Raw genomic sequence first — 127,311 nt, 5'->3', positions numbered from 1 at the left:
TATTATATACAGTAAAGTCAGAAAGAGAAAAACAGATATTGTATATTAATGCATATTTATGGGCTCTAGAAAGATGGTACTGATGAACCTATCACAGCTTCTGTATCCATTCATCTGTCAAACTGAATTTTTCTTGTTTATCACTTGTTCACCAGCACCTAGCACAGTACTTGCATTCTGAAAGCAATCAGTAAATATTTGTTGAATGAAAGGAAGGAAGGATCATACAAAATCTTTCCTGGCCACGCAAACTCACATTGATCCTTCCTTTGGTTCTTGACTTCGTGGAGTAGGTGAGATAGAATAAATAAGTACCATAAAGGACACAAGTAGGATGTTGTACTACAAAATGATGGTGTGTGTGTGTTGGGGATGGGGGAGTGCTATTTTGTTGGGGTAATCAGAAAAGGCCTTTCTGAGGAGATGAGACCTTGAGGATGTGAAGGAGTCAGCCACTGGGAAAGGGGAAGGCCAGAGTCAAGAGCATGCCAGTACAGAAAACCAGTGTGTATAATTGCAAGTCCTGAGGCAGGAGGAGTGTGGCACATCAGAGGTACTGGCATTAGATTGGTTTGACTGGAGCATGGTGAGTGTGAAGAGAAGGGCATGAGGTGAAACTGGAGAATGCCTGGGGCCTGGAAGGCATTGTTAAAGATCTTAGATTTTATATGAATTATATTGGAAAGCCATTGGAGGGTTTTAAGGAAGGAACTGATGTCTATGATTTAGACACTTTTTAGGATGACTCAGGCTACTCTGTGGAGAACAGATTGAAGGAGAGCAAGAGTGGAAGTAGCAGTTAAGAACTGAATGTAATGGACCATGTGAAAGATGGTGACTTCATCTGGAAGGATGGAGAGAAGTAGATAGTTTTAAGGTATTTCTTGGCAATAGACATAAAAGTATTTGCTTATGGTTTTACTGAGGAGTAAAGGATGAAAGATGACTCCTATGTGACTGACATGATAACTGGATGGATGGTTATATATCATTTACTGTGGTGGGGAAATAGGGTATGGAGATTAGATTTGGGGGAAATGCAAAAGTTTAGGACTTAAGTTTGAGGTGCCAGCAAGACACAAGGCAGTGTTGAAAATGCCAGTTGACTGTGTCTAGAACTCCTATGGATAGGCTGAGAGGGAGATAGAAATTCTAGACTTACAATTATACAGATGGTATTTAGTGACTTGTGATTGGATGGATTAGAAAAGTAAGCAGAAGGCCCAGAGCCGAGCCCAGGGCATGTTTGTATACTGATGGGAATAATCTAAAGGAAGGGGAGAGGTTAATAATGCAGGAAGGGGGTCAGAGGCATGATCATGAGACCAATAACTACATTCTATATGGCCCTTGTTTTGTTGTTTAGGGGCTTCCCTGGTGGCTCCAGTCTGTCTTTATTAGCTAACTTAGTAATTATTTCAATATGGACTATGAACATGAAATATGGTGATGCTGAGAATAGAATGTGGTCCTATTTTCCCATTATTGCTAGTGTATGTCTCTTCAGTTAGCTGTATGTTCCTTGTAGGCGGCTGTTATACTTTCCTTTTACTCCAATGTGCCCAGCACAATGCAGGATAGAAGATAAATGCTCAGTGCTTCTTGTAAGGCCCTTGCTGAAACCACGGATCCTGGTACATAATGCTAAAGACTGTTTCTTTCCTGGGCCAAGCGATGCCTGCTTCATACTTCGTATGGCTGTGATTCCTGTTTTTCCTTATTGTTATTATTACATTTAAATCCTAATGGTTATATTTTAAAACTCTTGCAGACACTAAGCATAAGAGAAATAAAGAGATCCCAGGGATTGTGTAGCTTCCTTGACAAGGGAAAAACCAACTCATCTTTTACAACAGTGTACTGACATTTCAAAACTGGCATTTAATTATTTACATATCTAGTATATTAAAAGTATGTATACATTTGTATAAGTAAATCTGTGTGTGTCTGTATAAAAATTTTTAATAGCTCAACTACTGACAGCTAGAATAGAGAACTTCACCAAAGCTTGGGAGACCTCCTTTTGTTTGGAAAACAAAATAAATCACAGTAATCCATGATTCCCTGTAACCAAATACATTTTGAGTGAACGCACTGGTGATGACTCAGTGTCTAGCAAGGTGCTGGGCCTGGCCAGACTGTGTTTGGTGCTGGGAACTGGGCAGCCAGAGGCCAGCGGCCCAGAGCTCATAAAGCACATCCAAACAGCACATGCTTAGATCAGGCTGACTCAAGGGGGTGGGTGGGAGCTCCAGGGGAAGAAATGCATGTCGAGCTGTGGGGTTTCTATGTGGGGAATGGGGAAGATGAAAGCTCCTGAAAGACTGGCAAAGAGGAGAAATAGGCTCCCAAGAGTCTTCAACAGAACTTAAGCTGTGGAAAAAAAAATAATCTTGAAAAGTTAAATCCACCCTGGACAGTAATTTTGTTTGTTTGTTTAGTTGCTAAATTGGGTCCAATTTTTTGCAACCCCATAGACTGTAGCCCGTCAGGCTCCTCTGTTCATGGGATTTTCCGAGCAAGAATACTGGAGTGGGTTGCCATTTCCTCCTCCAGGGAATCTTTCCTACCCAGGGATCGAACTGGGATCGAACCCGCATCTTCTGCATTTGCAGAACCTGCTGAGCCACCAGGGAAGCCCCAACACTAATTAATGGGACACTAAATACCATTAAGATTTCTAAGTCCCTTTCAGTTTTGACCCTAGCTCCAGCCACAGGACGAAGGAAGAGGGAGGCTAGCACAGAGCTGTGGGCAGGCTGTGCAGTATGAAGATCCAGACTTCCCAGAATCACGCATCATATCCTGTCCTGTCCTCCCTCTGCCACAGGGCAGACCTGAACTTGCTTAGGGCTGGATTGTGCTTTGGAACTCCAGGGTCCCTCATAATTGCTTCAGGCTCTGAGGTGGGGCTTTGCAAAGGAAACCTGAGTTCTTGTATGTTTGATGAAATAACTGGATTTTTTTCATGCTTTAAATATGTGTGAGGCACTCATTTCTGAACCTTCTCTTTATCTTCTTTCTGTGATCATCTACTTACCCTCTTCCCCAGGCAGTGTTGGTTGCCAAGCACAACTAAACACTGGGCCAGAAAGTTAACAGTTGAAGTGTGGTTACCTACAGGCAGAAAACAGATCCCGTCTATTACAGTAACCCAGATAAGGAGCCATGTCAGAGGCTTTGTTATTTATCCAACCCTTAGAGTGTATCTTCTTTTTAACTTAGTTTATTATTTAACTCCTTCCAATATAAAATATTGGGCCACAAACTGGTTTCTGTGCTCTATAAACTGTTTGCTTTAAATGTGTCATTAAAATTTTACCACCAAATTAAGCTCCCTTGACTTTTCTTAAATATGTGTTTGTGACTTTGGAAAATATGAGTGGTCTGGGTTAGAGAAAAGAAAGTGGCAGTAGGCTCAAGTTATTAAGCAGCAGAGGAAATATGATCCAATTTGATGTTTTTTAAAGCAAGAGAGATGAGTCTGTGAGTTTAAAGATTTTGTAGAATAAACAAGTTTTTGCAAAATCTTCCTACGGTTCTCTTACGCCATCCCCACCCTGTCCTCCACACCCAGCACAGTAATCTTTCCGCAGAACCTATCTGATCACCAGATTCCCTTGCTTAAAGCTGTGAAGTTCAAACTCCCTGGGCCACCCTGGGTTCTCCCATGACCTGCTCTCTCTGAGCTCATTTCTTCTCTCCACCTCCCTCCCTTAAAGAGCACCCCCATTGCAACAAGTAAGCCTTTGCTGCTCCCCTGTTTAAAAGCCCACCAGCACCCTCCACTGGGAAGTGCTTCCTCCTTCAAGAGTTAAGTTCAAAACCACCTTTCATGGTGGTTTCCCTGGGCCTTCCTCTCTGGTCAGTGGCACTCAGCTGGCACTTTCCCTGTGGTAGCGATCAGAGTATGGAATGTCGATTTACAACATGCGTTTCCTGGCCCCTGTCTTAGCGCAGTTCTTGACACACAATGGACACTGTCTAAATGGTTGCTAATAAATGAATCCTTGGGTTAAATACAGCTTTCCTCTCCCCTGAGCACTTTGAAGGTACTCAGAAAAGGAAAAGGAAGTGACTAAAGGGTAGACGGTTTAAATGGAACACAGCACCCACCCTGTCTGGGGTCACCCCTGGCCGCTGGGATGGAGAAAGGACGAAGAGAGACTCGGATCCCAGCACTGCTCTGGAGCTGCGGAGAATTCTCTTATTGCTCACAGGGCCAGCTGCTGCATTTGTGGGGCCCAGTATAAAAATGGAAATATGGGGCCCCTGCTCAAAGATTATTAAGAAAGTCAACACGGGACAGCAGAGCATTAAACCACTCTGGGGCCTGTGCAGCTGCCCCAGTGACGGAAGTCGTGTCATGATCACAGCATCTAGAAGTACAGGAGAGTAGGGAGGATAGGAGAAATTTTGGATCAATTTTTTAAAGAATAGCTTTAAAATATATAAAATTGTTTTAAAAACATTTTTCTTGCCCCTTCATAAGGCGTCTCCAGTTTTGTTTGCTTGTTTTCATTTACAAGTGCAGATTCTTTTAAAAAGTAAATCACTTTGTTTCACATTATTTTAAGGAAAATACCCCATATGCTTCATTAGTTCCTACGAAATGCTATGATCCACAACCTTCCCACTTAGCCTGGAATGAAGCAACACATTATTGCACTTCCTTCATTTAATCCCAAAATTTCAGGAGGGGCAGGGGGTGGGAGAGGCTGGCTTGGCTTTCATGGGATTATGTTAACACAAAATATTTTTATCACCATTTTGTGGATTTTTTGAAAAAACCTTGCATCATTTATTCTTCATGCAAAAGCATCCAATCTGCCAAACGTGACTTTATTTCATAGCAAGATTAGCAAATTGGAAATTGTGACATTTAAACCCTAAATGAAGTTTATCATATCAGATGGATCATGATGAAATGTATATGGCTAATGTAAATGAATGAAGATTTATGGTCTTTTCAAAACCCAACTACTTTGAAATGGTTAAGTTGATTTGCACTGCTGCACGTCCTCCAGGAGGGGACGACATGCAGAGTGCCACATATCCAGCCTCTCCCGGTGGGGGTCCACAAAGCTCCTTCCTGCCTTTATCTCCCTCCTTGGGACAGAAGCAAAGGGACCACACAGCTTCAGTGACCACAGCACTATGAGATGCAACAGAGAGTGGGACTGCCCATGAAGCCAGACCAGCGGACCAACACCAGGTCCAGCCTTCCTTTCAGAGCTCTCATCTCGCGTGCCCCACCCTTAGCTGTTTCCCTGTTCTTTTTTTACTAGTTCAAAGCCTAGAGGACCTAGGGATAGGGCTTAATCCCTGAAACAAAATCCTTGTACTCTAATTTCTCCACAACATAAAATTTTCACTGCTTAGGTTCATCTGTAAAAATCCGATTGTGTCAGAATTCTTAAATCAATGAGCTCAGTATTCTCGTCTCCAGATGAGATGATTTACTACCTGCTTCCTATGGCCCTTCAAAAGTTCGCAAGAGAACACATGTAGGGTGGAGGTGACTGGTAGAGGAGGTGCTCAAATCAAATCTCACTCTTGTGGTCTGGGGTTCTTGTGTTACTGAGAAGACAGGATTGCTGAGGGTAGAAGAGAAAGTGACTCTCAAAAACATTTCACGGGAGAGAAATGTTCATAGGTCAAACTCAGACTGTGGGTCTCAGAGCCCAATCTGTACAAGTCTGTCTGCAGACGACTGCACCTGCTGCTCCTCACTTACATTCCCTCACCTGAGAAGAAACACGCACACAGACGCCCACTTGCTCAGCTGAAGATGCCTGTAACTCAGAAGAAATACATACACCAGAAGAAACCTAACTGCGCAGAAAACACAAACGGCCGGTCCCTTAGACGCTCACCTTGCAGGACTCACGCTGATGCGCTGAAGGTGTGCGCGTCGAAGTGAGCTGTGTAGCCTGAGCAGGGCTGGCAGAAGGGGACTATGGATAGGCAGGGAAGGGGGGAGGCAGAACGGACCACAGAAACCACATTTGCACACACAGTAATAATACGTTACTTTAACAACCTCCACGGGCATTTCGTAGCTTTACAAATGACTATAACTTTGGCCTTCTTAAATATTTCACACCATTACACTGGCCCTCACAAAAATTCCTAGTAAAGGCCATGAGCTGCCTCCAGAGATGAGGCCATGGGGACCAGGGCTGTTCTTCTGCCTACACCTAAGATTTCATGCCTGAGACAGGAACAGCACTGGATCAATCTACAAGAGTAGTTACTCCTCAACAGCAAGCAGTACGCTTCATCTGCAAAAGCACTTTTCTATACTTTCCCTAACTTTCACCCTGTCGATCAAGTCTGATACAGTGGTGCTACGTTTCTGGGTCACATGGCAACCACTATGCCTAATACTCAGCAAACAGGAATCCAAATGGACAAAAAAAAAGGCAATCCAATTTTGTAAGAAACAATATATTTTATTTTTCTGACACCACAGCTCTGGTGAGTGGTTTTGTACCAAATTTAATGGAGGTTACACAGAACGTTTTACGCATGGGAGGGGGAGGAAAGGGAAGGACCCACAAAATTAAAAACAGAAAAACAAAATCCTGGATAGCTTTTAGCATCTGTTCCACTCCCACATTAATAAAATTCACTTGGGAATTCCTAATAAAAGGAGAACAGAAAACAAGGTGGGCAGGGAAGGGGTAGGATGGGGAAGAAAAGACGAAGGGCAAAGAAGACCGTCGAGCATCCCAAAGACAGACCCTTCCCTCCTGGAGCCGGGACAATGCTCGGCATGGAAGGTGAGGCTTGCTTAGATTTATTTCCCCAAAGAATCACCGTGTATTGCAGCTGCCAAAGGGAAAGAGAGGAGGGAAGCAGGGGGTCACCAGTGAAGGACACAACAGGGGGAAACTCACTCAACCAAGAGATGGGGAAGGAGAGGGGAGGGAAAACGAGAGAAAAATGTGCAGGTGGGTCTGTAGGCTGGGAGAGGCAGACAGTGCTGAAGAGCACTTAAACTGAAAAACAAATGTCCTAAGCGTCATTATTTTTAAAAAGAAAAATCTCCCCCTCCCCCCACCCCTCGCTGAACTTAGTTCCTTTTTTTGTGCTTTTCATTAATACTCTGCTCTGAGGTTGTAGTTTGGTTTTTCTATACACTGGAGTTGAAAGAAAATAGTCCAAAGGTCTGAAGATGGATTCTCCACCTAAAGTAAACAGCCCAGCATTCCTGTTCTCCTCTTGTCCCAAAGACTAAAGTCTCTGCTAAAATCCCTTTTACAATATAGTACAGTACACAAAAAAAATAAAGCCCCAAGCAAAAACAAAACCAGAAAAGAATCCTGGGAGAAGCCAAGTCCAAAGGACGTAAACATACAGAGAACGGTGCAACACGTGACCCATGGCGATTCTCAAAGCACGGCTACAGATTCCCAAAAGGAGGTGCCATCACGGGATACCCAAGTCCACAAAAATAATTTTTAAAAAATAAATCTTAAAAAAAACACACCTGTTGATTAAATGAATAATTTGTTTTCAGATAAATCCATACATTCTCGAGTTCCCCCCGCCCCCAAAGCAGCCCTTGGGTCTCTGTTCTCCTATTGCATGACCGACAGTGCTCCTGGAACGCCCTCATAGCAGCTCTCAGGACCTGGAATCTCATCTCAACAAGGATGGGCACATCCAGTCTTAGCAGCTTAAAACATCATGTTTCCTGGGTTGCCAGGTCCTTGGCTGAATCCACCCATGCCCACGTCAGCGGCCATGCCCCGGGGCCTCATCTGTGGGGGGATCATGATGTTCTGTTGGGGTCCCATCATGCCCTGCATGGACATCATCATGCCTGGAGAGCCCACAGGCCCAGGGTGAGTGTAGAGCCCGGCAGGCCCCCGATCCTTGCCAGGAATCATGCCCACGGCAGCAGCGGGATTGCTCATCAGGGTGGGCTGGCCGGGCATTGTAGATTGTGCTGGTGACATCATCCGATGGTGAGGTCCCATCATGCCTTGCTGGAGAAAGGCTGGTGGTCTCATAGGGTTGTGGCCTGGCATGGACGGAGCTGTCCCAAGAGGGATGTCTGGAGTTCCCACGGGCCCCGGACCTCCCATGCCAGGTAATGCTAGTCCCATTCTGGGGGCTTGTTCTCCCATCATCCCCTGCATGTGCGAAAACCCAGGTCCAGGACCCTGGGGCTGTTTACGGCCTGGGACTTCCCCTCGAGGGAAATATTGCAGTGTCTGGCTAGGCTTCTCAGATGGGATAATGCGAGACAGGTCAAACTCAGGTATTCCGGTGGCTCCAGGTCGGATGACCTCCTGTAGATCTGGGTCTGTAAACACTGAAGGCATGCTGTTTCCCAGGACAGCGAAGGAGTCAGGACCTCCCGGGCCTCCAGGCTTGCAAAGTGCTGCATCTGCTGAACTTTGGGGCAGGTTGCTGGGGCGGCCAAGAGGCCCTTCTCCTGGGAAGCCCATCCCTCCTGGGAAGTTGCCCTGCCCCCCACTGGGGCCATTGTGAGGAAACGGAACCTGCTGTGGAGGAGACTGAACTGGAGGGAAACCCTGGGGAAAACCCATGCGTCCTTGAGGTACCATTGGAGGCTCCTGGGACCCATGCCCCATGATAGGATTGTGTGACATCAAACCAGGCCCCATTGGGACTCCATGAGGAGGTATGTTGGGTCCCATGGCGTTCGGAGAGGGCATCTGATTGGAGTGAGAAAGTGGCTGGGTCATTCCCATTGGGCTGAGGGTTGGCATTGGAACCACGGGGTTTGGACCTGAAATTCGAGGATTCTGTGTATTAATGCCCATTCCTAGAAAAATAAAGATATCAAATGAATCAATTTCACCAAAATAACTCAGAAAAACTATCATAAATCAAATTAACAAAAAAAGTGACTATGCATCAAATGTGCATGGGACTCGGCTGAGAAAATACACAATGCACAATCTACCCTCAGGAAGGTTATAACACATTTTGGGGCACACAAACCAACAACTCCACAAGACAATGTATTACTGAACTTTAAACTGTACGACATATACGTATATAGAAGACAGCTAGAAAGTCTCCTGAGTGAAAAGTTACAAGTTAATACACAAATGAGTATAGACTTCTTCATTGGAGGTATTTAATTCAGAAGAAAACAATTTGTCTACATGACCTGTAGTACAATCCTTTTTGGAGAAAGAGGATTCATCAGTCCTACAAGTCCAAGAATCAGAAGTAATAGCAATGAGGAAACCAAATAGGCCTTTTTGAACTGATATGTATGTGGCATCACTATTTTATACTGCCTTACAGGGAGAGCATTTCAAACTCTAGATTATATAAAATGGTGAAGAAAAGCATTTCAAACTCTAGATTATATAAAATGGTGAAGAAAAGCTAACTTTTAATGGAAAAGAAAAACACAGAGGTTCTACCATGGCCTCTAGGACATTTAAATATTTGGTCTTTCCATGAAGATAACCACCAAGTATGGTAAGAATGATGGTTGTCCAATCCATGGAGCATGCCCTAACCTGATTGATGATAAAAAGCATTCTTAACAAATCAGAATGGAACTGGAACCAGAAACCCATGGCTGAAGTTATGGTCTCTTTGTTGACCACCTTTGCCCTCCCACATCATTTCCTGTTAGTGAGATTTGGGGAGATGGGAGGTGTAGGAGTGAAGGAGAACAAAATGAGGAGGGAAGGGAGGAATTTTATTTTCTCTCTAGGCCTAAAGAAAGTGCTTCTCTAGGAAGCAGGGGTTTTCCATTGTCAGAAATTCTGTGGCTGCTTGCCCTTTCAGGAAAATAGTTGAGGACTCAAGACATTCCTAGCTGAGCTGAAGTTGCTCAGTCGTGTCTGACTCTTTGTGACCCCATGGACTGTAGCCCCCCCAGGCTCCTCAGTCCATGGGATTTTCCGGGCATGAATACTGGAGTGGGTTGCCATTTCCTTCTCTAGGGGATCTTCCCGACCCAGGGATCGAACCCAGGTCTCCCTCATTGTAGGCAGATGCTTTACTGTCTGAGCTACCAGGGAAGCCCTAAGACATTCCTATTAGCATATTAAAAAAATACTGCTTTCAGTTTCGCTCCAGGAGGAGCCACCACCTAAAAATAAGTGCATTGAGGTACACAGAAGCATCAGAACTTCTGTAAGAAAATGACAAGAACTCTAAAAAAACTTGCTTTCTTATCCACAAACACAGAACGAAATAAGCTAATCCAAAAAAGTGTTATTCTCTTCCTCTAGACAAGACATTTTAGTTTTACTGAAACTAACTCAGGTGGTATACTTTTTCAACCTGCTGAACGTCAAGCTTATTGAGGTCTACAGATATCAAGAAAATACCTCAAGACGTTTTTCTTTTGTCAACAGCAATAGGGCCATATCCTATCTTCCTGATTTCTTACCTGGCATATTATTCATTGATGGCAAGTTGGGAGAACGAGCTGGAGGGGAGTCATCATCTGAGCTGGCCACAGTCTTGATGGCGTCGTGGTATAACGGGGTAGAACTGGGCATTGCAAACTTGGACATTCGAGACATCATAATAGACAGTGGGTTCTGGGAAAGGGTCGGCTCTGGAGGCATGGTGTAAGGTGTACTAGAGGGAAGACTTCCCGGGATACTCACAGAGGCAGACTGGCTGGCTGTAGGAGGTGGGGGGCCACCTAGGAGAAGAAAGCAAAATAAAACAGGGCAGGGAATTAGATTCTCCTGAAGGTTCTTGGGCCTGTGATTATGAACTAGCAGGGCCAGGAATGAGACAGATGAATGGGACAGTGTTATTAGACCCAGGACATGAATCATCAGTCATCTAGTCAAGCTCTGTATGTGTGCAGAGGGAGGTGGCAGCGTGCAATGGAGGTGACAGCTCAGCAGATGGGAGGACAACGCACCAAGGATGCGTGAGGAATATTAGCTAAACTTGGGAAAACCACGTCTCACAAACAACTCCTTCACTGAAAACAATGGGAAATAAGTGGATCTCTTACCCTTGCCAACCACAATTCAGAATTCGCCTCTGGTGTTAGTGTGCTTGGAAGCCAGACGAGCCATCCCACCCCAGGTACTGACCAAAGCACCCGACACATGCTCCTGACTGATTTCCGCCACCAAGATGTCTGCACTCAAAAGGTCCGAGGGGGCCGCTCCACTGGACTGCTTTATAGAGAACAGCTACCCAACGGAGAGACACACTTTAACCTGGTAGGACAAATCTCCTATCTCATTCTGATTCTAGTCTTTCTCAAGTGGAGACAGCACAGACCTAGTATTTACACTAGGTGCTCATCTACTGACTGCCTCTGGTCCTATTCACAAAACCACCATCATCAGTGAGAACTTCCCCCAGGAAGAAAATACTAATAAATTGCAGCAGATCTGTGAGAACAGCAGTCTACCAAGGAGAAGGTTTTGGAAACTGTTTCGATGGTCGACACATATTTACGAGAACCACTCAAGTCTCTCAGCAGTCTCCCCTCTTTGCTTGGGATGACACTCACACTCTCTTAACATGAAGGCAGACCTCTAAAGTGAGTGGGGCTGGTGTTTAAAGGAAACACATTTATCCACTGTTAAGACATTTTATTCCACCAATGTGAGTTCCCTGTGCAAATGTAAATCGTTCAGTGAAATGATATGCATTTCTCATTCTCCTCCCAGTCCTATTTCATAAACATATTTTGCACTAAAGCCCATGAATCTTCACCAGGATTAGACACTTGAGCATAACCCCATGGGAGTACCAACTCTGCACCTTGCCACAAATATATCCATCTTGGCAAAAGCCCCCTTCTCTGGCTGCATAATCAGGACACCAGTTTTCTTAAAGTACGTAAACCAGGCTTTCACAATCTCTGGCTACAGGTGCAACTGTGAAGGTGAGAATATACTGACCTGACTCTACACTTGCCAGCATGGCAGGGGAGGCCATGGTGAGGGGTGCTTTGTGGTTTGGAGGGATCCCAGGACTCTGAAGGGGAGGTTTTGGAGACGAGGTCCATCCAGGTGATGGGGCGGGAAGTGATGGAGACTTGAGGTGAACAGGCGAAGCAGCAGCAGACCCCAAGACGGGCGGGGACTTAATGGAAGCAGCGGCAGCTGGGCCCGCCAGCATGCCTGCCAGCTGCGATGGAGTCTGGGGGGACTTGAGGTTCCCCGAGGGTGAGCCCAGCATTGGTGACTGGACTTGGCGCATCGTGGGGGATTTCAGAGGGTTGATGCCTGGGGAATGCACCTGGCTGCCTGCCACAGATATCTCCACGGGCTTCCGCCCCAGGCCGCGCTGAACGGGAGGAGCTGTGTTGAGGCTAGTGGGGTTATTGGAAGGGTTGAGAGGTAGTGGTGGCATATGACTGAGCCGGCTGTTAGTCCTTTGGTCGGGCCCCATGGGTTCTCTGAGATTCCGCAAGCCACTGTTGCTGCCTGGACCCTGAGACATGGGGAGGAACGGCCTGGGGCCCATGCCATACTCTTGCTGCGGGTGCTCGCCGAACGGCAGGGGCACCATCTTCTGCTGAGCAGGCAGCATGTCTGCGCCAGCCGCACGGAGCTTCAGCATTTCCTCGGGCCCCGCCCCAGCCTCTCTCATCTTCTGAGGTATCATCTGAGAGTTGGATCCCATGCTGACATTTAGACTGACATCTCCCTTCATCCCACTGGGAACCATCCCAAACTCAAGTTCCCGGCCTGGGCCCAGCTGCGGGGGCATTCCTTTCGGAAAGTCACCCCTGGAAGGGCTCAGTGGGCCCTCCACTGGTATTCGCGGGAAGATGGGGTTATTCCCTGGCTCCACGTGGCGCTGGGAGCCTGGGATCATCCTGTTCATCTCCATTCCGGGCCTGATGCCTTCCACGCTCATCCCCGGGGGCAGTCCCAGCTGCTTCTCTGCCAGCTGTTGTTGAAACATCTCTTCAGACAATCCTTGGGGGTTTGGGAAGCGCTCCCCTCGGCCAGGACCACTGAAGACGCCCTGGCCAGGCGGGAAGTTTCGACCGTCTGGGATTTTTGGCACATCGTCTGGCCAGCTGACTGCAGAAAGGCCTGGTCGCGATGCCGGGTTGGGGACATTGGGCCCCTCCATCTCAGAATTCATCATTCCCGCAAATCCAGGGAGGCGCATTTGGCTCCCTGGCATGTTGGGGTGGGGAGCCATGGCTCTCGGGGGCAGAGAATGCGGCATGTTGATCCCGTCGGCAAAGGGCTCTGCGCCCCCAGGCCCCCAGGCCTCGCCAGGGGTCATCTGGTATGGAGGGGGCGGCCCGCGGACCACCGCCCGCGGCCCGTGCTGATGGACCATCATGTCCTGGAGGGAGCACTGCTGCACAGCCACCTGCTCCTGCTTCCTCCTCTTCTCTTCGTAGAACTCCTGCTGCAGTTTCAGCCATGCTATCTGCTCAGGGGTCATGTGATCCAGGTGGTCGGGTCCAATGGGCCCAGACTGGGAGTTCATGGAGGGTGGAACCATTTCATCTGGAGAAAAGGGCACATCTCTGTGTCCTTGAGGGCCAAACGGAGCCCCCACGTCTGTCCGGGGCCCAGGTCCCTTACCTAGGCTTTGGGATTGAACCATCATGGCCTGTATAGGCCCTTCTGGTTTTTTCTGAGGTCCATCTAATACCCCAGTGTTCTGCTGGGGTCCCCCACTCTGTCCTCCTGGGAATTCCTTCTCATCGGGGAAAAGCATTCGCTGGATATCTCTGAGCGTTTGTAAGGAGCGCTCCCGGTGCTCCAGCTGCTCCTGAGAGAGTCCATCAGGGTTCTCCCCCAGTGTGGGGGGCTCGCCACTGGACACTGGTGGAGGCGGGGGGGCTTTGGGATCTGCTGAAGAGCTATTGCTCCCCTGGGAGACAGGGGTCACGGCTCGATTGTTGGGCGTTGAGTTTGGCCCGGTACTGTCTGGGGGCAGTGGAGTGGAGCCGGCAGGGCTGCCGACAGAAGGGATCAGTTTGTTTTCTACCCCAGGACTGTCTCGGTCCAGGGGACGTGGGGGGGCGGCAGGCTTGGGTGCTGGTGCCGGAATGGGGGGAGTTGGCTGCAGCCTGGTGTTCTGGGAAGAATTCTGGTCCTGGTTGGCTGGAGCTGGGGGCTGTTGTGGGAGAGGTTTCGGATCATTTCGAAGGGCAGATATCTGTGTGTTCTGAAGATAAACGAGATTTTAAAAATCATTGGTAAATTGAACAGAAGGGCAATGAAAAGAGCATGATATGTTATAAAGGACTGGTCCCAGCCACATAAATCTACACTGACCCTTGCCGTAGAAACTGCTCATGTACAAACCCCATGGACGTGTTGGTGGTATAGTGGTGAGCATAGCTGCCTTCCAAACCCCATGGACATGAAGATATTTTGATTTTTTTCCTCACACTTTACTGTCAAATGGTATCCTCTTCCCCAAGCTGAAGATTAGGTTTCAATAACTTTATGAGCATGCCAAGGGAAAGCCACTCTGCTAGAGTGAATACATCTGAGTATCTATTTCGAGGAACAGGTTTGATATCACATGTCTACTACGTGTTTCTGATTCAGGGAGAGATTAGTTTCTCGGTATGTGGGAGGCTGTACCTAACACCTTTTTCTTTCCCTGAAAGTATAAATGGGTATGCAGACTTCTCACTGTCAATCAAAGAGTCTGATGTTTTAAACTGAAAAAGAAAGTCCTTGTCACTTCCAGCTCAGTGCTCTACCAGCCACAGGCGGCAGGTGAGGCTGCTCCACTTCACTGTCTCCCCGGGCACGGTGACTAGTGAAGCACTCCTCTCCTTTAGTTTCCAGGGGGCCTGACAGCTCTGATTTCTGTTTTCAGTCTGTGATCACTGATTCCATATTTGATAAGAACTTGCACATTAACTGCATAAGATAATCTGTAGGCAAGAAACATCTGTGGAGAAATCTGAGGCTAGCTCGTGGTGTCTCTTGATCTGTTCTTTCCAATAGAAAGCACATGGCCCTTTCTACAGGCTGAATGAGTGTCTTCTTATTATTTATTAAGTACCAATGCCACATTTAAGTCCTGGGTAAAGGCAGGCTCACCTGTAAGAGGTGACATGGATGTTGTCAGTGTTTGGAAGAGGGATATAAAATGTTCTGCATCTATGCCTTGGCCCTGCTGGAAGTTAAGGGTACTAGAGAAGGGCGGTACTGCAGAATAGAAGGGCCCAGCCTGCCAATCCTCAACAGATCTCAAGAGCTGCAGGATCCCTTTTTGATGTTCACTTCCTTCTACATGTTCACTTAATCCAGTCTGTACTTCCAAACCCCTAAGGCTCTCACTTACATCCCCACCTACTCTCTGGAATGTTTCTCAAGGTACAAATTTATACAGAAATCACTACATGTATCCCTGAACACGAACAGCTCACATTCTGTGGACATGTACCTAAATGCTCCATGTGCTGGTATTCTCCATGCATCTCTGCTGCAGACCCAGACTGAGGTGGGCAGACTGGCTGAACCTAGATGACTCTGGACGTCAGCGTCCTCGGTGTCTCTGACTACATAACTGGAGTCTGGAGGTCACCTTAATTTTCTCTCCAGAGCCAGTTTACGTTTGGTTTTGTTGGCCAGGCTGTGTTTGTGTTAAAGGTGGATACTCATTTCCTATAAGGGTGACTGTGACAGAAGAAATGGTTTAGTACCACTCTTTTTTATTTTAGATTTGGAGCAATGGTGATGGGACTATTCCCAATACCCTCGTTAACTCCTCTTCTGATTTCATTTTAGTACTAGAGGAGGTGGAGGTAAAAACTGTATGAAGATCTGTCATTAAGTCAATAAAACGCCAGTTTGAGCTGCAAAGTGCCCTATATATTCCAGAACAATATAAAACATAAATACTTTTAAATTAAAAATAGTATACATTTATATATAATTATATATAATATATATAATTATAATTATACATTTAAAAATATTATATATGTACTTCTTCTACCCTTGATTAGTGGAGATACAGGGAGACAGGAAATACCTTTGCTTGGTCTAGGAAAGCTCAAGCCCTGCTATGTGACGGGGAAGTATCCTAAGTTCTCATACAACATGGGCAAAACGTTATCTATTCTATACTCAACTATCACTTCAGTCATTTAACTTTTCCCAGGTTTAAGACTCATCCCAGTTTTATAGTTTATGCTTCCTGAAATCAGAGACTGTGTCTTGAACATCTAGTGTCCCCACAGCACTGGGTGCAATGCCTTGACAATCTGAGACACAAGAAATACCTTTTGGTTCAATCTGAGACACTACATATATTGAAACAACCACTGCATGAGTGTTCTAATGTAGTTTACAGCAGGTGCTTAAGTTCCAAAGAGGAAACAAACTAACATTAACTATAATTTTGAAAATATCAAACAATTAAAAACATTCAATGGTTCTCTCACTCTGAAATAAATAAGAATCATTCTGAAAGTCACTGAGACTCTAATTATGGAACTATCAGCATGTACTCCAATACTGTAGGGTGGCAGTAAACCGTTTCTTCTGTCACAGTCTATAGGAAACCAGTGTCCACCCTTAACTGTCGTTTTTTCTCTGTTCTTTAAGTAACTCAAGAGTATGTATTATTTTTTTTTTAATGCAGGGTCTGAATTCAGAATTTCCCAGAGATGGCCACATTAAGGAAATCCTAAAATATCCATATGTCTCCTTTTTTTACTTTGCACCTCTTCTCTTCTAGTAACTCATCAATATATCAGCATGCTAGCAGAAAAGGCCAGTGTGATGTGCCTATAACTACACAACTAGGTTAAAGGCTCAAAATGTAGCTGATACCAAGATTATCTCCCTACTGAACCCTCGTGGATTGTTGGTGGGAATGTATACTGGCGTAGGCACTATGAAAAACAGTGGGAGATTCCACAAAGAATTACAAATACAACTAACATATAATCCCGCAATTTCACTCCTGGCTATTTATCTGAAGAAAACAAAAACACCAATTAGAAAAGGTATCTGTACCCTTATGTTGTTCACTGAAGCATTATTTACAATAGCCAAGATATGGAAGCAACCTAAGTGCCTATTAATAGATGAATAAAGACTATATGGTGTACACACACACACACAAACACACAATGGAGTATTACTTAGCCATTAAGAAAGAATGAAACCTTGCCATTTTCAAAAACATGGATGGACCTAGAGGGTATTGTGCTAAGTGAAATAAGTCAGAGAAAGACAAACATGTGGAATCTAAAAAAACAAAGCAAATGAATAAACATAACTAAACAGGAACAGAGTCACAGATATAGAGAACAAACAGGTAGTTTAAAGAGGAGGGGGGCCATGGGAGGAGGACATAAACAGGTGATCAAAATTGAGAGTACAATCTTTCAGTTACAAAATAAATGAGTAACAGGTGTGAAATGTACAGTCTGGGGGATATAGTCAATAACTATGTGATATCTTTGTACAGTGATACATGGTGACTAGACTTATGATGATCACTTTGAAATGTATAGAAATATCATTTCACTATGTTGTATACCACAAACTAACACAGTATAGGTCAGTTAAACTTCACAAACAAGCTCACAGAAAAACAGATTAGATTTGTGATTACCAGAAGTGGGGGGACTGGGAGAGAGGGAATTAGAGGAGGGCAGCAAAAAGGTATAAACTTCTAGTTATAGGATAAGTAAGTACTAGGAATGTAACATATAACATGATAAATATAATCAATGCTGCTGCATGTTCTACGTAAAACTTAAGAAAGTACACCTAAGAGTTCTCATCACAAGGCAAAAAGAAAGTTTTGTCTCAAATTTTGTATGTATATGAGATGATAATCATTTTGTAATGTATGTGAATTAAAGTATACAGTACAGTTGGCTGTACACTTTAACTTATACAGTGCTGTCCATCAACTACATCTCAATAAAACTGGAAGAAGGAAAAAAGACTGTCAGTGAATTCACCATCTCCCATCTTTAGAGTCACCTTATAACCTTTAAACCATTATTCCACTTCTAAGATGACATACCAGAGGGGCTGTGCTTCTCTCTGTCTTGCTGTTAGAGATGTTCTGGATGTGGAAAGAGACGATAGTTTCAACCTGGCCCTTTAACACAGCTTCTGCAGCCCTGCAGAGAGAGAAGAGATGCACACACTAGGACTTGTTTCTATTTCACTGACTGAAATTCTAAAGCATTTTAACCCCAGACGGAACTGGTGTGAGACAGGAAGAAGTATAAAGAACCACCAGCAAAGTCCAGTGAGAAGAAATCAAGATAAAAACGCTTTCATTACTTGTCTGTCATTTACTGTAACTCTTCTGAAATTTAAAGACAGCCATTAGCAAATCTCAAAAGAGGCATTAAAACCCCCCAGGGATTTTTTCCTTTAAACCCATCCACTCTAGTAGGTGTTTTATAGAGAATCCTAGTTCAAAATCCCAACCCAAGAAGAGTAAAATGAATTCTCACACCTTATCGTAATTTAAGGTTGCCAAGATTCACTCTATATCTTAATTTTAAAAATGTCAGATGAAAAGTCAGAAAACTATGTAGTGTATATTCACATTTTAAATAAACAAATATCCAATGATGCATCTGTCTACTAGAAACATGTACCAAAACATTCATAATAGTTATCTCTATAAATTCTTGAGACTTTTTATTTACAGTCTCTAATTATTCTAAATGGACATGTATTACTTATGTATGCCATTTTAAAAGAATACTGAGCTGCAGAAAAGTGTGTACTGGCCATTGATCCTTTTCCTGTTTAAAAAAGTATATATACATGTATATGTACAAGCATGAAAAGTTTCTCTGGAAGGAAAGCCAAGGAACTACCACCAACGGTTGCCTCTGGGAGTAGGGGCGTGGGGGTTTTATATTTTATTTTACCACTTTCTGTAGTGTTAACCTTAAGTAATAATACAAGTGGGCAAAAAAAGGTCAATCTTCAAAGGGAATAAAAATTCAGATGCCCCAACACGCAAGCCACACCAGCTGTCCATCAACTACATCTCAATAAAACTGGGAGAAGGAAAAAAGACTATCAGTGAATTCACAGCCATTAACTTACTTATTAGCCATCTCAGTAGAAAACACATACACCACTTTGGCAGGAGTCTTCTGAGCAGGTGTGGGCTCTGGGGCAGTAGTCTGGCCATGGGAGGGGGTGGAAGACCTGGGGACTGTAGCATTTGATGGGGTCATTGAGTGTGGTGTGTGTTGGGAATCCTGGGACTTTATGTGGTCGGCAGAATTACATTCTAAAAAAATAAAAAGAAGATTCATGTTATAGAAAGTATAAAGCTTTCTTTTTATCTGCCAGCATTTATAGCATCATAATGCAAACACCTTGAAAATTTCAAGGAGGAAGTACCTTGCTAAGAGGAAATTCTTCTATTCGTAAAAATACAAGTACACTTCTCCCATTTAAATGACTAAGTACAAAGCGCTCTTCCCCACCTCCTTACTGCTCTACTACACATTCTTTGAAAAGTGTGAAAGTGTTAGTTGCTCAGTCGCATCCAACTCTTTGTGACCCTGTGGACTGTAGCCTGCCAGGCTCCTCTGTCCCTGGAATTCTCCAGGCAAGAATACTGGAGTGGGTAGTCATTCTCTTCTCCAGGGGATATTCCCGACCCAGGGATTGAACCCAGGTCTCCTGCACTGCAGGCAGATTCTTTACCGTCTGAGCCACCAGGGTTTAGATATTAGCATAAATGTCCCTCCTTCCTGGAAACCCTTTTGGAACCTCCTGGGCTGGATGTCCCTGCTAGTTAGACCCATAGCCCCCTAACTTCCCTTACTTCAACATTTATCAAATTTTATTGTAATTTTTTAAATGATCTGTTATCTAGGTGCATTTAAACCCTTGAGGATAGCAACTGTTTCAGTTTTGCTGATCATGGCACCGCCAGCACCCAGCATAGTGCTGGTGCTCAAAACAGGCCCCCCACAAACAACCTGAAGAAGACAGGAAAGACAGGGGAACCATTACCCAGGTACTCATTTCCAATTTGGGTTGGGGAGTCACCGTTCCGCTCCGTGAATATTAGTTTCACATTCCGGCCTACACAGTTACGACGTTCATTTTACACTAAGTGAGGGAAAACCTAAGGGCACGGCCACGGTCCCGTCCCCTTCCTGGCTCTCTCCACTGTGGTGCCTACAGGATCTCTACCACATGGAGCCCCTCGTTCCTGCCACGGTGAAACTGGCTGGGACGATCTAGACTTGTGCCAGGGTGGCCTCTTGTACCTACAACTGGCAAAATGGCAGCCAGAGTGCATGCAACTCAAGTCTTGAAGGACTAATTTCATGGAGAAGAGGAGTTGTCAGAAAAATTGCTCCAGTGTGGGCTCTGGCATAGACAAACTGGAGTTATTGGCTGACACTCAAGTACACAAAAGCACAGAGAGCAGGAACATCCCTAAGTCCATGGTTAGGGTTGTGCAGCATCCTCAAACACTTGCATCCTCAAGGGCAAGAACTTAACAAGGTCGTTCCAACCTATTCTTCAGTTCATAGGAAAATGACCAGAAAGAGTTCCATCTGAAACTCCGAGAATGCCTGGATCCGATTCCTACTCTCCCCATTTGGCTACTATTAGGCTCTCCGGCATCCGTCCATGTCAGAGGCCCTCCCTCAGGAATACCTACTTCCCTCTGAGTCTCAAAGATCTTATAGACATACCTTTCATGTCAGAGTCATCGTTTGGAGTCCCAGGATCTCTCTGATCAAAGGAGTCGGCGGAAATACTTCGCTCCCTTTTCCCCTTGCCCTTGGCACCATTTCCAGCCCCATTCTTCAGCCCCATGCTCCCACCTGGGCCAGGGAGTGCTTTAGGGGTATGGCCCCCACTCTTGGAGTCACAGGGGGATGGCTGGGATTGGCTGGCTGAGCCCCCCTGTTTACCCTGATTGGAGAATTTGGAATCCAGCTGGGGGTTTCCAGATGGGGACATCACTGTAGGGGGACGGACCATCACCTCCTGCTTTGACTTAGGGCTACTAGAAGAGACAAATAACAAAGGGAGATCAGACACCAGGCAAGACTGGGCAGCACAAATCAGAGAGGTCTGATTTCAATCACACGTCAGGGAGACCTGGACAGCTAAAGTAACCACCCCACCTTTCACTTAAGCCGCTTGCTTGTTGCCTTCTCCCCATTCTCAGAGCTCTCAACAGAGAGGAGGATTTGGGCAGAGTGGCCTGTCTCGTCTCGGGAACCCTAGAGTCACATGGGAACCTATCGCTAGGGTTTCTGTCAATAAAGGACAACGGTTTCTATGTACATAGAGAAATGACTCTCACACTAAGACTAGCTCAGAGTAAACAAACAGACATCGTTAAGATCAAAATACTACCCACCCCTCGGCTGATGAACAAGGAACAGCTGTAACAAGAGACTGGCTTCCCTGCTGGAAAATACAAGCAGGTCTGGGAGAGTGTGAGGAAAGCCGCTGGTGACTGGCAGGTTAGGGAAACCCTCCAGGACACTAATCACCAAATAAGTATCACACCAGAGCAGACACACTAACCACTGCCTCCAGGGGCGGAGGAAGAAATTCTTTTAAGGCATCAATTTTGTGGAACAGAGGAAAAAGCTTCACAGTGGGGGTCAGGGGCTGGTGTTTCAGTTCTAGGACCTTAGGCCTCCTCAACTTTCCAGGTCTCAGTTTCCTCCTTTGACAAGTTTAGCACGTTGTACTGGATGGTTTTTAATGTTTTGTTGAGGGGAGCTGTAATGAGGAGCAGTCAGGTAATGATGGACAAATGAGTAACAGGAGAACGCTAACCTAAACTTTGACTCACTATTCTATCACTGTCTACTTGTGTCTTTTTCTTTTCCCATTTGGGTCTCATGATTCAACATACTGTTCCACCAGTGAGTGTTCAGGGTCCACTATGATGTCCCCAAGGGGCGGTCAGGCCAGGCCCTGAGGCTCACCTCTGTGTGTTTCCTGACGGAGAGTTCCTCACTTTAGGGTTACTGGAATGCATTGATTGAAATCCTGAGCTCGCAGCCACAAACAGGGACGGGCTCACCGAGTTCCTCTCGGGCTGCAGCGGGAACAGCTGCTGGGGGCAGCGGCAGGGGCCCACTGCGTGCCGGGTGCGTCCCTTAGTGCTGGCTGCCTGCACGCCTTTTTCCTCTTTGTTTTTCTCCGCTGTGGAAGTGGGTCCTGTCCCCTTGCGGCTCCAGCATTCTCTGGGTGTGTGCCTCCGGCTGCCAAAGGAAAATCTCGCATCTCCAGGGCACACTGGGAACAGAAACAGAGACATCCAACACCTTTATAGCAGGACCAAGGCTAAAGCCCCACCTCAACAGTGCAGAGGCAGACGGTTCCTCAGCTTCCCTCAGGGTGAAAGGAAAGGGCGATGTTCATATTCTGGCCAAAAGGCTCTGGTGCTAAAGCAGCGGAAGAGTGACTAAGACTTTCTGCCAGGCATACAAGCCTCCCACCCAAGCATCATATACCAGGCGTTTGTAAGCAGATGAGAAAAACATTTTTATCTTTAGCTGTGTATTCTCCCTTACATTTCTCTACTTCCAAATACAAAACCCTCAAAAACTTGGGTTTTTCTTTCTTCAAAACAATGCTCTGAAACCACTGGGTACTCCAAATCCATAGCAACTATCTGGTGCTTCACCTCTGATGGCACTGAAATGTAACAAACCCATCCCAATTTCATACCATGAAACAAATTACTCTCTGTTTATATTCTCAGGGCCTCAGGGTGGGGAAGACATTAAAGGAGGTACTTCTGAAATCAACTATTGAGCCAATACCAAATACAATCAGTTCTGCCCCCTGATTTCTCTGATCTTTCTATTAAATTATGCTGAGTACGTGTCCTGTGTTCCCACTGCTTAATGACAGGAGCTGTAGGCATGGGTAAGCAAGGGAATGATCCATAATGCGGAGGTGAAAGAACATCTTTGAAGACTAAGATATTTTTTGAGCCAATTTGCAAGGCTAATTTGAAGCATAAAGGTCAAAAAAACATTCCCCAACCTATGAGAGAACAAATGAGAAAGCCCTTTATTTAGAGAAATCTAAACTGGTTCAGGGAAAACCAAGATACACTTTCAGTCACTGCTCCTTCCAGGGCAGTTCCAATGTGATTTTTTTGGTAACCATGGTCCCCTCCCCCTCCCTCCCTCCTGCCATCTTTACTAATGAGGTATAGGACTGAAGGAGAATATTAGATGCAGGATTAAAGGCTAAAGAATCAAAAGGAGTTAGAAGTCGCTTCAGTGTTACATACACTACAAGAGGTTCAAGAACTGGACTAAAATTGGGAGAAACCCTTATATTCTAGAACTCAGCAGTGAGTATGATCGTTGTCAAGTATTAAATGTCTATTTCCTCATTTAGAAATAATCCCAGCTATTTCACCTGAGAGCATGAGAGGAATTTATGGATGTTCTGAGTATACACAATCATGTTTTTTTCTTTTAAATGAAGAAGGCAAGAAAAAAAACTAGAGTAAAATGCTATAGAATATTTCTACACTGACCTTAGGAAAAAGCATCCTAAAAACATTTGAGTCTCAATTGTATTTAGGGTTGTATGTTTATTCCCTACCACCTTTAGCTCCCTCCCCCCAGTTTAGATTCTAAAACTGATTATGGCTGTGAAGCTCAACATAATATACGATCATAAACCATACTGTCCCTCTCACTAAAAATCAGGAATCATTGGTAAAACAGAAGCAGTCAATGAATCTTCCATGGACAAAGCCAACAGAAAACACTTACCTCAGGAAAAGAAAAGAAGTTACCACCTGTATAGTCCCTTCTGTAATTTCTTCTGGTACTTTCTGTCTGTATCACACATTTGAGCACTCCAATCATGTGTCAAACTGAATAGTCCCATGTGCATGATTTACCTCCCTATGAAGACTATGCTCTTTGAAGACAAGAACCTTGTTTTACATTTCTTTGGTTTTTCTATAGTACTCAATATAATGTACTAAGAATGTGGTTAAACCCTAGGTGAGTTACAGAGCAGAAACGCCTGGCACTTGTGTTACACTCCTTCTAAAGAAACTCTAAACATTAAAAGTACCAAATCACCTCAATCTGCCAGGCACTTCTGATGAGCTGGTAGCAAAGATTATTTCTAAATAATAATAATGTGAACAGAAAACATTTTCAAAGTATTTCCACATAGTTTCTTAAACTCACTATACCGTGATCAATGGCATTTTATAGATGAATGGATGGAGCACAGGGGCGTGAATGCCTTCTCCCAGGTTTCCAATCAGTGCTCCCTGACCTGCTCTTTCTTCAAAGCCATCTCCTTGCCATTACTTTATGAGTGGAGAAACAGCAAAGAAGGTTGAAACAAGTACATGGACTCACTAGAGATGGGAATAAAATCCAGCTGTTTTAACCCCTAATCCAAAGCCACCAAATCTTCAAACCTCTTTTTATCATTGCCTATCCCCTCTTTTTTCTCCATTACTGCAATCAAAAAAAAAAAAAAAAAAAAGCCCACTTTTTCCCCAAAGGTTAGTCCTACCACAGGTGGTCTAGCCCCATCCCTTTCAGCTGACTGAGTACTCCCTCTTTTCCATGATCACCCTTCTATATCCTGCATCTCCTGGATATTTCCAATCAGCTTTCAGACATGTTATTCTACCTTCCAGATGAAATAATAATGATAAGGCAAAACAAAACTGGCTCTGGCATTCTATTCCCCTTTGAAGTCAAGTTTCTTTACAGAGTTGACAAGACACAGCCTTCATTTCCTTACCTGCCATTCACCCTTTAACCATCTTAAACCAACTTCTACCCACAGATCACAAAAACCACGACTCTTGTTAAGGTCACAACTGACCGCTTTTCTAGCCTCATCTTACTCCATCTCATAGACTACGCCAGTTGAACACTCCTTCTTGAAACTCCTCTCTCGGCTGTATAATACCACACTTTCCCAGTCTTCCTCCTTCCTCTCAAGTCACTCTTCATCTGCTTCCTTTGCTGACCCCTTCTCTACTCAATCTCTACAATTTCAAGTTCCTCACAGCCCTACCCCGGGTCCTCTTCTCTTCTCATTCTCTAAGTTCTTTCCATGCCAAGAACTCCCAAATTTCCATCCAGCTCAGCTTCTGCCCTGCTGACCTGTATACACAACTGCCAACTTGGCATCCCACTAGACGTCTGAAACCTAACAAGGTCAAAGATGAATTCTTCATCCCTATATAGCCTCCCTCCCCAACGTATTTCCCCTTCAGCTTTCTACATTTTAGTAAATGGCATCTTCATCCACCCAGTTGCTCATGCCAGAAATTTGGAGTCATCCTTGACACCTCTCTCCCTCACCCCTAACCTTCCCATGTCAAGTTTGAATATTTTTGCCAAGTGAAGAAAATCTCAGTTTCACTGATTTTTTCTTCAAAGATAAAAGGATACTGTAAAGCCACTAATCTAGATGAAATGCTCCATTACATTCTTTTCATAGCATCCTGTTTTTCTTTCACAACATTTCTCATGTTGTATAATTATGTGGTCATTTGCATTAACATTCATCTGTCATGCTAAGCTCCATGAAGGTAGGAGGATCCGTAAAGGATCAAGACTGATTTGTTCATCCTTGTATTCCTAGTACTTGCTATAGCATCGGATACATGCCATCTGCTCAAAAAGTATTTGTTGAATAAAAGTTGAAGCTTTCCCCGAAGATCATCTCCTAAGCCAGGCCTGCTTTCTAGGGCCCCTATCCATCCATCAGGCTACTCACCAAAACCCCAAGGGTCACGATAAGGCGGTGCTCATCCTGGAAGTGGGGAGCTTGGGGAGTCCAGGAAGCCCTGTCTCAGAGGTGACCCTCACCTGGATGAGGATAAAGGAAAGAAGAAGAGTTTCTAAGGAATGAAAACAAAATCATCAGTGCCACTTAGTTACTATCTGAAGATCCTATCTACAGGGTATTAGTTTAAGAGGAAGTTGTCGTCTCCCATGTAAACAGCATCAGCTTCCAATTATTTCAGGGTATATCATCCAACCTGCAGATACCTCAAGGCCCTTGTAACTTTCCCTCCTTCCCACAGTGCATATTTTCTTTTCAGAGACTGGAAAAATATTAAAGGCAAAGAAAATCGATTTGTCTACTTTTCTGAACAGTTAGTAGGGAAAAAAAAATCCTCACATTTTTGCTTCTTCCCATTCCTAATTAGTACAGAGAATTGAGAGCTGACTATGGAGGTGAAAGAGACAAAATTCCAGACACACTTTTGAATTCACAAAGCGCATACCATTCCCAGGTCCTCCCTACTCTCAACTGTAACTTTACACAGCAAGCATTCAGCAAGGAAACTTATTTTCATACCCTTTTGGGAGAATATATGAGTGAATGACAGGGCCACAAGATCTCCTTTGCTTGAGAGCCTACTGTGTGTGAAATGCTATACCAAGTTGAGCTAGGTAAATCGGTAAAAGACTAAGTAACTCAGCAGGCAGAACTATTTCCAACATTAGTCCTTGTAAACTACAATGATAATGCTGAGCCTCCCCCTTCACCCAGAATTTATAGTTTTGAAATGGCAGGGAAAAACCAAGTTCCAGACTGTCCTAAGGCCAAATTTCTCAGGAATCTTTAAAAGGAGATTCTATAAGGTTGCCATGAAGCTGTCAATAAATCCACAACTTGGTCTAACTTAGCTCAGAATCGCCTCTACAATCCCAATTTCAACTTTTCCAATGATCCTTTCCCACTCTCCTGCTCTAAGAAGTCAAGTTTATTACAAGTATGTCAAGTTTAACAAATTTCATTTCTATGCTATGACCACTACGCCATAAAAGGCATAGTATCAAACTTAGAATGTGGAACTAAAAGGCCCTGGGATTCCATTCCGAGCTCATTCTTAAGTTCTGGCATACCAGCTACTAAAAGGCTTCCTTCTCAGAATACACAATAGGAAGAACCAATCTTTCCCAAATATGTGGAGAAAAGAACAGTATACTATAGTCTTATGTAAAAAACCTTGGTCCTAACAAAACGCTAAGATATGTTTTCATACTCAAAGGGTAAAAACTCATCTACTGTCCTTCAAGCTAACAAACTTTAAGCAAGCAAATAAATTTGTATCAAGCTCAAGGGTTCTGATAAAATGTAACTAATAAAAAATGAACGTCATCTATCACCCTTTAGAATAATGGCTACCCAAAGTAAAACTTCAGCAAAATGTCCCTTCTTTGTGAAACTCTCCTTGATTCCAAACCATCCCCAGGAACGTCCTCCATGGCCCCACAGCATTATATTCATGACACTTTTAAAACACTTTGAAAATTGTATCCTTGTTATGTACAGCCAGGGAACCTCCTGAGGAAAGGGTCATCATTTCAGCACCCAAAAGAAGAAACTTAATAAATGCTAGTTGATCTGTGTGTGGTAACGAGCTGGGGGCTCATATACTGCTACTTCGGCTTTGCATCCCCAAATAGCAATGATGACACAATAAATACTTGTTCAACTTCTCACCATCTGCCTTTCCTAGGAAATAAGTTACTGCAGAAGTCCCTATTCACAGAAAAGTACAAGGTAATTGCACTTACAGCTATGGCTTGCATTTAACTTGATGACCGCTGCCTTGGGAACTGCTACAATAATGAACAAATACAGTTTTAACTTACAAGAGACTCTACGGAAGCAGAAACAAAATCCAAAATACACTGACTGAATAACAGAAGTGACATGTTCATAATTGGGCTCTTTACCTTTCAAGATGTCCAACTTGCTCTCTCTTCTAACATTGGGACACAGTGATCTGTGCCTCCCAAACAGAGAGGAATTTTTAGGTCAAAGTGGAGTGACACCAGCTAGTCCCACATTCAGTCCTACAGGAATGAGAAGAATGGAAAAGTTCATACCCCATCACACCAACAGCAAAGAAAACCACCCATTCCCCAAGGCTCCGTGACCAAAACAATATCTGAAGAAGGAATAGTAAGAAAAAAATCAGGTCAAAAATGGGGAAGGCAGGCAAAACCACTAAAACTCAAAATGCAAGAAGCTGGAGCACTCTGGCCCACATCTATCCCACTGAACACTGGGAAGTCTAGAAAAGCAAAATCCATCAGACACAAAAGCCTCATTCTAGTCATTGGCTTTAACTTTCTCCTCAACCAAGAACAGTTATCACAGGTTGCAAAATAGACTTTTATTTCATATCTTCTCTATGCCCTTGCTCTTAGCATGGTGAAGATATTGAAGCTTATAAGGCAAGTGGCCATAAGGTAATTGACCTTTCAAAGATCAGCTGGTCTATAGCAGGAGCTCTTATCTGGGGATCCACGACCTCCTAAGCGGTCTGTAGAAAGACTCAGAGGAGGGGAGGCAGCTGTGAACTTGGCTGGAGAATATTCTGATTTTCATACTCACTAACCTCCAAGTAAAAGTTAGCACCACCTTCACCTTCAACAATGAATGCAGGTAATAACCCACATAGTATTGTGACTATGTCACCAAGAGGAACCAGGAGACACTTCACATCACATTACTGTTATTGCAGAGCTCGCAACATAGTATTTACACTCATCACTACTTCAAAACTATAGTATCTGCAGCTACATTTTTTAATTTAATGAGTTATAAACATATAAACTATTGTATCACAACTGTTTTAACATTTTGATAACTGTTCTGTGTCATTTGTAATTTTATATATTTTATACATTAAAAAAACCATGATTCTCAGAAGGGGTACTATGCTTCATTAAATTGCCAAAGGAAAACATGCGGCACAGAAGATTAAGAACTTCTGATCTAGAGCAAATAAAGTTTCTATAGACCCCCAACATAGTTACCAAGGCAGAGAGACAAGTCATTCCACCAACAGTACTTCATAGTTGAAGAAAATTAAACCACTAGACTTCCCAGGTGGCGCTAGTGGTAAAGAACCTGCCTGCCAATGCAGGAGAGGTAAGAGATACGGGTTCAATCCCTGGGTGGGGAAGATCCCTGGAGGAGGGCATGGCAACCCACTCCAGTATTCTTGCTTGGAGAATCTCATGGAGAGAAGAGCCTGGCGGGCTACAGGCCATGGGGTCGCAAAGAGTCGACACAAGTGAAGCAACTTAGCACGTATGCAAACCACCAGTAAGACAAGTAACATGTCCAAGGTCACACAAATTTAGGGTCAGCTTCAGCTTAGGTTAGCACTCACAGCATGTATAGTTCCACTCTCCCATGGGGCCTGTTGCTTACATTTCTACAACTGTCATCACTATTCCTATCTTACCACTAAATGGGGAAGAGGTGTCACCTTTCAAAACTCATGTAAAACCTAAACCCAGACAATAGAACAAGGCAGATGTAGAAGGTACTCCTTTTTGTTTCCTGATCAATCACAGGGCATGTTTCAGAAGCTGAATTTGGTCTGTTCCTGAGATGATAGTTTTTCAGAAGTGAGGAAAAAGTTGGTCTACACAAGCTTTCATTCCCAGATGTGTCCAAGGCACTTTGCAGATAATCATTAACTTGTTTGGTGCCACAGTGCATTATGAGTGATGAGGACAGTGGTAACCCCGCTTTATAAAAGGGAAAACTGGAGAATAAATATGAGGGATTTGTTTGAAGTCACATATAAGTCAATGGGAAAGCCAGTGTTCCAACACTAAGTTCAAGGCTCAACCAAATCACCATGATCAAATATTTAGTTGATTACAATGCTTGTGAAACCTCTGTACTTCCCCCAGCCCCCAAAAGCCAGAGAACATTTTCTTTTGATTCACAGGACCAGACACTTCTGAAGGCTATGGGAAAAATATTCCATAGAATAAATTCCAATGTACGTAAGTGCTTTTTCACTTACGCTAGTCATGTAGGAATCCAGGTCAGGAATCCTTAGCTCAACAGCCAAGTTACTACATAAAATTTGCCTTATAAGAAGAGAACAGTATGGAAATTGTTTCTTCATCTTTTACTCAATGACCTCCATATCATCTACCACAGGTTTAGGAACTATTATCATCTTATATTCAACACTGTTATTACAAAATAATATCCTAATGGTTCAATACAATCAGATCCTAGATTCTAAAACTATGAAAGGTCATCTCTATGTCAACTTTGCGTTAAATTTCCTCTTTTCACCCAAACCACCAATTAATGGAATCCTCACTTCCCAAAGCATCCTTATGCCATCTAACTAACTGCTCCTTTTATTAACCCATTTCTGTTTTTTATAGATTGGGTCTTTTTCAACAGTTAGCAAGATCCTTCTTAAATCTGTACTTAGGACCGTAACGCTTTTCACACTTAACCCCTTTTTACAAATCACGAGCATCCAATCAAAAACCAAAATCAACAGAACAATCATGTTGTACAATCTCCATGAAGAGTGAAAAGTTAACCTACACAGGAGTCTTACCTACCAATACCCATCTGCACCCCCTACCCCTTACTCTCAACTACTTATCCTTCCTATCTGCTAATTCTGATTCATCACTTCCAGCGCAGTGGACAAGAGTCCAAATCTCTGACCCAAGAATGAACACTTAGTTCTTGAACACATTAAATGCTAACAAACACTCCATTACACACCACTGATCAAAACGTAACTCTTTACATGGCCACTCAATCATTTTCCCTCTAAAGTTACTGCCCAGGGATCTGAATATGTTTGCCCTAAGGAAAGTTTAACTTTGCACCAATTCTACCCCATCTTAGTCTCTCACTACTGACACAAAGTTACGTCCATTTCTCTACTTTGTCTAATAAGTTTATCAGTCTCCAACTGGGTTGCAGTCTAGGCTCCAAGTCACTCTTCTCTATGGCTGGCAGGCTTTGGAAGACAGGTTTCAGGCCTCCTCCTTCAGGCTTGGGAGCCTTCACATAAGGACCCCAGAAACACTATTATAGGCCTCCAGCCCTTCCCTCTGAACATAATAACCAAGTCTGCTGTTTATTTTAATAGAATATATCCATTTCACCCGGCTGGTCCAACACCAACCAGTGACACCTTTAATAGTCTTTGCAACTTTCAAAGGTCAACGACTACAGCTCCATTCTGGAAATCACTGGTGTGTCCACGACCCCCACAGTGACTCAGTGACCTAGACATCACCACCTCACCTGCTGAAGCCCTTTACTTCAGGAACATTCCTCTTAGCTTCGGGATCCCCCACCCTCCATCAAGTCACTGGCCTGCAAACTCCCCTTTACCTCTCTATCCATCTCCTGGATCTAACAGACCCCACCAAACTCAACTCGAATTCAGTTCTCCATCTCGTCCTTACGATGTCCCTTCATCCCAGGACCCTGGGACTGTCCCACGTCCTCGTTTAGTCTCTCCAAGCACCGCCTGGGACACAACCTCTAAAGAGCTGAGAGACGCCTCAGTCTCTCCCCACCGCTGGTCGGCAGAGGACGCCCCCCCCCAACCTCCCCCCACAGGTTTCTCTAGACTCAACTCTTAAATTCACAACCTCGACCCCCACCCCTTTTCTCCCCTCACCCCAGCCCCCAGCCCTCCGCGGCTTTGGCCACCCCTGCCCTCAAACCCTCTCAAAACACGCGGACGCGGACCCGGCCCCCCCCGACCCCCGGCTCCGGTCCTTCCCCTCCCCCGCCCCCTGAGGTGCCACTTACCCCCGAGGCAGGAGTGGGGGAGGGGACAGGAGGAGCGGTGTAGGGGAGGGGGCTTCGGTCCGGGGCGGCTTTCAGCCCCGGGGGGCTGGGGCCCGGGCCAGCGGCAGCGGCGGCGCAGCGTCTCCCCCCGGCGGCGGCAGCGGCGGCGGCGGCGCCGGCCCACTCCCGCAGGCACACATAGGCTCCATTGTCCGCCGGCGCCTCCCCCTTTCCGGCACCCCCCTCCCAGTACCGCCCCTTCCCCCTCCCCTAGGCCCTCCCCTAGCTGCACCGCGCCACGAAAGGTACCGCCGGCCCCGCCTCGGACTCGAGCGGAGAAGTGCCCCCTCCCCCGCTGCTCCGACGTCCCGCCCGGCGGGGGAAGAGGGAACTGCCCCTCCCCACCTCAGCGCAGGGCCCAGCCGCCGGGAAGGGCCCGCCCCCCTCCAAGGGAATGTCACTTGTCCCCCTCCCGAACGCGCGTAATGGTACCAACCCGGCCGCTTCCTCCTCCCCCTCCCCAGCCTTCCCGGAGAGGCACCGCCTCCCGAGCCCCGCCCACCAAGTAGCCTCGCCTCCTCGACCCCGCCCCTCCCTCCAATATTTTACTATGGAACCGCCCACCGTCGGCACCACCTCCTGCTTTGCATGGACACGCCTACCAGGTCCCCTCCCCAGTTCGTCACCCGGCCAGAGGTGACGCCTACTCCCCACCTTAAAGCGGCAGAGCCCCCCCTTCTCAACTAAAAGAACCTCCCAAAGGGCCGGCGGGGTGGGAGGTGAGGCCAGGGAGGGGCTCTTCTTTCTTGCACCTTTATTTTCACGTTCACATTCACCGGACCTCCCCACCGCCTCCTGCAGCACCGGGGAGCAACACGGTGGAAAAGGCGCGGAGGGGGGAAGGGCAATGTGGAATTTGGCCATCTTTGACAGAAAAGAATTGGGAGCTGCCAAAGGAAGGGGTCCTTCCCTCACACTTCCCTACTGTCCTGGTCCCGGCCTAGTCCTCAGTCTTCAAGGAGACCCCTGCCCACCTCCAGGATGAGGTTCCGCCCTAACCCATCCCCTCTCCCGTCCCTGGTCTTCACCCCTCAATCTCTGCACTGCCTTCGCTGTTGCCGGCTTTCTCCCCTCCCAAGAGTGCAGGCCCCTTTCGGGGTTGCACTCTCCTCCACCTTCTCCAAAGCACGTTCTAGCCGTGTCCTGCAGACGCGTTGGTTAATGCAGGGTCTCTTCTTCCTTATGGAGCCCGCCCCAGCCCCACTAACGCATCGCTATCTAGAGCCCATAGAGAACCTCTGCCCAGATCCTGGAATCGCTTCATAACCGCTTTTTAAATCACTTCCCTGATTTTTGGAAGGCCTGTGCTTTGGAGAGCTCAAACCCTAGGCATTCCGCCGGCACTGCCCCCTGTGCAGTGAGAGAGTAACCCATTAGATTGCACTTTTCTCAGAAGGAAAAATGACGGCATCATGGTGAGCGCGTGTTGCTGAATAAAGCTCAGATTCCGACTACTCCTGTTTTATCTTCGTGCTCCTTGTTGCTGCTGTGCCCAGCTGCTATTACAGACCTGTCTGCTCCACAGCCCTCCCCAGAACACACGGTTTAAATCTCTGTGTTTATGCTTTGTAGAGTCTTGATCTGAGATATTTCTGTAACTATGTGCACTGGCCCCACAGCTTTTCTCCATCAGTTAAGTGAAGACTGCCTGTGTTATACTGTACTTCGTATTCTCCCTGAAGATAGATGGAGGCAACATGGCCAAGAGAAGTAGATAAAATTTTCTTCTGTATTTGCTTCCACCACCAAGTTTTAACCAGGTACTTATTTCTAAGAAATGTTAGTTTCCCCGTCTAGAAAATAGGAAACCTTCCTTGTGGCAATTTTTTAACGAATGGTGCTGGTGGTAAAGGATGGTACATCCTCAGTTGTGTCTGACACTTTGTGACCCCATGGACTATAGCCCGCCAGGCTCCTCAATCCATGGGATTTCCCAGGCAAGAATACTGGAGTGGGTTGCCATTTTCTTCTCCAGGGAATCTTCCCGACCCAGAGACTGAACCCTCATCTCCTGCGTTGGCAGGCAGGTTCTTTACCTTTGAGCCACCAGGGGAGCCCAAAAGGATGATAACAGGAGAGCCCTAAATGATAAAGCTTTTGAAACACTTTAAAACTCTGGGCTGGTCATGTAAGTTTCTATACCATGGCTCCCCAGCTTAGATTCTATGAAAAACTGTTTTTTTCATAGCAGATGTTTTCTCTTTGTCTTATGTTTTGACTGAGCATGCTGTTCTGTGCTTAGTTGCTCAGTCGCGTCTGACTCTTTGCGACCCCATGGACTGTAGCCCCCCAGGCTCTTCTGTCCATGAGGATTCTCCAGCAAGAATACTTGAGTGGGTTGCCATGACCTTCTCCAGGGTATCTTCCCAACCAAGTGATTGAACCCAGGTCTCCCGCATTGCAGGCAGAAAGAAAAAAGGCAAAAGCAGGTATAAATATAAATTTAAGATCAATTGAAGGATTCCTAATGGGAAGATATTACAATGCTTTTCGTCAAGTTTTGATGATAGAATATTTGATGAAACATAGTAAGGACCTCTGTAAAAAAAAAAAAAAGGAGTAAAGTCAGGTCTGGACATATGAAAAGATAATTAAATCCAGAAATATGCAAGAGGCATTTGCAATTACTAAGGTAGATTTCACAGACTTATCTGTAAGAGAAAACCACTACTAAAATAAACTCTGGGCTAGGGTGTTCCACACCAGATCACCTCTGCCCAGAAAGGTTAAAAAAAACAAGGCTCATTATAACAATAATACACATGCAAAAAAGTCTTAACCATTTTACAAGGCCTTAACACCCTCACTTAACTATATATGTCAAAGTTTAGAATTACTTACTGAACCAGAGGAAAAAAGCAAATGAATATTAAATGTGCAACACCAGGCTAAAAGAGCAATAATACTGAGAATTTAAGCAAACTGAAAGTCATGAAATTCAAAGGTTAGAGACTCCATAGTAATGGTAATTTAGCTACATTGCACATGGGATAGAAATGCATTTAAAATATTATTTACTGTAATGAAATAGTTTATCTATTTTTATTAGTTTTTTTCCTCTGAATTTTCTAACTTCCATGCATCTCCATCTCACTTGAGAAAGAATTCTATCTATTTTACTGGATAGGGCTCTAGCATACTGTTTATACATAAATACTAATTGATAATGATGAAATCATTGTGAAAAGCATCCTTTAAATAAAAGCTTCAAACTGTTTATCTTACTGTAGAAATTCTAAGAGAAATCATTTTTTAAAAAAATCCAAATGGTAATATTGTTAAAAATAAACGCTTTCAACACTAAAGAGATCTGGGTTTGATTTTTTACTTTCTGAAATTTGCTTCTCCTAATGATGATAAGCACTCACTGTGATACAAACATGGATGGTATGTCTGGCTTAGTTCTTTAACTAATCACCACACCTGTTATTTGTGTGTCACTAATCTTTTTTTTTTTAGGACTTCCCTGGTAGTTCAGACGGTGTAGAGTCTGCCTACAATGCGGGAGACCTGGATTTGATCCCTGGGTCGGGAAGATCCCCTGGAGAAGGAAATGGCAACCCACTTCAGTGTTCCTGCCTGGAAAATCCCATGGACTGAGGAGCCTGGTAGGCTACAGCCCATGGGGTCGCAAAGAGTCACTCAGACGTGTCCGACTCTTCGAAATGCTTTTGTTCTCTCAGCTTTTGATAAACATATACCTAGATTTCTGGGTTAGAAAGAACCACATCCTATTTTACAGATGAGAATTCTGAGACATAGAAGTTTCACAACTTGCCAAAATTATGCCCATTTTTAGGGACTAGAATTTAAGTCCAACACTCTACAGCACTGTTCTAACCTCTGAGGATTATTCACTCCTAACAATATTACTATTGTAGGAGAGAATATTAGATAATAAAATCAAGACTCAGAAAGGCTGAACCCACTCAGTCAGCTGGTGCTAAATCTTGCTATTTAGTTCAGAAGTCATGTCTGACTCTTTTGTGACCCCATGGACTGCAGCCCACCAGGTTCCTCTGTTCATGGGATTTCCCAGGCAAGAAGACAGAAGTGGATTGCCATTTCCTTCTCCGGGAGGTCTTCCCAGCCCAGGGATCGAATCTGAGTATCCTGCATTGCAAACAGATTCTTTACCACTGAGCCACCCAGGACAGCAAAGGTTATAAGAGGCCCTAACAAATTCCTGGCCTTGGTCAAAGTCCTTAATTTGTTCACGATTTCCTGCTTCTTAAACTGTTTCTTACCAGTTTATCTGGGCTTCCGCAGTAGCTTAGCAGTAAAGAATCCACCTGTGATGCAAGAGCAGTGGGTTTGATCCCTGAGTAGGGAAGATCTCCTGGACGAGGGTATGGCAACCCACTCCAGTATTCTTGTCTGGAGAATCCCATTAACAGAGGAACACTACCAAGATAGTCATTTATGACTGAAAATGAGGGTTTAGAATGGAACAGCATCTTGACTTGCATAGGTACTGCCCAGTTCTGTAGTAAAATACTCAGGAACGGATTTCTTGTTTAGGCTGCCCATGAAGCAGATTTCACCAGTCCATTTAAGCCAATGAGAAGTCCCAGAGCTTCATCCCTGCCAGGAATATTGAGGGCTAATTGTCCTTTTTGTAAGGAAGAAATCAAAACTCCCATCTCCTTCCTTCCTGCAGCTCCACCTGGGGCCATTGGCACTCTGATGTGAGCTTGGGTCTTGTTCTATGTCCCCACATATCTGCTTTCTACAACTCGGGCATCAGAGGCACTCTGTCTGTAAAAGCTCTGACAGATCTGTCATGTGACACTCATTTCCCTTTAGAAGGTACCACCAATGTTTCTCCTTTATTTCCACACTCAAACCTACAGGGTTATGCCTCCTACCCTCATTGTCTGCCTTCTGGAAGCCAAGCTTTGTGACACCCAGCCTGCAAATTCCTAAGCCCTAATTGATCGATACAGAAATGCCAATTCCCCTTCCCCAGCTTTCCAGTTTAGCCATAGTCCATCATGGCTTAATGAGAAACAACCTATATGTTCCATGTGCTCTACCCATTTCTCCCCTAGATCTCTTGGTCTTCAGGTGGTTCTTCACATCTGTCCTTACAGTCTATGTCTCCTTTCTTCTTCAGTTTCCACTAATTTACTATTTCATTTTTTTAATTCTTCACCTCTTTCCCAAGAATAATTCTCTGCAAGTATTTCTACTATTTAATTGCATTTTCTCCTGCTAGACATTTCTCCAGGAATTTTGCCCATCACATACATCTATTTTATTTTTCCTGGGTTCTGCATTCACTACTAAAATCTTCCCGCTTCCCACAATCAGTCTCTTCCCAGTTTCTCTGGAGTTGGTACCCAACTACTGCAGCTTTGACCTCACTTCCATGGTTTGAGTCCAGGTTGCTCTTACTAGCCACACTGCCTTTTGGAATCCTTGACCACCTATCATTCCAGCAATTGAAATTCCTATGGCTGAGATGTACCCACATTTGTTTTCACTCCTGGGCTGGCAGACATTACTAGAAAAAAATCCCCCATGAAACCAATTTAAAAAAAATGGATCTCAATCAAATTTCAGGTGATGAAACTTCAATCTAACTTTATTGGATTTGACTTGGCAATTCTTTTATGCATCCTCATTGCCTCCTATATCATTTCTTACAGCAATTATTCCAAACTTTGTCTCCTACTTCTCCTACACTGCAAGACCAACCTTGTCATCTCATCTCAGCTTGGAAGGGTTTTTGCTCAGTTATCCGTCTGTCTTCCATTTACTTACTCTTTAGAATCTTTAGTAAAATCTTTCTTACACAAATACTGCTCCCCCCCCAGCCTTTCTTTTCATTCCCAGTTTATCTAAAGGGTAATCTACATTCTCCCCCATCACAATTCCTTTTCTTCCTCTGTAATTAACCCAACCATTTAACCAAAATCCTTTCTCCAATATGGCCAAACCTAATCACCAAATCCATCCAATGAATATCCTTTCTTTACTCTTACGAACTCCAAGATACAATGATATTCTTGTTTTGTCTAGCCCTCATCCCCCAATTTTATTGAGATATGATTGACATATAACATTGTGTAAGTTTAAGGTATGCACATAATGATTCAATATATGTATATATTGTGAAATAATTACCACTTTAGTTAACATCCATCACCTTACATAGTTATGATTTGTGTATGTGTGATGAGAACTTTTAAGACCTATTCTCCTAGCAACTTTCAAATATACACTACAGTATTGTTGGTTATAGTCACCATGCTGTACATTACACCCCCACATCCTATTTATCTTATAACTGGAATTTTATACCTTTTGAATGCATGTGTGTGTGTGTGTGTGCTCAGTCATGTCTGACCTGCCAGGATCCTCTGTCCATGGAATTTTCGAGGCCAGAACACTGAAGTGGGCGGCCATTCCCTACTCAAAGGGGTCTTCTGGACCCAGGGATTGAACCCATTTCTCCTGCATCTCCTGCATTGGCAGGCGGATTCTTTACCACTGAGCCACCTTTTGAATACCTTCATACCTTTCCCCCAACCCTCTACCCTCTGCCTCTGGTAATCACCAGTCTGTTCTCCGTTTTTGTGAGTTTGGGGTTTTTTGATTTCACATATAAGTGAGATCACACAGTATTTGTCTTTCTCTATCTGCCTTACTTCACTCAGGATAATGCCCTCAAGTTTCATCCAAGTAATGGCAAATGGCATAACTTCGTTTCTGTGGTTGAGTAATATTTCACTGTATATATATGGCATATTTTCTTTATCTATTCATCTGTTGATGGATACTTGGCTATTGTAAACAGTGCTGCTGTCAACATGGGGGTGCAGATATCACTTCAAGATCATGATTTCATTTCCTTCTAATGGATACCTAGAGGTCTGTCTTCTTTATTGACTTAAATACTTCCTTTACCTGAACATTTCTTGAATGTTCCTTAAACTCCTTGGTGTTTTGATCTTTTCTTTCTCCACTTCTCCCTAGGATTTCTCTCTCTTGCTCTCCTAACTTTAGCTATTACCTCTTTGCAGTTGATCAACACATCTGCAGGTCTAACACAGGCCTCTCTTGAGCTTAAATCCTGCATTTCTATCCACTCAGCTTGCCCATGTAGGAGTCAGTTTAACACATCAAAAAACAAACTCACCATCTTTCAAAATTATACACTGTCTCTCACTTAGGCTCGAAATTTTGGAGTAATTCTGACTCAAATTTTCTAGCTGCTATGTATTTTACTCAACCATCAGTGTCCACAAATTCCTCCTTATATCAATTTCTTGTTTTCTGTCCCCAAGTTGGGGCTGTTGTAATAGTTTCTAAATAGACATTCCTGCCTCCAGCTTCTCCTCTCAGTCAATTCTCCACGTTCTTCCTAAATAGATCTTCCCGAAAGACCTGTGTGTGTACATACATGTGTGTGTGTATAATCATTTGTGCAGCGCTAATTCCTCTCTAATTATTTAAGCCCTACTTGTTCTTCTGGGCCCAACTATCCTAACATCTCCTAACATAGTATAGCAGGAAAAACAGTGGCTTTAGAGTTACCAGGACCTGGATTTGAATGTTAGACTGTATTTTACTGGCCAAATAACTTCAAACTTCATAGAAAAAAAATGTTATTTTCTTTATCATTAAGTTCAGTAGTAGATGTTTATATCGCCTGTTTTAGAACACAGCTTAGATATGCAAGTGTTTAATATTAATAGCGTGTGTACATGCATGCTAAGTCACTTCAGTCCTGTCCAACTCTCTGACCCTATGAACTGTAGCCCACCAGGCCACCTCTGTCCATGGAATTCTCCAGGCAAGAATACTGGAGGGGGTTGTCATGCCCTCCTCCAGGGGATCATCCAGACCCAGGGATCGAACCCATGTCTCCTGCAGCTCCTGCATTGCAGGAGGATTTTTTACTGCTGAGCCACCAGGGAAGCCCAATAATAATACCATCTACCTTTTGTTGTAGTTGCCAGTCCTTCCCTATGTCCTGAGAGCAGAAGCTGACACCTCTTTGTGTTTCAAAGTCATTGAGTTTTTGCTACATTTATTGCATACCTACTAGATGCAGGGCATCTTGAGGGGAGCAAAAAATGAATCAGGAACACCGTTTTGTCTTCAAAGAATAATCAGACTTATGTGGAAGATTTATTCATCTGGGGGGCGGGGGAGCGGGGAAGAGAAAATGTCTAATTTGCCAGGTATTTTGCAAAGTACCGAAGATTCAAATAAGAAGAGGACATGTTCCCTGACATTTGAATCTGGGATCTATCCAGTTAGGGATACTGATAAGCAAACATTTATAATCAAGTATAGTAAATACTGGTTCAATCCCTGGGTTGGGAAGATCCTCTGAAGCAGGGCATGGCAACCCACTCTAGTATTCTTGCCTGGAGAATCGCCATGGACAGAGGAGCCTGGTGGGCTACAGTCTATGGGGTCTCAAAGAGTCAGACAAGACTGAGTGACTAAGCACAGCACAACACATAGTAAATGCTAGGATATGGATACATACCAGGCATTTGGGGCAGACAGAGGAGGCGTATCTAATTCAGACAGGAGAGTCAGGGGACGCAATAAGTCCTGAGCAGAGTCTTAAAAAATGTGTAGCAGTCAACCAGGCAAAAGACTCATCGATGAGCAAAGGCTTGGCTGTATGAGAATGTATATAAATAACCGCAATACGAGATAGAAAGTAATAAATAAGTGGCAGAGCAGAGGCAAAAAGTGGCAGTCAAGAGGAGGTACATTCTTGGGAGCTGGGTGAGGTGAGCAGAAACTGCTGTGTGGTAGTGGAGGCATTTGAAGCAATCTGAAGGGTTAAGGGGTCAAGTTCAGACATGCAGTGGGGCCGATGCCTCTGTCTTCTGAGCATTCTGTGCTGTGCCCCGTACACAGTGGCATAGGTCCCTGTTTGCTGTGATGGTGGCGATGATTATAATGATGGTGGTGATATCTAGGTTTTTATCATGAAGTTGCCTCTTCCCAGACTGTTTATAAGGGGAGAATCATGAATCAAAAAAGCATTTCTGGGTGGAGAGCCTCTCAGTCAGACTGCCTGGCTTGAATCCCAGCTTTCCATTAGAGGGCTGTGTGACTTTAGAAAAATTACTTAACTTCTCTAGGGTTGAGTTTTTTCTTCCATAAAATGGAGTAATGATAGTGTATGGAACAAATGAATGACTGCATATAGACATGTAGGAAGAGTGCCTGGCACTCCGTAGGTACCCAATAAATGTTGGTTATTAGTATTATTATTTTTTTGATGGTTATTATTATTACATTTGTGCATCTCTGGATTATCCACAATGAGGCTGGCCTTAAGAGAGATTTTAGGAGCACTGAAAAGGCCATCTCCTCAATATTTCACTTATTGTCACATTACATCTCACTCACTGGTATCTCTTCAACTCTCCTAAGACAGTCCTTTAAATTCTGTCATTAGACATTCATACCTTTGGATTTGAGATGTCACTTTCCCAATACCTTGGGAAGGGACATAATAAGGGGTCAGCCCTTTTTCACGTTAAAATTTTATCTGGCCAGACCTCTGTCCTTCTTAACTGCCAACAATACTGAGGAAATACGGAGAACAAAGAAAAGGCTAATGCTGAAGCTTGGAAAAAGTTTTTCCTCAGAAACTCAAGCTAGAAGGAGATACTCTGAGAGCTTCCCGAGGACAGCAGGTCCTTTGGGGTTAGAAAAAGAGGTGAGACAGCAGAGGGAGACCAAGAAGTGATGAGGAAAGCAAAAAGAAGGTCATTCGTGTCAGTAAAGATGCTAACAACGAACAGTGCTGATCTTCACTCTGGAACTCTTCAGTCACCATGCCTTTCTCCTCTCTGTGCTGTGTTTTACAATAAATAATTTTTCTCAGGACAAATCTTCATTCATATTAACGAAGGAGACCATACAGGTGATCAAGAAACCCCTGGTTTTAAATTTTCATAACGACTTTTACATGTTTGCTTTCTGTGTTATCAAAAACTAATAAAACACCTACTATCTGTCTTAATGCCAAATTAAGGAGAGTGAGAATTTCATTAGAGGCTGAAGAAATAGTCCCTCTCAGGCATCATATAGTCAAAATGAGGAAGCATAAAAATTAATAACAACTAACTCCTAAATTGTATAACAGATATGAAACAAAACTCTAGACTTGTAGGGGAAAAAAAAAAAAGCAATGAGTAGAGTTTGGAGTAGCAAGCAATAATCTGAAGGATTAAATTGAACTGGGCCTTGAAGAATAGGTTTTGGGCAGTTCCAAGAGGGGTTGATGACCTCAAGGAAAGAGAGACAAGGAGCAAGTCACGGACTAAAAGGAGCAGAGCGCATGTGCGGACAGAAAATGATAACAGTAAAGGTCGTTACCAACAACCATGAGGGCAGCTGTCATTTTTTGAGCATTTAGTATTTGCATGTGCCAGGCACTAAACACTACATTTATATTGTCTCATTTGATACACATAATAATGTCATGAGATACGAACTGTTATTCTCATTTTACAGTTGAGGCGCCAGATGCTTCAAGGAGTAAGTAACTGTCCTAAATCATGCAGCTAAGTAGGAGCTGAGTTTAAAACCCAAGTCAGCCTGAGGTGAAAGCTCTTAACCAGCCCACACTACAGCCTCTCTTCAGCACGGGTGTTAGGAAGCAATGGGGCATATGATTAGTTAAATAAGTTGGGAATTCATTACACAAAATATAATTTAGAGAAAGCATCAAGAAGGATACACGGTAAGTTTTTTAAAAGGCCAGATAAAATAAGCTACGAGGATATATTGTACAACATGAGGAATATAGCCAATATTATAAAATAACTATAAACGGAGTATAGAAAAAGAAAGTGTTAGTCTCTCAGTCATGTCCAACTCTTTTCGAGCTCATGGTCTGTCCATGGAATTCTCTAGGCAAGAATACTGGAGTGGGTTGCCATTGCCTTCTCCAGAAATGGAATATATGTAACCTTAATAATTATGAATCACTATGTTGTATACCTGTAACTTATAAAATATTATACAGCAACTATACTTCAATAAAAAGAGTAACCAAGACCTTAGTATTAAAAAATAACATGCTTACTCTTTCTTCATGTCTATTAGTAACTTTCAACTAAAAGATTGTTCATTCTAAATAAAACAATATTGTAAAAAAAAAGGTAACATGCTTAAAATTTTACAAATGCTTAAAAATTTGACGAATAATTTTATAATGTTATTTACTAGTAGCCATTTAACAAAAATATGGGTATCTGAAAATACTAACAAATATTGCATTAGATGTCTGTATTTATCAAAACAGAACCAAAGTATGCATGTTGCCATTGTTGTTTATTTGCTAAGTCGTGTCTGACTCTTTTGTGACTCTCAGGACTGTAGCCCGCCAGGCTTCTCTGTCCACGGGATTTCTCAAGCAAGAGTGCTGACATAGGTTGTCACTTCCTTCTCCAGGGTATCTTCCTGATTTAGGGATCGAACCAGTGTCTCCTGCATTGGCAGGCGAATTCTTTACCACTGATGTATATATGTGTTTATATACCTAAATAACCAGAATTATATATCTTCATTAATAAAGTCACAGTGTACTGAACACTGCTTATGGAACAGGCACCTTCCTTACAGCATCATCCTGAATGTGATTTATAATTACACCCATTTTATAGACAAGAAAACCCAAATGCAGAGGTTAAATGACTGCCCAAGCCTCACAATACTTAAACAGCACATTCCAGATTTGAATGCTAGGCTGGTGGCAACACCTGTGCCCTTGCTACTAACCGACACAAACTCTCTCCTGAGCAAGGGAAAAACTGTGTAAAAATAACACCACTGCAATTTACATTGTGTCTTTCAAAGCGTTTTCATATTCATAGCAACAGCCAACTCTTACGATAACCACGCGATAAGGTTCAGAAGATACCTCCATCATAGTGAATAATAATAGTAGTTATAGTTATCATTAAAATAGTAGCCTTAGTCAGCACTGACTGAGTGTTTCATACACCTGGCACTGTGCTAGGTCCTTAAGTGGGCTACATGGTTGGTTCACAACAACTCTGTAAGACAGGCTCTATTACTATCGTTACTTTGCCCATGAGGAAATGGGGACTCTCCTAACTGATGTCAAGAGAGGTTAAGTAACTTAAGGAAGGAGACTGGGCTCAGATAAGTTACAGAACTAATTCAAGGTCATGTGATAACGAATGTGATTCCTGGACTGGAGCACAGATTCCCCCAATCCAACATCCATGAAATATCCTTTTCATGTTATGATACTAACAATGAATCTGCAGCTACAGGAAGGACAATTTGAAGAGAGAGCTACAACCAGCAAGGACAGCAGCTGGAAGACTAATGTGTAGTAAATGTGAGATGATGCAGAGCCAGGTAGGATAGTGTGAGGGGGGATGAAAAGGTGGCCAGGCCAGGGGCTATCTGAGGAAGATTATGGTAGCTCACTTCTGCAGCATGCAAATACAAGAGGAAGGAAAAACCGCATAAGTTTGGCTTCTAGCCATAAAATCTGTGAAAAGAGGGACACTGTGGTCAGAAATAGGAGTGGTTTGAAAATGGCACTGGCCCACAGTGAAATAACACTACATACCAACTAGGGATACAGTTTTGAAAAGTCAGGCAATAACAAGTGTTGTGTGAATGAAGAGACGCTGTAATTCTCATACACTGCTGGTGGGACGGTAAAATGGCACAACCACCTTCGAAAACAGTTCCATAGTTTCTTAAAAAGTTAAACATAAGTTTACCAAACAACCCAGCAATTCCACTCCTGCATGTCCACAAAGACTTGTGTGTGAATGTCCTACAGCAACATTATCTCAATAGCCAAAAGGTGAAAACAATCCAAGTGTCCATCAACTGATAAATGGATAAATAAAATGTGGTATGAGGAGGGCATGGCAATCCACTCCAGTATTCTTGCCGGGAGAATCCCATAGAAGCCTGGCAGGCTACGGTCCATAGAGTTGAAAAGAGTCAGACATGACTAAAGTGACCTAGCATGTATGCACACATATAACAATACTATAGAATATATTCAACAATAAAAAAATCAAGTACTGATACACACTATAACATGGATGCACCTCAAAATCACTTGCTAAGTGAAAGAAAAGAAAAGTGAAAATGTTAGTCACTCAGTCATGTTGGACTCTTTGGGACCCCATAGACTGTACTCCTCTGTCCATGGGACTCTCCAGGCAGAAATACTAGAGTGGGTTGCCATTTCCCTCTCCAGCAGATCTTCCCGACACAGGGATTGAACCCAAGTCTTCTGCATTTGCAGATGGTTTCTTTACAGGTTGAGCCACTATAATGTTATTTACATGAAATGTCCAAACAAAACAAAGCTATAAAAGAGAGCAGATTAGTGGGACTGGAAATGGGAATCAAATGCAAATGAGTATGAGGGATCTTCTTGGGGTGAAGCAAAGGTTATAAAAATGGGTTTTGGTGATGGTTGCACAATACTGTAAATTTACAAAAAAAAAAATCATTGAGTCATATACATACATTTAAAATGAGTGAATTTAGGGTATGCAAGTTACATCTCAATAAAGATGTTCTTTAGAAAGGTGAAGCTGGCTTGTGAAGGAAGAGAGTTACGTTTTGGAATCATAGGTGACCGCTGGACACTAAAATGGAGATGTCCCACGAGGTAGGGGTGCAGGTGCAGAGGTGAAAGTGGAAGGAATAAAAATGGATGAGCTCATACACACACACACACAAACAGACACACACAAGAGGAAAGGAAGAAAGGAAGATGCCAATGGCAAACCTTTGGTGTAACTACCATTTAGGGGCAAGGATAATAGTTTACCTGGGCTGACATGGTGTTCATCCTGGTAGCAACATATCCAGCTAATATTCAAATTTACTTGTATTGTCTAAGCATACACCCACTAAGAGCAAAGGTATGTGCCACACAGCATGGCAGAGTGGGGTAAATCTACTCGGGGGAAAATTGCCTCTAAGTGACTAAAATACACAAGGATAACTGGGAATGGACTGAATATGTTCCCTGTATTTTGGTGCTAAAAAAAACTGCACAAACATTTTAAAACAAATTAGAAATAACATCAGCATTAGGGAGTGCAATTTTCAAGAGCAATGATATTTCACTTAGTCACTAGCAACCAAGAAGGATGGATACTGTGCTGGACCACCCCTGGAATCAGGCTCTTTGGCCCCAGTATTGACTTCTGAATTTAGAAGGAGGCAGCAGAGATTCTCAGATAAACTACAACTGCTTTTCCACCTCAAAATTCGTGGACCCTTCCTCCTCCTGCCCCAAGTCCATCCCTAACCAAAGCTTAGAGCTTTGGGGAGGAGACCCTCCCAGGCTAGGGACTAAAGACCGCTTCCCTCCCCTAAGGCCTGACAATTCTTTGTTTCTCCTTTTTCACATCTGGTTGGTGTAAATGAAGCAAAATTAGACTACAGTCCTTGGCTGTGAAAGTAAAGGGGAAAAAAAAAAATTCAAAGACTCATGAAGCTCAAGATAGAAAAGGAAGCCCAAGATTGAAACCACACTGGCTTCAGGACCACCCACCACCTACACCGCTAAGCAACGGGTTCCAAATCCCAGGTCCAAGGTGGACAGAGATAGAATTTAGATTGGGTGGGGGGAATAAAACTTAAATTTCACTAACTTCTACCTGAAATTTATCATTTCCTTCAATGATGAAGATAGGCAATAGATCAAGGCAGAGCAACCCATGACTTTTTACCAATAGAATCACAGACATTTTCACATCATCTTACAGTTGTGGCAGATATTCTAAATATTGTTTACACTCATGACTATGACAAAATTACAGTAGTTATTAGACCTGCCAATAGACTTTTTTAAAAAAATTAATGCCCCAATAAAGAAGCACATAAATTACTATATTACAAATTAGAGGCTTTGAATATTTTTGATATTTCATTATTGAAATTATTTCATTATGCGCTATTTTTGTATCACTATGTATTTTATTTTACATGTTTAAAATCATGATTCTGTCCATAGGCTTCACCAGACTGCTCAAGGGGGTCCATGTAACTAAAAAGGTGAAGGACTCCCAGGCTGGAACCCACTCCCAGTCCTCATTCACAGCCACCAAAAGTGAGCCTCCCTGGGTGCCTGCAGTCCCACCATTAGTGAACATTTCCTTTGGGTTTTTAAGATTTCCATTAAATTGCAAATACCCCCAGAGGAGAAGAACTTCTCCAAGCGTTATTAGTTAACCCCTTAAATGGGGATGTTTAGCAGCTAGCTGAGCACAACGCCCTACAATTCAATTAAGCAAGCATTTATCGAGCTCCTGCCACGGGTAAAGGAGCCAGGCAGGGGGACGGGGAGGGAAACCCTGCAAGGCTTCTTCCCTCAAGGGTGCCTGCAATCGAGCAGGAGGCAAAAGACCAGTACAGAAAAGACAAGGGAAGAGCAATGCTAAGGGGAAAGGGCAAAGATCAAAGATCGTCCTGGGGGAGGGATGCTCAGGAGAAAAGAGACTCCCTTGTGCTCGCATTCCAGAAGGAGTGATGAGAATCCACTCGGTGCCAGGGCCGCGGAATGCCACCTTAGTCAAGGTCACTGCCTAGGATTAAGCTAAAGGGGTAAAACACGAAGTGAGCTACTGGCATGGAGTTCTCTAGGAGGTGTAGGAGGCCGAGGAAGCACAGGGGAGGGAGTGCCTTCGTGCCGGCGGGGGCGGGGAGAGCCTAGTAAGACTGTTGGTTGTGATGAATGTGGCACGGAGGAAGTGACACATGAGCTGAGCCTAGTAGGATAAGTTGGTTTTTTTTTTTTTTTTTTTTAAGGGAGACCGAGAGAGAGATGGGGGAAGGGAGGAAGAGGGGGGAGGGGCACCGCATTCCTGGTAGAGGTATGTGTAAAAGAGTCTGTTCTGAGAATGCATTTTCGGTGGGAGTTTAGGGATAGCGGAGGAACCTGGGCAGGAGTCGGGACTGGAATTGTATAGCGGGGCTGTTCCGTGTGAACGGACCTTACATTTAATGCTGGGAAGTTTGCATCCTCTCCTTTTGGAACAATCTTAAAGGAGGAGATATTTGAGCTGGGCCTGAAAGCATGAGAAAAATTTCAACAGGTGGAGATGGGGCAGGGTGGGGAGTGTTTCAGGCGAAAAGAACAGCATAGCCCGGCCCAGGGGCTGAGAGCATGTGCCTTGGTGAGAACAGTGCCGGAGCCGTGCGTGGTCCAGAGCGCGCGGCACGCACTGGGTGCACCTGGCCGCGGTGGGCGAGGGGGAAGGGGGATTTCGGGGGATGCTTGCCAACAGTGCGAGTTCTGGGCCCGCAAGCAGACCTGCCGACTCAGGACCTCTCCCCGCAGGCGCCTGGTTATCAAGCTCCTCTCTCCTGATGAGCAGTAAAAGCCGTTTAGGAGAGAAGGCTAAAAGGAAGGTAGGGTTTGAGAACAGGGTAAGAAGTGTTAGTATCTAAGACCTGTCTGACTCTTTGTGACCTCATGGACTGCAGCCCGCCAGGCCTCTGTCCACGGAATTCTCCAGGCAAGAATACTGAAGTGGGTAGCCATTCTCTTCTTCATGGGGCCTTCCTGACTCAGGGATTGAACCCAGATCTCCTGCATTGCAGGCAGATTCTCTACCATTCCAGCCACCAGGGCAGGGTAAGAATCTGCACTTAAATCGGAAGACAGTGGGGAGCTCTGGAGAATGGAGGCAGAGAGAGAGTGGTATTTATCAAGGCTGTTCTTAGGAAGACAGGCAAGCTGAGGATGGAAAGTGGGGGCCCACATAAGGGCTACTGCAGGTAGGGATATTATGATTTAGGGCAGTGGCAGGGGGAAGAGGAGGGACGTGACAAATGCAAAGACATGCAGGTGACAGAATCTCCATGGCTCACTGGGCAGCTGAGGTGAGTGGAGCAGCTGAGTCACCAGTGACTCCAGGGATTTGAGCTGGGCAGTGAGGAAAACAGTAAGGCCTTTAAAAGCAAAGCAGGAGAGAAGGCGTCCTTACTGTAAAGCAGGCGAGGAAGCGAGGTGTTTAGGTGTAAAGTGGTGCCACAGAGTCAGAGGCCAAGAATAGTGATAATTTTTATTTTAAGGGAGCAGCCCCTGGCTAGCAGGATACAGGATGAGAGTAGGTCGCAGACCAACAGGGAGCTGGGCTGGAGGAAGGCTGCAAGGGCTGCCTTCGTCACCACTTTGCTGAGGATCCCCTAACAAGGTGACAGGCACTCTGAGCTACAAACCCAGGAGCTCCCATTCTCCTTCTTGATGGAAAAGCAGGTGATAATAAAACTTATCACCCACTCATCTCATGGGAGTGCTGCGGAGGGCAACCAATATACATATATAAATAAGTTGAAGGCACTCAACAAGAACAAAGTGTGCTAGAACTGCTAAACAATAATAAATTCAGCCACCTCCTCCATCATCATAGTAAACAAGGTATCTTCCTATAAAGAAGATGTGCTTAACCAGATCCTAAAATTGAGACCATCTCTAACAACAGACACAGCCTCTAACAACAGGTAATTAAATCTGAACTCCTGATTTTCAAGAATTCCTTCATCAGAGAGTCTCAGAATGACCCTAATATCTCTATCAAGCTGGGCCCTGGACCAGATAGCAATTAATAAACATGAAAATTACTTTATCATCCTCCCTCCCATTCTTAGTATCAATGTGTGACTACCATCAGCATCCAAACTACAGGCAGTCTCCACCATCCCCCTGAGGTGTACTCCCTGTCACACCCCTGAGGTCCCTCTCTTGGCAGAATGGTGCCGTATAAAATATTCAGATCCTAGGTAGGATGTGCGCAACCTACACGGGGAAAGAAGCCTGTCAGGGGGAAAAAAAAAAAAAAAAAAAAAACAGCTCTCCTAAAATGACAAAGATAGCAAATCCATTTAAAAGGACCACATCTCTAATTATATGTTCCATGCATAGCAAATCTCTTAATAAATCCCACCACAATCTCTGCTCCCCTAAAGAGCAGACCTGAGAGGCAATAACTCCCTCCTCTGTGGTAAAATCCAATTTTCACACCTGGTAAATGAAATAACTCCACTGTGAACCAAGGTCGGGTTGGGGTGAGCTGTTAACAGAAGGTTAGGGGCTGCACATCATGTAACAGCTCTTCTGGGAAGCTCTTCCAGAGATTTGCTCCTTTTATGCCAGCTGATACCACTCTGCCAGAAAACCTCCAACCTCCTAGGTTACAAATGCGAAAGCGTTTGTCACCCAGAGTGGTTATAAATGAGTACTACAGTTGTCAAGTCATATATGTGCAAGGTCTGGCTTTAGCCTTTATCTCTGGTTTGGTATGAAGTTTCCTTACCATTTGTGTACTTTTCAGGGCATAAGCTTATACCACATTCCTGACAAAGTGACCACAAGAAGGGGAGATGCTACTGAAATTTACAATGGTAAAGGAGTAAAATACCTGAAGAACAAAAAAATGTAAAGCTTGAAAATCCAACCAGGATGTATACATTGTACAGAACTAATCAGGAACAACAAAGTGGACATCCGCAAGGAATACACACACACACACATTCTTAAAAATAATTGGAATAATCGCCAGAAACACATCTCAGGATACATAAGAATTAGTAAAGGTGACATCACAGATAAGTAGAAAAAGGAAGAATTGCTTAAGAAATACTGAAATAATTGTCTTACTCTTTGGAAAAAAATTCACATTCTTATCTCACATCATATAATAAAAAATTCCAGTGGGATTAAAGTGATAAACATAAAAATGAATCTTTTTTTTTTAAACTAGAAGAAAACATAGATAAATATTTATCAGACCTTGAGGACAGGCAAAGATATTCTTAGAATAAAATCAAAGGAAAAAATAAATAATTCAATAGATGTGACTACATAAAAATGTAAAATTCTGTATGTTTAAAAAATCATAAAACTAAAAGACAAACAACCTAATGAAAAAAATATTTCCAACAAATAAGATTTCAACAAATATGACTGAAAGAAGTTTATGTTCTTAGCATATAAAGAGCTCATACAAAGCAATATGCAAAATGTAAATACCTGAGTTGAAGCTGAACACTTCATATACATAGAAAATTAACAGAAAAAAAATCACTTGAACTTATGAAAAAATTTATTCTAACTTGTATTCAAAGAAGTAATATAATAAATAAATCATATTTTCTATGCAGACCTGGCACATGATAAACATTTGGTAAATACTCATTGACTTGTTCAAATTAACAAATAATAAGAAAATCCCAATGTTCAGGATGTGATCAAATGAGTGCTCTAACATGCAACTTGTAGGATTACATACGAAAGCAGGGGTCAGCAAACTGCTTCTGTAAAGAGCAGACACTACATATTGAGGGTTTGTAAGCCGTATAGTCTTGTGCAACTACTGGGCTCTGCTGTTGTAGGCTGAAAACAGCCAGAGACAATATGTAAATGAATGAACATGACTGTGTTCCAAAAATATGCTATTTATGGAACTGAAATGAGAATTCCGTATAATTTTAATCGTGTCATGAAATATTATACCTCTTTTGATTTTCCCCCAACCCACTGAAACATGTAAAAACCATTCTGAGCTCAAGACACAAACAGACCATGGGACAGATTTGGCTTATGGATAGTAGTTTGCCCTGTCCTAGAGCAGCATTTCTGGCAATCAGTTTGGCACTATATATCAAGAGTCTAAAACAAAGACCGTACCCAGGCTTGCCAGTATCAAAATAATCTGGTACAAAAAAATTTTAAAATAAAAAATGGGAAGTTTGTACTGTTTTCCCTAATTGTCATGTAATTCCCTTTCTAAGAATTATTTATAAGGAAAACAAAATAAGGAAACTCAGACAGCTATATATACAGAGAAGCAGCTAAACATCCAGTAGAATAGGAATGGTTAAATAAACAATCTTGGTTATGTTCATATTAATATACATATATATGTATATTGAGAAAAGACAGGAGGAAATACAATAAAATGTGAATAGTGCCCTGGATGCTGAGTTCATGAGTGATTTTATATTTCTTTATTCTTTTGTTCTAACAGTTCTCTACAGTAAGTAGTTATTACCCTTGTAATTAGGAAGATACTCTAATATTATATTTAAAATAAACTAAAAAAAAAATCAGAAACTAGTTTACACAGAACAGTCAGAGAAGGCAAAAAAAAAAAAAAAAGAAAAAGAAAACCTGTCCAATGCAACCTAGATGTAAAATCTTGACAAAATTTGCAATGAAAAACAGACTCAGCCAGGAAAGTTTCAGTTGCCTGGGTCTAAAACTCAAGCACCACCAAAGTAAAAAAAAAAGTTCTGATCAAAAGCAGCTGAGACCTGGAATCTACAATTGACCCTCTACCGAACACAACTTGAAAAGCATGAGATTAAAGGACCTATCCTGTGCACAGAGTGGCTAGGGGCATTCAGATGCTTCTTTTTCCTTCTCTGCCCACTCCCCCAAAATAAACTCCAAACAACTGTTGTCTCAAGTTTTAGAAAGACAGAATTCTACAAGGAAAGCTTGCTTCTTTTGTTTTATTTTTGCAGAGGGATGGCTTCTCTCTTCCAAGTGTTAACTAGCCATTTACACTTGGATGCATCTTTTGCTGCAAAGAGGGAGAGAAGCTAGGGCAGTTTCAGGAAATGGAAGGTTCCCTTAAACAAACTTCAGCTCTTTCGGTTTGGTCCAGAAGCTGACTTACACACAATGAGTATATGGCTATCTTTTGCGGAATTTACTGTTTGCCAGTCCATTTGCTCCCTCTTTATATGGGTTGCTTCTTTTAGTTCTAAAAGGAAGCCAATAAAGAGGACTTTCCTCAACACTATCTAAATCAGCAGTCCCCAACCTTTTTGGAACCAGGGACTGGTTTTGTGGAAGACAATGCTTCCACAGACTTGTTGGGGGGAGATTAGGGGTGGGTGGTGGTTTGGGGATGATTCAAGCACATCACATTTTTTGTGCACTTCATTTCTATTATTGTTACATCAGCTCCACCTCAGATCATCAAGCATTAGATCCTGGAGGCTGGGGACCCCTGATCTAAGCAAGTGTCATACCAGTCAAGACCTACCAGGTAAGTAAGACCTTCAGTTCAGTTCAGTTCAGTTCAGTTGCTCAGTCGTGTCCAACTCTTTGTGAGGGGTCAAATAATTTGCCTAGGGTCATCTAGGTAAAGCCTGGTTTCAAATCTTATTTTGAAGTTTGTGGCATCAGTGGCTGAAATGTTTCTCAAGCCATATTTTAAGGAAAGGCAGGGCAGAGGTCAAATGTTATCATCAAACCCACTTGAGTTCAAGGTTCAGGATCATGGTATGAGTTGATTTTTCTTATCCTCAGTTTTCCCACCTACAAAAATGAGGGATACTAAAATCTCTCTCTCAAAACTTTTGGAAATCCAGAGACAGTATAAAGAAAATAGCCAGCATATTCTAAGTGCTCAGTGAATGACTGCTATTAGGAGAACACAACTACTACTCATCTCCTTCACTAAGTTAAAACTTAATCAGAAGGTCTCTTCTAGGAAAACAAAGGAGAGTTAAAGGAGGGAAATTGCTAAGGTAACTTGGGAAAAGGCTTTTCCTTCCCTTTATTTCCCAGAGAGCTTTAAGTCTTTGCTTTTCTATTTAAGATAAGGGAAGCCTGTTTGGGACAAGTTTGGAAATGGAAGTACTTTATAGCATGTTTATGCTTTAAAAATCAAGTCTAAACTCTGTAAGACCACAAACCACTGCGTATGGTGCTTTTCTAGAAGGGTAGGAGCCATAAACTTATTCCTATAGGAAGACGCAGTCTCACAGAGCCCATGAGATGAGCCAAAGGAGACTCTTCTGCCCACAAGGAGGAAGGTGGTAACGTCCTTCACTTCCTTTGTGGTTTTAACCTAAACCACAGCTCCTCCCTTCTAGTCATGTCTTTTCTTTACATGCATTCAGATGTGTGTTAGCTTTCTTCCACCTAATATGTCATTCCCTTCCCTGCCATATGGAAAAATTGCATATGTTTCTCTCCCTCCTAGGAAAGCTCCTCCAGCACACAGGAACGGTTTTGAGGCGCTCTCACAACCCATCTATTCTATCCAGAGCTGGCTGCTTGAGTGTCTGCTCCTAGAGACCTCTGGAAGATTCCAGAGTTCTCCCAATGCCCAGGCCCTTGGCTTGGAGGCAGGGAGGATGAATGCATGTACTATGTGTTGTGTGCTTAGTCGCTCAGTTGTGTCTGATCTTTGCGACCCCAAGGACTGTAGCCCACCAGGCTCCTCTGTTTGGGGGATTCTCTAGGCAAGAATACTGGAGTGAGTAGCTGTTCCCTTCTCCAGGAGGATCTTCCCAACCCAGGGATTGAACCTGGGTCTCCTGCGTTGCCGGCGGATTCTTTACCATCTGAGCCACCAGAGAAGTGCTGTACATCACTTAGGCAAAAGAGGAAAAGACTTGCTCTGAAATGAACGAGAACATCAGGGCTTTCAGCTGGGGATAAATGGAGGAAATATAATGTCTTATTTTGTTTTCGCTTTTTTTTTTAATTTTAACGGAGGAAAGGAGAATGAATGAAAGGGGGAAAAAGCACAATGCTCAAACCAAGTAAAAGAAAATAACCTAAAAGTAGTGATAGATTCAGGAAGGTGGGCAGACTGCTGTCTCCTAACTGCTGCTGTGGTTTCTGAGTTAGTATTTGCCAGACTTAGCATTCCTGGGCGTGCCAGTGGGAAAACGGGCGCTGCTCAGCATCACGTGAGCGCTCCATCCCAGCTGAGGGACGAGATTGCAACCGTATCACACACAGCTCTCATTACTTGTAAGGAAATGATCTTCCCGAGGAAAGCAGCACAAACCATAAACACACTTACTTAAAAAGGCAACGCTGTTAGGTGTACCCCTTAACTTCATGACTAACACAGTGTGCTGGTCTTCGCTGCCAATGTCTGAGTCTGGAGGAGCATTTCGCAGAGCAGATTCAAGGACCCTTTCAGGTCATGGGCTGTGATACGAGAAGGGCACCCTCAGGTTTAACTTTCTTGCCAGAAGGAGTAGAATAGCAGTCATTTTCTAAGGAAGAATCTATTAAGCACCATCTATGTCAGGCAGTGTATCTATAGCATGATGTAGAAAAAGGAAATTCTTTGCCTTTGAGAACTATCATCTTGTGTTAGACCCTCAGTCATGTCTGACTCTTTGTGACCCCATGGACTGTAGCCCGCCAGGCTCCTCTGTCCATGGGATTCTCCAGGCAAGAACACTGGAGTGGGTTGCCATTCCCTTTTCCAGGGGAGCTTCCCGACCCAGGGATTGAGCCCATGTCTCCTGAATTGCAAGCAGATTCTTTTACCATCTGAGCCATGAGAAATGCCCATAATCTTATTAAGGAACCAATATGCCAAATTTCAGAATTCTAAGGCTAGAATCATTTGATCCTTTAGCAACTTTTCCCTCCCTCCATCTTTCATGTTAAACAAAAACAATAACACTGAAACCTAGGGAGGGTGACTGACTGTCCTCTGCTGCTCAACTAGCAAATTAGCAGAGTTAAAATCAACATTTCATAACTCCAAGTCTGGGTATTGTTCCTTTATGGTTCACTCATACTTCAAAAGGAACAACTTGAACAAATAACTAAACAAGTTAATATGATACAAACCATGTGTACGGAAGTACTGTGAAAGACAAATTAAGGGAATGCAAAGTCTGATTTTGTCCAGAAAGGTTTCTTTGGAGGAAGGTCTGAAGTAATGTGCTGGGTGGGAATTGTCAGAAATTCAGTTTAATTCAACAGTCATTTTCCAAGTGCCGAATGTGTACAAAGCACTAGGCATAGAGAATAGAAAGCCCCAAAAGATGAACATCATACAGTGTGTACCCTAAAAGCAGCACAAATTAAATTTATTAATGATGAGAAGGGCATGACTGAAGTAAGTTACACAGACAGTTATAAGCCAACAGGAGGAAAAGGCAGATTCTTGGAAATATTGTGATGGCAAAGAAAAGCTGGCCAGGAAATATACAGTGAGAGGGAGGATATAGATTGTATTAACATTTTACCGGGGACAGGGGGTGGGGGGCTTCTAAATATAAGCTGGGTAAAAAGGGAAATAATCAATTAACCTACATTTCAAAGATTTTTGGAGTTTGTCCCTACAGACATAGTCTTTTTATTTCTTTTTGTTTTTGACATAATGTCTTGATACATCATACGACTGTAGCCAAATTCACTCAAGAGATTGACATCATGAAGGCTTATTTAAAACACACACACACACACACACACACACACACACACACACACACACACACAATAGGTAGGGACTTCCCCTGGTGGTATGGTGGCTAAGAATCCACTGACCAATGCAGGGGACGGGGGTTTGATCCCTGGTCTGGGAAGATTCCACATGCTGTGGAGCAATTAAGCCCTTGAGCTGCAGCAACTGAAGGCCGCGTGCCAAGAGCCTGTACAGTATAACAAGAGAATCCACTGCAATGAGAATCCCAACCACCACCATGAAGAGTAGCCCCCTCTTGCTCCAACTAGAGAAAGCCTGCTCACAGCAATGAAGACACAGTGCAACCAAAAGTAAGTAAATAAAATTTTTAAAAGAGAGAGACAGTAGGTAGAAAACTTTGAAAGCACTACTCTAAAGCTCATACTGTTAAAATGTTAAAAACAAAAGTGCCCTTCAAGATCACTTGGTCCAACATCTCACTAGAAATAGAAAGATTAAGGTCCAGAGAGACAAAGCAAAAACTTACCTTTTCACTAAGGAAAGTAAAAAAGGATCAGGCCCCAAACTAGAGCCACTTTGTTCTAGCTCTAGTGTTTATATTTTCTAAGCCAAAAATTGGGACACAAAATACAAGAGCACTGATAGGCCTAATGGAGCAGAACATTTAAAATAAAAATAAAAGTTTACTGTGGTCCTTGATGATGCATCCAGAGCATTCCACCGTGTTGGTCCTTCTGTTTGCCAAAGGCATATTTCAGAAGGCAATCATAGCCTACTCAGAGTCATGAGAACCTTCCACTGTCATAATAGAAGCATCAGAGTCTACCACCACCCAAGGTGAGCCTTGGTGAAAAGAAATGCTAGAGGGACTACAGGCAAGTTTTTCATAAACAAAATGAGATGATAAATAACATAAGAGTCTCAGTTTCCAGGCACCAGATTTTCTACAAAGCCTAACATGCGCAGGGCTCAATAAATTCTAAATATAAACTAGAGTAAGCTGATGATGACCTTGGCCAGGGCACTCCTTGAGCATCATAAGATACTCATAGCAATTTTAACCTGGTTTATCTGTTACTTGTACAAATACAAATCCAATTATTTTAATATCATGGTTAGATCATTTCTGGCTATTCAAAAGTTAAAATTAAAATTCCCCAATATTTATGTAATAACTGTCAGAAGATTTGTGGGTTATTCTTGCACTAAAATAGTCAGCCAAGATAAGCATCAAGCCCTGTCCACGATAACTAATATATAAGGGTGATGTCCTCTATGTAGACGTTTCTCTTTTGATGGTTAATAGATTTACATGAATTCATACTCACTTTCTCACCTAACTCCTCTAGAGACAGATCAGCAGTAAGTTAAGTTGCTAACAGTAACTGGAACCCACAGCTTCTGCCTCGTCATGCTGATACTGAACAAAGAGATGTACAGAACCATCATTCTGAGAGCTAGAACAGAACACCTAGGCTGATTCAGGACTCACGCTTGATGAAGTCATTACTGTCCTAAGTCACGCAGCATTTCTCATCCATTAGGACCATGTTTCAAATTTCAATAGCCATGATGTTCAGTAGTAGTTTCTAAGAAAGTAGACTTAAAGAGCTTTGTGCTTTTGGGTTCTATATATTGAATTCCTCCCTCTCACTTCCTGTCTTTGCCTAGACTAGGAAGTGAGCTAATTCACTTTTATGATTCAGTCTGTACTGTGATGTTTTATCAAGAAATAATACCTTTTAAAAAGCATATGTTCGCTTATTCATAGACTATCTCCAAAAAAACATATGCAAAACTGGTTATCTCTAAAGTGGCTAGGGGATGGGAAAAGGTGAAAGGGGGCCTTTTCATTTTTATCTTTCTGTGAATTTTACATTACTTTGTGTATCGTCCACTTGTTTAAAGAATATGTTTAAAAATGCTAGTGAGTAAACAAATATTCTCATCGAGCTTCTTAATCCCGAAATATGTTGCAGCAGTGACCAAGAATAAATAGCAGTTGATTTTCAAAGTTTTAAAGGCGTCAGCTTCGTTCTGGTCGAGCCTGCCTCTTATTACTCCACAGTGTTTCTTGTGCCATGTGCGTGCATGCAAAGTCACTTCAGCCGTTTCCTAGTGCCTTTTAAACATCCAGCAAAGTTATGAAGAAAAAAATCTCAAGAATCGTGCGTCACTGTTCAAAATAACTGGACATTCTTGGAGTGTGCCAAAACTACAGCCAGGAATCAATGAAATACAGATTTTGAGAGTGCTAGTTACATTTTAAAAAATTTAAAGAATCCAATGACACATAAATGCACATGAATTTTATCTGGTTTACTCCAACTCTCTTGGGTTTATTAGATTCAATCACCTATTATTTGGGGCTCCCCATGTGGCGCCAGTGGTAAAGAACCCACCTGCCAGGGCAGGAGACATAAGAGACTCAGGTTTGATCCCTGGGTTGGGAAGAGCCCCTGGAGAAGGAAATGACAACCCACTGCAGTATTCTTGCCTGGAGAATCCCATGGACAAAGGAACCTGGTGGCTCCGTTCCATAGGGTTGCAAAGCATCAGATATGACTGAAGCGACTTAGAACACAGCACCAATTATTTGAATATGGACAAAAATCTCTAAATTGTAAGATAAGGCTGAAGCATTGAATAGATAAATATGATGAATCGTTAAGGGACCTACTGCAAAACTGTAATACAGCATTTTAAAATGAGAGAAAAAAAATCTATTCCCCTATCCCTCCCCTCCAATGCACATTCATTGTACTTGTACTACCAAGAGACTTAAGCTTGGAATTTGAAAAACTAAAAAAAGGAAGCATGATGCAATGGCAAACACACAGACCACAGAACCACACGTAGCTAAGTTTGAATCACCGTCTTATTAGTCGGGTGTCTTTGACAAGTCATTTAGCTCTTATTTGTCAAATACCTGCTACACTGCAGGTGCTTTTCTGGGTGCCAGGCACTCAGCACAGAGCAGAGAACAAAGGAGAAATGAGTTAGTTCATCATTTGGCGGGGAAGACGTACAATTAAATTATAGCAAAGTTTGGGAGGGAAACTGACAAGGAGCTAACCTAGCCTAGAGGTCAGAGGTGGCCTTCTGGAGGAGTGATGCTCACGGTAAGACTGGAAGGGTGACCTGGAATTGGCAAGTGAAGCAACTCCCTCATCTTCAGGTCCTTGTCTGTAAAAATAGGGATTATGGCTGCTATTATATCTCAGAGGTTTTCTCTAAAGATTTAAAGCATTTTGACATCAAAAGCGTTTGGTGCAGCATCTAGAACATAGGACATGCTCAATGGGTGCATGTTCAGTCAGTCAATCAAGTCCGACGCTTTGCGACCTCAAGGACTGTAGCCCACCATACTCATCTATCCATGGAATTTTTCTGGCAAAAATACTGGAGTGGGCTGCCAGTTCCTACTCCGGGGTATCTGCCCAGGGATCGAACCTGCGTCTCCTGCATTGGCAGGCAGATTCTCTACCACTGAACACCTGGGAAGACCACACACCCAATTAACAATAGCTATTACTGTCTAGCTATTGTTTAATAGCTATTATTGGGACTTCCCTGCTGGCCCAGTGGTTAAGAATTCGCGTAGGAGAAGGAAATGGCAACCCACTCAAGTATTCTTGCCTGGAAAAGTCCGTGGACAGTGGAGCCTGGCGGGCTGCAGTCCATGGGGTTACATGACTGAGCATGTGTGCACGAGGGTGGAGGGAGATGGGTTGGTAGCAATAAAGTGGTAGAACTAAAAAAAAAAAAAAAAAGAATTCACTTAACAATGCAAGGGACGTGGGTTCAACCCCTGGTTCTGGGAACTAAGATCCCACATGCAGCACAGCCAAATAACTACACAAGTATTTTAAGAAATAAACCATTTTGTGTAGCTTCTGGCATATAGTAAGTGCTCAGTAAACGATGGCTATGATTATTTGTTGATTCTGTTTACAGATGAGGCGGCCCTCAAAAGTATGAAACTTACCAAATGAACCTTCAGCCAAACACTTAGGTCCTCCTGCACGTGCTGCACAAGAGGGGATGCAATAAGCAAGCCAAGTACACGTCCTCTTGGCAGGAACACACTCGGGCTCAGGGCAGCACACTCACCGTGGCAGGGAGGCGGGGGCCCCAAATCTTTTTTTTGTCACAGGGTTAACATGTATGAGTCAGATCTAAAGTCCTGGCTCCCTCAAAGGCTGCTGGGTCTCCCTGTTTAATCAGACATGAAACAAATCGCGTGCTGCGGCAGAGGCGTACAAACACGCTTTAATTACAATATTGTAACACCAATTAGAGATCTATCTAATCGAGGACTCGGCACTTCCTGCTCGGATATTACTCCCATGTTGGGATAATTACTGCTAATTAAGCTTGGAACTAATTAGGCTAAATGATCTCATTTATACCAACAAAGATGACTTCTAGGAGTTCATAAGAAAAACTAGGGTGATTTTATCATTCTTGGGCTATTTGGCATTTCACACTGGAAATAAAGCCCCATCCCCTGCCACCAAGGTGAGCAGATAAGTTTACTCTTCTGGAATTCTGGTCCCAGATGGCAGCAGGTTCTTCATCTCCCTACACAGATTCTCCTCCACAGAGAAACAAATACCTTAAAAACACTGTCCACTCAAATCACACTGTGTCCTTCCAGGGAAGACTGTCATAGCCCCTTGAAGGGGCAGCCACTGAGGTTAGTGACAGCAGTAAAAGGTGACTACGCACAGCCTTGTTTAAAGTCCTTTTTGCTATACACTCACACGTCATAGTCCTCCAGTCTTAGCACAGTCAGAGTGTAGAGTAAAGCACCGGTTTGGGGGGCCAGGCAGGCAGACCTGCATTTGGGTAAATTATTTATTCTACCTAGTTCTCAGTTTTACACCTCTAGTGCAGGAATAAGAATAATGCAGCATTTCTGTGAGGATTAGTAAGGTAACATATGGAATGCAGGCAGTACTTGGCACACACGTGAATGTGTGCTAAATCACATCAGATGAGTCCGAATCTTTTGTGACCCCATGGACTGTAACCCACCAGGCTCCTCTCTCTGTGGTAGTCTCCAGGCAAGAATACTGGAGTGGGTTGCCATTTCTTTCTCCAGGGAGTCTTCCCAACCCAGGAATCGAGTGGTGTCTCCTGCATTGCAGGTGCATTCTTTATCCGCTGAGCCACCCTTGGCCCGAGAAGCCCCACTTGGCACGTAGTAGCCCTCAATAAGTAATAGGACTTTTTTCCCTTTAAGTCACCATCATACTCACTTCTAAGTCCTCATGTTACCTGTCCTGCTACTCTTTTCTGGCATAGTGCAGTGGTGGTGGGAAAAACACATGACAGGGAGTTAGGAAACATAGTTATTTTCAGGTTTATCTCTAACTAGCCGTGTGACTTCAGCAGGTCACGCCTCCTTCCTGGAAAATAACATTTGGTGCATGTACTGAGCCAGGTCCAGTACTGACTGTTTTACGTGAATTTTCTGACTTCACCTTCCTAGCAATACTCTTCATTTTAGAGATGAGGAGTCTGAGAGCTAAGTAAATAATTTCCAAAAACAAAAGCCAAAATCTGTCACTGTTATTATAGGACTACGTCAGAAATTGAACCTACGTCTCACTCCAGAGCCTACCCTCTTAATCACTGTTACGCTGAATTGCTTTTTTTCCCCTTTCCATTTGTAACTGAAGGAACTGGAGAAGGTATCTCTAAGGTCTTTCTTGGCTCTGACGACCTGTGGTTCTGTCCTGTGGGGTGAGCCCTCATATATATATATATATATATATATATATATATGTTGTTTTTTTTTTGAGATTTTTTTTTTTTTGATGCATACAATTTTTAAAGTCTTTATTGAATTTGTTACAATATTGCTTCTGTTTTGTGTTTTGGTTGTTTGGCCACAAGGCATGTGGGATCTTAGCTCCCCAATCAGGAATTGAACACACATCACCTGAACTGTGAAGTCTTAACCACTGGACCACCAGGGAAGTCCCTCAACCTTACTCTTATCCAGCAATACTAATCAATTATGAAGTCTTTATTGTGTGTCTAATATATGCTGCATTCTAAGGAGAATAAGATGCCTCCTCCCCAACACAAACACCCCAAGAACTTCATTATTAGACTACCTGCCTTAGAGTCCCTGTGTTTTGACAAATGCTTGCCCCATCAGAATTACATGTTTTAACTCTTTTCACAACAATGAAACTAACTTCAGTCTTATAGAAAATCCTTACATATGCTATCTTCTTCAGGCTCTAGCACTTGGACATTTTTTTCTCAGAGAAAAAAGTTCTAGGGACTCTGGTTCTCTATTACTGTCAGAGTCTAATTAGAGCCTCCAGAAATATTGGGTACTTATACACAGATATACTTTGCCAGATTGTTCTACTGGGGGACACAAAAACCATAAGCAAAGCCCCAAACTCTGTTCTTAAACATTCAGAGAGAATCAAAACCTTCCACATTTTCTTCTAGAGAAGTGTTAAGGGGATCAAAAATGCAATGCTGGCTGGTCCACTATGGTCAGCTCAGACCAAGAACTTCCTGCACTCTATGCTGGGAGGAATTTCTGTTGTTGTAGGAGGAGATGAATGTGACACATTGGTCACCTGACTCTTTTTTTTTTTTTCCATTTATTTTTATTAGTTGGAGGCTAATTACTTTACATCATTACAGTAGTTTTTGGTCACCAGACTCCTAGGGGCCTTGGCAGCAAAAGCCTGCTCTAAAGCTGGCCTCCAGTCTATAGCCCACTAGAACCTAAACTGCAGGAGGACAGAATTGGTTTGTATCGTGTTTCATCTCCAGTACCCAGAACAGAGCCTAGTATATAGTAAATGTTCAATAAATGTATGTGGAGCAAATGACTAGGGCTTTCCAGGTAGCTCAATGGTAAAGAATCTGTCTGTCAATGCCGGAGACGCAGGATCCCCTGGAGAAGGAAATGGCAACCCATTCCAGTATTCTTGCTGGGGTAATCCCATGCACAAAGGAACCTGGTGGGCTGCAGACCATGAGGTCTCAAAGAGCCGGACATGACTGAGCACAATACAGGAGCAAGTGACTAGAGTACTGGGTTCCAGTACAGGAGTTTGGGGCAAAAACCAAAGAAGCTTCTACACCTTTTAAGACATGTGGAAGTCTGGGGAAGTACATCTTCCGTCCTTTGGTGCATGCTCCCTCTGGCATCTCCTCGGGTGGTAACCCTGAGTAGTGTGGTCTGTTCTTTGACTCCTCTGTCTGGAGGGCTGCCCACAGCCACATCCTGTGGTGATTCCCTCGCCCCAGAGTCTCTCTGTGGAGGAAAAGGTATGGGATGAGGGAAGAGGTTGCTTTTTCATTTGTTGAGGAAGAATCCAAGGACCTCAATGTCACCCTGCAGAAGGGCTGGTGGTAGACCCTGCCTGAATGCCCAGAACTCTAAGCATTTCCCAAGCCAGGAGCTTGGCTTTGATGGAAAAGAGGGTCTGTCTGCAGCCAACTGTCGGAAGATTGGAAAACACTTAACTATCCTTGCCTCAGTTTGAAACAGACTGCCCAGGGGTGACGTCAAGTTGGTTCCACACCTGCAAGGTGAGAGCCTCAGTGATGGTTGGTCAGAAAGCAAAAAGGGGAGGAAGAAACAATGGATTTGGGACCAGGAAACCCAAGTCTCAAGCTGGGCAGCTTAACTTCCTTCCAGGGTGCATCCTGTCACTTCAGTCATGTCCAACTCTTTTTGACCCCATGGACTGTAGCCCACCCGGCTCCTCTGTCCATGAGATTCTCCAGGCAAGAATACTGGAGTGGGTTGCCATTTCCTCCCTCAGGGGATTTTCCCGACCCAGGGATCAAACCTGCATTTCCTGCCTCTCCTGCATTGCAGGTGGATTCTTTACCGCTTGAGCCACCAGTGTGTGTTCTTCCAGGTAAAAGGAGGATAAGAGCCATCCTTCTCCCACCCCTCACCCCTACCCAGAGTTATAAGAATCAAAAGGGATAGTAAATGCCACAGCTGATTGCACATTGCAAACATCATGTAACACTGAGTTACCACCTCTTGCCCATTAATTAATTGTATCTAATTGTAATGGGACCTGACTAGGAACGTCTGTGACCCACAGTGTACTCAGGGATGCCTGGGTGGGCCCCATGGTGTTCAGCTGGTGGAATGCAGGTTCCCTGAGATCAAGCATGAGTCTGTCTTTGCCAGAGATTGGTTTGGCTGCTCATTTGGCAGGATGGCTCCAGAGATTCACACCTAAGAAGCAGATAACACTCATATGGTATTCCTGGCCTCCATTTCTTTGCTGGAGATGGATTTTTACGGATGAAGACTTATGGGAGTTAAGAACTTCTTCCTTATTTTCCACTGGTCACAAGTATTGGTTCCTGACCATTTCCTAAGAGCATGGGCAACCCAGGCAAGTGAGGGATTCAAGAGAAAGGCCCTTGGTTACAGAGAACTCCAGTCTGACATATGAGAAGAACAAAATTTTAAGGAATCCTGAAAAGGAACAGGAATTAGCACAGGCCTTAAAATATAATAGGTGACTCTTACATGTGCAATCTAAAATACAGCACAGATGAACCTATCCACAAAACAGAAATAGACTCACAGACAAAGAATAGACTTGTGGTTGTCAAGGAGGATGGGGAAGGAGAGGCATAGACTGGGAGTTTGGGGTTGGTAGATGCAAACTGTTACATTTAGAATGGGTAAACAACAGGTGCCACTGTATGGCACAGGGCACTAAATTCAGTATTCTATGATAAACCACAATGGAAAAGAATAGGAAAAAAAGAGAGGGTATATGTGTATAACTGAGTCACTATGCTGTACAGAAGAGGCTGGCACAACATGGCAAATTAATTATACTTTAATTAAAATGTTTTTTTAAACAATAGATGATTAATTTAAGAGGATAAAAAATGAATAAATATATTAATGAATAAATAAATATTTGGGTAAAATGAAGAACCCTATAAGAAGAATGTTGTGCCATTCTCCTGATTCTCATTTTGTCTTTTGTGTGAATACAGTTTCAATATATCATTTTTGTGTCCATAACTCAGCTTTCTGTGCTATGTAGGGCATGCCAGCAGACAGCCAAGGGCCTCTGTGACTAGGGTGGTGAGGGAAATATTCTGAACCCCCAAATCACAGCACAGCAGGTCTAACGGAGAACTTGGGTAAGTCAACCAGCCCCTTCATTTGACAACAGAGAAAACTGTGGTATGGAAAGGTCACATGATGAACCCAAGTCCAAAGGACTATGCCCCTCTGAAGACAGCATGTTGGGATGTTTGCCTGAGAAAACTATACCAGTTTTCCTCATCTGAAGCAAAAGAGAAACAAAAATGTTTTACATTTGTTGCTACAGGAGGAAAAAAAAATCAATAAGTTGCCAAAAAACAAGCCCTCCCATTTAAAGGTATAGGAGAAATGACCCAGTAAATATGGGACTCTGAGCAATCCAAGACCAGTTCCTAGGAATGACAGAGGTACTGGGAAGTCCCCTGAGACAGAGGTATCAGGGAGACCATGTCCTGTCCTTTCACTCCATTTAGCCAGTAAAAGCCCCAAATGGGGCTGGTATCTTCAGGGCTATGAAGGTCCATCCATTTCTCTTTAAGGAGTATGCCTGTCCCTGAAAATATGAGACGCTATTGCTTCAAGTATCCATTAGAAGAATATGATCACACATGCGGAGGGCTGAAGGGCTAGTCTCCCTAGTAAGAACCTCATCATGAGGCCGAACTTTAAAATGGGTCGTTCCCAAAAGTCCTTACAGTTAATCTTCCCTGGTAGAAAGTGGTTCTTCTTTGAGGTTGGGGGTATAATTGACATTTCTCTGCCTTCAAGCTTTGGCTCATTCATTTATTCACTAGTCCAACTGGCACTTACTGGGTTTCTTTTCTTACTTTTTTTTTTTTCCTTTTTAAATATTTCTTTATTTGGCTGTGCCAGGTCTTAGTTGTGGCACATGGGGTCTTCAATCTTCATTGCAGCATGCAGGATTTTTATTTGCAGCATGAGAACAAACTCTGTTACGGCATGGGGTCTAGTTCCCTGATCAGAGTTTGAATCCAGACCCCCTGCATTGGGAGTGCAGAGTTTTAGCCACTGGACTACCAGGGAAGTCTCTGGATTTCTATTCTGAGCCACAAAATAGGGTAACTTTGGGAAGATAGGGGGCTTCCCTGGTGGCTCTGAGGGTAAAGAATCTGCCTACAATGTGGGAGATCCAGGTTCACCCCCTCAGTTGGGAAGATTCCCTGGAGAAGGGAATGGCTACCCACTCCAGTACTCTTGCCTGGAGAATCCCATGGACAGAACAGCCTGGCAGGCTACAGTCCATGGTGTTGCAAAGAGTCTGGCACGACTGAGCGACTAACACTTGGGAAGACAGAATCCTTGCCATGGAGAGGTAATTACTCTCCGGAGCAACTGGTGGCTCAGATGGTAGTCTGACTGCAATGTGGGAGACCTGAGTTTGATCTCTGGGTCTGGAAAATCCCATGGAGAAGGAAAAGGCAACCCACTCCAGTACTACTATGTAAAAAATCCTGGATGAGCATGAAGGGCTACAGTGCATAGGATTGCAAAGAGTCAGACACAAATGAGTGACTTCACCACACCTCTGAAGACTATGTTATCTATCACTCTTCTTATCTGAGAAATGTTTTCCTCTGTTGGAGGGTTGAAGAGGGCAAATTTATAACTGGTTTGCTTAATGCATCTGATCATCTTCATGCAAAGGTCACATCACCCAACTGGAGCTAAAGTGAAGGAAGGAGGTTGGCAGGCAGATCAGAGAGCAGAAAGGGCAGACCACAGGCAGAGAAAGGGTTCCATAAGCTTCTGGCCAGCCAAGCAAATGTCAAGTATGAAAAGGTCTTGTCATTCATTCATTCAACAAACATGTGCTGAGCATCTACTGAGTGCCTGCCACTACACTAGGGACAGAGTTATAAGATTAAATAAATGGATGGCCTTATTTTCAAGGATCTCAGGACTTAGAGGAGGAAACACGAACATACACAACATTATGATGAAATGAATTAAGTCCCAGAAGTGCTAGGTGGATAAAGTAAATGCTGAATTTGAAGACTTTTTTAAGGTAGAATCAATAGATTCTCATGACTGTTTGGATGTAGAAGGTGAGGAAGAGAAAGAATTCAATGACCCAAGATTTCTAGCTTAGGAGACCAGATGAAAGGTGGGATTATTTAACTAGGTAAGGAAATACAGGAAGAGATTCCGGATTTTTAGATAAAAGTGCATGCATTTTGTTTTGCTCATGGTGTCCCTGGGTAGCTGTAAACGTGTCTAGAATTTAGGGGAGAAATCAGACAACAACATTGTGCTTGGGGAGGGGGGTACAAAGGGATAGGATGAGGAAAAGGGACAAAATTTAAAGTATACAAGAAATTTAAAACATTATCCCTGCTCCAAAGAAGATGCTGCAAAGCTCCTGCCTACCCCACTTCATAAAAATAAAGATTGCTTTCATGTAAGTTACAAACAGCTTCAAGTTGTCAACTGCAGATGGCACTTTCTACTCTATATCTTGCCTGGCTTTGCAGGATTCACACACTTGTCTCCTCAAGGCCTTTTGTCTCCCCGTAGCGTCGGTGACGCCAGTTTTCTCCTCTCACTTCTCACTTTTTCCCAACTTTCTTTTACTTCCATCCCAAGACTTCTCTTTTCACTCAACCCACTCTTCCTGGGTGATATCCTATAGCTTCAGTTGCCACTGACAAGGAGATAGTTCTCAAGCCAATATCTATAGCCCGGACATCCTGCTGAACACAATAGTTGGCATATAGCAAGTTACAATCAACATTTGTCTGCTGAAGCTAACTGAGCTCTAGCCAGACTTTTCTCAACCACAAGCTCCATTAAGACTCTAGGACAGGGACTTCCCTGGTGGTCCAGTGGTTAAGACTCAGTGCTCCCAATGCAGGGGGCCCAGGTTCAATCTCTGGTCAGGGAATTAGATCCCATGTGCTGCAACAAAAGATCTCACCTGCCACAACTGAGACCTGGCACAGCCAAATAAATAAATAAATAAATATCTTTTTTAAAAAGGTCTCTACAGGAGACATCCTGTAGAGTCTTCAGATTCGACAGACGTAATCTTTTGCTATGACTGATCGTCCTTTATAACCCCTATTCTCTCTCTCTCTCTCTCTCTCTTTTTTTTTCCCTTCAGAAAACCACACTTTTAATAACCAGAGTTTGGAGTCATCGCAGCCTCTACGTCTCACTACCACATTGTCTTTCAGATTCTACCTCCAAAATGTTTAAAACACACCCCTTCCTCCTCATCCTCACTGCCAATGACCCTCCCCACCCGCTCCTATTTCGCTCTGACAGCCTGCTATTTAATCTCTCTGACTGTAGTCCTGTGTGCATGCTCAGCCACCCAGTCGTGTCCGACTCTTGCCCTGCTGCAAAGTACTGTCAGAATGATCTTACAGGATACAGTTCAAAGTCCTTGTCGTAGGACAGATCCTTTCTCTCCTGGCTCTTGCTCACTTCCTTCTACTCTCTCCAAAAATAATCCTTTTCAAGAAAATAGCTATTTACTAAGAAGGCTTGGTTCTGGAATGGCTCTGTGACTTTGCACATTCTGTTGCCCCCTTACTGGACGCCTTACCTCCACTTGCCTCGGTTCCCTATTTGTTCACCCAGAAGACTCCTCTAAACCTGAAAAGCTCAGTCTAAGAGTTTTCTTCTTCCCATGCTTATCCCAGCTGCCCGGAGGTCACCTTCCCACGTCCAGGCTTCTATTTATCATCTCAATCACTTTGTATTAATATTGGTCTATTTATTCATCACTACACTATGCAGTATGCTCCCTGAAGGGAAGGCATTTATCTATGATTCCTAGGGATCCCTAGCACCTGGAACAGTGGTATGACTGAATAAATGAATGAATGAATGAAAATGACTGGAGGGGACTTCCCTGGTGGCCTATTGGCTTAAGACTCCATGCTCCCAATGCGGGGTGCCTGGGTTCAATCCTTGGTCAGGGAACTAAGATCCCATATGCTACAACTAAGACCTGGTACAGCAAAATATATTCATTAAGTAATTTTTTTTAAAGAATTAAAAAAAAAAGAAAATGATGGAAGAAACAGAAATGAAACAGACTTCTGTGTATTAATTTTGTAACCTGCAACTTTACCAAATTCATTGCTGAGCTCTAGCAGTTTTCTGGTAGTATCTTTAGGTTCTTCTGTGTATAGTATCATGTCATCTGCAAACAGTGATAGTTTAACTTCTTTTCCAGTTTAGATTCCCTTTACTTCTTTTTCTTCTCCGATTGCAGTAGCTAAGACTTCCAAAACTATGTTGAATAAAAGTGGCAAGATTGGACATCCTTGTCTTGTTCCTGATCTTAGAAGGAATGCTTTCAGCTTTTCATCATCGAGTACGACGTTAGCTGTGGGTTTGTTGTATATGGCCTTTATTATGTTGAGGTGTGTACCCTCTATGCCCACTTTCTGGAGAATTTTTTTTATCATAAATGGGTGCTGAATTTTGTCAAAAGTTTTTTCTGCACCTATTGAGATGATTGTTGTTATTTTATTCTTCAGTTTGTTGATGTGGTGTATCACATTGACCGATTTGCGGATGTTGAAAAATCGTGGCATCCTTAGAATGAATCCCACTTGATCATGGTGTATGATCTTTTTAATGTATTGTTGGATATGAATGGCTAGCATTTTGTTGAGGATTTTTGCATCTATGTTCAAAAATTATGGAAGAAATAGGACACACACACAAAAAAAGACTGTGGGGAAGAAGGAAGTAGGTAAAAGAAGTTTGCTCAAAGTCCTCTTGAATTTGCCCTCCCATTTCATCTGATCCATGTTTCTCTATTTGAAAAAAAAGAAGTAAAAGATTTCCATTCAGATAGGTTTCTAGAAATCACAGGCTGTTATTTTGTGTTCTGTTTGGAACCAAGTAAAATGGCAAAGAAACTGACCTGGTTTTAGTTTTTTACTGCAACTTTTCTGGTTCAACGTGCCCAGGTATGAAATTTAATGGGAGAGGGAATTTAAGCATGCAGTGAGATGTTGGATCCTACAACCCTGAAATTTTGTGATTCCATGAAGTACAGCATTCTAGGTTGAATGATCAACAGGATATTTGTTAAGACTTTGCGCTGTTAGGTTATAAAGCCTCTCAAGACTGTGGAACTCACCTTTTATGAGATCGTTTGACCACAGTTCTGCCCTCAAGCACCTAAATCCCCAAACAGAGTCCTATTGGGAGAAGTAACATTACTAGAACTTTCTTGGGATGAGTGGGTCATTTGGAGTTCTAAAAAGATAAGGCACTGGCTACAGGGATCAGTAAGATTATTAGCATATCTAAAGCTTGATATGCAAGGCCTTCCAAAAGAAAGAAGACAGCAGGCTTTGTTAAGGAAACTGGATGGGGTTTGCTAGTGTTTGTGTGCGCAAGTGAGTTTCAGAGTTAAATGCATGCAGTTTGATAGTGCAAAACCATTAGAGCTGAAAGATAAAATTTGAAATAGACAGACAGCAGTTGAGCAGAAAGGCAGTCAGACCTGCTAGGTCACTAGCAATGTCACCCTCAAAGTAGATAAGGGGATCTCTTCATTAGGAGGCGGGAGAGATTGGTTCCTGAGACTGGGGTGGGGGTGGGGGTCCTAGGACAGGAACAGATTTAGGTTTCATTATGCAGGAACATTGCTTGCTTTCACCTCTTAGATTCTCATTATTTCCTCACATATTTCCCTTTAACAGAGTTATAACTGAGTGTCAGTTATAAGCCAAGTTTGATGGATTTTTGTACTACTAATTGTTGAACATATCTGGTGTTTAAAATAAAATATTTTTTTTCTTGCTCTTAGTAGACTCAGAAATAAATGGGAAAAAAAAAAAATGAATGGGTTCCATTTTGGTTTTCCCTCCTAAATTTCCCTTAGGCATATATCAAGTATGTGTGAAATGTCAACTCAATTAGAATATTTTGGAAATAAGTCATCTATGATGGTGAAAAGTAGGCCAGACTAGAATTCTCTTCCTAAACTTACTGGTGATATTTCTATCATAATACTATAGATACTACAGATATAGATATATTATAGTACTGTAACACTATAATACAACTACAAACAGACAATGTTAGTATTTGTCCCTCCCCTTCATTGGAAGAGGTTCTTGGCCCACTCTTTGGCTTCCTACCCATCCAGACTCTATTTCCCACAGGGTCCAATTCAAACTTTATTTTCTAACTTCAATACAAGGTTAGTTAAGAAGAGATGCCTGATAAATAACCTTTCATAACCAGAATCCTTCTCTGATTAGCTTTCACCCAGCATCCTACTACACCCCCACCCCACCCCATGGGACATTGTAAACATGAAGAAACCCCTCTTAGTTAGACCTCAACTTATGAACAAGACAATGAAGCTTTAACCTCACTTTCACAGCCCACCGGCAGGGTCCTGAACCTAATTAATTCTGAATAATCTTTTCTTCAGGAGGGTCCCACAAACGGAATAAACTTCCAGCTCCCCCAAACCTGGACTCACCTCTGCCTATACATATATTTTGCTCTCAAGTACCCAGCTAACCCTTTTTCCAATAAGGCCCCAATGGCCATTTCATGTGAAGAATGAACCCCACTGTTAATTCACACACAGGTATGGAGGGACAGAGCAACCACACAGTGCAGATTTTCTGGGTCACTTTCTACTTCTGTTGTCTCTAGAAATGCTTGTATACCAATCAGATCCTTTGTCTTGATGATAAAAATCTTGAACTATCTCCCCTGCTCCCATACCGCTTCATACACAGGGCCCTTGATTGTAGACTCTCAAAACAGGTTGACCAAAGAGATAAGAATTAAAAGCAAAACCAAACAAAAACAAAAATGCAAACAAAAAAATAGGAGTTTGGTGTTCTGGCAACTTGGGAATTATAAGTGTTATATTGTTTATCTCGGAAAGGGCTGGCAGCTGGTAAGAAGATGGTAGTGGAAGTGGCTAGAGCTGGAGAGAAGGGAATTAAATGTCTACTGGACACCTACCATATACCAAGAGCTGTTTACCATTTTACATCCATATTACATATAACCCTGGGAACAGCAATCCCCATTTTAATTCCCTAGCAGTTTGCTTAAAGATCCAATATATCATGATTCAAATGAGTGTAAAGAGGAAGTAAGGACAATCTCAAGGAATTTGATCTGGTCTGGGGAATTTATTCAAATTCTCAACCACAGAACTCTGGTTCTCAAGGAAGCCAGGCTTCTAGGGCCCTTGTAACTCAACAGAGGCAGTGGCGGAAGGGTGAGGTGTGCCGCCCAGCTTTACCGTGTCTTCACTACGACCTGGGGAGGGCTCACCAGTAGCACTAGGCCAGACAGGAGAAGGCTGCTGAACGGCAATAGCAAGCAACCTGTAAACTCGGTCTCAGACGTATTTTCTTCTGAGATGGATGATATCAGCCACCTTGCAGGAGGAAAATAATGCTACCCTGTTGCTCGTGTGTTCACAGTTACACTGTGCAAAGCGGTGGAAATCCATTGAAGAGTTGTATGAGCTCAAGCAAGTGATCTCAGTTCCTTGAGGTTAATTTTTTTAGTGTTTAAAATTAGGAAGTTTGGGGACCTCCCTGGCAATCCAGTGGTTAAGACTGAACTTCCAATGCAGGAAGTGCTGGTTTAATCCCTGGTCGGGTAACTAAGATCCCACATGCCACTTGGCATGGATAAAAATAAATAAATAAAATTAGGAAGTTGGAATAGATGATGGCCAACATTCTTTTGAGTCTTTGATGTTCTATCATATGGGACTTTCCTGGTGGCTCAGTGGTAAAGAAACCATCTGCCAAAGCAGGAGACCAGGTTTAATCCCTGGGTTTGGAAGATCCCCTGTAGATGGAAATGGCAACACACTCCAGTATCCTTGCCTAGAAAATCCCATGATAGAGGAGCCTGATGGGCTACAGTCTGTAGGGTCACAAAGAATTAGACACAAATGAAGTGGCTTAGCACTCACACACACAGTTATACATGACTTTATGCTCTCCAAAGTTCTTTCATGATTATAATTTGGTCCTCACCAAAACCCTGTGATGTAGAAGACAAGTAATATTATCTCATTTTACAGATGAGCAAATTGAGACCCGGATACTTGCCTGGGGTCAAACAGTAAATGAAGCAGTAATTTAAATCAATCACTTCTGACTTCATTTCTTCAGTTCCTTTAACAGACAGTACAACCTCCAATCCTGCCTCTTGCCTAACTTCATTGTAGAAGTGGTTACAGATTAAACAATAGAACACAATATGATAATAAGAAAGCAAGGAAAAAGCAAGGAACTCAATAGTCCACCAACTAAGATCATCCAACCCAGAGAGAATCAAGAGTTAGTAGTGTGTCTCTTGCGAGGAAAAAAAGAAAAGAAAAATTAAGTCCCACTGTGTGCCAAGCATTTTGCAGATTGTACTTGACAGAACAAATTCTATGAGACAGCATTTTCAGCAGCACTTTATTGTTGATAAAGTTATTAGTCTGAGATTACCTGCTTATTGAGTGGCACAACTGGGATTCTGTTCTACAGCTCCTGTATGTTTCCAGAAGTCACATGTGCGTTCAAAGGAAAAGAAAGATTCCCACTGCTTTCTCACCCTCCCACAAACTCTGCCGCCCAGCTCCACACTTCACCGAAGAGCACACTTAGGCTTTGGAGTCACTCAGACTAAATGTGAATTTCAGATCTGACAGGGTTCAAGGATTTATACTTCTGAGTCTCAGTTTCCTCCACTGCAAAACTGGGGATTCTTTTTGCCTACCTTATAAGGTTTTAAAGTGGATTAAATGAGATAACATGTGAAAACATTTGGTATACTACCTGGCACAAGAGCTCAGTGAATGGAAGTTATTAATATTTTGCATTACTTTTAAGGTGCTGGTGACTCTGTGGGCAACTCTAAAATAGGGATTCCAAAATTATGTCTGACAAAGTAGCCTTTTTGCTAAAGTCTACCAAGTAGAGAGTCTCTGGAGGACAGAAGACACTCACTTGGATAACAGAGGTTAAGTCGGAGATTTAAGGTTTAAGATTAGTTATTGAGGCAGAAACACTAAAGTGATGCCTTTGCTCAAAAAGGCCCAGGAGTTGTAATACATTTCCTGACTTTTCATCTCCTGGAAGACAGATGTCAAACCTGGCCTTCTCCTGAGCTCTAATCCCATGTATCCAAGTATTTGCTGCCTGTCTCTACCTGAATGTGAAAGTGAAAAAATGAAAGTGTTAGCCACTCAGTTGTGTCCGACTCTTTGAGACCTCATGGACTGTAAACCCACCAGGCTCCTCTGTCCATGGAATTCTCCAGGCAACAATACTGGAGTGGGTTGCCATTCCCTTTTCCAGGGAATCTTCCCGACCCAGGGATTGAACCCGGGTCTCCTCACTGCAGGCAGATTCTCTACCATCTGAGCCATCAGGGAAGTCCACATGAATGTGACACCTGAATAAAAAGCCAACATTCTCCAAAGAGAATTCATTCATTCATTCAGCAACTATTTATGAAGCACCTTATATGTGCTAGACTTGATTCTAATAATTGGGATACAGTTATGATATAGACATGGTCTTAGAGCTGACTTTTGTTAGAGGGGAACAGATACAACATAACAAATAAGATCATTTCAGATTACGGTAGGTGCTATAAAGAATAAAAGCAGGATGATGTGAGAAAGAGTGGCTGTGGGTGAAGGGTATGGTAACTTATTAGTTAGGAAAGTCTTCTCTGAGGAGATAGCATTGAAGCTGAGACCTGACTGACAAGAAAGGCGAGTTATGTGAGGGCAGAGTGTTCTGGGCACAGGGTACAGCAATGCAAAGGCCCTGAGGCAGGAATAAAGTTGGTGCATTTAAGGGACTGAAAGGTAACCGGTGTGGCTAAAGCTGAAGCATTGGAGAGAGTACCAAGAGATGAGGTTAGAGTAAATCATAAGGGCCAGATCATGGAGACCTTATACAAGTTCATGGTAAGGAGTTTGGATTTCATTCTAAAATGCAGTGGAAGGCCATTTGAATATTATTAAGCAGGGGACAATAGGATCTGATTTTGCCTTTTAAAAAGATTATTTCTAATCCTGCCATCCCCTCACCCAAATACATAAATGTTGAGTACTTAAGTGCACACATCCAGTTTCTCTTAAGAGCATCATCATTTTGCCAGTTATCTGTCATTGGTGAGTCTCTCCCCACCCCCACTTAAGCTGTTGCCAAATCCTATCAACTCGGCCTCTCTGAAGTTATCGGCCCCTCTGTTTCTGAAGTTACTGCTCCATTGCATTCCCATTGCCTCACCCTAATTCAAGGTCTCACCACTTCTCACCGGAACTACTCTAGTCTTAATAGCTTCCTAACTGGTCTTTCAGACTCTTGACTAACTCTTCCACGCCACATGCCATTGCCAGATAAATCTTCCAAAAGTAAAATCTGCTTATGTCACTGTTTCTGTTCAAGAATTTTCAATGGCTCTCCACTGCCCAAGAAACTCAATTACAATTCTCTAACCCCAAATTTAGGATCCTCCACCATGTCTTCCGAGCTGCTGTCTCTCCATGATTACCTACATCTGACCTATGCTTTGGTCAAACGGTCTACTTACTCTTCTCAGCACATGGCTGGCTTTTACTCGTGCCATTTCCTGGGTCTGAATTGATGCTTCCTCCAGTTATGTGTAAGATGTCTTTTACTGTTCAATCCCTGGAGTCAAATGATACCATCTTCCTGAGGCTTTCTCTGCTCTTTCTACCTAGATGTGAACCTCCCATGGGATTTGGTCTGACTCTTTTTAAAGCATTTATTAACTTGTTCTCTGTGTTAGTTATCTGTGTGCATGTCTTACTCCTCTACTAAATTAATAGCTCCTTTAGGATGATGACTGAACATTATTCTTTTTTTTTTATGCTTGTTAGTCCCAAGCAGAGAACATAGTGTACAGGAAAGTGAAAATGTCAGTCGCTCAGTCGTGTCTGACTCTCTGCGACCCCAAGGACTAAAGCTCTCCAGGCTCCTCTGTTCATGGGATTCTCCAGGCAAGAATACTGGAGTGGGATGAGGACCTTGATAAATATCAGTTGAATGAACAAATGAACAAACAGAGCACTAGACCTAAAATTCATCTTTAGGTAGTGCAGTTCAATAAGACGATTTTAGAAAATTATGAATAATCATGAGAGGGAATAAGAAGGGCCCAGCCCTTTAATCTTCACATGGCACTTAAGGGCTCCTGGGAAACACAAATAAGCATGGAAATAGGTTTCCATTGTTTTACATGGAATGGATGTGAGGAAAAAGTCACTTGGGAGTTGCTGAAAATCATACACTGTGTTAACAGTGCCTTAGGACACGGATTTCATGTCTGTGGCTCCCACTACCCACAGTCCTTCAATCCCCAAGGTAGGTTTATGGGAAGTAATGTAGAACCATTTCCCTTCGCAATTAATTTTGAGTTGAGTAGCTCCTTTTTAGAAAAAAAGATAAAAGTTTCAGCTAATTCCCTAATTCTTCACTGTACTGTATTAGCATTCCAGAAAGACTGAATTAGTGTGTTGGGGTTTACCTCAATCAATTGTGTGGGTGAGTTCATTTATCTTCAGCGACTTTGCTTTGGAAGAAAGGTACTGAATGAATCTCCTCATGGAGCAAAGACTTCTATTTACGTAGAAAACGGGCACAAATTTGTTTGGGAAGCAACAAGGTGACCTTTCCTCATTCCCGATCTTTTACTTCATGCACAGACCTTGACTCTCTTTATGAAGGAGGATAACTGCATGTCCCCAGTGTTATTTAAATTAGACATATTGTTAGTATATTGCTTAGTTGTAAACCATCTATTATTACTGGAGGAGGAAATGGCAGCCCGCTCCAGTTTTCTTGCCTAGAGAATTCCATGGACAGAGGAGTCTGGCAGGCTACAGCCCATGGGGTCGCAGAGTCAGACACAACTGAGCGACTAACACACTGTGTCTATTATTAATCATGTTTAAGAATCAAGATGCTCCTATGGGGCTTCCCTGGTGGCTCGGTGGTAAAGAATTCACCTGCCAGTACAGGAGATACGGGTTTGATTCCTGGTTCAAGAAGATTCCACATGCTGCAGAGCAACTAAGCTGGTGCATCACAACTATTGAAGTGTGTGCTCTAGAACCTGGAAGCCGAAACTACTGAAGCCGGCACACCCTAGAGCCCATGTTCCCCAACAAAAGAAGCCACTGCAATGAGAAGCCCTAGCACCGCCACTAGAGAGTAGTCTCAGCTCGCCACAGCTAAAGAAACGCCCATGCAACAAAGACCCAGCACAGCCAAAATAAAGAAAATTATTTAAAAAGGATTTGAGAGCATTTATATATAAAAAAGGATGCTCCCATGAACTGTAGTGCCCTGTTTTATTACTATTTTATGGTTTAAAAGACTCCTCCCAGAAGGTTTTAAAGGCCAGTCCCTTAGCTAGAGAGCACCGTGGCAGTCAACACCTCAGCATATGACTCATCTCCCCCGGACTGGCAGCCCCTCATGTATCTCATCCATGCTCACCCACCTTGGATTGAGCAGTAGGGCTGGTTCTCTGCATCTTCCCTGAATCATTTATGTTGTTTTCTTTCTCTTTAGTTTTTAACTTTACAATTGTAATTTATTTTGAAATATGAAGTCATCATAGCATGTGCTGAGGGACGGAGAGAAAGCGAGGCTTTATAACTCTGGCGACTTTATTACCAAGAGTTTAGGTAACTGGCTTTTACCAGCTTCTTAAAATTTCTGTTTTCTCTAAGTCCAAATACTGCTCAATAGCCCTTTACTGTTCACGAAAGAATCTTCTTGTTCAAACACTGTTTTTGTGCCTGTTTCTAAGAGAAGTCAACGGAAAGGAAAGGGTGTGAGAACTTCCCATCCTTAGAGAGAAGCGAGCTATCCAGTCTCTTGCCTGCGGTTCTCTGGCGAAGGAGGAAGAGAGGGCACTTCTTTTATGACATCTGGCTCCTTGAGGTCAGAAATGCTCTCCTGTAGTTCAGGAAAATGAGGTAGAAATACCATTTCTGAATTTCAGCAAAAAAAAATTTGCAATGGGTACGTCCACAATAGAGGAGAAGGAATGTGAAAACACGGGTTGCAAATCCTGGTTCTGCTTCTAACAAACACTCCTGGGAGAGCTCCTTCACCTGCCTGAGGTTCAGTTTACCTAACTGTAAAACAAGAACCATCTAATCAAGGCTATGGTTTTTCTAGTAGTCATGTATGGATGTGAGGGTTGGACTATAAAGAAAGCTGATCGCCGAAGAATTGATGCTTTTGAACTATGGTGTTGGAGAAGACTCTTGAGAGTCCCTTGGACTGCAAGAAGATCAAACCAGTCAATCCTAAAAGAAATCAGACCTGAATATTCATTGGAAGGACTGATGCTGAAGCTCCAATACTTTGGCCACCTGATGTGAAGAACTGACTCATTGGAAAAGACTCTGATGCTGGGAAAGATTGAAGGCGGGAGAAGGGGACGACAGAGGATGAGATGGTTGGATGGCATCACCAACTCAATGGACATGAGTTTGAGTAAACTATGGGAGTTGGTGATGGACAAGGAAGCCTGGCATGCTGCAGTCCATGGGATCGCAAAGAGTCAGACATGACTGAGCAACTGAACTGAACTGAAAACAGGGACAGTCATATCGTGTTACAGACATTTTGCCCGGGTAAAATGAGGTGGCATGTGTAAAGCCCCTGATATTCTTATAAACAAGATAGGGAAATTCAGGGCATAGAAAGATAGGACAGAAGAATATAATGGACTGGTAACTGAACAACTAAAAGATTTTCTATGACCTCCCAGCCAGCTCTGTCTTTGTCCATACCCAGCTCAATTTTTGCCACAATGTTTTTATTAACGCTCTGAAAAACCTTTAAAAAAAAAATCTCACTTGTGGATGTTATAAAACTGGGGGAGATGAGTATCAAATGCAAAAAAAAAAAAAAAAAAAATCAACAAAACAAAACAAATATATGCCCAAAGTAAAAAATCCTTAATCAATTCTAATGAAATACATTTTAAAGTTCAGATGGCCTACATAGCAGTAGGTGTTAAGAAAAGGGCAGGGGGGAGGGGTGGAGAGAGAAGGAAGGAGTCTATACTTCTGTGATGAGGTTCTGCACACATCAAATGTACCCACAGCTTGTGCCAGGAGATGTGCTGTGCTGCGCTTAGTCTCTCTGTCATTTCAGATTCTTTGTGACCCCATGGACTATAGCCTACCAGGCTCCTCTGCCCATGGGGATTCTCCAGGCAAGAATACTGGAGTGGGTTGCCATGTCCTCCTCCAGGGGATCTTCCCAACCCAGGGATTTAATCCAGGTCTCCTGCATTGCAGGCAGATTCGGGAGGTGACAAATCTCTATCCCATACAAAACAAAATGACTGAGTGTACCTGATCAGTCATGTCCAACTCTTTGTGACCCCGTGGACTGTAGCCGCCAGTCTCTCCTGTCCATGAGATTCTCCAGGCAAGAATACTGGAGTGGGTTGCATGCCTTTCTCCAGGGGATCTTCCCAATTCAAGGATTGAACCAGTGTCTCTTATGACTCCTGGGTTGGCAGGCAGATTCTTTTACCACTGAGCCACCTGGGAAACCCTTCTGAATGCCTCTTTTTTCAAAGGAATACAGACAACAGAATAGCAACCAAAGAGACTTCTATACCATGTCCTGTAAGGAACTCAGAAGGTTCACCTTAGAGAAGACAAGTCTTAGAGGGGCCCTCATACTTGTTCTCAAATATGGGAAGGGCCATGTGGTGCCAAGACAGTGAGGCCAACTCTAGACTCTCCACACACAGAACCGGACCAGTGAAGAGATGAAAGCAAAGCTCACAAAAGGTGCACGGAGCTGCTCAAGTGGCCCCGCCCTGCTGGTGCTTCTCATAGGTCACAGGGCTCCCTGGGGGAGTGTTATCATCAGCGTTCAACCACCAGACATAGACTGAACCAGAGGAACTCAAATTGCCCTTTTACTCTTAGAAATCCATGGCTCTTACTGACTCTAGTGTCACTCACAGTTTTCCCCCGAGGAAAGGTTTTGGGGAGACAAGTTCAAAGATGAGTGCTTTTAGTAGAATACATTGTATTTATTATTTATTTTCTAAAATCTCTGAATCCTGGGCAAGCACTGGTTTCCATCAACACCATAGAACTATATAACTATGAAAAGGGCATAGAAAAAAAAAGAAAATGGCATAGAACTAAGGAACTGTGGAAAGGGCACTGGATTTGGAGACAGATTACTTTGGGTTCAACTCCACTTCTAACACTTACCTGCTGCTTGATTTTAGGCAAATGACTTCTCTGAGCCTCACTTTCTTCATCTGGCAATATGAATGCTTAATATAAGGGTCATTGGGAGGATTAGATGAGATACTATATCTCACTGATTCTCTAAGATGCATATTTTTCACATCTTAAAAGCTCTGAAATCAAGATGTATTTTAACATTGATGGTGTGCTATGGTTAATTGGGAGTTTTTGTTTTTTTCTTTCATAGTGGCACATAAAGTAATGTTGATCTTAAAAAATCAATTGCAACTTATATTCAAAGGAGTATGCTAAGCTACATTAAATACTTAGCTTAATAACTGGCACACAATGAGTGCTCAATACAATGTCAATTCCAATCTTCATTTTCTAGATAACTGCTTCATAACCTCTTGAAGAATACGGGGGGTCCTCAAAATTAATTATTGGAATTGGCCAACAGGTACACAATATGGAAAATTAATGAGAAGATTCACACCAGATCCTATGGAGTGTTATTTCTACTGTATACATACACACATACACACACATTATATATATATTTACTTATTCGTGAATATATATACACATACATATAATAAGCAAATATATGTGTGTGTATATAAATACACGAATAGGTAAATATATATATATATATATATATAGTATGGAGATATATATATATATACATATATATGTATTTTCCAGTAGTCTTGTATGGATGTGAGAGTTGGACCATAAAGCTGAGTGCTGAAGAATTGATGCTTTTAAACTGTGGTGTTGGAGACGACTCTTGAGAGTTCCTTGGACTGCAAGAAGATCAAACCAGTCAATCCTAAAAGAAATCAGACCTGAATATTCATTGGAAGGACTGATGCTGAAGCTCCGATACTTTGGCCACCTGATGTGAAGAACTGACTCATTGGAAAAGACCCTGATGCTGGGAAAGATTGAAGGCGGGAGAAGGAGACGACAGAGGATGAGATGGTTGGATGGCATCACCAACTCAATGGATATGAGTTTGAGCAAGCTCCAGGAGTTGGTGATGGACAGGGAAGCCTTGCGTGCTGAAGTCCATGGGGTTGCAAAGAGTCGACATGAATGAGCGACTGAACTGAACTGATACTTTTTCTCATCCCGTTTACTCATCATAGAAACTTTCTGTACTTTTCCAACTATGCTTGCTCCGTTAATTTTGTTTCAAACATTTTTTGAGCATAAGGCTAAATGTTTTTGCCCACTGTATCTTCTTGTTGTTCAGTCACTAAGTCATATCCAACTCTGCGACTCCATGGATTGGAGCAGGCCATACCCCCTGGCCTTCACTATCTCCTGGAGTTTGCTCAAACTCAGATCTATTGAATTGGTGATGCCATCTAACCATCTCATCCTCTGCTGCCCCTTTCTCCTTTTGTCTTCAATCCTTCCCAGCATCAAGGTCTTTTCCAATGAGTCGGCTCTTTGCATCAGGTGGCCAAAGTATTGGAGCTTCAGCATCAGTGCTTCCAATGAATATTCAGGGTTGATTTTTTTATCTTAGGAAAGAGGATATCCCTGCCCTCACCAACATTCTACCTGCAACTCCCAAATCTGCCATCAAGTTTAATATCCTTCAGATCTGACTTCTTTCCTCTTCTGATGCTCAATTCAAGATGATTTAGTTTGTCACAAGAAGCATATCATAAACTCAATGTTGCAAGGATATGTCAGTCAGGGAAATTTTTTCTTGACCCAGCCGGTCCTGAAAGTAATCATCAGAGAGGCTTTTCATAGTCAAATACTGTGGTTGTAAGTGTGGATTTTTCCTCATGTAAGAATATTACCTAATCCTTCTAAAGATGTTATCAAGTGTACTGTCTCACTATTATTTTGTGCTAGTGAGTTATCCAGGTTAATTACATATTATACAAAATTCACTTCTTTGTAGTTGCCTTCCATTCAACTTCTAATGGTATATATCATCTTATCCTACAGCAATATTGGGAATGCTTTTGCTAATTCTTTCTCTCTAATCCAACTTCTGCACAGAGGATGGTGCTTAAGACCCTCACTAGAAGATGTGCAGCAACAAAGATGAGTTTTGCTTTAGTTGGTGTAATCAGTTAGCTAGTTTATCAGTGTTAATTGAGGGCCCACTCTACACCCACTGGGCTTCCCAGGTGGTGCAGTGACAAAGAATCCACCTGCCAATACTAGAGATTCGGGTTCGATTCCCAGGTCGGGAAGATCTCCTGGAGTAGGAAATAGCAATTCACCCCAGTATTCTTGCCTGGAAAATTCCATGGACAGAGGAGACTGGCGGGGTATAGCCCATGGAGCTGTAAAGAGTTGGACACGACTGAGCACATATACTACCTATCGCTGTAGTGGGTTTGGGGACTAACCAAAAAGATAAAAGCTAAAGTTTCAAGGTATTCATCTTCTAGGCCAGACATGGAACAGAAGCCATACTGAGTCAGGGCTCTCTTAAGTGGCCAGCACCTAACTGAGACTCATCTGTGGTCTCCATTCCCCCTGCAAATGTAAAGACCAGGCCCATGGCATGCTGCCTGATCACAGCCAAGAGTGACTACTCCAGGAGGCCTGCACCCTGCTTTCTCACCAGTGGAGAAAACTATTTATGCTAGTTCTTCTTATCATAATTCAACAATTTAATTAAAGTTACTTAAAATAATGAAATATGAGTGCACAAGAGAAAATTGTTTCTATGAGATCTATCAATAAGTTGAAAGTTTAGGAAAGGCACATTAAAGGTGAGTTACTAAAAAATGCATTGTCAACTTAGGTTGTGGGGGTTTTTGCTCTTTAGCCTCTGAGACATGTCTGACTCTTTGCGACCCCATGGACTGTAGCCCGCCAGGCCTCTCTGTCCATGGGATTCTCCAGGTAAGAATAATGGAGTGGGTTGCCATTTCCTTCTCTAAGGGATCTTCCCAACCCAGGGATTGAACTCTCGTTCCCTGCATTGGCAGGCAGGTTCTTTACCACTGAACCACCAGCGAAGAGTCAACATTAAATCTGGAAAAATCTGATTGTCTCACAGAATGTCTTTAAGATCCAGCTCCACTTTAAAGAAACTGAGACAAAATGACTGTGAAAGCCTTGGAGGTGTGGCTTAAATGAGAAATAGGATGAGGAGTGCTACTGGGAGGCCCTAAACTCAAAAGACAGGCCTTGGCCCTACATCAAAAACTTGAGGGATGTTTTAAGTGGAAATAAAGGCTTAAGGGATGATTCCATCACTTTGCATGATTCTTGCTTTAACTAACTTGTTCAGCTAAGTCACCAACTATTCATTGAACAGGGTAAAAGGGTTTCTACTGTTGTTAACATAATAACCTGTTAAGAGCTACAAGACAGGGGTGTGAAGGCAGACAAGATGACTTCTGGTGATGAATCCTGAACTGTGTGCCAAAGGATAGAGTAGGAGTTCCCAGGGAAATAAGGAAACACCAGCCCAGCCACTCTCCAGGAAAGGGATCAATATTGTCACATGAGACAATTTTTTAGACTTTTAAAATCAACCCAGAAGCAAGAGAGCATAGGTTTGACTCTGTATTCTGCCATTACTATGTGTCCCTAAGCAAGGTGTCTGTGCTTCAGTATCTGCAGTCTGGAAGGTGAGGATAATTGAAGTATGAGCCTTACAGGGCTATTGAGAAGATGACCTTTAAATAATCTCACATTAATAAAAAACATATGCAAAGTTATCTTAAGGTTTTCTGGAAGCAAGGGAGTAGGCATGCTGCAGACGGTTCTGGAGATGAAGGAAATGTTGCATACTTCTTCTAAAACCTCCTACTGTGAGCACTAGTGATAGCAGATTGAAGAGAAGGGAAGAGTGGTGTGAGCCTCCCTTGCCTCCCTGGTATTGGGAGCCATGTCTGCTCTCAAGATTGGCAAATCAAGTGGACAGCGCTCTTGACAACCAGCTCTCAAATTCATACATCACCACTCACCAACCACTTCCAAAGAATTTATGTAGTTTTCCCAACAAACTATAATTTTACAGACCCTTCACTTTGCAGATGAGGGAACTGGATCTCATAGAAATTAAACATATCACTCAAGGTTGTACGGATGATAAACAGAAATGACAAAATAGAACCCTGTTCACCTTATTCCAAATTCTGTGCCTTTCCCAACACCCCACACTGTCTTTCTCATGAGCCATTTAGTTCACAAACCCTGGGCTGCTATGTCTTGTATTTATTCATCTGTTAAAACTTTCCATAGGACTGGATCCTACAACTAATATCTGAAATGAGGGTTGGAGATTATCAGGGATTTCAATTATCCTGCCTATCTCTGACCTCCATTACCAGGGATAATCAGAAGCTAGCTCTAGCAATTTTCTGAAACTTTCATTAATTTTAAATAAATTTATACAATGTCATTTTCCCCCCTTTATCCAAATTAAAATGTCCTTGTCATTTCAGTTTCTCATTACAGGCAAATCCCTTGTATGTCTTGGAGACAGTCTGTTGTTTTTCTCTGGATCCTTTATATTTCTGCTTTGTTTTCTCGGAAATGAAAGGACTCAATGCCGAATTCTGATTTTAAGGTGAAGTCATAACATCAGTGTATATCATTAAAATGTTTTACTGCAATTACAGAAATAGTCAATGCCAAATTATGTGCACTATATTATCTTCTGCATTATTCTTTATCCCCTTCTCAAAGTTAATACAGCCTATTATATCTCATTCATTCTTCTGACTGCTGCTACACAGCGAGCAGATGTCCCCATTGAGCAATCCACAATGAATCCGAGATCTTTTTCCTGAGCACTTACAAGTAGAGTAATTCAGAGCCCATCAGTGAGTATGAGCTGTTTCAATTGTTCCTTCCAGTATACATTAGCTTGCACTTGTCTACATAAAATTTCAAGGAATCATAGATATTAGAGATGGAAAAGACCAGTTAGTTTACCAAGCCTGCCCACTCAGCCAGCAAAAGCAAGTAAAGAAAATAATCCTATCAGTCCATGCTATGTTAATGATGCTTATTAATAATAATTATAATTACTATTTATATTACATGGTTTCTTTCATCCTACAATCAGTAAGATGATGCTTTTTTTTTTTTAAAGCAACATTTCTTTTCCAAAAGGGAACTGGGGCTCAGATATCAAGGTTACCATACCCAAAACCAATCCAATAAAACCAAGAATACAATTAAGTTCAGTTCAATAAACATCTCTGAGCATCAACCAACTGTAAAGCAGGAACCCTGTTAGGTATTTTGAGGGACACACAGATGACTAGAACTCAAGGCCCTGCCCTCTTGTTTATTACCTGTTAAGGGATTTGTGATAGCAAATTTGAGATAGCAAACACATATAGCTATCACGACCATTCCAAGAAAAGAACAAAGAACACCTCTCCATAGAGGTGGAGAGATTTCCTGGGCTCTAGAAATTGAGAAAGACTTTGTCATAAGGTGACATTCGAGCCAGACCTTGAAAAAAAACGATGAGCATTAAGACAGAGATTGGGAAAAGGGGACTTGAGCAAAGAACCAAAATAAATCAAAACGACAGATCTTTTTAGCTGGGTTTCTGTTGCTGCTGCTGCTAAGTCACTTCAGTCATGTCCAACTCTGTGCGACCCCATAGACGGCAGCCCACCAGGCTTCTCTGTCCCTGGGATTCTCCAGGCAAGAACACTGGAGTGGGTTGCCATTTCCTTCTCCAATGCATGAAAGTGAAAAGTTCAGTCATGTCCGACTTTTCAAGACCCCATGGACTGCAGCCTACCAGGCTCCTCCGTCCATGGGATTTTCCAGGCAAGAGTACTGGAGTAGATTGCCATTGCCTTCCCCGAGCTGGATTTCTACCTCACAGCATAAACACAAGTATGCACGTTCTCACTGCAAGTGGATAAGGTCCATAAGTGGAAGACATTTACTTGGCCTCTGTAAACAGGATTAAGATGTGGAAACTCCATCTAATTAACAATCTGAAAGAACATTCGGAAACAGACTACCAACCACAAGTAAATTTATGGAAAACAAGACAAAAACGTTTTCAATTAGGACTGTCTCCAAAAAAATTTCAGAAAGCCTGATAATGTATGTAAGGAAAACGGAATTTCCAGCTACAGAAAAAAATCTCTAATCGAAGTGTAGATGGATAAATGACGTATGTGCTCATACCTACTTAATACCACTCAATATAGCTGAGAACAGCTACTAGTGTACTATTTGGCCGTTGGAGGGATTTGCAGGCTCTTGCTAGATGGCTGGACAACTACAGATCCTCAACTGAGGATGCACAGAATAGAGGATTCCACATTCTGATTCCTTCAATAAAAATATACATAATTGTAGACCAGAAAAATGCCAATATACCTCTATGATTTTTTCCTTTAATTTTTAAAATCATTCTTAATTGAAGTATAGTTGATTTACAATGTTGTGTTAATTTCTGCTACACAGCAAACTGATCCAGGTATATACATCCATATGTTCTTTTTTATATTCTTTCCCATTTTGATTTATCACAGGATATTGAATCTAGTTCCCTGTGCTATGCAATAGGAACTTGTTATTTATTCTCTATGATTAATCAGAGTAGATGTTTCTCTACTTTTAGTCAAAGAATTTACTCTTTGAAATCCTATTATCTAGCCGTATATTACCACAGTAGTTATCCTCTTTATACCACCGTTTATGAAATCCTTGCTGTGAAGAAAAAGAAAATTATAGAAGGCAGTACCTCCATATTTGTCCCCTCAAAAACCATTGCAAATGCCATCTTCATCATGAAGACTTCCCAAGTTCCTTCCACCAACATACCCTTCACCACCAAATTAATGTTCTCTCTTAACTCCACAGTTCTTTCATCTGTTGTCCTCTGCTTTATCACCGGCTGGGTGAGTATCTATCTCCATCCACCAGGACGAAAGCACCTTAAAGGCAGGGAGTCAGCCTTCCTCATCTTGCATTTCCACAGTGCCAAGCCTATTTTTCATTGCTTGACACACAATAGACATTTCCAACACATGTTTGTTAAATCATTTCAGCAGGTCTGAGAGAACTTATTTTAACATATTTCAATTATTAAAAAAAAAATTTCCCTTTGTACCCTTTCCAAAACTTGCCCTTGCAGTCTAGTCACGGCACTCAGATTCAGATGCAGCACAAGTGTGTGTACAGCTACCATTATTCTTCATCAGCGCGTGGCTCTGGTAGTGAACTACAGAATTACTGCCCTAACCAAGACCTCAGTCTTGACTCAGTCATACTCACATCCGTCGATTCTGTGACTTTGGAAAACTTTAGTCAGACTGGCCTAGGTTCAGATGGACTTACACCCAAGCTCTGATTATCACTTACTAGATGTATGATTTGGGGCAAGTTGAACTCTCTAGACCTCAGTTTCCTCATCTAGGAGATGAAGACATGAACAGTATCTATCTTGGTTCAAATATGACAACACAAGAAAGGGTTTAGCTCCACGCTTTTCTCATAGCAAATACCAATTAAACATTATTAGTGTATTCTCACTCATAAAGTAGAAATAACACATGAACTATATACTACTGTACTTGTACCTCAATAAAAGAAAAAGTAGAAATAATACAAGTCCTGTGGGATTGCCACAAGGAATAAATGATATGACAAGCAAAATTTTGCTTAGAACATTGTTTAGTCAATTCTTTCCCTCCTTTGTGCTAGAATAATTGCTACAATTGACTGAGCACCTATGACATTCTAAGTAATGTGTACCAGTCACTTTAAATATATTATGCCATCTAATTTAATTCATATAATAAGCTATTGAAATAATAATCATTAGTCCTATTTTACAGATGAATAAATTGAGTTTGAGAGACAATAAATAACCAGTCCAAGGTCACATCACTAATTCATGACAGATGGTTCCAGAAGCTAAAGTTAAGAGGGATCAAGTACAGAAGAGAGAAGAAGAGGTATAAAATACAGGAAGAAAGGATAGGCAGAAGCTCCCTAAAAAGCTTAGTATTCCTATTTATTCTCATTCTGGGCCTCAATTCCAGGCTTATGCCTGCTTTTTAAACTAGCCTCTGGGATTCATGTCAATATAGTCTCACTTTCACTATTTATCTACCTTCATTTTTAATAAATGTATGAAATGGTGCCACTCATCTAAGAACTAACTCTAATACACTTCCCTCTCCCAATTTCTTTCCTGGTTATAAAGTTGCTATTTGTTCCCACAGTCTTCTTATCTCAGTTATACTAATCATCATCAATGAAACATTTTAATTTTTAATAATCTGGTTATCCTTAATTTCTCAGACTTGCCTAATGGCCTCATAATAGATATGTCAAGTACATTTGTTGTGAGCTATATGGAAGGGAAGATGGCCCTTCCTTCAGTTCAGTTCAGTTCAGTTCAGTTCAGTCACTCAGTCATGTCCGACTCTTTGCGACCCCATGAATCGCAGCACGCCAGGCCTCCCTGTCCATCACCAACTCCCAGAGTTTACTCAAACTCATGCCCATCGAGTTGGTGATGCCATCCAGCCATCTCATCCTCTGTCGTCCCCTTCTCCTCCTGCCCCCAATCCCTTCCAGCATCAGGGTCTTTTCCAATGAGTCAACTCTTCGCATGAGGTGGCCAAAGTATTGGAGTTTCAGCTTCAACATCAGTCCTTCCAATGAACACCCAGGACTGATCTCTTTTAGGATGGACTGGTTGGATCTCCTTGCCGTCCAAGGGACTCTCAAGAGTCTTCTCCAACACCACAGTTCAAAAGTAACAATTTTTCGGCACTCAGCTTTCCTCACAGTCCGACTCTCACATCCATACACGACCACTGGAAAAACCATAGTCTCGACTAGACGGACCTTTGTTGGCAAAGTAACGTCTCTGCTTTTTAATATGCTATCTAGCTTGGTCATAACTTTCCTTCCAAGGAGTAAGTGTCCTTTAATTTCATGGCTGCAATCATCATCTGCAGTGATTTTGGAGCCCAAAACAATAAAGTCTGACACTGCTTCCACTGTTTCCCCATCTATTTGCCATGAAGTGATGGGCCCAGATGCAATGATCTTAGTTTTCTGAATGTTGAGCTTTAAGCCAACTTTTACACTCTCCTCTTTCACTTTCATCAAGAGGCTTTTTAGTTCCTCTTCACTTTCTGCCATAAGGGTGGTGTCATCTGAATATCTGAGGTTATTGATATTTCTCCCGGCAATCTTGATTCCAGCTTGTGCTTCATCCAGCCCAGCGTTTCTCATGATGTACTCTGCATATAAGTTAAATAACCAGGGTGACAGTATACAGCCTTTATGTACTCCTTTTCCTATTTGGAACCAGTCTGTTGTTCCATGTCCAGTTCTAACTGTCGCTTCCTGACCTGCATACAGGTTTCTCAAGAGGCAGGTCAGGTGGTCTGGTATTCCCATCTCTTTCAGAATCTTCCACAGTTTATCATGATCCACACAGAAGGCGGCTTTGGCATAGTCAATAAAGCAGAAGTAGATGTTTTTCTGGAACTCTCTTGCTTTTTTGATGATCCAGCGGATATTGGCAATTTGATCTCTGGTTCCTCTGCCTTTTCTAAAACCAGCTTGAACATCTGAAAGTTCACGGTTCACGTATTGCTGAAGCCTGGCTTGGAGAATTTTGAGCATTACTTTACTAGCGTGTGAGATGAGTGCAACTGTGCAGTAGTTTGAGCATTCCTCAGTTCCTACTAAAAGGCAATCCAGTTTTACACTGACTGACAACCCACTTGTTTCTACCCACTACCCTCTGCCACAGCATCCTGAACTAAAGGTGCACTTCTGATCTGTGGGCAACTCCAATCCTAAACTGGTTAGAGTCCTATAAGACAGGGCAATGAAAGGCTCAGTTGGATTCTTTCTTGGGAATCTAAATTAGGGAATTCTGAGAGAATGAAGCAATTCACAGGGAACACTGCAAATGAAAGAATGTAAGGACAGAAGCCCTGGGGAAGAAGCCTTGAAGGATGTAAGGGAGAATGGGTGTAGGGTTCTCAACATGGGGGGTCCTTGGCAAGTTAAAGAAGCAACAATTGGGTGTAAACAAAAGCTATGAGATTGAGAGAGATTATTCAGAATAACGTTAGAAGACCAAACCAGCAGGCAGCAAAAGGAGCTCAAGGAAGGCAACAAACGGAGCTTAAAGAAAGCAAACACACCCTGAGAGGATAGGACTGATGGAAAACAGAAGGCGGTGCCTAGAGTAGCCTTCAGTAGCTCAGGGATTTCCAGTTCTAATTCCAGGTTCCATCTGTGAGCATCCTCACAATGAAAATCCCTTTTCTCGAGGAAACTTCAGTGGTCCAGTTCTTTGCAACCAGTATGCCTTTGTTAGAGGGTTCAGCACTTAAAAACCTTTCTAGAAAAGTTAGATTGTACTATTCCCCTTCTTTGTTTCAGATGGGTCACAACTACAGTTTCCTGGAAGACAGTCATTTACCTCACTATCCTCTGATTGTCCCGACTTCCCCAAATATCTCTATTTTCTGTGTACTGAGGTAGAATAAGCCTCTCTTCAGCTACTACTATCAAGACAAACTTCACCAACTCGTTTGTCATAAGGGATTCTTTGATATAAGGGCTTCCCAGGTGGCTCAGTGGGTAAAGAATCCACCTGCAATGCAGGAGACGCAGGTTCGAACCCTGAGTTGGAAAGATCCCCTGGAGAAGGGCAGGACATCCCACTCTAGTATTCTTGCCTGGAGAATCCCATGGACAGAGGATACTGTCAGGCTACAGTCCATAGGGTCGCAAAGAGTAGGACACAACTGAAGTGACTGAGCACACATTCTTTGATATAAAAAATAAACTCTAAAGCAAGGGAAGCACAAGGTTCAAGGGTGGGAAACATGACAAAAAAGCTTTTGGGGAGAAAAACTGGACATAAGAAATAGGAACGTTCAAGGGTAGAAAAATACTTCATTATGAATGTGTAATTTACTTGCAAATGAGAAGAAGAGTGAATAATATAAGAAATTTCCTGGTTTTTAAACTTGAGACATAAGATTATACAATCTAAGCTTTTTACCTGTCATTCTTTCTGTATACAGTGAAGATGTTTATCCATTCAACGACATTTATGGATCATCTGCTGTTTCCCCCTAAGTTAGACATTAGGGGTACAAAAACCAAAGACGGCCCCAGTCCCTGATGGGACCACAGCCCAGAGAAGAAGGCAGATCATTCCAGTGCAGTGTGAGGAGGGCCACATAAGTACATGACCAGCCCAGGAAAGGAGGTAGGGTGCTGTGTTCCTTAGACACTAAGGAACTTTCCAGAAGAAATGGCCACGATGATCTTGAAGGAGCAGTGGCAGTTGGCTTGGAAAAGACAAGGCAGAAGACCTGGCAACTGGTACAAGAACTAAAATTCTGCATTCTTTAGAGTATGGTTGTCTTAAATAGCACAGTATTTCATGGATTTCTATACAATAATTCACCACTCCAGGCATCCTTAGGGTAAGTGTGTCCTGGACCTGCATTCAAAAAGTCCCTTGTCCACAGACCCTCTGCAAAGTTTTCCTCCTCAAACATGTACTAACTACACAAGCCCCAAGGATAATAGACAGTCCAATAGATCTAGTGTTAGGCAAGATAAAGCTACCTCAAGATTCACAAGTTTCTCTTCTGAGCAAATGATGGCTTGGCTTCTTTAAACTCTCATTACATTATTGTTAATTTTGAATTTGTGCATTTATTTTTCAAGAAAAAGAGTGATTCTGGATTTCATGGAAATCACTAAAGTTCTCCAAATCTTTACATTAGAGGCATTTTTAATCTTCAAGTGAATAGCATAAAAATACTTTTGATAATCATTTATATTATTAAAAATTAGTTGACCACAATAATATGTAGAATATTATTTCCCATAATAGTTTAACACTTACCAATAACCAAACACTTCACGTATTTCTACAGAGTATATTCTTATATTCTAAAAGGCATGCCATTATACTATTCCACAAACCTATTTCTGTTTTTCCATCTTTAAAGTCAATAATGCCTTTCTCTTATATACCTACTTCTAAGGGTTGATGTGTAAGATTAAGCAAAATATCCCAAATTAGAAATTTTAAGCAACCAAAAATAAAAGAACAATATAAGTGAAAAAAATTACTATATGTTGTTTTCAAAATTCTTTTCTCCAGTTATAAAGTAATTATATCTTATACACTATTTTTTTTTTCAGATAGAAAATAAGACCAATTCAAAGAGAGTCAGTGATTTACTAATTGTCAAAGCAGCCTTGAACTAGTCACTCTTGCAACAAGCCAAGATGATATTTCTAAAATATGGCAGAAGAACTTACTCTGGGGTTCTAAGAATTGCATTAAAAGCTGCTATGTGAAATTTTCCAATTATATCTTTCCAAACCTTTAACCAATTTCAAAAGAACAGTGCATGGAATTACTCATAGAAAACATGATTAATAAAAACGTCATTTACTCTCATTTTTTGTCCCACTCTTGGGCTCACTTTAGAAGCAATTTATTACTCACATTCTAAACATATCATATATATACATATATATATGTATATATACGCACACATACATTTATTTATGTATTTGTCATCACATCAGCAAGTCTTCAGCAATATCCGTCAGGAGTTGCATATCATAAAGATCATCAACAGTCCTGTCATCCCCAAAAGCATAACATTAAACACGCAGCATGTATCATAAACACTGTAATTGCTTAAATTGGTCCCTTGCATCCTCAAAACAACATGTAAACATAATGCAGAAAGGAATAGCACAATTTCTATGAAAAAGCATGAGAATGGTGAAACTAAGAGATGTACCCAGTGTCCAGCCATTTAAAATTCATACTTATTATACAGAAAGACATAGTCAAAATGCATCTCTTTTGAAAGTGGTTCTTACATCTCCTTCCACATGAGTCTGCATGCTGACTGGCAAATTCTCTTGAAATTCAGAAGTTAAAACCCTACTTTTTCTTATTGTGCTTTCTACTTCAAAATGTCAACATAGTTTGGATGTACAGGAATAAATCTCATACACCCACAAAATTCACATTTCCCCTTTGGGTAAACATAATTCTTGAATTGGGCCTTGTGTAAGGTGACTAAAAGACCAGACTCATGGAAGATCCTATTCACAGAGTCAGAAATACTGAATAACAGAGCTGAAAGGGAATTTAGAGAGGATTTAGTCCAACCCCTTCATTCTACAGGGGTTTTCCAGGTGGCACTAGTGGTAAAGAATCCACCTGCCAATGCAGGAGACATGAGACATGGGTTTGATCCCTGGGTCAGGAAGATCCCCTGGAGGATAGCATGGCAACCCACTCCAGTATTCTTGTCTGGAGAATCCCATGGACAGAGAAGCTTGGCAGGCTATATTCCATGCGGTGGCTAAAAGCCAGACATGACTGAAGTGACTTAGCACAGCACAGAACTTCAGTCTATAAGAGGTCCAGAGAAATAGATTGGCAAAACCAACACCAGAAACTGGTCCAATGTACTTTGTAAAAAAAAAAAGTAATTATTAAATTGTGTGCTTAGTCGCTCAGTTGTGTCCAACTCTTTACGACCCCATGGACTGAAGCCTGCCAAGCTCCTCTGTCCACGGGGATTCTCCAGGCAAGAGTACTAGAGTGGGTTGCCATGCCCTCCTCCAGGGGATCTTCCCAACCCAGGGATTGTTCCCAGGTCTCCTGCATTGCAGGTGGATTCTTTACCATCTGAGCCACCAGGGAAACCCAATTATTAAATTAGGATTGGGGAATTCCTCTCTTTTGATCAACATTCTAAATCTTAGTCTTTAAAAAGGGGCCAAAACTAAGGCAATTAGGATCTTTCCTACTGGTCCAGTGGTTAAAAATCTGTCTTTCAATGCAGGGGACGTGGATTCAATCCCTGGTTGGGGAACTAAGATCCCACTTACCATGGGGAAACTGAGCCCCTGTATCTCAACAAGAGAGCTCTCACGATACAACCAAGACTCAACACAGCCAAAAATTAAATAAATATATTTAAAAAACTAAGGCAGCTATCTTAATATCCTGTCAACACAGTACCTTTGACCTGAATAGCATGGTGATTGCCTCACTTCTTTGCTTCTCAACTCTTGAAGAGATTTAGTCTAATGGGGAGATTTAACCAGATGGCTATCTTGCCCCTTATTTTCTTGTGCATCTTTAGGTGAGCTACATAACCTTACTCAAATATAACAGAAGGACAACAACAGTACTTAACTAAACAATATTATTAATACAAGAGAAGTCTGGGACTTCCCTGGTGGTCTAGTGATTAAGATACCACGCTTCCACTGCAACAGGCACAGGTTCAACACCTGGTGGGGAACTAAGATACCAAATGCCACATGGTGTGATCAAAAATAGAAAAAAAATTACAAGAGAGGACTAAGCAGACATCATTTTAAACTGCATCAAAATGTCAAGACTTAAAAGAAATGTAGAAAATTTCCATTTTACATCTTATATGTATGTCTCTTGGGGGTTGGGAGGACACAAAATTCCCTTCAATAAAACTACATGTGAAAGCAGTATTTGTATCTAAGGCTTTTGAGGAACGTCTTGCATGTTGTATTGGTTTTACCTTCAGCAAGACTTCCCTGATGGCTCAGATGATAAAGCGTCTGTCTACAATGTGGGAGACCTGGGTTCGATCCCTGGGTCAGGAAGATTCCCTGGAGAAGGAAATGGCACCCCACTCCAGTGCTCTTGCCTAGAAAATCCCATGGGTGGAGGAGCCTGGTGCAGGCTACTGTCCATGGGGTCACAAAGAGTCGGATATGACTGAACGACTTCACTTTCTTTTCTTTCATCAGGACTAGAGGCTCTAGCACTTTTATTTATGCAAGTATCCAACCACTGTACCTTTTAAAATATCATCACAATCTTCATTCTTATTTCTCTAGAGTTAAGGATGACCAGGATCACTGTTGTCTGGCTCCCTAGCTCTGTTAAATGTTTTCCCCAACCAGATTCTTGTTTTATTCACTGTTTAACTCCCCACTCAGATTACTCCTCTCTTTGGATTATTCTTCGGAGGCAACTCAGACTGCCTCCCCCAGAGGCAGCTCCCCAGTGAGTAACACGGAGTTGGGGTGGGGGGAGTGTCTCGGAAGTGATCAAAGACTTGCAAATGAAGTCATACAGCTCACAGAAGGCAATGGCCACAGGTGCCAAATGCAGATGACTACCAAAGCTCTAGAAAGGGTAGTTGCTATAACGTGTGTGTCGACTACCTCACTGCCTAGCAACAATGGGTACACAGAAATGCCTCTTATTCACATGGCTTGACCATACAACCTGTGTGGGTTCCCAGAGGATAGGCACCAAACCTATGATTTATGTGTGGGTGGGCATATCTGTCTTCCTTTTAAACTACTAAATTAATCTAAAAAAGGATGGATTGACAACATTGAAGACTTAACACCTGTGAGTACCAGAAAAAGATACAATGTAGAAAATGGTGGTATAAGCGTTAACAGATCTGCCTCCAAGGAAATGACTGGCATTTCAACAAAATATTCTCTCCAAACAAGACCATAAACGTGGGGGTGGGGGGAATTCTCCTATCTTTGACTTCATAAAACCACTGAGATTTTAACAAACCAGCCAAAAGTGGACCTACTGAAGAGGCTTTAATTCCCCCCCTCCCTTTTTTAGATATGTATGCTTGTTGGTAGGAATGGGAAAAGCCATTTTGTACACAAATGTCTTTGGAATTCTAAGATGACAGTGATAATGGTGGCGTGTCCTGCAGCTAAGTGTTTAGTATCAACTGGAAGAACTTGGAACAAGTGCAATGAGACAAGAGTCTCTCTAAACACATGTCCCCTCCAATGCCTATTTGGTTTAACTGCGCACAGAGGCTATAGCTAATACGAATCACCCAGATAATGACTGTTAAATAGGCTGGCTCACAATGAGTATGAAGTTATTTAATAGTACATGTGTAAAGGGTTAGCAGACATATTTGTGACTCTTGTATTATGTGGAGGAGGGTGGAGGGAAAGAGAAAGAGGGAATTTTCTGCTGTCTTTACAAACACTGGACTCTATGTGAGTAGAAACGCTACCAGGGAATGGAAGTTGGCCAGGAGTAATAACCTAGCCACAAAGCCAAAAAGAGAGTTAGTTTATGTCTAATTACAAACTTCAGGTCAATGACTTATACAACTTTATGCCCTGCATTAGAGCATCTGCAAGCCGCTCAATGTATATTATCAATATTATAATTACTACTTTGTGTGGTTCATGTTGATTACACCAATAAGACTGCAAGCCTTTTGAGAGAAGTGTACGTGCATCTGCCTTGTTCTTTCCCACATCCTCAGTTTTCAGCAAGATGCTCAGCACATAGCAAGTGCCCCTGAATATTAGTTGAATAAACAAATGAATACATGTATGAATTCATGCAAATTCATCTTGTGACGCATATTTGCCACGTCTGTGCCATGAGCAGGGCTGAGTGTGCTGCCATAACTCAGTACAGCAGGCAGAACTCCAAAAGGTGCCCATCTTTGGCTGACTCAATGCTAGGGCTGACAAAATCAAATGTGGAGGCCAGGAAAGGATGGCTGGCATAACAACTGACCTGCAGGGCACTCTGAACCCCAGGGTATGATTCAGATGCAACCACATTTGTATTGAGCCCCTTCAGATCATTGATGATCTTCTCTGGGCTTTTGTGTCCTCATTTAAAACTTGAGGAATAATCATTCTTTTCCCTTGCAGTTCTGAAATTCTAACCTTTTAGGAAGATTTTCGGACCTTGAAATCTTGCCAGAGACAAACCATGGTAAGACTTTCTGCTTATAAAGTTGAAAACAATTTCTAAAAATATGAAGTTCAGTTCTGGTTCAATGAAATGTTATTGGGGTGGGGGGGGGGTTTGACTTCTTGCCAGATCCAAGCCAGTTAGTACCTTCTCTTCATCCTTTTCCACACCCAGAAGTCAGGTTCTCTAGGCCTCAATGGGAAGAACATAAATAATCTCAACCAGAGCTTCAATCTCTAGCTATCACAGGGAGTTGGTCTGATAAACATTTGCAGTTAGAATGGAAGGAAGCACAGCCTCTCAGACTTTTACAGATTTTTTTTTTATGGACAAGTAGGAGAGTCACAGAAAACCTAGAATTAGGTAAGAAAGAGAAATTCCCCCAGAGAATTCAGAGAGAGCAACAATTGAGAGCCTTGAAACAATCACTGTGTAAGAACAGAAGAAAGGAAACCCATACTTTGAGAAAATAAGCAGACATATTTTTTTCTTAAAAATTTTTTAAATTAATATTAGGCACTGATTTTAGTCCTCTAGTCCCATCTCTCAAGATGTCACTTTAAAAAGCAAAGGTTTTATCCACAAAACCACCAGTGAGTAAACAACCTTCACATTCTTACCCTCACACACACAGAGTAAGATATTCACTCTCTGATAAACAGCATTTGTAAATAAATCTCATTTTATCTCTAGAAGCCACAATAAAAATCTTAAACCTCCAAGGTAGAGTTTACAGATGTGTCTGCATGCCCTGCTAGAGCCAGAAAACACAAGGTCTTGAAAAAACTCCTATAACGGGAGACACATTTTCTCTCTCAAGCATCTTACATTGACCTTCTTTTTTAAAAAAAAATATGTACCAGGGAGGAGAAAAGGGGAAAACCCAACCCCTCCCACTCCATTCTCTGTACAAATCGGCCAATAAATCTAAGGAAAAGACACAAGAGAAAAGGACAGAAGCCAACAGGTGGAAAAAGGCTTTTTGTTTCCTTAGAAATGCTCGGACACTTGATCTGTGTCCCCCGGTCTATTTGTCTCAGGGCGTCTTAATGATGGTTTTATTATCATGATGATGACGATCAAGAACAATGATAACACTTCTACTTTGTGATGCCACAGCATTGCTAGCTCGAAGATTTCTCAACGCGTTTGAGACAGAAGGGTGTCTGTTCCGTTTTTATCGGATCCCAGAGAGGCGGGCAGCATCCCCAGGCGGCTCTCTGGATTTTACAGCTGGGGAAACTGAGGCATGGGGCCGCCCACAACTCCTTCACGGTCTCTACCACCAGAGAGATCCCTGAGACGGCAAAAGTTTCTGGATCGTCTTGCGACAGAGTTCTCTCAGCCTGCCTGCTTGCCTGCCATGCCGCTCTTCCTCCCGGAGAGTCTGGGCTCGGGTGCTAAGGATGGGGGTACCTCCCCTTCACGGCGAGGCACGCCAGGGCAGGGTGTGGGAAGTCCACACACACGCGCACGCACACAGGCACACTCGCACACACACAAAGCTCCGCGTAATCTCTGCGGGCACTCGGCGGAGCCCCCGCCGGCTCCTGCTCAGCCTGAGAATGCACAGCGCAAGCTTGCAAGGAGGCCCTCCTTGGGCTCCCGGCTGGGGCTGCTCTGAACGAGGGCTCTGCCCTTCTCTGCCTCTCTTTCAGGCTGCTCTCTCTTTTTTCCCCCCTCACGCCCTCCAGCCTCGCACCCTCCTCCCATTCCTCTCCATCCACCCCTTCTCCCCCATCAACCCAGAGGCGCAGATCGTGTTACTGGGGTTCCCTAGAAAGAGGGGGCCATCCCCAGCCCGGAGCGCCTGCAAAGACTTCCAGGGGCAAGGCTAGAGCTCCAATCGCAGGCTCCCAGCGCTCCTGAGCAGCGCAGGAATGAGACCCCCACTTCCAGGCACGGGCGAACCAGCCTGCCACAGGAGAAGGAATTGTTAGGGCTCTTACCTTTTTTATGAGGAGAAATTCTGGAGAATCATTTCAGAAACTGAGGGGGGAAAGTGAATGAAGACAAAAAAGACCCTTTTCCTGCAATCCCTGGCCTCCTGGTATCAAGACACTAGGACAACATCAAAGCAACTTAGGGGGAACACTTTAGGGGCCTATTGTCTGCTCTGGTCTGATCTGTTTTTCTTCTGACTCCCCCTCTTGCTGCGGCGACACTTGGTACGGCCCAGGCATTCATGCCAAGTAGCTTTCACACATGGAAGCTTGTCTCAAGCAATTGCTGACAAGCCACAAACAAGACATTCTCCCTCCCTTCTCAGTGCCCCCCCACTCCTCCCCCCTCCACCTTTTCCTCCCCCCTCCTTGCCTCCCCTCCTCCTTTCTTCTGAATGCAAACTAAAACTCTCCAGTGACAGGCAGGCTCGCAGGCTTGGCCTAGCTGCGCAAGCAGACACACACACACATACACATACTCTCTCTCTCTCTCTCTCTCTCTCTCTCTCTCTCTCTCACGCAAGCAGCTCAGCTAGTTGCTGCTGCACTGGTGGAGTTAAGAGACAGGAAAAAGCCTAGGCTGAGTTGGGGGCAGGGAGAGAAAGAGAGGGAGACGGAGAGCCGCCTCCTGTGTCCTGGTAAAATGGCAGAAGAGAGGTGAGCCCCCTGCAAAAACGGCAGTGGCCACACACGTGTGCACACAGACACACACTGGGAGCTCCAGAAACAGTGAAATCAATGACTCCACAAAGGAAAAAGCCGCGGCCCATCAGCTGCAGCTTGGGGGAGTGGGGAGATAAGAGTGGGTGGACCCAGGGCTGGGGTTTCTGTTGAAATGTTTAGATGGTTTTCTTCTTCATAGTAGGAAAAAAAAAAAAGTGTTCCCTATGGAGCTAGTCTTTCTTCACTGCATAATGGAGCCTAAACCTGAACCACTAGTTAAAATAAAACCAGGAAATGTGTAAATGTGCGAGTAAACTTAACTGTAGGTTCAACTTGTACCTAAGATATTTTTAAGTGGATTTTTTTTTTTTTTTTTTTGCAGAAACCCTAGAGAGCGGTAGCAAGGAGAATAGTAACAAGTAGTGTAAACTCTGAGAGCTGTGAAGTGTGATGCGAAAGTTACTGATTGCCAGGCTGCTGGAATTTATGGAGGGTGGGCATTGCAAGTTGGAGGGGGGAAGGGTGAGTCTCTGTGAGCTGTTTTCGAGGAATGAAGGGGGAATGAGGTAGAATAATGAATATGGCAAGAAGCAAGCAGGAATTTGATTGGTGTGCAGGGAGGAGGAAGGTGGGGGTGTAAAGGAGGGAAGAGAAAGAGAGGAGGGAGAAAAAAAAAACAGTGCATGAGAAAGGAAGAAGAAAAATGGAAACCCAGAGATTGAAACATGCCGAGTAAATGAGATGGCAAAAGAAGGCATAAAATGTGAGCAAAAAGAAGCACAAAGGATGTGCAAATTTGCAGATGGCATGAAATCAGGAGAGCCAGTTGAGATCAAGAAGAAAGACAGGATGATTATGTGACATTTGTATTTTTAGCCTCTTGTGGAGTTATGAACCTGATAAGGTCTCCTTTGCTAGAGCTGGGATGGTTACCCTTCTACAGACAGGATGTGAATGGGAGCTCAGCTCCTAAGTGGAGCTGCCAGATCCGTGGTTTTGCAGAAAGGTCGCTTATACTCTAGTCCTCTGACTCTTCCTCTACAACATGCAAATTATGTGAACACACATCACTCATTCCTTTGCTGGGGTGCAATAAGGACTAAGTTATGACTTTTTACATTTAAAACTAGCTAAAGGCTGCCCTGGCGGCTCAGAGGTAAAGAATCCTCCTGCCAATGCAGGAAACACGGGTTTGACCTCTGATCCTTGGAGCAACTGTGCACCACAACTATTGAGCTACGTTGTAGAACCGAGGAGTCGCAACTACTACCCACAGGCAGCAACTACTGAAGCCTGCAAGCCCTAGAGCCAGTGCTCCACAACAAGGGAAGCCACCGCAATGAGAAGCCAGCACACCACATCTAGAGACTAGCCCTTGCTCACCACAAGTAAAGAAAAGCCCACACAGCAAAAGAAGTCCCAGCACAGCCAATAAATAAATAAATAATTTTTTTAAAAAACTAGCTAAATGGCTTGTCACTACGTAAAACTTACCACGTCAGACACATCCTTGTTCTTACTACCTTTTCCCTTTCTCCGTTATGCCAGATCCTTTTAACTGTCTGTTCTGATTCACATTCATGATGATACTGAAAATAATTCCTTTGGACTGAGTATTTACTTGATTCTCAGCATTTTCCAAGCATTCATACCATGAAGTCACTTCTATTAAGACCATCTCTATTTACAGATGACAAAAAATGAAGCACAGAGAGGCTAAATAGCTTGCCGGAAGTCACACAGCAAAATAGAGATGGAGCTGAAATCAGACTCAGGTCTGTGTGGTTTTAAAACTCCAGCATTTACCCATCAATTTATATCCTCTGATCTGGGTAACACATGTTCTCCATGGCACCCCAAGTCCACTCAGCCATAAAAGTGCCCTGTTTGTTTCTGCACCCCAGAGCTAAGTTTGGATCCTCTCACTTTGAGCCAGGGGACCTTCTGACCTCTCCTTAAGAGACTACTGACTCACCATCCACGTCTACACGGTGGTGACTCACTATATACAATGAGGCCTTCTAGGCAAGAATTGCATAAAGGGTCAGCTTGACCTTTAATGACTGTATGATTTACTGATTGCCAGGCAACAGAGAAAGGCAGCTAAGACCAGAAAGGCTTCCCTTCCTTAAAAAACATACAAAGCAAACTGAAAACATCTACAAGTTGTTGACGGTAATATTGACGGTGACAATTGGTAACATGTAATGAGCAGGTACATATTGAACAACCCCATAAGGTATACACTATTATTGTTCCCATTTTCCAGATGAAGAAGCTGAGGCACAAAGGTTCAGTAACAGGCTGAGTTCACTCAGTCAGGAAGTGCTAGCTGAGCTATGGCCCCAGGCAGCCTGCCTCTCCAGAGACCATGTTCTCCCCAACTCTGCTGATAAGGCTGAAGAAGTGAAAAGAGTAGTTTCAATAATGAGAGTGAAAAATCTAACTGCTCAGTGATAGAAAGGGGAGAGAGGCAGTAATAATCCTATGATTTCCATGAGTAGCTAATGAAGCAAAAACATGTACCAAGGCCCCCAGACAGCCCCAGTTTTCGAATTCCTCCACAGCCCCTCTTGGTAGAAGACAGAGACTCCAGCCTCCGAGTCAGAACATATTGGCGGGAAGAGCAGGTCAGATTATCTTGCCTCTGGCAGTGATGACTTCTACCTACCAAGTCCAAAGAAAGAAAAGACAATCCAAGTGGATAAGTGAACAAGGTCAGTGAGTGCTCCTGAGTTTATTTTTCGAGACTTCTGAATGCTAAGCATGGATTGTAGGAGAAAATACCCTAGACTCTTGGGTAGAAGAGCTAGTGCCTCTTCTACCACTCACCAGGCCCTTGTATCTGAGCTTGGTTTCCTCAATTATGTAATGAACTAATGACATTAGCTTTATAACCCTCTCCAGTGTTGAAATGCCATCATCCTAATAACCATCCATTTGATGAGGAAAAGATTAGCAGCCAAGGTAGCTGATATGATGTGTGTCTAGATGCGTGTGTATACATGTGTACTGGAGAGGTTGGTGGCATGAAAGGATTGAGCGAGAAAGACCCTTGTTGGCTTGGTCTCTCCGTATTATGGCACATCACTTCCAAACTACCTTCTACACAGCAGCTATTTTCACTTTATTTTGTTTCACTGCAAGATGAATGTACATGCGCAACTAATAATATTTTTAAAAAATTGAAGTGTTGATTTACAGTGTTGTTCTGCAAGGTGACTCAGTTTTACACATGTATACATTCTTTTTTAAATATACTTTTTTCCATTATGGTTTATCCCAGGAGATTATAGTTCCCTGTGCTATATAGTAGTTCCTTGTTGTTTATCCATTCTAAATGTAATAGTTTTCATCTACCAACCCTAAATTCCCAGTCATCCATCTCCCTCCCCTCCTCTTCCTTGACAACCACAAGTCTGATCTCTATGTCTGTGACTCTAAAACTAATAATCTTTTAAAAAAAGCAAACCTCTAGCAGGGATAAGGGAAGTCAGCTTCTTATACTTCAGTGCGAATTATTTTATTAATCTGCTTTCCTCCAAACCCTTAGTTCATATCCAATAGCTGCTTAATATTTATTTCTTTTATTGTTTGGCTGTGTTGGGTCTTTTTTGCTTTATGCAGGCTTTCTCTAGTTGCAGCTAGCAGGGGCTGCTCTTCATTGCGGTATGCTGCTTCTCATTAGGGTGGCTTCTCTTGTTGCTAAGCACGGGCTCTAGAGTGTGTGGGCTTCAGTTGTTGTGTCACTCAGGGCTTAGTAGGTCCAAGGCATGTGGGATCTTCCTGGACCAGGGATCGAACCTGTCTCCCCTGCATTGTAAGGTGGATTCTTAACCACGGACCACCAGGGAAGCTCCCAATAGCCATTTAGATTAGAGGATGAAGTGGAAAGATGAGAGGGGAGCAGGTAGATAGTTTTAAAATTTAGAGGACTCCTTCATGTATGGAAGGCCTGATCTGGAGGTCGCTCAGAGCAAGAGAAGATAAAGGGGCAGTAAAAGATGGCAATGGACATGAACTTGGGCAAACTCTGGGAGATAGTGAGGGATAGGGAGGCATGGCATGCTTCAGTCCATGGGGTTGCGAAGAGTCGGACACAGTTTAGCAACTGAACAACAACAAAAGATGGCATAAAGTGTAAGAAACAGAGGAATTTTCAAGATTTACCAAGATAAAGCAGCAATTTAGAGGCAGGAAAGCTTAGAACTCAATCTGGAAATAGCCACCTCTTATAATAATAATTTAAATTAATTATATAAAAATATATCCCCCCCCCCAAATGATTAGAAGACAGTGAGGTTTCTGTGTTCTGGAATGAAAAGATCTGAGTTCCTGTTTCAGTGTGCTTATAAGCTAAATGAACTTGGCCAAGTCTTTTAACCTTTCTGAGCCACAGTTTTATGATCCTTCACTTGACATCATGAAGTAATGAGCTACAATATCAGTGAGCTTAATAAAGAGGGGTGACTCAATGGTAAAGAATACGCTTGCCAGTGTAGGAGATAGTGTTAAATCCCTGGGTTGGGAAGATCCCCTGGAGAAGGAAATGGCAGCCCACTCCAGTGTTCTTGCCTGGAGAATCCCATGGACAGAGGAGCCTGGTGGGCTACAGTACATGGGGTCGCCAAAGTGTCGGACACAACTTAGCAGCTAAACAACAAAAACAAATACAAATTTTAGTTGCTAATATGCAGTAATATGTAATATGAATATAAGAGTACTAACTATGACCAGGCATGCTCTTCTCATGCATTACTTCATTTAATCCTCATAACTCACCTTATGAGAAGAGTTGTACTACAGGGACACAACATAGATGGTTTATGTACTTGGCCTCGAGAGCCAGACATGGCATTGAGTTACAAACTCTGCCACTCTGTGATTTTGTAAAAATTACTCAACCTTTCTGAGTTTCAGTTTCTTCATTTGTAAATGAGCATATTAATAACATCTTCCTCATAGGATTATTTTGAGGAGGAAATGAGATAATGAATGCACGTGACATAATTAGCCCAGTGCCCAGCACATAAAAAGTAATCAACAAATGTTAGATGTTATGTTAGTTCTCATTTTACAGACTGCTGAGATTAAGTGCTTTGCCCAAGGTCATACAGCTTGTAAACATAAGGGGCCCAAAACCCAGTTCTGTTTGATCCAAAGCTCTTGCTCTTTACTGTTCTTTTATATTGTCTATCTTGCCACTGATTTTCCTGAACCACAGATAATTGAAAGGACATACTAATTGCATCATCATTTGTTTTACCTTTATTAGCTTCCCACTTGAACTATTAGTCTGCAAACATAAGCACTCAGGGAAAATATTTCCATACAGAGCATCTTAGAAAGTAATACTATTACTTAAAAATACTATTTGAAAAGATCCCTCAACATAGTTCAAGCATCTCAGAAAAGCTGACAAACTTTTGTTTTAGAAATGAAAAATTATTAGTTTAAATTTCATCTCTTTTTTTTTTTGCCATGCTGCACATTTTGTGGAATCTTTGTTCCCTGATCAGAGATTGAACCCAGTCTCTTGGCATTGACGTACGGAGTCCTAACTACTGGACCGCCAGGGAATTCCCTCATCTTCTTTTCGTAGTTAAGCTTCAGGTCAATATAGAGCACTTAGTGTTCAAAAGCTACAGATTAGAAGAAAGAAGAATAAGACATCCAGGTAACCCACAAACTATAAGATGCTTCCCCTCAAACTTTAAGAGATGGGTAGAAAATTGTGATGGAGAAGGAAATGGCAACCCACTCCAGTATTCTTGCCTAGAGAATCCTGTGGATGGAGGAGGCTGGTGGGCTGCTGTCCATAGGGTCACACAGAGTCAGACACAACTGAAGTGACTTAGCATGCATGCATACATTGGAGAAGGAAATGGCAACCCACTCTAGTATTCTTGCCTGGAGAATCCCAGGGACAGAGGAGCCTGGTGGGCTGCTGTCTATGGGGTCACACAGAGTCGGACATGACTGAAGTGACTTAGCAGCAGCAGCAGCAGCAGAAAATTGCGAACTACAATTTTTACAGGTCAAAAAAATGTTTAAAGAACTTAGTTTAAACAACAAAGTTAAAGTACATGTATTAACAAGAGATTCACATTACTCAACTCTGGTGAGAGATGGCAGGCAAAAATAGACCATCATTGTAGTGAGAAATAGAAATTCCTTGCTCCTTCAGAACAAATGAATACAGCTTCATCATTCTTTTTAAACAGCGATAAATTAGGAGAATGGACTTACAGGTGGGTAGGCTGAGAGGATAACCATTCTGGAAGTGGCCAACAGATTAAATGCCCCCAATTCTAAAGGAAATAAAAAAAATAAAATCAGTTAATCCTAAAGGAAATCAGTCCTGAATATTCATTGGAAGGACTCATCCTGAAACTGAAGCTCCAATACTTTGGCCACTTGATTGGAAGAACTGACTCATTGGAAAAGACCCTGATGCTGGGAAAGATTGAAGGCAGGAGAAGGGGATGACAGAGGATTAGATGGTTGGATGGCATCACCGACTCGATGGACATAAGTTTCAGCAAGCTCTGGGAGTTGGTGATGGACAGGGAAGCCTGGCGTGCTACAGTCCATGGAGATGCAAAGAGTCGGATATGACTGAATGACTGAACTGAAGATCTTAACACTACTTTTTAAAGCTCAATTATTTTTTTTCTTTCTCCAGGCAAACTTCCGAAAAACCTCTAATTGTTGCCAAAGACCTGTGGGTGCTTTTAAAAGAGTCTGATTAGGTGATCAAGGCTAGTCAGAGATTTGCTTGAGTTCAAAGTATTTGATTTTTATAATTGTTATTTAAGTGGGGTTAAATAATAAATTGGAGTTCTATGCATTTCATGAGATGTGACACCATGTATGTGCACACCCACATACCATCCTCTTGGGAGAAAGATCAGCCTTGAACTACATTAAGCACCCCAACAGTGAAAGTCTTAGAGTGTCTGTCATGAACAGAGTATGTATGTAATAATACAATCGGTATTTTAGTGGGATGGATGGGCCATTTTGTCGAGTCTTCTCCCTTCTAACCAGGATATAGAAGGGAGCACAGAAGACCCTGACAAGGGCCTTAGGAATCGATGTCAGCTGAGCCAAGAGCGGCAGAAGCCAGCACAGGGTGCATCTGCCGTGCACTGTCTGAAATGCCTCTTCCCTGAGAGCTACTTCTGCCCGAAGCTTGCAGCTCATCAGAGCAGAAAGAGGCAGCAGAGCGGCCGGTGGGAGCAACTGGTTTTGGTAAACAATGAGGCAATTTCTCCCTCAAGAGAGCAGATCAGAGGAGAAACAATAAACGATGGAGAGAAACTCTCCAGCAGTTACAAGCCAGCCAGGAAAGGGCCGCCTCTCCTGACTGACCTTGGCAGATGCAGAGGCTGAGCTTTCCTGGCCTTGATAAAAGGGCAGAAGGATTCAGGTATGATTTGGGGCACTCAGCTGCTGCTGGACCTGCGTAGAAGCCAGCATAGGCAGCAGTTATACCTAGGGCTTCCCTGGCGGCTCAGACAGTAGAGAATCTGTCTGCAAATGCCGGAGACCTGGGTTCGATCCCTGGGATGGGAAGATCCCCTGGAGGGGGACACGGCAGCCACCCCAGGACTCTTGACTGGAGAATCCCCATGGACAGAGGAGCCTGGTGGGCTACAGTCCACGGGGTCACAAAGAATCAGACACAACTGACTTTGCGTGGTAAGCATAGCACATACCTAGGCCACTAGCCACAGCTAAGTAATTCTCTGCTCACACTGGCCTAGACTTGACTTTGGGCTGACTCTATGAAAGGATTTTTGCTAGTCTGCCTCCAGAGTTTGAGTTGCTTCTCCCTGTGGAGCTGGAAGGAGATAATTGCTCTGAAACTATTATAGTTGCATTCATAGTACATCTGGACCTGAGGTTGTTTGACCTCTGAAAACCTGGAATGGAAATAATGCAATTATCCGAGCTAAAGACAATTTAACAAAATTTTTTAAAAAAAATGAAGCCAGGAAAGGAAAATTTATCTTTTATGCCACATGTCTTTTACCTAGCAATGGAATGTGTATCTTTCATAAAGGTGAAAGATGCTTTAAGATTGAATAGAAGGTGATGTTTTCAATTCAATAAGCAGTTGCTAATACATGCTGGGTGCAAAACATTGTATTGAAATGGGGGACACGAAAATGAGTGAGGCTCTATCCCTGTTCTAAAGCAGCACGCTGTCTAGATAGTGGAAGACAGACATGCATACAAGTAACCACAACACAAGCCATCATGTGACAAATGAAGCCAGCAAGTATCACAAGCATTTTGAGGTGTCTGCCCAACACATTCCCTCCATTCTTGGCCAGTGACTCCTAGACTACCCACGCAAATCTTCGGCACTTTGTTTATAACATGCATCCAGTGCTCCCAGCCAATAAGATTCTCTCTCCCAGAAATTTAAAATTAGAACTCTCAGAAGCTAGCTGATCTATGAGCTATTGAATTGAGAGGACTGCCCCCAAAAGAAAAGTAATGAAATCAGCCTAGTCAAAGAGGTAGAGATGGGAGTCCATGTGGCCTGAGAGAGAGAGAGATCCCTGGTTGTCAGCTTAGGAAACCGTGGTTTTAGCTCTGATGGTGGCTTCCTCAGTTTAAGTTCTTTAAATGTTCCTGATTCTAAATCACTCCCCTCCCTCCCACTGTGTGTATGCTCAGTCATGTCCAACTCTTCAAGACCATAGGGACTATAGCCTGCTAGACTCCTCTATCTGTGGGACATGGGATTCTCCAGGTAAGAATACTGCAGTGGGTTGTCATGCCCTCCTCCAGGAGATCTTCCTGACCCAGGGATGGAACCCAGTCTCCTATATCCCTTGCATTCCAGGCAGATTCTTTACTGCGAGCCACAGGGAAGGCCCTCTCCCTCCTCCTAAACTAGTGTTAATGAGTTCCTTTTTCTTGCACTGAATAGAGGGAGTGTGAAGCTCAGTAATTTGGTTCAATCCTTCTCAGTTGCCAAGCACTGTACTAGTTCCAGATGTTCATCAAATAAACTGAACTCACAGGACTTTGAGGCCTAGTAGGGATTCTGGCAGGGGGAAAAGTACAGTGCATCGTACTATAAAGGAAGTGCTTTAAGAATCTGAGAGGGGAACAGCATTGATTTCTTCAGGGGAATTTTGGGAAGATTTCACCAAGGATGTGGCATGCTATCTAAACCTTGAGTGGGATTTTAGTGGATTTGGTGGGATAATGCATTTCAAGCAGAGGAAAGGGTACTTCCTACTGAGAAGGCAGGAAGGTTATATTAAGATATTACTTCTACACTTCACTGCCTATCTAATTTTCAACCAGGCTTCAGAATGACAAGCTGGTTTGTTCCCTATGATCCATGGGCCACATCCAACCCATTGCATTTTTGTATACAGCCTGCAATTTAAGGATAACTTTTACATTTTAAAATAATGTCTGGAAAAAAATCAAAAGAAGAGTAATCGTTCATGACATATGAAAATAACATGAAATTCAAATTCTGTTCTTTATTAATAAAGTTTTATTGGATCACAGCCACCCTTATTCCTCCACATATTGTGTACAGTTGTTTTCACACCGCAACCTTGGAGTTAACTAGTTGCAACAGAAACTACATGGCCTAAAATGTCTAAACTATTTGTATCCAATCCTTTGCAGAAAAAGGCTGTGGACCCATGCCCTATACTTCAGCCTCCAAAGGTTTCCTTTGAACATTTGGGATATGAAGTTGCAACCTTCAGAGAGGTTACATCAGATATCCATTTATAGACACAATGATGTATCAATATGTAATTTGTAGGGTTGTTTTGAAAATCATCTATAATATTTGTCAAACAAAGAGACATGGAATTATTTACATATTTTGGACCCCATATTATATACAGACACAGATATAAAGACATTGATATAGGTAGAAAAAACCTGAAGAAATACGCAAAGAGCTATAGGTAGTAGTTACTTCTGAGATGTGAATTATGGAGAACTTTATTTAAAAACTTGAACAGCAAGGAGATCTAACCAGTCCATCCTAAAGGAAATCAGTCCTGAATATTCATTGGAAGGACTGATGCTGAAGCTGAAGCTCCAATACTTTGGCCACCTGATGCAAAGAACTGACTCATTGGAAAAGATCCTGATGCTGGGAATGATTGAAGGTGGGAGGAGAAGGGGACGGCAGAGAATTAGATGGTTGTATGGCATCACCTACTCAATGGACATGAGTTTGAGTTAGCTCTGGGAGTTGGTGATGGACAGGGAAGCCTGGTATTCTGCAGTCCATGGAGATGCAATGAGTCAGACATGATTGAGTGACTGAACTGAACTTATTTAAAAACAGCAACCTTAATAATATCAATAATAACCAAGTTATAGTGACTGTTCACTGTATGCCAGGCACTGTGCTCAGTGCTTTATAACATCTTATTTAAATTTCTCAGGAATCCTATGATATGAGAAGTATTATTGCCCTTATTAAACAAATAAAGAAACAGAGGCACAGAAAATTTAAGTAAGACATCCCAGATCACCTAGCTAGTATCAGTAGAGTCAGAACGTAAATGCAGGCGGTCTGAATCCAGTACTTTCCTGCTTTGCAGCACACCACTCTGTCAATTCTTATGTATTTCTTGTTAGAACTTTTTAACACTGACAACCTTTTACTTTTGTAATTAGGAAAAACACATACTTAATAGGTAAATATGTAGGGACTTCCCTGGCGGTCCAATGGTAAGACTCCGTGTTCCCAAGCCAGGTCAGGGAACTAGATCCCACATGCTGCAACTAAGAGTTGCATGCCACAACAACAAGGAAGATTCTACATGCCACAAGGAAGACAGAAGATTCCATGTGTGGTAACTAAGACCTGGTGCAGACAAATAAAGAAACATCTTAAAAAATAAATAAATATGTTAGCACATAGCATGGTGCCCTGGCACATAGTGATTGTTATTGATAATGATGATAAGAAGGAGGAAGATGATGATGACAACTTACATTTATTGAACTCTTCCTGTGATCCAGGTTCTAGTATAAGGTAGCAGGCACTTTGCTAATTTAATAGAGGAGGTATTTGGTAACTTGTTATTCCTATAACCGTCAGATGTTCCTCAGAGCTCCAGAGATGGGCCAGGGATGTGTGGATCTGGGATGGAGTATGACCTCACAAGTCTTCATGCCAAGGACTAGGGAGAAGTTGTTCTTAATACTTCTACTTCCATGTCTATTCTTATTCATTCCCATTAAGTGGCCATTCCCATTAAGCTGCCGCGTCCAATGAAGAAGGGTTCTAGTCTGATTCCATTATTTATTTTTCAGTTCTGTGATTTTTATGCGAGGTCTTACATTGTCACAGTTGGGCATATTTGTCCCGTTTTTCCAATCCCCCCTTGTATAGCAAGATGTTAGGTGTTCGAGGATGCTAGGAAGGCCCTGCTGCCCTACTGGCAAGCCTCCTATAGTCTGAGAGTCTCTCATGAAAGATTCATTTCTTTGGGTTAAAGCTTTGCCAAGGAGAGGTGGCACATGAAGCCACTGACACCATAGCGATTTAATTTCATGAAATTGTAAGATGTTAGAGCTCGGAACAAGCTAGAGTCTAAAGCCTCGTTGTTCCTACCACTTGACCCATTCTTTCCTATTTCCATCCACAATGGGAGAGATATCCCGGCTCCTGTCTAAGCTAATCCTTCTCCCCACACTCTGGATCCCACCCACCCTCCTTCTCAAAGACCTCCCTTTATCCATTATACCTCCCTCTTCCATACCACCACCTCCCTGGCTCTGCTGGTTTCTTTCCATCAGTATTTAAATAAGCTCAAGTCTCCCTCATTTAAAAAAAAATAAAATGAAATAAAAAGCCTCTTGGGTCTCATACCCCTCTTGAGCTACTGCCTTGCCTCATTTCTTTCCTTCTCAGCCAAACTTCTTATGAGAATTGCCTATAAACTCTAAGGGGCAGGCCAGAGAACTCCAGGTTTTTAGGATAGGCATATGTTTTGGGGGCCTGATACAGTCTAGAGGGGGACGAGTAAGTGGCACAGAAAGAGGTTGAGGAAGTGGGAGGTTCCTATGGCCAAACTACCTATTCCATACTTTTACCTAAAATCAATACTAACCCTTCACACCAACTAATAATTTATATTGCTTTGGGTACCCTCTCTGAGTATGCCACCAAGGTACTGTGGGGGATACAGTCTAGGACCTACCACATCACTGCCTTTGACTTCTTCACAGTTTCATCTGGGGGGCAGAATACACACACTCAATGAAGATATCAATACAGGCAGTGCATGATTAAGGCTAAATGAATGATACAGATTCCTGGTCCTCAGCACATAGCGTCAGCATCACTTTGGAATTTGCTAGCAGTGTAAATTCCCTGCTTCCCTGGTAGCTCAGACGGTAAAGCGTCTGCCTACAATGCGGGAGACCTGGGTTCGATCCCTGGGTTGGGAAGATCCCCTGGAGAAGGAAAGGGCAACCCACTCGAGTATTCTTGCCTGGAAAATCCCATGGACTGAGGATCCTGGCAGGCTACAGTCCATGGGGTCGCAAAGAGTCGGACACGACTGAGCAACTTCACTTCACTTCACCTCAGCCCTACTGGATCAGAGACTGAGGGGTCCCAGAAAGCTGTGTGTGTTTTAAAATGCCCTTGAGTAAGCAAGGCTAGCATGTACTGTGTTGTGCTTAGTCACTCAGTTGTGTCCAACTCTGCGACCCCATGGACTGTAGCCCCCTAGGCTCCTCTGTCCATAGGGATTCTCCAGGCAAGAATACTGGAGTGGGCTGCCATGCCCTCTTCCAGGGGATCTTCCCAACCCAGGGATGGAAGCCAGGTCTCCCGCATTGCAGGCAGATTCTTTACCGTCTGAGCCACAAGGGAAGCCCACCCTTGAGTAAAACAATAGACATTCTCAGATCATTTCCAAATATAATTGTACTTCTCTGCTGGTTGAAGAACAGGAAGGATCTGAAGTGAATTGGAAACTTGATCGTTACTAATAACAATATTTATAAACTAGTGTGGGACACAGGCACACAAGGATTGGGGTGGGATAGCTTGAATTTTGTCTGATAGTAAGTTGGACATGAGCTTAAGCCAAAGTTGGTTCTGTTAGCAACAGGCTACAGAAAGAAAAACATAAACAAACAAACAATAAATAAGATGCCCTCCAGGTGATCCTGATGCAGAGTCTACAGACACAAGGGTGTGGGCAAGAGGGACCAGTGGGGCTGGAGGGTTTGGTCAGACTTACAGGGTATTCGGCCCTTAAATTTGATTCAATGAGACAGAGCGAAGGGTAGAGGGCGATCCGGGAAGGATGAACCCGGTGAGTGAATGTTTTGGGGTTGGAATACATAAACAACAGAAAGGCTGGAGGGAGAGGGTATGGTGGATGAGGAAGGTGGGGACCTGGAGCCCTACCCTGGAGGAAGGCGAGGTCCCTGCAGAGGAGGAGGGAGGAGCCTGTGAGCCTTAAACACAGCTATCCTGCGGGGAAATAGAAACCTCTTCAGGTTCTCGCTATAGCAAAGTCTCCATCTCCCACATCTCATTTCTTACTCTCCTTTACCTTGGCTGGCATTCTCTCGCAGCCTCTCATCTCCAGAAGCGAGGATCACCCCTCTCCTTTGATCTTCACTGCTCTGATTGAGAATCGTGTCTTTTTCCCTGCCTCCCCCATCAGTACTTCCTCCTTCCTCCTCCTCATCCACCTCCTCGCTCCTGCTACAGATGAGAAATTATAAACCACTCCTTTGAAATAAATGTTCCTAGAGAGGCTACATGATATGAACAAGTTCCTATTGAAAGCGTCAGGCGAGCTACACCTGCCTCTTAGATTCTGACAGTGTGTACCAGGGACTCATTCAGTGTGAATCAGAGGTCGGTTGTCGGAGCCGGCTTTTCACTGCACCTCGCAGTTCAGTTCCACTGGGGACCGCGCGGAAGGCTGATGCGCGCTGTGGTTGGAAGCAGCTCTCGGTTGAAAGTCCGTTTCCAAGCGCGAAGGAATGCTGGGTGGCCTTGTTTCCCAGAGGGACCTTCTCTCAAGATAGAGCCTCCAAAGGCACCTTTAGGCTCTGCTGTTTAGAGCACCCGGTTCCTGTAGAGGCAACTTGATGTTGCAGGGTGTGCAGTAGTGGGTGATGAAAGCACAAGGGATTCCCTCTTAAAAGTTTTCATGATAGGGCCGAAGTTTTTTGTTTGCTTTGCTTTTTTGTTTGTTTGTTTTTGGACACACCTGCCCTCCGCAGGGGGAGTGCAGAGTCCTAACCAGTGAACCACCAGGGAATTCCCAGAAGACTGAAGTTTTTAAGCTTGAGCTCTTCTGTTTGCTAGCCAGGAGAAAGGGAAAGTGTTAGTCACCCAGTCTTATCACGCTCAGTCTTGTTCAACTCTTTGTGATCCCATGGACGGTAGCCGGCCATCCCCCTCCATCCATGGAATTCCACAGGCGAGAACACTGGAGTGGGTTGCCATTTCCTTCTCCAGGGGATCTTCCTGACCCAGGATCAAACTCAGGTCTCTGGCATTGCAGGCAGATTCCTTACTATCTGAACCACCAGGTGATTTGGTCTGATTTGTTTATCTTCTCTTGGTTGCCTTATTTGTAAAACAGGGATAATGAACACCAACTGACAGAGCTGCTGTGCAGATCAAATGAGAGGTATGTGTACATTAGAAACGACCCCGGCCGGTTCCACTTCTGGGATGGCCTTTGAATCAGCTCCTGTGTTCCTCCACCCTCTCCACACTCCATTAGATCCTGTCCCATGTTGTGAACTGGCTTTCCCCAAATATGATTTTTATTATGTGGCAGGATAATACTGCAGGATATTATCCTCTCCCCCTCCATCTCATCTCCCAACATTTCTTTTCATCTTTTACCTTTCAGTCACTAAAGTCATATGAGGAACAAGAAACAGAGCGACAGGCTGGAGCTCCTCCAACCTTTCACCACTTCCAAACTGGGGGACACAGCGCAGTCTTGCCAAGGGGCATATGGCTGGGCCCCTGGTGGAGTGGGCCTGCACACCTCAGGAGCAGAGACATCTCAGGGACCCCAGCATGGAGCGTGATAACAGCTCCCGTCCCCAGGGCTTGCTAAGCCTCACGGAACCTGGTCTCCATGCCGAGCATGGCAGGGCTGGCCCACCCTTGCTGAGGTGTGGTTTTCACCACAGGGTGGAATGGGGTCTGGAAATCAAGTTCTGTTTTGGTTCTTGACTATTTTAGTTTGATGCTTGACATTTAAAAAGCTGTTGCTGACTGTGTTGTTTCCCTAGTCAAAGGGCGTCAGTGACTTCTTACTCTTCACACTCAAGTCCATATGTCATCCTGTCACCTAGGCTTTCTACTGTCTAATCAGCCCTCCACTCATCCTAGCCAGTCTGTCAGATTCCCCAGTCTCTTCTTCCAGCCCAGACCTGGTCCTGAGCTCTGGCTGGGTCTAACCCACCACCCAGTAGGGAGGGTCCTCAGTGCATTATCTCACAAACACACCTTTTACTTCCTGTGGTTCTCACTGCTGACGGCCCTGCAAGAAAGAAATACAGCTATGGGAGTAGAGCTCTGGAGTCCTGCTGGTTCTCTCTCCCCTTTTTAATCTACACATCAGATCAATCACAACACCCAGTGGGGCCTATTTCCTAAATGGTTTTGAACCCCATTTGAACCTCTTTCTATCCGTTCTCAGTCCCACCACTTCAGTTCTGGCCTCATTATCTTTTATTCTGACCATGACTCTGATGCCTTCAGTCCCCCAGCACTTCCCTCCCCTCCCCAGCCTTCCAACTCTCCAGTCAAAGAGGTAACAGAATGTAGGGGTGAAGAGTCTGGTCTTGAAACTCAAAAATCCTCTTCCTGCTCCTTCTGCTGGAGTCACCTTGGGCAAGTTTGAACCTCCCTCTGGAACTGATAAAGGTCATTGTGAGGTTAAGGTTTACAAACTGCGGTTGGTCCTAAATAATGTGAGACACTGTTAGGCTTATCTTTCCAAAATGCAAATGTGGTATGTCATCTCCCCTGAAATCTTTTCTGATTGCCTCATCCTCTGAATAAAGTCCAGATTCCATAGAATGTCCTTTAAATGCCTTTGAGATCTGATCTCTAGACCGTCTAACTACCTTATTTCCCATCAATCATCATCTGCCCTCTACGCTGGCCTCCTGTGTCCTTCCTAAAGAGCCTTGGCATGCTGTCCCTTGCAACTGCAGAACCTTGGCTCCCTTGTAAGCCACTGAGCCCCTCCTCATTCCCCAGAAAGATGACACTCTCTGCATGCTACTTTACACAGGCCTCTGTTGTTATACTCATCACACTCTAATAAACGTTTTTTCTTTATGTGTCTACCTCCCCCATTAGACTACAAACTGCTTGAGGGAAGGAATGATGTCCTACTCATCTTTCAGGTGTATAATAGATATTTCCAAAAAATTTCATTCAATGCATTAATGAATCAATCAATAAAAACTATGTTCATCCCTGCTTCTGGGAGTTACCCTCCAGTGACTTCCTACTTGGCATGCCACTCTGTACCCTCATTTGTTCAGATGATACCAAACCTTCACATCAAATCAAGACCCACCATCCTCATAATGAGACAACTCAAATGGACCCCTTGTGTGTGTGTATGTGTGCTCAGTCATGTCTGACTCTTTGCAACCCTATGGACTGTAGCCCGCCAGGCTCCTCTGCCCATGGAATTTTTCAGGCAAGGATACTGGAGTGGGGTACCATTTCCTACTCCAGAGGATTTTCCCCACCCAGGGATCTAACCCATGTCTCTTGCATCTCCTGCATTGGCAGCTGGATTCTTTACCACTAGCGCCACCTAGGAAGCCCCAACTGGACACCTTGGATAATATCAAGCAGGCCTCTGGGACATGAGCATGTTCTGCCCTATACTGGAGCCATGCTCACACAGATCAGCACCAGTGTTAGTCACTCAGTCATGTCTGACTGTTTGTTACCCCATGGACTGTAGCCCACTGGACTCCTCTGTCCAAGGAATTCTCCAGGCAAGAATACTGGAGTGGGTTGCCATTTCCTTCTCCAGTCAGCACCAGTTCCTTATTAAAGTATAAGTTCTCTGAGGGCAGCATTTAGCTTTCCTGAGCTGCTTCTCCTTCATGGCCTGCAATACAGAGGGTGTTCAGTGTCTATTAAATAGTGAGTGAGTAAAAGAACATATGGAAGAAGGAACAAATGAATTAAGTCTCCCTGTCTTAACTTTCTGTAGCAGTTACCTGTTTTGACACACTTGGGGATATATTCATATATGATCTTGGTTTTTTGTCTGTGTGTTCTCACTGCAAGAGATTGTAAGTCCAAGACTCATACTGCTTTTCTATTTCCCATAACCCTGATCACAATGCTGGAAAAAATGGTGCAGGTTTTGTAAATACTTCTTGAGGAATCGACTCAGCCTCTGACTAGTAACGGAAGTAACAGACTGTACAGAAGGAGAAATTGGTCTTGTGTATTACAACACATTCTACCAAGTGTTGCACTTCTTCAGTCACTGTTTTTCTGCTTTTCCACTCTTGTTCAAGTTTGTTTCTCTAGCCTGCGGCTAAACGTTACAACCAGCTCAGTTCTCTCTACTCTCACCGTATTCAATGCCAACAGCAGTTTTCCTGGGGATCCTTCCTCAGTTAATGCCTGCCATTGCCTGTTCCTATTCAAAGTCAACCCTGAAGATGAACCTGTGGCCTTATTGTCAGCCTGCAGGCCTGGTGAGATCAGAATGATTTTCTTATAACAAAAACAGCAGCAACAACAGTAAGAATAGCTACCACTTAGAGATTGTGATATGGCAGGTGATGAGCTAACTGCTTAAAATATTTTTATATGTAAAAATATTAGTAATAATATCTGATTATATTTCATCATAAGAGTTACATAGTTTAGAAGTATATGGAATAAAACATCAAATGCTAAACAACAAGGTCCTACTGAATAGCACAAGGAACTGTATTCAATATCTTGTAATAAACTATAATGGAAAAAAAAACTGAAAAAAGGTGTGTATATATATATATATTTATATGTATTACAGAATCACTTTGCTGTACACCAGAAACTAAAACAACATTGTAAGTCAACTTTTGGAGAAGGAAATGGCAACCCACTCCAGTGTTCTTGCCTGGAGAATCCCAAGGACGGGGGAGCCTTGGTGGGCTGCTGTTTACGGGATCACACAGAGTCGGACACGACTGAAGCGACTTAGCAGCAGCAGCAGCAAGTCAACTTTCCTTCAATTTAAAAAAATTTTTAATTAAAAACTCAAATGCTGAGCATTTTTTCCTAGATTTTATTAATTAATTCTCTGAACAATAATGATAGCTAACTAATAAATAGACACTGTTTTGTACACTTCACATATATTAACTTATTTTAAGTTGCACCATAATCTGTTGAGGTAGACTTCTTGTTCTTATCACCACTTCACAGATGAGGAAATTGGGGGCGGAGAGGCATAGAGAGATTTACTAGGTGGCTGAAGTTACAGTGGTGGAAGTGGCTGAGTTTGAATTCAGATTAAGGAAGTCTGGTTCTACTGTCTATATTCTTCATTACTATGTTTTATTGCCTATGTATGCATGCTAGATTGCTTCAGTTGTGTCTGACTCTTTTGTGACCCTATGAACTAAAGCCTGCCAGGCTCCTCCATCCATGGGATTCTCCAGGCAAAAATACTGGAGTGGATTGTCATGCCCTCCTCCAGGGGATTTTCCTAACCCCAGGATGGAATTTATTGGCAGGTGGGTTCTTTACAACTAACGCCACCTGAGAAGCCCATTTTATTGCCTATGGAGTAGTGCTAATATTACTCTCACTTTATAAGTTTATTTATTCATTCAGCAAATATGTATTGCCAGGTGTCCAAGGAGCCTCTAGGGATATTATAGTGAATAAGGCCAAGTCCCTGTCTTCATGGGGCTTCCAATCTAGACGAGGAAACTGAGGCTGGGAAGTAATTGAATACTGCTGTTCAGGCTGAGTACAATTGTGCTGGGACTTTTGGGTCTGACTTTAAGGCCAATGATCCTAATCTTAGGCCATATTACTTTTCTGAACAAATTCTGTATCAAAGACCCTGGAGGACCTGTTAAGGATTACTGGAGGTGGCAAGGGATGGTGACACTGAGCTGTACCTGCAACTATGACAAAGGTAGAATTCACCTCTGATTGGAGGCACTCAGAGCCAGAGAGATTGCTGAGAAGAAGCCCAGCCACACTGCTGACTTTGGGCATTGCTTCACTCCCTGGTGGCCCGGAGGTAGAGAATCTGCCTGCCAGTGCAGGAGATGTAAGAGACCTAGGTTCAGTCCCTGGGTCAGGAAGATCCCCTGGAGAAGGAAATGGCAACCCACTCCAGTTTTCTTGCCTGGAGAATTCCATGGACAGAGAAGCCTGGCAGGCTACAGTCCATGGGGTTGCAAAAGAGTGGGACATGATTTAGCACCTGAACAACAAATGACTCATCTCTGGTCCTGTTTCTTCTATTGACATGATCACTAACAGAAACACTATTTAATAATCCTCCTCTCTTCAGTCTCCCTGATGACAATCTTCCCCCGACCCCTCTGCCACCTCCCCACCAAATTTCAAGAACGTCATGGCCCTTACAAGGGAGAAGTTGCATCTGAACTCAGTCTATTATACGCTGTCCCATTCCTCCAGCCTGAGTCAGTCTGCCTGAGTCATTGGGACAGTTGGTGTCCTTGTACGTCTTTCCTTTTCACTCAGCATTCAGCCTAGGTCTGTTACTCAAACTCATATCCCTGTGACATCCTCCCCCAGTTCTTATTATCATGCTTCACTTGTGAGGCACAAAATACAACGTGGTGTACATTCCGGAAGAATCAGGTCTATTGCTGAGAGCAGAGGAAATCAGACTGCTGGCCCTTCCCTGAGCACACTTTCTGGTGAGGATGATATATATGGCTGAGTAGTGTGGGGAGCCTGGCTGTGTAATGCGAGCAAGTGCTGACCTGAGGATGGGCTGGGGATCCTGGGATGATCCCAGCCTTCCTTCCTGAGTGCTGAAATTTAGGGACTTGGAGAGTGAGGGAATGATGGACAGGAGTGCCACCAAGGGTGCTGCAGGCAGGCTGAGGTTGGGCTTTACTCCTTCCTGCAACCCTGGGAACACAAGAACCTTTCAGCTTTCACGGCCATCTGGGGAGAGGGGAGGGCACAGTGCCTGACTGCTTTGCCCTCAGTGAAGTGTCCTGTGCCCCACAGATGTGGGATTCCCCATCACTCAGGCCTCCGGGAGCTCTCTGAAGACCTCTTATGACTCTTAAGCCCCATAGGACAAACCCACGAGGGAGATGGGCAGAGGCGTGAGAGGGGTGGTGGAGAGAATTTATACTCCCTCACTGTGTCATACTGTGTGACTTACTCCTGTGTCTGGAACAGCTATTTTTCAGGGATGTACAGAAAAAACAACAAGTTTACTCTTAGTCCAGATTCCTTTCAAGACAAGGGCTTGTGTGCAGGTGATTAATTGGGGGAAGTGATGCTAAGGAATAATATAGCAGCGGGGGCGGGGCGGGGCGGGGGGATCGGTGCAGATGGAGGGGGAGTGCCTGTGAAGACTAAATCAGGGAAGAAAGAGAAGCTAATCCATGATGACTTTTGTTATCTGATTATCATTGTGGGAAACCAGAACTCAGTCCTACCTAGGACCCTCTGAAGAGCCCTTGTACAATGCCTCAGTGTTAGGAGCCCAAAGGATGGATGAGGGAAGTATTAGTCTGCCAGCTTCTGCTCCCCATTGATCAAGTGTGGTTCCTTGGGTGTTAACATCCATACACTTTCAGGTTTGCATGTGTATCGGAATGGCTGAACAAGTCTGCAGGCAGGGAGGGCAGAGAAGCCAGAAGGAGAAAGCCATTGCTGCTCAGGGCACCTGAAGTTACAACATTGTCAGATTTCTCTGGCTTGTAGCTCATTGCTGCCTCCATGGCTGAAATGGTAAGGTAGGCCCAGAAATGGAGGTGGTGCACTGAATTCAGAGGAGGAATGCTCTTTCCACAACCTGTCTTCTGATTCAGATCCACCAGATCCTTCCAAGTTCAGTTCAGTCCTCTCCCATGAGGTTTTTCCAAAGGAATCTGGTCATAGTCAACTTTTCTCAACTCCTGGAGCACAGTCACTTAATTAGCATTTATTTTTTGCTTGATTTATGTTATATATTATAATGGTCTCACTCTTTGGATGATGACTTGAAGGCAGAGACTTAATTCACCGCACTCCTAGGGCCTTCAGAGTTGTAGATGTAAAACAGGCCTGTCAATCAGTGTTCATGTAATTGAATGGTATAAACATTATTAGCAATAAGAGCTCTGCAGTTTTCAAGCATCTGTTTGAAAGCGTTTGCTTTTTGTTGGCATCATAGACTAAGCTATAGAGATGGAAGAGGTGAATGTGGGTGAAGGTTTTGTTTAGGGCTCTAGATTATAAATTTAGCCACTGGAACCATTATGCTTTCCTACAAAGTCTTTAAGTTATCTCTAGCAGAAAATGTACTCTGTGACCTTCTCTTTGAAAACATGACATGTGTTGGACTGAATGACCCAGCTGGTCATTTCTTCCTGTGCCCTTGCTATCACTTTAGCCTGCCTCACCCTCTCCTTTGTAAAGCCTTTTGGGGCTAGATCCACTCAAGTCACTGAATATTGACCTAGAAACTTCTAAGGATAACTCCAGGATTCTGTCCTTTCTCCTGGGAAAAAAAATAAAAATAATCAGATTTTATTCCCCATGTTCTCTAGAGTTAGAATTAGTGAAGGATTTGCTCTGCTCTGTTCATATTCTTTTGTCTATCCCTTGCTGTTGACCATGGCACACATGGCAAAATGGGTGATTAGGGGAGCGGTCTGTATCACTGGAACTAAGATTGCTATTGTCTTGATGAAAATGTAACTACTGGTCTTTTGAGAATTGAACCAATGACCTTGACCTCATTGGCACAATGCTTTAGCTGACACAGGCTAGCCCATGCTGCACTATCTATATTAAAGGAGGGGAGCCCTGGACATGAATAACAGAAACCATAGGTAATTCAACAAACAGCTAGTGAGGCCGTATGGCCTGCCCGGTCTGTCATATAGGAAGCTGCTCTGAAAAGACCACCATATTTGGTATTAGAAATCCTAGGTTTGAATGGCAGTTCTACCACTTAATATCTATGTGCCCTTAGGTGAGTCATTTGACCTCCAAATATCTTAGTGTCCTCATGGGTAGAATGGAAACACTAATTTTTTTGCTTATTGGGATTTTTGCAAGAATCAGATGAGATACATGTGAAAGTACTTTTAAGCAGTTGAGTCTGAGGTATTATCTGTATTTACGTAAAGATGAACAGACCCAGTCTCTACCTGTAGGGCTCTTCAATTTTTGGCTGAGTCTGGTGGGGCTAAATTTCTCCCAGAGAGAAAAATGTCCTTGAGGAACAAAGTCAGGCCCCAGCCCATTTGAGCAGAAGCAAACGTTCTTTTGGGAATAATTCTTCCCTCTATCGGGGTCTCTCTAGCTTCCGAGCCATGTTAGGTCACCACTAGGCGAGGGCCCTCATGCCTGGATAATGCATATGTAAATTATGCAGAGCTGACAGATACATTTGGGTAGACCCCCAAATTAGACAGGGCTTCCAAGGTGGCACTGGTGATAAAGAACCTGCCTGCCAACGTGGGAGACATAAGAGACCTGGGTTTGATCCCTGGGTTGGGAAGGTCCCCTGGAGAAGGAAATGGCAACCCACTCCAGTATTCTTGCCTGGAGAATCCCAATGACAGAGGGGCCTGGTGGTCCATAGGATCGAAAAGAGTCAGACATGACTGAAGCAACTTAGCACGCACAGCACTTAGGATATGTATAGATATTCCAGAGCAAGTCATTCTAGGCAAATGGCTTAAAAATCAAATTTTCTGGTATGAGAGAAACCTTCTCCCCACAAATCCTACTTGATTTGAGAAGATGTGCACATTCTGACTAGGGACCAGTCAGACCTTTCACAACTAATTAAGTTGTAGAAATACGCCCTCATGAATGTTTGGCTATTATGGAACAAAACATACTGAGTGGGAAACTAGTTACCCAAGTTTGGGAACCCTGGAATTAAAGTTCAGAAAAAATTGACCAAAAATACCAGAGACCTTTAAAACAAATCAAGATTGGGGAGGTTAGGGGATTTAATTCATTAGAAAACTCACCAGCCAGGAATAAATGAAAAAATTGAAGATGAATGAAAAAAGTCATGTCATTTACTCCTTTGACCTTTATTGAGTGTGATGGTGGCAGGAAAGGTCTAGCTGCTAGGGTAGGTGGTAGATCCTCATTACCTGGAGGGCATACCCACCTCAGCCCCTGAGAACTCTCAGCTGAAACCCTTAATGGAGATTGTAGGCGGATGTCACTCCCCACAGTGATACCTGGGAAGTTGTACCCCTCTTATCCCCACCCATACACACATACTCAGGGGCCAGCCTGCAGAAAATGAGATGACTGATATTTGGGGGGGTGGTGAAAACTCAACCCCTAGCCTCAAGGTGGAACAACTCTGTGCTGTCATTCAAGAACTAGAGCTCCTCCCCCAGCCTCAGACTTAGACTGAGCCCACAGCTGATCTCCTCTTACCCTATTCTGTTGCCCTCATTCCACAGGTCTCACCTGAAAGTACGCTCTCAATGAATCACATGATAAGCACTTTCATCTTAGGCTGTGCGTCTAAGGAACCCAACTTACAGCAAAGATCAACATCACAGCAGTCTCCACCATCCAGAAGCTCGTTTCTGGTCGAGGATACTGACACATAAACAGGTACTTCCAGTGTAGAGTCATGGTGATATTGTCAGAAAATACACGGTGCTCTGGGAACACGGGTGCTCATAGAGAGGTTCTTAGAGTTGAAAATCTCTGAGCCGAGAATTGGAATGTGACTCTGAGTTGGCCGGGGAAGAAGGTGGGGGAAAAAGTTTGCCAGGCAGAAGAAAAAGGCACAGAGTAAGAATGGGAGACACTGCAAGATACATCCTCAAGACTGTGAAGGGTTCAGTAAAACTGAAGCCGCAGGTGACAATGGCAAGGAAAGAGACCAGAGAGGTTAAGATGGTCCAGATTATGAAGGGCCTAGTGACCTATTAGCAATCTTGTACTGTGTCCAGGCAAAGGAAAAACAATGAGGGGTTTTAAGCAGAGGATACATGATAAGGCTTCTCTTTTAAAAAGAATTCCTGGGTAGTAGAATGGTGAAAGGACTTAAAAGGGCAAGGTTAATGGTAGGAAACAACAGCAGTCAATATTTCAGTTTTAATGCAATGGTTATGGGCTAGAGCATCAGCATTAGAGAGACAGGGATTTAAGTTCCAACAACAAACCCATCCAAATTTATTCTCTCTGAGCTTCAATTGCCTTGACTGTAAAATGGGACTATTAACAGCACTAAAACTCTCAGAGTAGGCATAAACACTGGAAGATCTAATGTATGAAGAGGATTTTATTATTAATTTTTTATACCACTTTAGTACCATGAAAATACCATCAAAACTATCAATTATTATCCATGTGGTCTGAACTAGAACAGTAGCAGTGAGAATGGAGAGAAGCAGATGGAGTTAAGAATTGGGGGAGGAGGAACTGAAGGGACGTGTAACTGGTTGGATGTGGAAATGAAGTTAAGAGAGGTGTTGAAGATTTCTGGTTTGGGCAGCAGGTAGACTGTAGTACCCCTCATAGAGATGGGACTTTTCAGGAGGAGGTGAGGATTCTAAATGGAAGCTATGGCCAGTTCTGAGCATGCTGCTTTTGAAGAGCCTAGGAAATACACAAAAGTGGAAATGTCTGGCAAGTAGTTGTCTCTGTGACCTGGAGTTCAGGAGAGAACTCTGAACAGGGGATGCAGTGGGTGGAGTGTGTGCTGAGGACAGAGGAGAGGGTCAGGCACTGTGCTGGACTGGGGAACAAAGGTGAGAAGACATGCCTTGCAGCTCAGGGAACTCACAGTCAGGTGGGGGAAGCAGATAATTAAACATTACTACAATACAATGGATATGTTTTTGAACTGAAGCTATGGGGGGTGGATCCCAGGGGTTGAAGGAACTGAGGATGGGTTGAGGACTCCAAAGATCAGAACTAAAATTGGAGGCAGTCAAGGGAGTGGGGTGGGGGTGGGGCAAGGAAGGAAAGGGTGGAACAGCTTAGAAAGTATTTTTTTTTAATATGCTAAATCTGGGACAAAATAATGGACTGTAACATCATCATAGTCTCAGGAAGAGCTTTAGTGCTCTTAAGTTCTGTGCCTCTTGGGTTGTGCTACAGTGGAATCCTCAGAGTTCTGAGTGGCCCCTGTAAGTGAGGCCACCACAGAGCGAGAAGCTGAAACCAAACAGACGCCCACTGTTCATCAGGGTGTCGGTTGTTGTTTTGGAAATTGGGATTTGGGGACTGTGTGCAAGCTTTTTGTGGAAAAGAGCTATTGTATTAAACCAACATAAAAGCATAAAGCTATTGACTTGGGTCAATGGACAGATTAAGAATCTGACCATAGAGGTTAAGCAGTTTGTTTAAGATTATACAGCTAACTGGGCTTCCCAGGTGGTACTAGTGGTAAAGAGCCTATTTGGCTATGCAGGAGATGTAAGAGGCATGGGGTTCCATCCCTGGGTTGGGAAGATCCCCTGGAGGAGGGCATGGCAACCTACTCCAGTATTTTTGCCTTGGAGGATCCCATGGACAGAGGAGCCTGGCGGACTAGAGTCCATAGGGTCACACAGACTCAGACACAACTGAAGACTTAGCACGCATGCACTCACGCAGGTGTACAGCTAATTAGGGGTCAAGCTGGGCCTAGAATCTAGATTTTTGATTCTCAAGCTAGTGTTGTTTCTTGCTGTATCTGAGACCTTGTAACTCCAATACTTCGGCCACCTGATGTGAAGACCTGACTCATTTTAAAAGACCCTGATGCTGGGAAAGATTGAGGGCAGGAGGAGAAGGGGACGACAGAGGATGAGATGGTTGGATGGCATCACTGACTCAATGGACAAGGGTTTGGGTGGACTCTGGGAGTTGGTGATGGACAGGGAGACCTGGCGTGCTGAGATTCATGGGGTCACAAAGAATTGGACACGACTGAGTGACTGAACTTCTAATGTGCCCAGTCCACATTCTACTGTATTTTCAAATTTTTCTGAACTGTAGGAAAAGAGATGTATACTTTAAAATATCACAGGTATAAGGCATGGGAGGGATAATTTTATGGAATAGCAATCAAGATCATTGATGGCACATGGTCTTTCACAAGAAAAGACCTTTCACAGCTGAGATCCCTTTTGATTCCTATCAGGACAGTAGTAGAAACTTAACCCAGGAGCAAGCCTGTCAGTCTTGCTGGGGACCCAGGCATTACTTCCTGTTAAGGGATCCCATTTCATTAGAAATGACCTAAGTTTGAACAAACACCACAACCTGATGGTGTAACAAAGGTCTACTGTGACCTCTGTGAAAAGATTATTCTCAAGAAAAGGTAAAGTCATGACTCTCACAGATTTAGAATGAACACTCGCTAGAGGTTTTAATTCAGTCAGTGAGGGAACAAGGTAGATGCCACAACTGATTCAAACAAGAATTCAAAAGAAAACAGACCCATTTCTAGATTAGCAATGTTGATATGAATATGCAAAAAGCTGAAAAACTGTCTTCTTTCTTAAGGGACATGAGAGTCAATTGAGCCTCTACCAGAAGGGATGGAAATTTGCATGTCTATACACAAGAAGTGTTTTTGCAATGATATCAGTTATCTCTAATGTACAGAGTTGTATAATGTACAGCTCCCATTGAATCAAAATCAGATAACGCAAAATGGTATGCTATAGACAACACATAGTTTTCCAGTGATGAGAAAATTTTTCCTACACCTACAAGGAAAGCAGAGATATCTGAAAAACAAACATGGGATTCCTAGGTTCCTTTCCTTGTTGGCATATATACAAATACATGCACCTGTGTGTTTACATACACTTTTAAAAATAAAAGTTTTATGAAACAGTACTTAGCCTTATCACATGCAGTGCACCCTGATACTTTCTATTCTCATCTTAATGCTGGTACCTACACAAATTAATTTCATGACTGATCAATGGGTATTGGAGAAGACTCTTGAGAGTCCCTTGGACAGCAAGGAGATCCAACCAGTCCATCCTAAAGGAGATGAGTCGTGGGTATTCATTGGAAGGACTGATGTTGAAGCTGAAACTCCAATACTTTGGCCACCTGATGCGAAGAACTGACTCATTTGAAAAGACCCTGATGCTGGGAAAGATTGAGGGCAGGAGGAGAAGGGGACGACAGAGGATGAGATGGTTGGATGGCATCACTGACTCGATGGACATGGGTTTGGGTGGACTCTGGGAGTTGGTGACGGACAGGGAGGCCTGGCGTGCAACGATTCATGGGGTCGTAAAGAGTCAGACACAACTGAGCAACTGAACTGAACGGAACTGAACCCACTCATGGATCAAGGATTCACAGTTTGAAAGCCGGGGATTAGATCAGTGGTCCTCAAGCTATCTCTTGAGAAAGACCCATTTTGAATTTTTTTTTTTTTTTTTTTTACCATTTCCAATCCTTCATGTACAACTGACCCTTGAACAATGTTCAGGTTAAAGGTGCCAACTCACTGCAGTTGAAATCCAGGTATAACTTAATATCTGTGGTTCTGCATCTGAGGATTCAACTAACCAGATCATGTAGAACTGTGGTCATATTTACTGAAAAAAAAAAATCAGCATGAAAGT

General features: G+C 43.0%; 2 protein-coding genes across 7 annotated transcripts; both read right to left on the bottom strand.

Annotated features, from left to right (window-relative positions):
• Positions 1-6,434: 6,434 nt before the first annotated feature.
• On the bottom strand, positions 6,435-21,983 carry BCL9 (BCL9 transcription coactivator). 4 transcript variants are annotated; one of them, XM_020898617.2, is made up of 7 exons: positions 21,899-21,983; positions 20,642-20,958; positions 19,023-19,212; positions 17,974-18,073; positions 11,889-14,130; positions 10,400-10,660; positions 6,435-8,803 (listed from the first exon to the last, which is right to left on the bottom strand). In XM_020898617.2, exons 1-7 carry the CDS (start codon positions 21,949-21,951, stop codon positions 7,686-7,688), a joined length of 4,281 nt encoding a protein of 1,426 aa, XP_020754276.1. In that variant the 5' UTR covers positions 21,952-21,983; the 3' UTR covers positions 6,435-7,685. The 4 variants fall into 4 exon arrangements, with proteins under 4 accessions (XP_020754276.1, XP_070323309.1, XP_020754282.1 ...); XM_070467208.1 differs by having other exon boundaries at positions 6,435-8,767; XM_020898623.2 differs by having other exon boundaries at positions 20,864-20,958.
• Positions 21,984-21,992: 9 nt separating this feature from the next.
• Positions 21,993-99,110, bottom strand: LOC139035102 (uncharacterized). Of its 3 annotated transcripts, none has more exons than XM_070467213.1 (4): positions 98,836-99,110; positions 27,677-27,796; positions 25,701-25,792; positions 21,993-22,211 (listed from the first exon to the last, which is right to left on the bottom strand). In XM_070467213.1, exon 4 carries the CDS (start codon positions 22,197-22,199, stop codon positions 21,993-21,995), a length of 207 nt encoding a protein of 68 aa, XP_070323314.1. In that variant the 5' UTR covers positions 22,200-22,211; positions 25,701-25,792; positions 27,677-27,796; positions 98,836-99,110. The 3 variants fall into 3 exon arrangements, with proteins under 3 accessions (XP_070323314.1, XP_070323316.1, XP_070323315.1); XM_070467215.1 differs by lacking the exon at positions 98,836-99,110 and adding an exon at positions 32,026-32,054; XM_070467214.1 differs by lacking the exon at positions 98,836-99,110 and adding an exon at positions 31,551-31,756.
• Positions 99,111-127,311: the final 28,201 nt, after the last annotated feature.

This window comes from Odocoileus virginianus, chromosome 5 (genome assembly GCF_023699985.2).
Source record: "Odocoileus virginianus isolate 20LAN1187 ecotype Illinois chromosome 5, Ovbor_1.2, whole genome shotgun sequence".
Lineage (NCBI taxonomy): Eukaryota > Metazoa > Chordata > Mammalia > Artiodactyla > Cervidae > Odocoileus > Odocoileus virginianus.
This window is presented reverse-complemented; position numbering and strand designations above follow the sequence as displayed.

Coding starts and splice junctions, on each gene's coding strand:
- LOC139035102 (XM_070467213.1), bottom strand. CDS start 22,199: ATGCGAGATTTTCCTTTGGCAGCCGGAGGCACACACCCAGAGAATGCT.
- BCL9 (XM_020898617.2), bottom strand. CDS start 21,951: ATGCATTCCAGTAACCCTAAAGTGAGGAACTCTCCGTCAGGAAACACA. Junction 20,959..21,898: donor CCGTCAGGAAACACACAGAG/GTGAGCCTCAGG, acceptor TGTCTCTTCTAG/TAGCCCTAAGTCAAAGCAGG. Junction 19,213..20,641: donor CGATGACTCTGACATGAAAG/GTATGTCTATAA, acceptor TTATTTTTTTAG/AATGTAATTCTGCCGACCAC.